Here is a 144179-nt window from a genome sequence, read left to right as displayed (position 1 = left end):
GAGCTGAGTGGTGAAGAATACAGGAGCATATGAGTGAATGGCAAAGAAAAACAAGAAGTAGGAGAGAGGATTAGCTGTATCCCCAGTATGTGTGAATAGAGTCAGTATGGTCTTCTGGTTAAGACCATGTGTGGTAATGGTGATGTTTTGAGTCCCCGAGTGTGAAGTGCATAAATCATTTGAGTGCTTTTGCAAATTAGGCCCACAATCCTTGCCCAGAAAAGTTTACAATCTAAACCATATTCCATCTCGTGTTCCAAAACTGATGCTGTCAAAGACTAGGACTCTGGGCAAATGTTTAACACTTCTCCATGCTTCAGTTTCTTCATCTGTAAAAATAAGGGCAATGCTACTTAACTGCTTTGCAGTGGTGTGGTGAGGCTAAATTCAATAAAGTTGGTGTGAGAGAGAAAAGGTGAGTGAGGTAATATCTTTTGTTGGACCAACTTCTGTTGATGGAAGGGAAGAGCTTTTGAACTTCACAGAGCTGTTCATCAGAGTTTGGAGTTTTCAAGCTAAATACTAGGTTGGACAGACTATTAAGCATAAGGGATTCACACATATTGTAGGAGACTAGTTAAAATGAAGTGACAATCAATACCTCTGCAGTCATAGAAGAAAGGAGGGTGTTAGTCCACAGGATGCATTACAAATGTTCATAATGATCCATAAAACCAATGATTCTGTTAAGTCATGTCCATGGAGTTATGAATTTAAGTTCCCAGGCTTGTCTTTTGAAGGTATTGTTCAGGTTTCCTTTTGCAGACAAGGACGGAGGTCCAATATGGAGATGTCACTTTCTGAAAAGTGTTTGCCCACCTGTGATAGGGTTTTTTGTCTTTTATCATTTTTCTGTGAGTTCATTCAAGAATATAATGCTTTTCTGATTTCACCCATTTTGTTGTTGTGGCAGTTGATTCGCTGGATGAGGTACACCACATGTTGTGATAAGCAAGTGTAGAACCAATGGATCTTGGAAGGTGTGTTATGGGGCAGGAGTTGGTCATCATAGTAGTGGAAATATGTTTGCAGATTGTGCATCTGTTATGGTAGGGTCTGGTGCTCCTTTGTGGTGTTGTGTCCTGGTCTGTGGGGAACCTGCTTCTGATAATGGGGTTGGAGGGTTGTTTGAAGGCCAGAAGAGGGAATTTGGGAAAGATTTCTTCCAGGATGTGGTCCCTATTGAGTATGGGTTGTTATTGTTTAGTGATACCTGCATAGGTTCCAGTGTGGGGTGGTAGGTAACAACTAGGGGTGTGCAGTCGGTGAATTTTTTTTCCTGTATTGAAGCAGGTCCTCTCTGGGTGTTTGGGTGGCCCATTCCATGATGTAAACTTATTTCTAGCCTGAATTTGTCTAGCTTCAGCTTCCAGCTGTTGGATCTTGTTATACCTTTTTTCTGCTAGACTGAAGAACCCATTATTAAATTTTTGTTACCTATCTAGATACTTATGGACTGTGATTTCTTTATTAAACTAAACAGATTGAGTTCCTAGATTCTACCACATAAAAACATACCTATTTTCTAATCCTTTAATCATTCTATGCTCTTCCCTGCCTCGCTTTCCTCACCACTCTGGAGAATTATTTGGGCTTAGGTCAGTGTCCTGTGTGGTATCCAGGATCCTCCCTCTTCTCTGTGACAGCCTTGCTTTTGGCTTCTGCCTTCAGTCTCATCTTTTTCTTCCTAAAATGGCAGGTGAGAGAGATCTCCACCAGCAGATCGGTTGCTTAGTTACCAGTCCTCCTGCGTGGAGTGATTTTCTTGGACTGGTAGGGTTACCATTTGGCCAGTATTTGACTGGCCTGGCTGTGTTTTTTATGGATTTGCCAGAAAAATAATTCAATCTGCTGGGGATTTTTTATGTGGGATCTCAAGATTTCCATTATCACAATATACTGGGATATCTAATGTTAAAAGTTTGTGTGTCCAGCTGAAGATGCTGCAATGTTCCTACTTCCACAGTTTAAATGATAACAGATCAAAACTATTGAAAATGAAGCAGCTGTCTACCCACCAACATGCAAGCACACTGTGCATGTGTGAGAGAGAGGGTTTGAGTCACACGAGAGAGGGGAGTATTGTTAGATGCTATAAGTGGCTGTTGAAGTGGTGGGCTTGCAGAGTTGCCTTGTGGTGGGGGTTGCAGTGGGCTTGCCTTGTGTGGGTGGAAGGGTGTTTGATTTTTTTGCATTTCAAAGGTGGTAACCCTGGACTGGCCTCTTTGTCCATGGAGGCTTCCATTTGAATAGAAGATTATAAAGGTTTAGTGGCTCTCCACTGTTATCTCTCTGCCAGGAATAAAAATATCTCCTGATGCTTCCTGAGTGTTCCACCACAGTATGAAGGCAACAGCTTTAAAATCAAAATGATACAGAAAACAAAATGGAGGTTGTATGATATAGAAATACACAGACATGCATTAATCCATCACACAGCTACTTTAAATTCAGTTTTAAAAGCATCTTTTTCCCTCTCAATGGAATTGTTCAAGGGATTTCATCTTCAGATAAACAAGAATTTTTTTTAAATACTTGAATAACAGATGTTGCTGTTAATGAAATATCCCAAGGATATATAAAGCATGCATTATGTAACATCACCTGCAATGGAAGCAAGCTGAGCAAAGCAGGTTCACTGCAATGTTTTAATCATGCCTTTCTATAGGCTTTGGTATGTTACTTTTCAGTAAAATAATCAGATCTTAAGGTTATTTTGAAAAGTGTGTCAGAAGGGCTTTTAAAGAGCATTGGGCTCTTTACAAATGAAATGATGTGTAAGATTCATAACAGATGAGTGATCCTATATGTAACTTTATTTTTTGTCAGTTGTAATTGTATATCTTAAATTGACACAGGATTCTTACCACATGGTTCTTATTAATGTTAATGAGCTAGTTACAGCAAGTTGAGTCTTCAGACATAATTTTAAGGTGGATTGCTGATCCCTGTTTCCATTTTCATAAGGATTCATGTTTTAAATAGGAATGGGCAAAAGATAGAGATGAAATAAGGATCAAGCCCAGCTTTAACCCAAACCTAAACAATAACTAAAATTCAATATACTTTTTTAAATTGCACACCTGTGTATTTGACCTGGTTTGAGCCAAAACACTTTAAAGAGAGACTGCTTTGATGGTGTTTCTGGTCGTCTGGAACCAGAAAGTACTGGAGATGTCATAACAAGACCAGCCCTCAGTCAGAAGGCAGGAAAACCAGAAGTGGATCTGCGGGATAGCCAACAATGGTTTAATCAGATCAGACTCTACAATTTTACTGTGATCTTCACTCCCCCCTTTGCAGATGGGTGGCATCGCTGAGGGAGACACTGCCTATGTACTTATGTCTGTTTGCACATGTAAATCTGGGACTTCGCAGGCTTAGCTTTTATGGAGTGGCTTAGTGGAGCAGAGGAAAGTGCGCATTGTGTGCCCCTCTGGACCAGCTGCCTCCCAAGAATACCTTCATCACCTCAGGTTGCTCTGCCAGCAGCTTGCCTCATTTTCCCGTTTCAGGGGGCTTCTTAAATAAACTCTACATACCGTTTTTTGTCCTTTCACAACACCCTTTTTTGGGGCCTGGGTTTATTCATGTAAAATAAAACTCAAAGCCCCAAAACAAAGTCCATTTGTTTACCCCTTATCTGGTCGCTTCCAGGCCTTTCCTGCTTGTAGTGTCTCTTCCCAGATCTGAGTTTCTCTGATGGAGACTACTCACACCCAGTAACCTCTGTTCTGTACTGCACTGGGGTCTCCCTGAGCTTCATCCTCCCCCCCCCCCCCCTGCTTCCTGCTGACCTCTATAGGGAATCAGCTCTCCATGCCCAGCTGATTCTAATCAAACCCACCTCTCATCCCAGATGTAGCAGACAGAGCTAATTGTAAGGGGTTGGCCAGGCCTATTACCCTTAAAGGGGCTGGCCACCTTGTCACAATGTGCAAGTGCTTGCAGGTTCAAATCCTACCTAGTCTGTTGCAGAGGACCTGAATCTATGAACATATACGCCTGATCATTAATTTTATATTTAGATGATTAGCAGATGGCCAGATCCAGGCAGCTGTTGCTGCATCTACCTTGTTCAGTCTGCTGTGGAGGCTTATTTGTTTACTCCAGCAGTAGATGTAATGTGCTGCAGTGGTTCACTTACTCTGGCGACAGTTGGGGCCCAGTCCTAAACTCTTTCCACAGCCCTTTTTCATGTAGTCAGTGAATGGACTGCAAGATTCAGCTCAGTACTTCCATTCTACTCTATCCTATATAGATTCTTACAGCACTCTCATGACTGCAGCATCTGAGTGCCTTCCAGTAATGCATTAAGTGACGTGACTAATATCTGTCACATGTGGTTTATCTCCTCCTTTTCCCAAGGGAAATCATGCTATTTGAAATCTGTGTTGTTTCCTCCTTGCATATTTTGAAATATGAAGACTTAGTTAAACTTATTTGAGGCCCCTTTAAATTTATAATAATCTATGTAAATATATATGCCAAAAAGAGCAATATTTAGAGCTTTTTCCAAAATCTTCTGCACTATTCATGATTTCCCAAGCCTTTTATAAAAAACATAATCATAAAATTCAAACTGTATTAACACTAAGGTTGGAAACCAGTAATGCAGTTTACAAAATCTAAAATTGAAACAAGCAGTGTGAAGGAGTGGGGGAATGCATTTGGATCGATTTGAGAAGGACCCATTTGAGAGAGAAGTCAACTGCAAAGCCTACAATCACGTGACCTCATATTATGGCTATAAAACCAAACGTTCCAACTTAACTCGCCCCTCTCACCCTCTCTCACATGGCTTGTTCCGCTACTTTATCGCTATACAGCAAATATCCATTCTGCTTCTTTTCAGTTCAATTTAAATTATTTAATGTGATATTTTTACTTATTAATAACGGAGAGCAAGTCCTTTCCTTTAAAGTCTGAGCCCTAAATCTGTTCTTTAAATCAGAAGAAGAGGTGAGGCTGTTGAGCTGGGGATTTGAGTATTCAGTTTGTGTTCTAAGGAAGAATATATGATCCTATGCAGACTACTTAGCAAATATGAATAGATGCAGTTTGCTGCAAATTATGTGTGCGCGTTTATGTGGGGCAGTGTGCATACACACACAAGATCAGAATTCAGGCACGGTTTTATTATGCTTTTTTAAAATGAATAATTGCTGGGAATTGCCACTCATAAATGAAAGCTCTAAGAAGGGCATTTTAAGATCTGTTGTCCCACTTACTTGGAGAATACACAAATTCTTAGGTTTGCTAATTCAGAAAATGTAGTTGTACTTGATCAGTGTGTATTATACAATGTGGCAAAGGCAGTAATAAAGGACTACAACAGTTTGGTGAAAATTCATCCCTGATGTAATTCCACTGAAACAAAGTATTCCAGGGATGAATTTGTATAGTGATACTAATGCCAGGTCAAGAAGATTGAGATTAGGAAGGTGAGAAATGAATAAGATCTGATGGAAATCTTTACATATACCAAAGAAGACAATCACAGTAGAGAGGTATATATAATCTCTTTGAAATAATAACTCCAGGATTTTTGGGAACATGTATTAAAAATACAGAAGTAACAGACAAAATAAGAATGGAAGCAAAATGTTAACACAAAGCAGGGTGGCGAACTCGTATCTCATTAGCATAGCTATACTTAAAATGTAAAGCTAGACAGCAACTTCACATAAAAGTCATACGGGTTATTACTGGATAGATGTAGTGAGTTACTCTCAGTAGCTGAATTGAACACAAGCTTCTGCTCCCATTCTTCTATTATGTTCTTTAAGAGGATGTTAAAGGTACCTGGTTGCATGCTTGTAAATAAGGAAATATCAAAGCTAAGGTTGCACTGCAACTTTGACTCTGCCTCTTTGTGCCTGTGCATTACATTGCGATCTGCAGTTACATGCATGTGTATTATTTGGGAAATAATATACCATTTTTATAACCTTAAATGCACATTTGTAGCAACATATTTTCCCCTTGTTGTATTTGTGCATTTACACCAATTTTGTTGTTATAATGGTCCACTGTATTTTTATTGATGTTGGTTTTGATAGGCTCAGTGCTAATTACTTCATTAGGCATTAATTGATCCTGCAAGGTCAAATTCTGAGAGATGCTGAGCATCTTCAACTTCCAGAGTTCAAAAGGAGATAAAGATGCTCAACCACTTCTCAAGATTTGTCCCTTATACTCTTCACAGGCTAAGTTCTCAGGGTCTGCATTTTAATATTTTCTCAGCCCTCACTCACATACTCTAAAAGATATTTTAATACAAATACCCCTTTGAAGAGTAGGGTTGCCACCTCTGAGGTACAAAAAATCAGGATATCTGGGATGATCCTGACCCCATACAATTGGAAAGCTGGTAGTGTATACCCATCACCCTTACAGATTTCCTGGGACAGTTACCTCAAAAAAAGGGATATTCCTGGGAAAACCTGGACAGATGACAACCCTTCTGAAGAATAGTTCAGTATCTTAGCAGTTCTGAAGTTGTTTCTCAGTGAAATACGAACAGGTGAATTAACTTGAAAAATATTTTCTGTTTTGACAGTTTCTACTGGTTCCAGGCATATTTCCCCATTTTTGGTGTAGTACAAAGCCAAATGAAGTCACTGAGAGTCTCTCCTTTGGCTTCCAGAGGTTTTGGACCAGACCCCATAAATATGGGGAATCTTTCTCAAATTGGTAGAATCTGCCAAAATTCACCCATGTTTTTCTTTTCTTAGCAGTATGTTTTTGTTTTACTGGCTCTTATGTAGCAGTGCAACTCTGGTATTTTTCATGTGTTTTAGCATCCTAATTCCTTTCTCTTGTTAATAGATTTATTTTCCTTAGTATATTTCTAAATTTCTCCTTCAGGCCCTGATTCAGCAAGGTAGAAAAACATGTGGCTAGGGCTATTCACTAAAGCCCCAATTCAATGAAAAGTGAGTAACTTGTTTACACAATTTATAATCAATGAAATTAAAAAGCCAGCGCATTTAAATTGATACATTAAATTATGGAACTCACTGCCAAAAGATGCAATCCAGACCAGGAGATGAGAAGGAATTCAAAATGATTAAACATTTCCCTAAATAATGAGAGCATCCACAGTTACATTAGATAGGATATTAGCTATAGCTCCCTACTATAATAATAATAGAAGACAATATTGAGACAAACCCACCCTAAATGTTTCTGCGTAGAAGAGGAGGAAAAGGCACCAACATCAAAGATTTACCTACTAGTCAGTGTTTGCATGCACTTTTTATGCCTCTGTGTTCAGAAAGAAACAAACAAAACCTTAAAGTGCTAAAATGCTGTGCTGTGAAATATCTTCAAGGGCTGGCTTAGGTCCATGGGAATGCACAATCTGGAAGAGACTCAAATGTGAAGGAAGTCGGAGGAAGGGTAGACAGATGGAACTGAATGGACAAAAGCAGACTACAAGAGGTTAGAGAGACAGTGGAAGACAGTGGAAAGAAGGGGAAAAAAAAAAGGAAGAGGGTGGGGAAGGACGCCCAACAGCCAGTTAGACAGATGGAATGCCAAAGGCAGCAGGGAAACTTCGTAGGAAAGGCAAGCACCCTTGCAGAAAGCAGAGTTGACACACAACATGTTAGTTGCCATCCTGATTCAAACTATATCTTCATATTTTTTTAAAAAGGATTTTGCTAAATGTTTAAGAATGTTATGCCAACCCAGAACAGTAGCTAGGGTAAACATACAGCTCAATCATTCAGTATAGACAATAGCTGTGTTGCTAACACATTCCAATTTTGTCACATTATCTACTTTCTTCCCTTCTGCTTTAAACCTACACCAACTGGCTTAGCAGCATCGTAATGGTAGGAGCACATCAGAAGAAGGAATACATTATGATTGTTCTTTTAAATCTTTCTTTACCAACCCTTCTTCTCATGCTTGAAAATGTCATTCTAGCCAAAGATCTTCCATAATGAAAGCGCAAACCTGTCCAACTAATTAGAAGTTTTCTCTTGCCCTAAGCATAGCCCTGGGCATAGATACGGAATTTAAGGCACAGCAGCAGAAGCAGCTGAATTATTTAAAATGAATGTCTGTTTTCCAAACCATACTCTATGGGAAAAAATAAACAGTGAGATTGGAAACAACAACAAAAAGATAGGGATTTTCCTTGGCAAGGTAAGCAACCCCAAGAACTATAGAAACCTTTCACAAATGGTATTGACAACCTGGGACTTTGCCAAAATTCTGAATGTCATGCCATTCTGGCTTCTGGCCTTGATTATATAATTGCTGCATACTCGTGACTTGCTGCCAACTGTGATTTATACAGGAACATCCTAAGGAAAAGTACAACAGTGAAACCCTATTAAAGCGTTTTCAATTTAAAGGGATACTGTCAGCTAGGGATGTGCAAGGATCCTGATGTTCTTATTTGTTTTCTGCTGATGGAGGGAGAAGGAGAGAAAGGAACCTGTTTACTTTGTCTAATTATCTACACCTCATCCAAGCTTCCCTCTTGCATGCCTCCACTTTTTCTTAAAATGAGGTTTCTCATTCCCTCTTCAGGGACTGAGTATGCTGTAAACACAACACTTTCAATTTCCGATGGTCCACGAACCATCAGAACCATGACTGAGCTCAGAATTCCACATTTAATTCCCTACTCTGTAGTGCAACCCTGAAAAATTTACTCACTCACTTCCCTGGGCTGATGGTGTTTTTGATGGGTGTGTAAAATGTCATTAGTTTTTCCAATACCATTGACATTGACCAGTTTGAACTTTTCAGGTTGCATGGCTTCCTTTCTAGAAATTATTTACAAAAGTCAATTCTGGAGGCCATCACACATGGATCACCCATGATGGGGGTTGACAGAATGTGGTGTGATCTTCTTCCAGTCAAAGATGGATGTGCGCATTTTTCTGCCACTGTAGTTATTTGGACAGCCAGCATTATGTTTGATCTTGCAGTCCTTACTGAAGTCCATTAGATCCTCGCCTGAGATGAAAACTACAAAACTGGGTCCACGTACATTTCCATCCACTGTATAAGATAAGGTAATAACCACTGCATTCTGGGGGTTATCATCCCTCCCATCCCCTTAGCTCTGAGGATGGGGAGGAGGAGATCATTTGTTAGTGCTCCATGTGGGAAAGGGAACGGAGGAATTTCCTGGTTCTTGGTGTTGCTTGTACTATCTCCATTAGGGAGTGACAAGGAGCCCATGTTCCCAAGGAACCTTCCAGCTGGGAGTGAAGGAATGGTACCAGCTCCCTAAAGCAATGTACATCAATGTACGGTTGCTTTCACATCAGTGGAACTTCATCAATATACTGTAGCTGAAGGTCTTGCCCAAGGTCTTCAAGAAGGTCCCACCAGCTGCTTCACGCAAAGTCGATAGCTCCCTTTTCATCTTCAGCCAGTGAAGAGGCTGCCATCAAGTAAAGGGGGTATCTTTTGCCAGGCAGGCCTTCACCTGTCACAGTGAAACTCCCTATAGACTGAAAAAGCACTCATCACTTAAAGAGGAGTCCCTCTGTATGTTGGAAAAATGGCTCAAACTAGATCCTAATATCGCTGCTGGCTTCTTGGATTGCTGTATACAAACACCATCATCAGCCATTTCCACACATGCAGCTCAAGGGACAGAATGCCAAATACCTAGCACCAACAATAAAAGCCTAGCATGCACAGAAGAAGCATTTTAGAGTAAATCATGTTGCTAGTGGTTTCATAAGTCTGTGTCTAAAATAAATTCACCCCAAGATGCACTGCGGTTCTGCACATGCATTTAACTGATATTTAACTAGATTGGATTTAAGCATTTATTCTCTTTTCCTTTAAAAAAGACTGAAGATGGGACAGTGGAACTGACAAACATTAGAGACACAAGGTAGGTGAAGTAACATATTTCATTAGATCAACTTCTGTTGGTGAAAGAGACAAGGTTTTGTCCCTGAAGAAGAACTCTGTGCATGCCTGACTCTTTCATCAACAGAAGTTGGTCCAGTAAAAGATATTAGCACACCCATGCTGTCTCTTTAATATCCTGGGACCAACACAGTTACAAACTGCAAACAACAAATGCTAGAGAGACTTTCTGCTAGTCTCGGAAGGAACCCAGGAAGACTGACCTGCAATATATGGTGCATTGGAACTGTGTTTAAGCCCAGAAAGTCCTAGATGGGCTCCCATCTTTATATACCCTTCAAACTCAGTTTGTGCTTTCTTATTGCTCTCTCCTTGGTTATGGGTGATATGTGCCTTCCCATTGTGTACATCGTTGGCAGTTAAATACATAGTAATAAAACAAACCCTATAAAAGTTAAAGATGGGATGGACTGAATGAAGAAACAACAAAAGGGAATGTGTGGAGGGGCTCAGGATAGCAGAACCTAAATATGGGATGGCAGAAGTATGGCAGAATGGGAACTATTCCTTTTCTTCTGCTGCTTCTTCTCAGTGTAATTCAACCATCAGAAACAGCTGTGTGAAAGAAAAGTTTATGGTCTAAATTTCCAGAAATGACTAGTGATTTTTGGAGACATCTTAAAGGGGCCTGACTCTTCAGAGGACAGGTGCTCAACACTGTTTGAAAATATAGGCCCTTTTAGTGTGTCTCAAATTGGGCAGCTAAATAGTGAGGCACCCAAAATAACTTGTTACTTCTGAAAAGGCGGGCATGTGTCTGTTCAATGAACGCCTGTTCAGTAGGTTTCGTTTAATGTTGATTGGCTACAGCTCTGTGATTAGAAAACAATTCTGAGTCCTTTAAGGAATATCAGCCTGTTGTAATCAGCACATTGGTTCTCAGGGTATGCAACTGAGCTCTAATCTGCCATGCTGGCTCAAATAATCATGCTAAAATAGATTACATATTGCACGGGGGTGGGGAAAAGGAAAACTGTGATCAAAGACAAACTTTTCCTCTTCGGAAAGATGCCAGGCGTTTTTAATATCCTTGCTGAGGTGATGTTTTTCTTTTTGTTTTGTTTGCTGTGTATGTGTCTTTCAAATGAGCTCTTAAAACAATCTTGTAAGAGAAAGGATGGTCTTGTTAAATATCTCGGCACGGACTCAGGGGACTCCTGGCTCTGTTCCAGATTAACTTTGTGAACCTTGGGCAAGTTGTTTGATCCCTCTGTCTAAGATCCTCATCTGTTAAATGATTCTTCCCCATCTCCTTTTTCTTGTCTGTTTAGATGGTAAAATCTACAGGGCAAAGACTGTCTCTTACGTCTGTTTCAGTGCCTAGCACAATGCAGCTCCAGTCTCTGTTGGGTCCTTGGCACTAATGAAATACAATTAATGATACTTAGAAAACTGTGCCATTGCTTCATGTCAGAAAATGACATGTTGCGGGCACAGGGGCAAAGTAAAATACAGGTGTAATATTGCTGAGCTACTTATTTATATACCACAATATGCTGCTACTTATACTTACTTATGTTTCACATTGAAGTTCAGCAGATATATATATATATATGTACCTAATATTTTTCCTGGAGAACACAAAGGTTTTTGAACCATCCCACATTACAATCTCATAAATTAAGGAAATGTGGTCTAGATTAAATTACTATAAAGTGGGTGCAAAACTGATTAAAAAACTGTGATCAAAGAGTAGGTATCAATGATTCATTGTAAGATTGGGGGGACATATCTTGTGGGGTCCCACAGGGCTTTGTCCTTGGTCCAGGATATGTCTTCATTAATTATTTGGATAATGATTGGAGAGTGTGCTTGTAAAATTTGCAAATGATGCCAAGTTGGGAGTGGTTACTAGCACTTTGGAGAACAGGATTAGAAATCAAAATGACCTTGACAAATTGGAGAACTGGTCTGAAATCAACAAGATGTAATTCAATAAAAAAGAACTACTCTTAAGAACGGAAAATCAAATGCACAACTACAACATGGGGAATAACTAGCTAGGCAGTAGTACTGCAGAAAAAGATCTGAAGTTATATAAATTGAATATAAGTCAACAGTGTAGTGCATTCTGGGGTGTTATGATGGGGTGGACTAGGTCCAGAGGTTTCTTGCTGGAGGTCTCGTGACCCTGCGTCACCCCACTCCAGAAAAGAACAGAGGAGAAGTCCACCAGGCAGCCTAGAGTGGCTGCAGTGGAGCAGCCAATAGGAGGGGCTGCTGGAGCAACCAATCAGGGGCTTGAAGGACCATATAAAAGGCAGCAGAGGCAGAGTGTTCAGTTGCTGTTTGCACCTCAAAGAGGGAGGACTGGGTGCCTGGCTGGATAGAAGAGCAGCAGGACTGCGGACAGCTCACTGCACGCAGAATTGAGCCCAGGGTAGGCTTCTGAAGAGCAGGTGCCTGGCTGGCTGAAAAGCAGCAGGACCATGGATAGGTCAGTGAGGGCAGACTGAGCCCAGAACTTAGCTAGACCAAGAGAGGGTACTGTGATGAGCCCTTTTGGTCTGGTTGCAGACTGAGGTCAGGAAGGGCTGCTGAAAGTATACCAACTGAGGGAACTGAGATGGGCCCTTATTGGGTTGTTAAAGAAGGCAGCACCTCCAAGAAGGAAGCCTTAGTGATACAGCCCCATATCAGGACCATGAAAAGAACTAGAGACAGTATACCCCTAGAGGGGGACTCTGTGTGTGGCTCGGCTGGAGGGCTGAGTCCCTGAAGACCCACCAAGAGAATATTGGCCAGGGGGTGCCCACGAGACGTGGGTACCACCCTGTTGTAGGACCAAAGAAAGAAGCAGGCTCACACCCGACCAGAAAGGGGGCGCCCGTGAAAAGGTAGGCGCTGCCCTGCTCAAAAAACTGAGCATGTGTCAGCCAGAAAGGGGGCGCTCATGAGAGGCAGGTGCCATTGTCATTACAGGTATATTAAGAGCCTGTTAATAGTGTCATATGTAAGACACAGGAGGTAATTGTCCCACTCTATTCAGCACTGGTGAGGCCTCAGATCGAGTATTGTATCCTGTTCTGGGTGCTGCACTTCAGGAAAGATGTGGAGAATTTGGAGAGAGTCAAGAGGAGAGCAATAAAAATGATAAATGGTTTTAAAAACCTGAATTATGAGGAAAGGTTAAGAAAACACTGGGCATGGTTAGTCTTGAGAAAAGAAGACTGAGGGGGGAACCCGATAAAACTTCAAATATGTTAAGGGCTGTTACAAAGAGAATGGTGATCAGTTACTCTTCATGTTCACTGAAGGTAGGAGAAGAAGTAATGGGCTTAACCTGCAGCATGGGAGATTTAGGTTAGCTATTAAGAACCTTTCTAACTATGAGATAGTTAAGCACTAGAACAGGCTTCCAAGGGAGGCTGTGGAATCCTTGTCACTGGAGTTTTTAAGAACAGGTTGGACAAGCTGTGACGTTCCCCTCTGCAATCTGGAAAGCGTACCTTAATTTAGTGAGTGAGTAATTCTGGCTAGCCACTCATGGGATTATGCAATAGAACACCCCCAGCACCCAGATGCAACCCTAGAAACTTCCGTCTTGCAATGTTCAGTGCTGCCCACTGAACAATGCAAGCTCATGATTAGTTTGTCAATTTATCAAAGAAATTGATATGCACCAGCTCTGTCACTTTAAATGAAATCTTTAACACACACACTAAACCTCATGCACTGCTTTAGATAAAACAAACAAACAAATCTATTAAGTACAGAAAGATTTTAAGTGATTATAAGTCAGAGGAAAGCAGGTCAGATTAGATCAAAAGTAAACAAAAAGGCGAATCGCATTCTAAAGTAAGCTTAACACTTTCATCAACCTTACAGTCTTAAATAATTTTCTCACCACAGGCTGGATGGTCCGCCTCCAACCAGCCCTCCCCTCTGGTCAATGCTTCAGTTGCTTGATGCTGTTAATAGGTGGAGTGGAAGAGAGAGAGAGCCAAATAGCTCTTCTTTTAACATGTTCTTTTGCCCCACTCTGGGGCCTCACCCCCCTCTTTTAGGGTCAGGTGACAATGTGCTGTGTGGCTTTCTCCACTTGAGTCAATGAGTATTCCGTTATCAATGCTTAGGCTGGTTCATTGTTCCTAGAAGAGCTGGGTTGTTTTAATCATGCCTTAGTGAAGCGTGAACTGCCTCTTTGTTTTTGGAGAGTTTTGCCTGGGTCTGTCTCAAGCCATGAGACACATGTTTGGGAATATTACATAGCAGAGCCTCATACCATACACATGACACTGCAACAAACATACTACTATAACAATAATGTTCAATATGCTATGAGCATTCCAAAAATATCTTGCATGACATATTTTGCATTAAACAATTACACTATAAGGGTGAAAAAATACACGATAAACATTACACTATAAGGTTGCACATGGGGTGCAGTGTGTCACTCAAGCACCTCTCATGGATGGTCTGGGTATAGTTGGTCCTGCCTTAGTGGAGAGGGCTGGACTACATGACCCTTCGAGGTCCTTTCCAGCCTTACATTTCTGGGATTCTGTGGCTGTGTACAGTTGTCATAGCATAATTAATTATCCAGTTGCTGCTAACAGCAAACTCAGTTTGCACAATATATCTTCCTGCCTTTAATTTTTTAATTTATTTAATAAACTACATCTGCATGATTTGTTCCTGTGATTGTTCCATAATTACTCTGTAACTATTGTTATCCCAGTAGTATTCTATTCTGTAGAGATTCTTAGACTGCAGTCATCACTGTTGTGTCTGAGCACCTACTATGATAAGAATAATACTAATAATGTGTTACATTAAAAAATTAGGATTAAAATGTAAAGGTGTAACTTTAACACAATTTAAAGTTTATTAGAAAAATTTGTTGACTTTCTGCCAGTCAAATTCTGGAGACTGAGAGAACCTACTGACTGTGTCAGCTCTCTCTCAAGCCATGTTCTGTTGGGTTCCTGTAATACGGTCAACTATATTGTAGGGAGAGATGGATTTCATCTTGCTAATAATTTGTATTTGTGTTTGACCTGATACAGTGTTTCCCATGGTAGACTTCAATGCACTTTACAAAGGAAGGTAACTATCACAATCCCACTTTACAAATGAGGAAGCTAGATACAGAAGTGATTTGATTCAGCCGATATCACACAGCTGGTCAGTGGCTTAGCCAAGAAAGGAACCCAGATCTCTCTGATTCTATCTAGTGCTGTATCTACAAGAAGAATGTCTGTGGAACAGAACAAAATGGCAAAAACAGCCTTGTGCCACTTCTAAAACTCTCTGCTGAGTAAGGGTGGTGAGGCTTCAGAAACAGAGTCTAATGTCTCCTGAACTGAGGCTATTATTTCTATGTCTGACTTAGGTTCTTTTCTGTTGAGTGAATAGACGTTATTTCCCAAATGAAAGGGGCATTTGTCACTATAATCAGAGGCATTCTTCCAACATAGAAGACCCAAGAAATGAATCAAAATGCTACAGCCCCACAATGCTCAAACTCTTGAAAGAATTTCACATACAGTGCATTTCCCAGCTTAATACATTTCAAACTACAGTAGCTCCTAATAAAATAAAAAGGCAGCAAGAGGCAATGACAAATCAGAGAATCTTGCCTCCAACAATCATGCACGACTTACCATGGCAAACAAGTGCACTCTAAGAAAAGTGAAAGCTCAGCACCTGTTTCAGGCCTCCTGCTGCAGCCTTTTATGGATTTTATTTTTTTTTATCCTCTTTGTCAAAATAACAGCCCTTTATCAGCACTGATTGCAGGGATTTTGACTCTTTGCCTGCTGGGTTTCCCGTCCTCTCTGTATGGGTCTCCTAATTGAATATTTTTCTATTAGTAGAAAGGTTTCAAATAAAAACTGAGATAAAGATATAGCAAGACAGACTTGAGACTTCCCCTCCTACTCCTTCAGAAATAGGAAATATTCTCTTCTCACTGTACAGCCCTAACTCTCACTGGAAGAGACAATGAAATTTGTAAGTAAATTGCAGTAAAATCCTAATGGGGTGGTGGGGGAAACCTGTTCTGTACAAAGATATTATAAGGGATGAGTATAACTAGACTAATCATCAGTACCTCATTTCTCCTCTCTGTGAATTCAGGGAAAAGAATAAACTGCTGCTAGAATAAACTGATCATTTCATAATTAAAAAGGTGAATTATTAACTGTTCCTCTTCGGTACTATCATTTCTAGTGAAGCCCCAGCAGGCTGCACGTAGGGTGACCAGATGTCCCGATTTTATAATATTTTATAATATTTTCTTATATAGGTGCCTATTCCCACCCCTCCCACGCACACACCCCTGTCCCGATTTTTCACACTTGCTATCTGGCCAGTCTAGCTGCATGCTGCGGATTCTGTAAGTTGTGTCAATGAATTGTGTTTAAATGGGATCCCTGTAGTTTCCCTAACTATGCAGTATTGTTCACTTGAATTTCTTTGGCTAAAGAAGATTTTAGAGCTGCTCAGAAAGCCCCCAAGTGGGACTTTCAAAATAAAAAGGAGGAGAGTAGGTAAATATGGGAGAGAAATTAAATGGGGAGCGATTCTGCCCCCTCCCCCATTTCTAATTTCTCTTCTTGAGTCCCTTTGCTGTTGTGTTCTTTAAAGTGTGGTTTTATTATCAGAATGATTGTGGAAACTGCATCACATAGGAGAAAGACATCAGTATTGGTGCACAAATAATATTAATAAAATTATTATAACTTAATTTTTGAGTTGTTAAAATCTTGTATTACTGAGTAATAAGATATATATGCATGGTATAGACATGATGCTTGGAAACATAACAATACCTGTATTTAGCTAGTTATGTTTCAAAATGTTAAAGCTAATTTAAAGAGAAAAAAATTCCAGTTTCTGCTTCTACCTCCGAAGAACAAGCAGACAAACCATGTAAACACTTTTAGGGAAAAACTGAACTGTAAAAAAATAATGTAGGATGTTGTCAGAACCATAAATCTAGGTTCTAAAATGGGCTTTACCAACCCCACCCTCTTGCAAGAAAACCTTAGTAAAAGGTTGTGCTCTTAAAAACTTTAGAGGAAAATGTGTAGTTGGATATGTTTTAAACTTTTTTCTTTATTTCTTAAATGTTAAAATGACAAAACTTTGAGAAATGCATACTTGCAAATATATTAGCTAACTGCAAAATATCTAATGTCATTTCTCTGTAAACAGCGAAATGCTTTATGTATCAACATGGAATTTAATGGCTTTGCTAAACTAACCTAAGAAGCCATTTAAGTATAGAAAAATTATATTAATGGAAATTAATTAATTGCTGGCAGTGCTCAAACAATTCTCAATCCATTGACAAGTGGAGGAAAATTGTTTTTCTAGAAATGGTCAGATGGAAGCAACAACTTAAGCTAAATACTTCTTAAGAGTTATTTCATTTTAAAGACTGTTTTGAGAACTGAAAACTTGTATAAAAACCAGAAGGGTTTGGACTGTTTGAAAACAGAATTTCATTTCCTGTCAAACTCTAAAGAATATTTCAGAGAATGGACTGAATAAAAAGAATGAGTTAAAATGGCCGTGAAAGTTGTCGGATGCTTTCCTGCCTTAAAAAGAACAAAAACAATTAAACATTGCATATTCATTAATAAACTACATATTCATAAGATGAAGTGGCTCTTAAGGACAACTCATGAAAACATGAAACCAATAGAAGTGACAGTAACAGCTTTGAATCTAAACAAACCTGAAAGAGATGTGTTCCTATGATTTCCTGAAAATAGGAAGGAAAAGGTTATAAAAGATTCTGAAATGAGTCTCCCTCCCACCCACATCCTTCTGCTATCTTGCTTACACAACAAACAATCCATGACTTATTCTACCCACCTCTACAAGGAAGCTGCCACAGACTGATGAGACAAACAGAGAAGACTCAAAAAGAGACCAATTCAAGGAAAACATTCCCAAAGCTTCAACCTGCATTGGTGAAAGAGAGCCAATGAAGACACTGCCAAGAGATTAAATTTAAACTCCTTGTAGTAATTTTATTGGGATATGAAAATGCTGTCGTAACTTAAATTACTAACAGTTTCTCTTGTTAATCATCATGTGATTATATCACGTATTCTTAGGGGTGAGATGGGCTAAACATTGGTAAACAGCGAAATAATGATTAAAGATGCTTAATAGTCATCACTGACTTAACTTAAAACAACTCTTTAAATGGCCTGTTCTAAGTACAATAACTCATTTAAATATCTTTGATTTCATAAGATTTAGTTAAGATTACGTACTTTTCCCAGCTTTAAATTGTTTAGGTTATTACTAATTAGACAGGCTTCACTTGCCTTTAAAAATCTATTTTGCCCATGCAAAATTAATTTAAAGCAATTCTGGACTTAATTTACCAAGAGAAAAGAGGCCACAGAAGTGGTCCATTCTCAAAGGTGTAATCTCTGTTAAAGCTCTCTACAAAGCTGCATACAGAAGAGATTGTAATAGAAATAACCAGTTTGCCATTCCTGATGTTTTGTTTAATGTTTTCCTTTTCCTTTTTTTAACAACAAAATAGCCATGCTTGATGATTGTGATTATTTTGCTTGGTTTTAGCCATGGTGTCCCTAAGGTATGTAAAAGAAACCCTGTAACCAAATAGTCGGAGCCAGACCCAGAGTTGGCAATAAGAAAAAAAATTAGGAAAGCTAGCCTACCATTTCTTGTTTCTCTAAACTAAACATTTTAGTAATTTTTAAAATAAATTAGTTTTTCCAACAATTTAAACTACCCCTTTCCACCCCAGATCCATCTTACACAACAGAGCTGTTCCTTGTGCCATTTTAATGATGGAAGTATATTTTCCCTGCTTTTTTCCCTCCTGTTAGCCCTGCAGAGTCAACACAGCTAAGAGTGAGTGAGCTGAATTCCATTCTTCCTTGTGCATCATCAGCAGAATTGTTTACTAATTCTAATTATTTGTGCACACCAGTTGAAGGCAGTGGGATTAAAGAGGTAGCACTGAAGGCGTGCTTTGGCTTGCAAGACATTTGTTTACTAGTGCTGATTCTCAAAAAGGAAAAACCTTGACTTGGCTGAGAGCCCAGACTGATTTTGCAGGGCTGGAAGTTAGAAGAAATATCTCTCTTTTAATTGTAAACAAAGCAAATTTGATATGGAATCACTGACAAAGATTAAATATGAACCCTCCCACTATGCCATTTTTACAGTCACTTTTTAGGGTAGAACTGCACTTTTTTACAAGTCTCCATCAGACCCCTGAAGCAGCATGGGAAATAAGTTTTCCTCCACATATCTGACCTCTTACATAGCAACAAAAGAGTTAAATGCTGCAAAAATAATCTGTAGCACTGCATTGTTAAACTCCTTCAGGCTGCTACAACCTGTCTAATAAATGCAGCACAGTGGAGTGACTATTAACAGTGCCAATCAAACTGGTCACACAATGAAACAGCATAACCATAGTGTGAGGGGAAAGTGCAAACCCTGGGAAGTAAAGCCAAAAAAAAAAAAAAAAAAAAAAGCCAGGAAACCACATTAGTATCAACTTAAAAGGATCGATATATATTTAGCTGGAGAATGCATGGTAAAAAGGAAAATCCTTTGTATTAAAGGAAACAAAAAGTGAAAGATTTGCACCTGAATCTGAGGGCAGGACTGGCCCTTTCTGATTTGGTGGTAATATAACTTGCACTTTTTAATAGATGATCCTGTGTACCATTATGCTAAAACACATGTATTTGGTATATGGTTCTGTTTTAAGTAACATGCACGTGTTTGCACAATTACATAGGTACTTGCATATTTCAGATCACATTTTCATTAAAGTGGATGTATATTTGTGTGTGTGTGACCTGATCCTGCAAGGTACGAAGAGCCTACATGAGGCACTGAGTGAGACAGCACAAGCCTCAACTTCTGTTGATGGTTGTGTTCATAACTTGCCTATGCGCTCACTATGACTGTGTGCTCAAATAAGCATTTCGACGTGCAGCTGGTCATTTGCATGTGCATATTGCAATAAGATTATATATTGCAATAATATTTGCGCACCCAGATCATGCACAAATTCACACATGTTATTTTGCGTGCTCACTTTCCTGAGAATCTGAGCCTACAGTATATTAATCCAGTGTAGTTAAAGATCCTCACTGCCAAAGAAACAATGAAAGATAAAGAAAACTAGTATTTAGTATATTCCAAGAGAAGAAAATTGAGATGTAATCTATTTTAGAATAATTTTACTAAAGGTCTTTGAGGTGATTACTAGTCTCTTCCACATTGTTAGACATGTACGTACAGGGAAAAGGTGTAATATTTCTAAAGCAACCTTTTCTTTTAAATATTTGCAGCTTGATTAAATCTTGTGAAAATTGTTCAATTTTCAATTGTTCAATTTCCAGGCATCTCTGTTATTACTTTATATCATCGTTGGATCACTTGTGTTCTAAAGCTGTACAAATGGCTTTAGATGGGTCTTTCTTTACTTGGTAGATCTGGCAAATACACTGCCAAGGGGCATTCTTCTCATCAGAACACATTAGTTTTATCATCTACATTATTATGACAGTACTTTTCTATACAAATTTTTACTTGATGATATGCTGAGTATTTAGATTTAGAATAAATGGGTGAGAAGTAATTAATAATAACAACAATACGTTGCACTATGTAGCCTCTTTAAGCTCAGGATCTCAAAGTGCCTTAAAATCATTAAGTTCCTATCTACACTACAAAAACCATATAAATTTAAGAATCTTGGTTAAACTCTGCTCTGACCCACCCATTTTCCAATATGGTGTTGTCCAGTGTTTGTTATCAAGGCCAAATGTATAACCATGCTTAAAAATATACACGTTAATATTAAAGGTAAAGATAAAGGCTGAAGCCTGGTACTTTAACTGAGTTATAATATGTTTTGCCTCTAGCTGCACAGACCATCCCCAACAACATGTTAATTTGGCTGGGCCACAACCATTGTTGAGCTCATTTGCTTTTCGTAGTGAATGTTTGTAATTGACAGTAAAATCCCTTGGGCCAGATTTATCAGGAAAGAAGTCAGTGTTTTTTTTTGTTTGTTTGTTTGTTTGTTTAAGCTTGCACAAGTACTCAGATCATTCTGAGTCTTCAGGAATTAGGCTCAGTGCGAATGAACTATTGGAAGACTTAACACGGAGTTGCAAGTTCACTTTAATACTAATATTACATCATCTTATTAGTAGCCTTGCTGCCATACTGTAAGTTGACATAGCTATCCTTACCTACAGGTTCCAGGTAACTAAGCCTCGTAACACTTGTGTGATAGATACCATACATGGATCTATATATTGCAATACCTACCTACTTCTGTTTGCTACAACTCAAATACAATTTTGAATAATCCACACTGAGGTGGGTTGGCTTGCCCAAAATCACACAGGGAATTGGCAGCAGAGTTGGGAATAGAATTTCAGTTTCTTGCTAACCACTGTGTTGCGCTTTAGGGCTCACTTGAAAAACAGCAAATAAAATAAGAAGGATATAGTTTTACACTGAAATTGGTGTACAGTCTTTCTCTTCTGTAAATGAGTTTCATGAACCAGAAGTATTGTGTTGATATTAAAATCTCCAGAGACGTTGGGAATTGCCTTTGTAGAAGGCTGTGTGTGTTTTCTAAACATTAGTAAAATGGAATTCTTCCTTGAGTTATCCCTATAGCTGCTCCATGTTAGGTGTGTGAATGGGCCTTTATGCCTTTGATCAGTGATTTGTCTTTATCTGTGTCCGTGATTCTGCATCTACACTCTTTGAATGCTTGTGCTCCTGACTGAGGATATAGAAAGAAGGGCAGACCTGCCACTGCTCAAGTTCTTTTTCAGCTGCTTATGACTAGAGACAGTGATGTAGTTGCAGCTAGCTTATCTTCTATCTATCCATGCTTCTTTTCTATTTTGTGTTTATTTGTAGTATTTTTTTATTTTCCCTTGGCACAAGTTTCGCCTTTGCCCTCCTCTCTCCCCCTCCCCCCCCCCCCCCCAAGTACAAAGAACTCAAGTGCCTAGATCATCTTTTCTCCACAAGAGCTGCTCCTCAGCTGTGTTACAATTTTGGCTAGCCAACTATCGTGCCTTGTTGGTAAAATATGATTACCCCAACTGCTCAAATTTTTTCAAAATTTATTGACCATCTGCAACAAAACTGGATCTTGCAAGCCTCTCTGAGCTCACATATCCTGGCTCAATTTTTCACCTCTCAGAAACCGACTGAACCACCTAGAAAGACATCCTGGTACCTCAAGAAGAGATCATTTTCTACTGCCACACCCAGTCAGCTACCTCATGCAAGCAGCCATTTTGACCATTTGGTCAAGGCCCACAATCTGTGGATTTTAAGCTACACTATCCTGCCCTCCACCCACCTTATGGGAATCTCATCTCCCATTTCACACCTTAGAAGCTTATCACATCATACCCTTCAGTTCCTTTCTCCTCCCCCTGGTCCCTCTTCAGGGATCCTTCTGACAAGGGTCTCCTGAAGCAGGAAGTCCAATCTTTCCTGCTTCTGGAACTATCAAAGAGGTTCCTCCTGAATTCACTGGAAGGGGATTCTATAGCAGGTATTTCCTGGCTCCCAAGAAAAAAGGAGGTTGGAAGCCAATCCTGGACCACTTTCATACAAACATAGAGGTTCATAATGGTTATGCTAGCAGTGATTATGCCATTATTAGATCTAGGGGACTGGTTTGTTCCTTTGACAACCAGGACACACACTTCCATATAGACATCCATCCTGCTCACAATTGCTTCCTATGGTTCATTATCAAAGATGACCATTACCAATATCTGGTCCTTCTCTTCACATTTTCAGCCTCTCTGTGAGTCTTTAAAAGTCTTCTCAGTGGCCGTAGCCCAGCTTTGTCAGGTGGAAATAGCTGTCTTTCCCCTATTTGGATGACTGGCTTCTCAAGAGTCACTCCTTTCCCAAGGTTCAGTCCAGCACCCCAAAGTACTAGCTCCCTTCCACTTCCTGGACCTTCAACTCAATATAGAGAAATCCAATATAATACCTGTCCAACATTATAGACTTCGTCAGAGGCACCCTCACCTCTGTAACAGGCTGGGCATACCTGCCAAAGACAGGTTCAGCATGATGTTCAGCCTCATCTCCACTCTAAAGCAGAATCCTCAAACAATGAGATCTTGTCTGTAACTCTTCAGTCATATGGTCTTCCAAACAGGTGTCCATTTCTCAGAGGGTGACCCCACAGGATCTGTGTTGCGACACCATTCTTGTGTCCATTTCCCGCAAAGATCATCACCACAGATACATGCACGCTGGGTTGAGGAGTGCACCTTCAGGACTTCACAGCACAACTCAAATAGACCTCCCAGGAATCATTGTTCCATATCAGCGTTCTCGAGCTACAGGCAGTTTGAGATCCAGGGATACTCTGTAAAGATTGTGACAAACAACAGGGCAACAATGTACAACTGCCAAGGAAATGCAAAATCCCAGTCCTTATAAGCAGAAACTATAAAGTTCTAGAATTGGTGTCTAACCCACCAAATTGAGATCTCAACAGCATATCTACCAGGTCTGTAGAATACCATAATAAGCACTCTGACCATGCATTTCCATTAGGATCATGAATGGGAATTGAGTGATATCTTTTGGAATATCAGTCTCACCTGGGGCTTCCTGTAGGTAGAGCAGTTCACGACACCATCCAATAGAAAATGCCATCACTTCTGCCTGAGAACTGCCGTCACTTCTGCCTGCTCAGTTGCAACTCCTTGAGATGTGTTTTCATCACTCCTTGGCCTCTCATGCTACTATACACCTGCCTTCCAACCCTTGTACTCCTCAGAGTTCTGAACAAGTTGAAACAGAGAAGGTAGTGGCTATCCTTATAGCTCTAACATGGCTGAGACAGGTGTGGTTCCTACATCTGATTCATCTAGCGCTGAGGCCATCTTTTTCTTCCCTCTTACAGCAGACCACCTGACCCAGAGTCAGGCCATCTTACCCATTCCTGTCTCTCCTTGTTACATGTTCAGGCATGGCTCCTTAATGGCTCTCAGGCCTAGAACAAAGTTGTTGTTCTGAGGTGCAATCTGCGCTGCTAAACAGTAGGATAGCCACCATGAAGACCTACCTGCAAAAGTACAAGCAATTCCAGCTTTGATGCTCACAGTGGTGGTGGTGGTTGTCTCCTCTCTCTAATGTACTAGACTACCTGCAGAATTTAAAAACTCCGGGATTATCTTTCAGCTCTCTTAAAGTCCACCTTGCTGACATTACAGCCTTTCACAGCCAATTGAAGGGGTCTCAGTACTCTCACATTCTACAACTACAGGGTTCCTGAAAGGTTTGGCCAACCTCTTCCCTCACATAAGACATCCCACTCCTTCCTGAGACCTTAATTTAGTTCTCACTGAGAACTACCCCCCCCCCCCCTTTTTTGAACCATAGGACTTGTTCTCTTCAATATTTATCCTTTAAAACTACATTCTTTATGGTCCTTACCTCTGCTAAAAGATAAGGATGTTGAGAGCTCTTATGGCTGATCTGCCTTACACTGTGTTTTACTGAGAAAGAGTAAATCTTCATTCTCACCCTTATGTCCTACCTAAAGTTTTGTTGGACTTCCACATCAATCAGGACATCCAACTAACAGATGTCCAAATGTCATGCTTCATTGAAAGAGGACAGCCTACATACTCTAGATGTGAGAATGCCAGGGCTCTTCTACCTTGGCAGGATTGAACTTTTCAGATCCTCCCCCATCCTCTTTGTCTCCATTGCCAAAAGAATCAAGGAAACTCTTTTTCCACACTCAGATTATCCAAATGAATCTCAGGATGCATCTTGAAATGTTACGAGGGCTCTGGTGTGATAGTTTATTCCACCAAAGCTCACTCCATCTCTCTAGCCCTGCTTAAGATGTCGATTCACACCTTTCTCCTGATATGATGCCGTTCACGGCTCTAGATCAGACACACCTTTCATGGAGGCCATTCTTTGAACTGTTGTTCACTCATCTCTTCAGCACCCTTCTCCGTAATTGAGATACTGCTTGGGAATCACTTAATATGGAGCACACACAGGGACAATAACCTAAAGGAGAGATTACTTATCTGTACGGTAACTGGAGTTCTTTGAAATGTTTTGTTCCTATGGGTGCTCCTCCTTTCCCCTCTGCTTCAGAGTTCTTGCCTTTGGACTTCATGGTTGAGAAGGAACTGGAGGGCAGTAAGTCTGCCCCTTTCTGTTTATACAGGAGGTTATATAGGCTGCAGATGTGGACCCACAGGTACTGCTGAAGAAAAATCTCTGATAAATTGTGCACAGACCTAACGTAAAACACCTTTACAAGAACTCCAGTTACTGTACAGGTAAGTAACCTCTCCTTCCTTCTATTATGTTAGAACATCTCCTTTGCAAGGTAAAACTATGGGACGTAACTCCAAAAAGGCTTCAAGGGAAGATAAATCAGGCTGTGAATTCATGTAGAAATATTTTTAAAGCATGTGGAAATATGATGAAACCCAAAAACATTGATAATTTAAATTGGGACAATTCACAGACAATTCACAGTTATGTGCTCTCCAATATAGTACCATCTTGTGGACATTTAGGTTCATTGTAATTCATTAGAATAGACCCAATGGAATAGTCCAAAAACACATGAAATAGAATGTATGGCAGCTCAGAAAGGGTGTCGGGACATACCTGTTGGTATTCCATAGTGCTGTACCAGTACTGTTTCTGAAAGAGAATTTTCTTAAATATGCACACAAATGCATATTATTCTGTTAGTTGTGTAAGTGTGCAAGGTTTTTTTGGAAAACAATGTAGATATGTTAAGCTCTGTGGCCTGAAGTAAGGAGCTCTCTGCTCCCATCTGTTGGTGAACAGGAGGAAGACTTGCAGCAAAGCTGTTCCATCTGCATCAACTGTTTACCTAGAACTCCAGATAAACTGAAGAACCAGATGAGAAAGAACTCTGCCCCATCTATAGGTGAACAGGAGGAATTATGGCTAGAGATCTTCATTTGCATAAGCTTTCAGCCAGAATTCCTCCAGTGACCCTTTGGGAGTTACCATAATAGTATACTGACTTAGAATTGGTTGCAACTGAAGGAGAGAAGAAAAAAGGGTTCCTACCTCATGACAAGCAGTGCATCACTGGTAGCAAGGGCCTTGCTCAAGAGTCTTAAATGCTACTGTTTCTTTTCCATTGGGAGAACTTTTTGAAGAGAGATGGCATAGAGGCAGCTCCTTGGTGAAGTGCAACACAGAGCGGTCTCATCACTGAAGTTGCAATAGACAGCAGCAGAGGTGAGTGAACTCAGTGAGACCCCTCCTGCCCAGCACCAATAAAGCTGAAATTCCTATAGCTGATATAGGTGATGGAGCCTCAGGTCAGACCAAGCAGCACTTCCCCAAGGAACTGGACACAGGCCTGCCCGAGTGTACCTCAGGTCCCTGGGACTGTTATCCACTGATACCAAACTCTGAGTACTGTTTATGTGTGGAGAAGAGGGAGAGAAGTGATGTGGTAAAGGGACACTTGCCTATTGGATGTTCACATTGGTGGGTAGGGAACTGAGTTGACTGACTACTGCCAAAGTTACCTATGGGGAATTGTTTCATTTATCATTCATATAAATTCATTGGGGTTTTTTCCCCCAAGTTGATGCTGCGTTCTCTTTCCTCCAATAAAGTTTTCCTCGATTCATATGAAAACTCAGTGTTTGTCACTGGGGAAATATTGCCTATTAGTTTACTCAAGGAAGGAATTCAGTAATCCCAGAAATTCTGGATGGAGACTTGTGTGTGTGATAGTTGCAAAGGGACCTCTAGCTAGTTGAACCCAGCCACTGTTGATGCTGATGCCACCTGGCAGAAGGGTTACATTAAGAACTAGTTATTATGTATGCCTATCATTACCATCTGCTGGAAGGAGTCAAGAACTACTCAACTTTGTGTCATAGACTCTAACCCCAGAGAGATAAAGGAGATTATCCTTTGGCTCAAGTGATGTAAGGGCTTGAGTTTTGGAAAAGGACAATGGCTCTGGGCTATAGCATAGTCACAACTGTGAAGTGACAGTTGGTCACAGATTAGTTTCAATATATTGCATGGGAAGACAAGCAATACTGCACTCAGCTACATCTCATTATAATGCCACTTGCACCACTGTTATAGCAGTAAGTAGACATTACGGCCTAGGTACTGTGATGATCAGTGGTTTATAAATAGATTTGATTGTTTCCATATGAAGATTGGTATCTGTAACACAGTGCTGCAACATGGCTAGTATTGTATAAAATAAGGTTCACCATCTCGTGTTTGTTTGGAATTGGAACATATTTCCTTATTCATTTGTTTTAAATAAGTAAAATGTTTTTGTACAGAGAAGTACTCACTGCAGATGAAATGTTATGTAAGGGCTGGAGGAATAAAAAAAATACTTTTCAAAAGACAGCCATAAAAAAGAGGAAATATGTCTATATCTTCATTACATGTGCATTTTTAAAAGAAATATTCAGCAATGACATAGTTTCAGTTCAAACAACATGAGCAAGTTAAATCTGAATTCACAAATAAAAGCTAAATATAATATTTGGTGTTATCAAACCTGTCAGAAGATTCCAAATTAAATAGGGCATAAGAAGTCAAAGATTTCAATAGTTTGAGAAAATAACCAAATGCAGCAGCTAACTTGCAGTAGACAAATGAGACCTTAAGCAATGGACAGGACCTCTTTCTAGAATAAAGTATTTTCTTTAAAATAGGCAAAATACATGTTAAGGTGGGGGAAAGGATGAATTTGTTGATTACAAAAATGTATTTTTCTCTCATGTGGTACAAAATCACCCTGAAGTGCTGTTGATGAGATTGTTGCTTTACTTGACTGTATCATATCCCTGTTTTCAGAATTCCGTTGCCCTCTATTTTCATCATGTATGTCTTCTGATACGTTAAGAGATAAGAGCTAAATTGTGCTTTTGACACATACCTCTTTCTCTAGTCTACATGACTCAGAGGCTCAGTGAAATTCTTAGTACTATTAAACTCCTCAGAGGTTGCTAAAGAGACATCAGTCAGTATGTGCAGTTCTTAACCTACTGTAGAGGAAATAAATATATAGACAAATTGGAATAAAGCAAACCACATTTGGCAATATGTTCAGAACTGAAGCAAGCCTTCAATGGTCTGTTTGGAGTTTTGTGTCTATACTCTGAGTGTGTGTGTTATTGACATGCACATATGTGTTGGTCTATGTGCATGTTCCATGAAGTAGTCAACTTAAGAGAACATTATGATTACGCAATTAAGCACTCAAAATTAAGGAAATACAACCTTCACTCTGCCTGCTTGGGGGAAGGAAAAAGGAAGTATAAAAAGGAGTTTCTTTCTCCATGACTTCAAAGCTCTACTGGTTGGCTGGCAACAAATAAATACATTAAATAAAGGCAACAGAGTGCTCCAGTTGCATAATCGTTTGAATAGACACCACAGGAGTGCCACATATTATGTCTGTAGGAGGGAAATCCTCTCCTGGAGCTTTTGGAGATCCTCATAGGTGAGCTCCAATCCTATAGACCTTGAGGAGCTCTTCACCTTCCCAAGGTGCCGCATTTCTAAAGTAGACCAGACCCCTTGTAAATATCCTAACAAAGTGTGCAAGAACCTCTCTCCCTGTTACTTCATTCCTCACAGAGGGTCAATCCAGAACCCCCCCAGAACTCTTTACCATCCTTCACCTTAGGAAGAGAGCCTTTCCTCAGCCTCTTTGCACATAACTTAATTTTTTTAAACAAATTTGTGTGGTCTGTTTTACCAGAAAACCCAGACAGCAGGATTACTTTGGGTGTACACTGATCAATTTGAGAGAAGAAGAGAATCCTGAAACTGAGAAGTGGGTTGATATGTAATCATTTCGGCAGTGGGGATATAAAGCTTTGTGTGCTAACACTGCACAATTTTCAGTGTAGTTTCTACCAGCATCCATAGAAATCTCAGCAAGTGAATACCATTTTCTATGCATCAGATTCCTAGGAATTTGGTGTTCCCTTACTGTGTATCTAGGATGGGATGGAGAGAAGCATTTCTTCTACTTCTGAACATAGACATCTTTTCTCAGTCCTCTCACACCTTACATAGCCTGCAGGGACTTAGTGTATGGCTTCTGCAGATCCTACATTTCTACCCATAACATGTTGCCTGTGTTTTTACAATAACCAGCTAGGTTGCTCTCACATACATGCACAACATTCTCTTTGCGCCAGGATTTTCAAAGGAGCCTAAAGAAAATCAACGGGGTTGGAGTGCGTAACTTCGAGGCCCCGTTGCAAATCCCAGCCTTCTGTAGCAGCGTGCTTTCTGAATGTAGTGAAAAAACAGTTGCTCAAGCTGCTGAGTATGCTCAGCATGCAGTTGTCAAAGTCTGTTGACTGTCAAATGAAAAACCCAGTTTTCAGTGGAACATGCAATCCTCAGGGAGAATTGTTTCCATGCTTCTGTCAGCCTCCAGCCATTTCAGCCATAAGGCTGCTCAAATACAGGTCATAATTTTTTAGCATGGGGAAGTACCTTTTTTTTCCCCCACCCCAGTTTGAAAAACTGTTGAACTGTGATTTCCTCAAGTTTGAGAAACTTGCAGGCAGAGATGAACAGGTGAAGCTATGGGAATTTTCAACCCAACGGATGAAAATTTATGTTGCATAAAAGAGCCTTGAGTGGTGGAAAGGGGCTCTAAAAGCTGCTGATTCCGGGTATGAGAGGGTTCCCTTGCACAGGCACTGCAGAAGACAGCCTTGAAACTGTCCTCTGAGGACCCCTTGCTAGCTTCAGGATAGGGGGCATGCTGGGAGTGGGACTTGGGGGTGTAGGCATGTCAGGGCAAAGACTATCACACTCAGCAATGTAGCAGTTCTGGACAGTACTGCAGCTCATAGGGCACCTCCAGGAGTCTGCAATAACTTAGACAGCCCTGGAGTCATGTTTGTTATGCTGACGGCCCTGGAGCAGCGCAGGACCAAGAGGGTGTGCAAAAGTGATTTAAGGCCATCTTAGAGATGTAGCACAGAATCTACCTCTGTTATTTTGCCTGTTTCAGAATTGTAGGATGAGGCCTGCTAAGATTTTTTTTTTTTTTTCCCCTGAAACCAACCTCACTTCACCCAGGGACCTGCTGATCAGGAAAAACAAAACAAAACTCAAACCTGCTACTTGATATTAATATAATTGCATTTTTCTAAATGAAAAAGTGTTGATCCTTTCTTCTTCACTGGCTGGTTTCACAGTTGTGTGTTTCTTCACTTTTGTTACAAAGCTCTGCCATTTTAATCTGATACTCTCTCCATGGTACATGGTTCTCTCACTGCAGGGTGTATGTTCAATCCAAGTAGATTTATCTTGTTTAAAATTAATCAACTGTTTTTAATGTTACACAGATTGAAATGGCAATTGTGTATTGTTTACCTTTTGTGGGGGAGGTGGGTGGGGAAGCTATTCTGCTAAGGAGAGATCAGAAGAGTTTGTTTAGTCTGAATTGTCTCCACTGCCAGGACTGAAACTTTCTGATTGGAGTACACTGATTTATTAACTTAGTTATTGATAAGCTCTGGCATTATTCAAATGTGAATCCTTTTCTTCCATTGCACTTGGTTTTAGCATCGGTCTCTCTCTGAATATTTATCAAGTCTGTACATTGCTGTGCTGAGATGAGATCTGTTTTCCTGTTGACAACTGAGATTATGGATGCCAGTTACAGCTGGTAGTGGCTTATCTGAAATGGATATTTTATCCACTGGGCACTGGACTGTGACCAGCAACTTATTTCATGTAGACTAGTTACTAATGACCTGGTCTAGTTTTGAAACAGCGAGCTAGCTGTGAAAGGTTCCATAGCCCAATACTATCCCAAAACTGTACAATCCAGTTCCACAGAAATACATAACTTTCTAAGATAGTGATTTTCTTTCTGTTATCGTTAGGGAACTAACTCCATTAGTCATATGGAGATAACTCTCTCTCCGCTGCTAAATACTATTAAAAGATAGCTAAAATACATTAAATACTTGTCTGTATAGATTCATTTTCCTGGTATGTAATTGCAGTATCTGATGAGAGGTTTGAGGTGACTGAGATGTTCCATGCTGTAGTGAATGGGAGGGGTGTGTACCAACAAGATCATAAATGACAGAGTAAGTAGTCCAGGAGTCAATGTCTATTAACATGTAGTCCACATAGTCTAAGGGATTTTTCTTTCACTATCAATCTTGTTTTCTCACCAGCCATTTAATAATCCCTTATTATAACTAGTGGTGTCTAACATAATTTTTTAGATACATGAGGTACCATGCTGAATATCAAATATATTGGAGTGCAATTTTTGAGAGTTATTTGTTTAGCTTTATAAGGACACATTTCAGACATGGCATCACTCATGGGAAATTCTAAGGAATCAGCAAATTCTGGCAATGTGATTGATTCACTCATGTAGGATCCATGTTTTCCTGTTATGTGGTGTTCATTTTTATGATTTTACACGGGGTGGGGGGGAAGGAGTGTCAGGCAAAATTATCCGTTTCTGTTTGAAGAGTACAAATGTGTTTCTATCAGGTGTAAACAATTCTTAACTGGGCTACTTGTAATCTGGATTTCCTGTAAATGAAAGGTTTTTTAATCCAATGTTCTTTCTTTCTTTCTTTCTTTCTTACTGGCAAATTTCTTATGAGATCATCTTTTATAACCGAGTTTCCTTTTTGATTTAAGACTTTCATTCTCTCTATATCTCATTCATGAGGATGGCATCCTTTTCTCATCCATCAGAATTTACAGATGTTATATCAGCCATAGCTGGGTTGTTTCCTGAGTGCAACAGAAGCATAATGAAAATAATGACTCGAAAAATTAAACACAGACTCTTTAATAAACAATCTGTTCCCAGGTTCATGCCCTAGTCAACAGCTGCTGTAATTTGTATGTCCCAATATATCATTAATGCGAGGTGCCCAATTGAAATTGACACTGTGGTCCCTAGGCCTGATGCCAGTCCCACCAGTTTTAAACTTCTGCAACTCTATGGATTTTAATGAAGGTACTTCGGATTAACAATGTCTGGTCACTTGCATCCTGCAAATGTTCTTTCATGGGTGTGGTGCTGACTGCCATGAATAGCCCTCTTGATCTCAGTTGGGCTACAAAGTACTAAGCGCTGAGCCTGATAGCTGATGCTTGCAGGATTGAGTTTTAAGACTGAAAGTCTCCTTAGTTTATTGTCAATTCCTGGAAGTGTGTAGTCCCCTGACAGCTGCTATTTATAAGTGATTCAAAAACACTCACATTTGTGCTCTTGCAGCTTGCTCTGCATCAGCAGTTATCTTAAAAAAACAGCAAAAAAGAAAACACTAGAGAAGAATCCTTTTTCATTAGCATAGGCACAGATACAAAGAGAATGGTGCCAGTGAAGCAGTAGCCTCAGTTATCAGGGGCTCATGGGAACATATTGTGTTGGGAGATTTTGCTGCGGTTTTATCAATTGCGTGAAAAATAGGCACTGGACAAATTATTTTGTAAAATATTATGGCAAGCTTGACTTTTTCAGCAACCATTAAAGAGCAAAGAAGCAGAAAGAAGTTCACAGGAGGGAAATGAATAGAAATTTGCTCCCATATATACACAACTACAGTTCATGATCCTTAAAATCCCACCAGTTCCGCAGGGCAAATTCCATTGAATAAAACTGAGTACCTGTAAAGCTGATGCACCCTTTTTGCAAGGGAGGATGAATTTTAGAGCTTTAAGAATGTATTGATCATTATATTGACAACACAGGCACACCACTTAAATGAGCCAGGTGTGAAAAGTATACATTGCTCAGAATCAGAGTGGTCTTTTTATAACGGGCTTTTATATGGCCTTCATCACTGTAGTATCTGAGCACCTCACAATCACTAATAAATTTTACCATCACAGCACCTGTAAGAGCTAGGGAAATACTATTACCCCATTCTACAGATGTGGAAGTGAGGTACAGAATAGATTAAATAACTTAGATGAAGAACGTGGATGAAGTGGATAAAGTTGAACCTGAGTAAGACGAGGTGATAGTGGAGGGCACAGGAAAGCATTTTGAAGAATTTGCAGCCATGGTGTGGTCCTTTAGGATTGAAGGTACATACCCACAATTGGTAAATTCCATTCATACTCTAGGAGTGCTTTTGGGCTTTTCACTGATGCTGAGCTCTCACATAGTATCATTGATGAGTAACACTTTCTACCATCTCCAGTTGATTAGGGGAGATGTACCATTCTGATGGACAAAGACCTGGCCTCAGTTATTCATGTTTTTATCTCCTCTTGGCTGGACTACAGCAAGGTCATATAGCTGGGCATGAAGCCTTCAGCACTAAGGAAAGTCCCACTAGTACATAGTGCTGCAATGTATTTCCTCCACAGCACAGGTTACCACGAGTCTATCAGACCTGTCCTCTGCTCTCTTCATTCCTCTGGCACAATGTAACTCTTAACAATAAGTGTAAAGCTTATCTGTGTGTGAGACAAAACCTTCTTCAGGGGGTGAACTGAGACTGTGGAATGAATACCTCCAAAATCTAAGGGCCCTTAGAAACCTCACAATTTTCCATTAAAAATGCAGGCCATGTTTCTTTGATCTTGTCTTCTCTAACATAAATACATGTATATTGGGAAAAAAAACCCAAAAAACTACCAGAGCAAGACACCCCACTGCACACACTTCTTCCCATGGGAATAGGATGAGAGACCAAACATGTGACAGATATGTTTAGTCATGTTGGTTAACCCATCTGGAAGGTGGTCAGGCACTGTGGTGATGAGGGCAGTATGAGAACCTGTATAGAATAGACTTGCCCAAGAACACACAGGAAGTCTCAACCTAGCAATTAGTTTTGTTAAATGTGTGCGCCACTTATCAGGTTCTGATTAAGTAGACACTCCTGCAGCCTCAGTGAGCCTAGTGTGACAGGACAGTCAAGCCCCTGTTTCAAGCGGTGGCTGTGGGGTGAGGTGGTTGGGCACCGCAGGAGAAGAGAGTTTGGTTTGAGGTGATGTTCTTTTCCTTCTTGGAGCTTTTCTCACTGAACCTACTACTGATGGCGATTCTCTGTGGAACCCAGATGCTCCTGTTTATGAGCTTGATTCCTTTGCTCACGGGGTAAGCCACAGGCTGCAGTCACTGTGGACCATGCAAATGTGTTGCACTCTAACTACCCTGTGTAGACCTTGCTGGCAAGCTGTAAAAGGTGGCAGGCAGTCTACACGGGCAGTTAGAGCACAGCGTGTTAGAGTGCTCTAGAGTCACAGTAGCCTGTGGTTTGGGCAGTGAATCCAGCACCCCAAACCCCACTGAAATCACTATGGCACTCTCCTGACTCAGACATTGCCAATCATTAGTGCACAGGTACCCCAAGGATAGTAGAGAAGAATGCCCAACAGCTGCAGTAGATTTGCTGTCTTCATGTCAGACACACTCTCTCTCTCTCGCGTGTGTGTGTAATTATAGTTTTTTTTTTTAAGTGTGTGCTTGTTGTTTTGGTGGGGCAGTGCCCCAGTGCTCTCAATACATGAGTCACCACTGAGCGTGGCCTTCATTCTGCTCTCGCTTTATAGACTCATAGAGTCTAAGCTCAGAAGGGACTTTCCCCAGTGCAAATTCAGTAGTAATCTACATAAAATCAATGAAATTAAACTGGGGTAAGTGAGAGGAGAATCAGCCAGGGAGGCTCAAACTGTGGTAAAAGAAATGAGGAGGAAAAAGCTTTAGTGGCTGTTGTTGCAGGGCTCTCACTATGATCAGTGTAAGTTATCAGTGAGACACGATACACCCGATTTGCAGATCAATAGGGTTTAATGCGCAAGGATTTCTTAGACAGTTAATTTTTGGCTTTGTACTGAACTAACTACAATATATCCATATTCAGTAGACCCAAGGAGTTGTGTGTTCACTCCAGAGGCTGTATACAGGAGCAGCTGTCTTCAGGAACCCCACCAGGTGATCAGTCCAGTGGCATTTCCTGGAGAATCAGGTGGTGGCTTTTTATACCCTTTTTTCTATACAACATCCATTCATTCACTTTCTTGAATGACATTCTTATGTCCCTTCACTTTCTCTATCTTTTATTGTTAGTAATAACTAATATTCATGTTCTCACTATGATAAGTTGGGGCAAAAGAACATCTGGCAGTGGGAGAGGTGGTCTCTCCCAAACTCTTCCCAAACAATGGGAACCATCACCCCTTAACTTAAAATGTATAAACTCACTGTGACATTTCCCCCCCACTAAAATCTGGAGTGGTATGTAGCTCTGTCACCCCAGTCCCTCACTTCTGAGACCTGACTTACTCTGCTTTGCTTTGTGAACCACCTACTCCTGGGTCAGCCCATGCCCAACCTCCTGCAAGTAATCAGTCTCTAGCCCAGTGAAGGAGCACCTCTGGCCAGCCTCTCAAGGGAATGACTCCCAGCAAGCACCTAGTCCCAGATGCAATCCCGGGAACTGCTGTCTTACAGGGTTCAGTGCTGTACATTGCATCCTGCAAGCTCATTTACATTTGTCTGTCAAGTTATCAAAGAAATTGGTATGCACCAGCTCTGTCACTTTAAGTGAAGCCTCTACACACACACAATCCACATGCACTTTTTAGATAAAACAAACAAGTTTGACTACAGAAAGATTTTTAAGTGCTCATAAATCAGATTAATATGAATCAAAAGATCAATATGAATCAAGGAGTTGGTCACAATTAACTAAAAGGTAACTCTCATCCTAAACTAGGCTTAGTATTTCAGTACCTTTTCAGTCTGTGATCTTACCCACAGCTGCCTGCGATGCCTCTTTCAGCCAGGCCCCCAACCTGTGGGCAGTTGTCAGTGTCCTTGATGTTCCTATGTAGATGAATTCTGAGAGAGAGTTCCTCAGACAAAGAAGCCTCTATATTTTAACAAGTTTCCTTGACCCCCTGGGGTCAGGTGATCGGCCACATCCGGCAATGGGCATGATTTCTTCCACTTGAGCCAAAGTGTTCAAAGGTGCTCAGGCCAGTCCATTGTTCCTGTATGCATGCCTCTGTGAGGCGTGGACCCTCAGATTTGTCTGCATCTATTCAAGCCATATGAGAGACACATTTGGGGCTATGGCATAGCAGAGTTTCATATCTGTACATGTGTATGACATTTCAGGAAACATGCTACCATAACAATAATGTTCAGTATGTCATGAGCATTCCAAAGACACCTTACATGACACACTTTGCATTAGACAATACACAGTAACACTCTAAGGGTGAACATGAATGATACACAAATCACACTGTAAGGGTGTACATGGGATACAGAGTGTCACAGGGTTCAGGCAAGATACATTAATATTGTGCATGCTCACATGTACTTTCACTAATTGCACTCTTGGAGTTTCTAGCACTTGTCGTTTATGATTTTCTTTTAACACTAAGTCCCCAACATCATATTCTGTGGGTTTAGGGGCACAATACATGGTCATTCTATGATAGGTGCCTAAATATATCATTACACTTGCAGAGGAATTTTTTGTCAAAATCCAATGAGGATAAAATACCTTTAACTTCGTAGCAGGTGTCTGTCTCTTTATCATATAAAATATTCCTGTATAATAATACTGGAAGTCAGCCTTGTTGTAAATTAAATCATAAGACTGATTTTGGCACCACAAATAAACATTAGCTGTTCTTCTCTGGTCACACTGTGCTTGTGCAAATGAATTTATTCATCTGGGACGGATTCCTCCCGAGGGCTTCTCATTTTGGTAAGATTTACTGTGAATTGCCCCTGAAAATTACAAAAAATGGTTATATTAAGCTCCAAAGCATCTTCCCCCAGCCACACTATAGTGGGAAGGGGCACCATCCCCCAGCATAAATTGTCTGGGGATTACACCAAAAATACACCAAATATAACAATGAGAGCAAGAACAATATACAATATTTCCAATTCTTCATGTTGCATCTCTTGATTCTGTGCTTTTGTGGATCTGTGTGATGATAGTATATCTTAAAAAAAAATTGGGATTTATTGATCCCATTAAAATTGCTGCTTTATTCATTAGCTTCATGTAGTACCAAGTCAGATACTTTCCATCCATCTCCAAAATCAAAGGGTGCTATAGAGGAATTACACTCGGGTATTTTCCCATTACTAAACACTACTGGTCCTGCCAAGAACCACATGATTTGGTCATCAGCACATTCAATCCACCATTCAGATGTACACTGGTCACTCCGCATTTGAACACACTGAAGTGGGGCTCAACAAGAGGCTTGGTATGTCATTATCATAGGGTTTAACTTGGGATATCCCTATACATCACAATCATCGACTTGATCTAAACTCACTGATAAAATCCTTTTGGGGAGTGGACTAGTTGTAACACAAATTGTTTAGTATCATCATGGTATGCCAATGCAGAAGCGGAGATTACAACTTGCTTCAGTTTTAATAAATCCCAATCATGTTCTGGACCCGACTTCCAGGGCACCCCCTTTTTCAGTAATTGATAGTGTGCCTTTAAGGGAAAATTCTCCACATGATTGTGGAGCCACCCTGTCAGTCCTAAAAAGAATCAGTGGGAGCTGGCAGTTTACAAATCGGCTTCACTCTCTGTTGGTCAGTGGTGATTCCTCCTCCTAATACTGAACCCAAATATCAAATGTCTTGTTAACACAATTGGGCTTTCCCCAGATTGATTCGGAAGCCTGCTTACTCAATTAGAGAAATTACTTCATCAAGCAGGAGTAGCTGAACTTTTCAGGTTATGGTCCATATTAGAATATCATCCACATAGGAAATAACATTCAGGGGTGCTGTGTACTTAGCCCATAATTTGATAACCTTGGCATAGTAAATCATGGGTGCACAATGGAATCATTGGGGGACATGAGAGAAGGTATACTGCCGGTCTCTATAGGTAAAACAAACATACCAACAGTCAGGGTGCAATGGAATAGCAAAGAATGCATTTGATAAATCCAGTACTGAAAACCATTTAGCTCCCATGCCTACTGCAGCCATCACTTCTGGTCACTTGGCCACTACAGGATCTGTCACTGGAGTACATTTATTTAAAGCCCTGTAGTCAACAGTAAGCTGCCAAATTGTTCCATCCACTTTACGGACTGGCCATATGGGCAAATTGTTTGTGCTATTAATTTCAACTAGTACTCCTTGTTGCAAAAAATCAGTAATTGTAGGTAACAATCCTTCCTCAGCTTGTTTCTGTGGGGGTGGATCAGGTCCCGTAATAAGAACACAAGCATCTATTTGACCACAATGCAATTTCTTTTTAGCCCATGCCTGTGGATGCACTTGCACTATTTTAACTATGTCTTCTGGATACTGTTCTGGCTTAAATAACATTGGCTCTGGTGCTTTAATAGCTGCCACCACTTTAGGGATTCCCAATCCAATCCATAACACCCAATTAGCCAAATCAACAACAGCTTGCATTTTAGTCATACAAAACATGCCTAGGGTGGGGCTGCTTCTCCAGCATGTGTTATATCGAAAATTCCTGTCCAGGTGTTCTTTACCACTGTATAGATAATAGGATGGGAGAGGGGTATTTCTACACTAGAACCTTCAAACCCCTCTAACCTTTGCCAGTGATTTCCCTTTACAGTGACTGTAGCATGTATTAAGTGGTCATCAATCAAAGATATAGTGGCACCAGTATCAACAAGCATATGCTGTCTGAATGTCCCTTACTCAAAATCTATCCAAATAATGGGTCGTCCCCATGTATCAGTTGTTAAAGGTGCCACAATTATTGGGGGACCTTGGGACACCCGACTTCCCTATGCCACAGGTGTTTCTCCTGTGGAGCTGGGGGCAGTTGGTCCACATCAGCATATTGCCCTGCAGTACGAGACTCCTTCTCCTTCTGAAAAATCATCTCAGTCAAATATTCATTTGATTTGCCATCAATTTGCATTTTAGGGGCATATAAACACCCAACATAGAGGATCAACTCTGCAACCGCACCCTCGGCCTCTGTGAACCCCCTCAGGGACTACATCACCCCTCTTTTTCCCTTGATTCTGAAAGGTGATTTGGGCAGCCACCTTGTCTCCCTTCTGTACAGCTATTTTCCCTTTCTGCTTGTCAAGGAATGCTTGGCTTACTAACAAATGAGCTTGCCTAACCCGAGTCAACAATGACCCCCAGGTCATGCCCTGCATATTCAGGGTGCCCAATGCCACTTTGACTTGCGGACGTAGCCCATCTGCAGCTCACCCTGCCCTTTAGCGAGTTTTTCTACTTCCGCATTTAACTGTTTGCATGCCATAAGGAGCCCATGAAGAGCATCCAGGCACTTTCTCTGACAGTCTGGCATTGGCTTTGTTTCCACATATTGATCCCACTGAAGCATTAACTCTATATATGCCATCTTACACATAAATGCTCCAGCTGACCATGGATTTTTTCCCAGGTCATCTATTAAAGCTTCTATGTCTGAGATTGGTTCTAATCTAAGGAGGGGGGAGTTTGTCACTTCTCGGTCACCTGCTTTGCTCATTCCTGCAGAAGACATAAAAATCCTCCTCCCAAAGCCCAGTTAAACAACTTCATAGAGAACCATTTCCAGTAGGTTATGAACCTTATGAAACATAGTAAGAGAAATCCTTCACATGTATGCCTCAAAGACTGTCTCACTCACACCTAAACAGCCCACCCAGGGATGCCAATTGTTGCAGGGCACTCACTATGATCAGTGTAAGTTATCAATGAGACATGGTACGCCAGATTTACAGATCAATAAGCTTTAATGTGCAAGGATTTCTCAGATAGTTAGTTCAATACAAAGCCAAAAATTTACTACAACATATCCATACTCACTAGACTTGAGTTGTGTGTTCACTCCAGAGGATGTATACAGGAACAGCTGTCTTCAGGAGCCTCACCAGATTATCAGTCCAGCAGCATTGCCTGCAGAATCAGGTGGCAATGAAATGTGCTCCCTTGTCTGGGTGAAGGTCTTTTATACCCTTTATCTATATAGCATCCATTCAGGCTGGGGCGGCATGTAATTGATAGGATTATGCCATGTAATGGACAGATATGGGGGTGGGGGAGAACAGAATTAATTTGTCATTTTAGGGACAGGGAGTTGGAAGCTCTGCACAACCAGGGAGCACTTTAGACACAGGGTAATTTAATACATTTGTTTGTAATTTGATCTTGGGTCTTCTAGCAAGATCTCCTGAAGCAGGAGCCAAAATAGCATTACTCACTATCAATTAGTGAGAGTTAACAACTCTGTAATAGTCTCTCTCGGAGATGGTCAGAGGGAGTTCCACAATCAGAAGATAGACCAAATCCATGATTTACTCTTTGTCCCCCAAATCATGAGATTTTTTTTAAATCTTCTTATTATTTGGGGGTGGGGAAGGTCCAACTCACAATTTTTTAACCTCAGGGTTACCAATACTGGTAGTAGTCTGTATTTAATTTATGTGTAGGAGCAGACATACTCTGTTCAGGCCTATTCTCTAAATTCTTCCTATGTATCTAGAGTTAAAATCTTAGGACTTCTTTATTTCAACTCTTGTGATGACAAGAAATTCAAGACTGACTCCCAGCAGAGACAAGTTTAGCATAGCTTTCAAGTTATGTCTAAAGTAGGGAATTCTTACCAAAAACCCTCCTAATTGCTAACTGCACTTGAGTTAGTTACACAGATAGCCCTATTGCTCTGTGGCATCTGCAGACACTTTCTTCACTATGTCAATTAATCCTAGGTCAAGGGGTCCCAATGTCACAAGGACAAGTGCAATTGTATTGAAAATTCTCCACTGTAGATAAGATCTTAGTGGCTCAAGCTAGGAGCGTTTCTTTTTGTTTCACCTGGTGGAATTGCTGTTTAAGACCAAGACAACATAGGCTTGAATCTCAGCACTGGCAATGTGTGAGACACATTTACCACATGCCCAGTCACCAAATGTGACGTTTCTAATTAATACACTCAATTTTCTGGCCACCAACTGGCAAATATGAACAGTTACATATTTACTCAGCAACTTGATCCTGTGGTGTGTTTGGCACCAAGAGTTAGTGTACCTTAGGCATCAATGTCACGGTTTTCTTTACTTGATTTCCTCCAACTTCAGAGTGAATTAATTTGTGTTATATGTACATCACACTGTTGAGCTTTGTCTTGTATATTCAACTCTGCAACACAAATTATGTCAACAATCATCTGAAAATATATTTTTTTAAATATTTCTGTAGAGTTGCACAATACAAATGCTAATGTGCAAATAAAGTGTGCATATACACATGCAAAATTAACATCAGGAAACAAGACAAGTAAGTAAGAGTGAAAAAGGCTGTGGAAACATTATTATTAAACCCTGCTTCTGTCTGCCAAAGAAATCCCATTGCTACCACAACAAGAGACCAACCACAGATGTAGTGAACTTCTGTTGGCTTTTTACCACTGCACAAGGACATTTTCTCTTCTATCTGCAGTTCTAAGTGGATTTATTTAGCAGTAGTAATGATTTGTTTAAAAACTTCAGATGGGTTTGATTCCTCCCCCCTCCCCCCATTATCAAATGTATTCTTTTCCTTTTTTAAGAAAAGTCTCCAGTGAAAAAAGCATGTGTAAGGAAGGGAGATTGTTTTATCTCATTCACCTATGTTTTAAAAGACATATTTTGATTGAAATTCATCAGAAAGGCTACTATTAAACAGTAAGTACATTTACCTCTATTCTGTAAGATTTTGTCTTCACGAGGAAGGATATATGTGTTCTTGTAATCCACTGGTGAGTGTGCGTTACAGGTTCCTCGATGTGCCGATTTACAGAGAACATGAGTTGTTACAGCCTCCAGCTCTAGAGACCTCGCTCGTTAGCTCAAGTTGTAGCAGTTCGTGGTTTTAGGTCTGCAGGTCCCCAGTTCAATCGCCAGTGTGTCAGCCATAAGGGCAATTGTCACATTCTTAACTTGAGTTAACTAACTTCTGGGTAAGGAGTAGGTGCAAATCTAGTCTTTTATTTGACATTTTCACTTATATGAAAAGTACAAATTGACTATGATTTTACCTCATCTTAACACATCTTTTTTCTTGAACACACAGCCTAAGGGCCTGATTTACAGAGGTGCTGAGCATCCACAGACACCACTGACTTCAGTGGGAGCTTGGAATCTCTATAAATCAGAATCTACAGGAACAATTAAACACCAAAGGCTCAGAAAAAATGGGACTTTACTTAGTTTAATTTCTAATGAGGAAAGTAATTGCTTAAGATGGCTACAGATTTCTTTTTAGGGGCCTGATTGGACACCACATGTGGCTTTTGATGGAATTGTAGTAACAGCTATGTTCACAGGTACAGCTAATGTCAAATCAAAGCCTTACTCTAATTTTAAAAAGCAATTGGAAATTAATTATTTTAAACTGATAGATCTATGAGAAAGATGGGTTGTGAAATGCACAAAGGTTAAATAATTTAATTATCTCTACTAGGATTTTCATTTTTCTTTGGATGTGTGTTCTTTAATTAAAGTACAGGCTGGAGAATTATTATACATTTATGAGTTTCATTAGTCAAAATAAGTTTTAAAGCAAATAATAAATTACAGAAGGCAAAATAAAGATGATTAGATAAATGTTCACAATGTCAAAAAATTAACTCAACCTTGGCTGTTACAATTTTCAAGAGGTAATAAAGCAGTACAATTAATTCAAAGTCTATTCATAATCCTATTACAAAAGCAAACTTTTATCCTAGTCCTATACTAGTCTGGGCAGGTGACATTTGTATCAGCATGGAACTCTGGGTCCTTAAATATACATCCTTATTTACTTCCAATAGAATGGCAATAGAATTATGTGTTGATGGCAATAGAATTATGGGATGGCTCATGTCAGTTCAACCAAACTATTCCAAGTAGAATTTATAAAGTTAGTAATCAAAGAATGTTAGTTCAGTTCAAGATTACCTTGCCCTTGTGATGCTTACAGCTGAGCTTTGCCACTTATGCATGTGAGATTATCACACATGAAACCTAAAACAAAATATGTAGATAACAATTTTGAAAGTATTCTAACCTGCTCTGGAATTGCACCAGTACTGTAAATTCTTATACCACTGTAACCACAGGTTGGTAAAATCTTTAGCACCCAAGCCAATTCTTACTCTTTTTATCTAAGAAGCTGTCAATTCTCTTGACCACAAAATCTGAGTAATTTTTAGGTTGAATGCTTTTTACAAAAATGTATCTCCATGTATTTGGTTGCAGAGAAAAACTCGTGTGTAATCAGCATCAATGAACCTAAAGACAGAAAATGGGGGAAATGTACAATTTCATGAAATTTTCAATAAGGTACAAATTACAAATTATGCCTTATTTTCTTTAAAAGTGATATCAAGTATACTGTAATTGTGTTAGCATTTATGCATTATCCATAAATGGTGCAATGAACTAAAATATTATAGCAAATACTGTAATGCATATTTTGGGTTGAATTAGGACAGAAGATTCTGGGATAGGGACACAAAAGATTCTGGGATATAGTGGGTAACAAAAGAAAAAAGTGGATGGTGGAGGGGTGAGGAGTAATTCAGAAAGTTTGTCACTGAAATTTGGGCATCAAAAGGTGGGTGTGGACAGGGAACTCAGTCACTTACCTCTGGATTCCTTAAAACTTCACAATGACCTCTGTTTGTACAGCAAAAATGTTTACAATATATTATTTAACTTTCCTCCCTCCTCCCCTCTTCTTTCAAATGATATCCAATAAACTGTGAGCAAATGCCAATTTATTTTAGCATGTAGAAAAATCCCATCCCATTGATTTCAAAGAAACAGCTCATGACTATGGCAGACAGGATTTTGCTCTTGATATTGTGTCTTGTATATGTGTTTGTATGTGTACATCTGTATCACTAGAATGGCAAATACACAAAAGTGTACCTTATTTATCTAAAAGTCTGGTGAGGTCCAAAACTTTAGATAATTAAGATTACAGAGAACCAAGATCTTCAGTTTACACTTTCCAGAGAGCTGAAGCCTCTTCCTGCAACCTGGGGGCATAACTAACCTTCAGTTAACCTGAAGTTTTGGTTAATCAGGGATCATTTAATCCTGTTTTCTCTGTGTTTTACATTAGATAAATATAAACATGCAGGGCCATAATCATAACTGGTGGTTTGGGTGTAATGCCAACAATGCACATGGAGTTGCAACAGGAATTAATTTGGTCCATATTATAAATCAGTCGTGTGCTTTTCAACGTAATATTTCTGTATCACTTAAAATATTTGTAACTTACTCTGTGTCCCTTGTGCTTTTCTTCTGTGAAGTTAGACTTCTTTCACTAACATCTCCTATAAATTTCCTTTCTTGAATCTTTTTCAGTTTGTTTTCCAGTTTGAATTATTAACTAATACCATTGCTCTAAGCCCATTCTTTATTCTTCTCTTCTTTTCAAAGTTTCAGATTGTGCTTCACTCCTGAATTTCACATTTTCCTTATCTGTTTTTATTCAGTATTCTGTCCCATTTTCTGATCATCTCTTTTCCTCCAAAATCTTATTTATCTCCCCAAAAATCACTCATCTTCCCTATAAAAGCCCCACCTTTGCTCTCCCTTTCTGTCATCACCTCTCACACATGTACCTATATATATATATATATATATATAGGTATATATTACCTACCAAAAAAAACTTATGTAAAACAAAGGTTAATTAGGTAGCAAAATCAAGCACTCAATTGTTAGGAAATGCCAGATTTGTGGTTGCCTGTGTGCCCTTAATTCTGTTGCCTTGTACTTACATCCTGTGCACTGAAAGAGTCAGGGTCCCATGTGTATTAAAAAAAAAAAAAGTACATGATCATATAATTAAAGACTATATTACAATGTGTACACAGAAGGGGGCAGAATTAACGTTACCTGGATAACTGTAAATCTCTGCATTTCATAACTTTCAGGCCTTTGACTTTGCAACATAAACAATATTTTAATGTAGTTTTTTGTGTATAATTTCCTAGCTTTTTACGAAAAGAAAAAAAACCCATCATCATGTTTCAAACAGTAGGATTTGAATCTTCCCAATCTCAGCACATGCTGCTACCTCTTGAGCTACCAAACTAACTACACTAGTAGGTGGCGGCAGCAGCAGAAGGCTCTTATCTTAAATGGAAAGATGGGTCACTGGTGCCATGTGCTGAGCCGAAGGATGACCAGAGGGAGTATGCCATGTGTCTCTTTCTCACCCTGGAAATTGGATAAGCTCCTGTTCTTTGCAGTGCCTCTAGCATGGTGCATGGGCTGCTGCAGCCATATGTTGGGTTTGGGGTAGGGGATGTAGTCTGAGAAGAGGGGAGCCCATCTTGGCATTCCCCAAACCTCCTGCTGCTGACAATACAGCTCCTCTGGCAGCCTGCAGATGTTCTCAGTCCAGTGCATTCCCAGTCTGCTGCTTTGACAGTGCTGTGGGTCTGGGTGTACGTGAGGATCTTGGGGATCTGAACTCCTCTCCCTACTCTGCCATGTGAGCTGGGATGTGGGGGTCCCAGCGTCCCTGGTGTCTGAGCCTTGCTCCCTGTCCCCCACTCTCCCCATGTATATGTTGGGACTGGGGGGACCCTGCCCATCTTCAGAGGTCTGATCCCCCATCTCCCTCATGTGAGCCAGGTTCTGGAGGGGGCTTGCCTTTTTGGAAGGAGGGGATCTGAGCTCCTCTTCCTGCCTCCTGCTCATGTGATCTGGGTGGTCCTTACCTGAGCCCATTTCCCTGCCTCTAGGGAAGCCCTGCCCTTCTGGGTACAGAGCTGAGAACAGGCACACTGGGAGCATGCACCACAAAACAATCCCCTGCTGAGACTGGGATGAGCACTTGCGAATGGTCATGCTTGATTCAAATGACAGGCTCTTCAGCACTGTGTAGAAGAGTGAGAATACCCACTAATATGAACGGAACAATTCATTATAGTTTGGCATTATTTTGTATAGCTGGACTAATGTTGTTCTGTAAAACAACGCTATGATGTGAATCTGTCTGAACAAGTGCCACAATAAAGATTCTTTCCTATTGCAACTCTGTTCCCTTTAGAAAGAACAACAAAAATAGAAACAACTGCTTTGCTAAGTAAAAGAGATGACAATGACTACAGCAAAGGGCTCGTTATGTTTGGTTGTTTCCCCTGTACACCTGTTGATATTCTGGGCTTCTCAGCCTCTTTTATCTTCTCTCTGGGGACTCATATCTTGTGCTGTGTGTTCCCCTAAATCTCTGAGGGCATGTCTAGACAAACAACGTGCAGCAAGTTGGAGTGTTAATCTACAACGCTCAAGCCTGCTATGTACTAACTGGAGCCTGTTAACGCACCAAAAGTTTGTTAGTGTGCATTGTCCTACTCTCCAGTTGTACATCAGTGCACACCAGGGAACTTTTAGTGCACATTAGCAGGGTTCACATGTCCAGCTAATGCATGGCAGGCTACAGCGCTGAAGATTTACACCTCAGCTTGCTGTGTACTCTTTGTGTAAACAAGTCCCAAGATACTGTCAGCACTCCAAGTGGGCCCAATAAACTCTCTGCCATTTGACCACTCCAGTCATTCTCAGCTCCCTTTAGATTAATACCTGCTCTTCTAATCTTTCCCTCAGCTTCTCTATCCCACTGCAGATTTCTCTTCCTGTCCCCATTACCCCTGCAGGCTACTCTATGGATTCTTTCTCATCTCTCTCAAGAGAGCACTGGTTTCTGACTGAATTCCATCTCCCTTTGGGTCCTACAGAACTTCTTTCTAATTTTCCTCCATCGACTGGGCCCCTCTCTCTTCGTTCCTTCCACCTTTTTTAGAACTCATTCCAGTAATGCCAACCTATCATCCAAAAATCATGAAATGGGCCTCCCAAAGGCATGACATTGTCTTACAAATCATGAGATTTAAAAAAAATAATTTGGGAGTTCTTTTTCTTGTCTTCTGGTTTCTGAGCCTTAAGAGTGAACTTGGATCACATTTGAGTTTTTCTCTGCAGAGATGAGGGCTACCAACTTAACTTTTCATATTTTCAAAAAAAAATCTGAATCCTGGAGTTGTATTTGAAGAAAAACACCAAATATCACGTTTCATGATAAAATTGCAAGAGCTGGCAACAATGCAATCTCACATCTCCTAGGTGTAGCAGCCAGTCCTCTACTTGTCAAGCATCTGGGTATCAGGTATTCATTACTGCACTCCTAACACTATCTCCTAGAGTATTTCATCACTCAGATAGAAGAATAGAAACCCTTGTATGTCCTGCAGCAATAATAAATTAAGGGAAAATGTTTCTTCTTTCTGCAGCAGTAAAAACACCCAATGGTTACAAGGACTATGCTGAACCAGACCTTTTTTGCTATGTGCACTGAAAGCAATAAATCCTGCAATTCTCATGTAAACCATAAAATAATCTATTGGTGTTGATGCACAATGTATACATGGCATGTTTAAACAATTGTAAAAGAGAATCCTCATATCCTGACTAACTTTTCTTATCGCAATAAAATATCCAAGTTGTGTGGGAGCTATAAAATGGCTATTGTGTACAAACCATATAACCACTCCATGCCTCAGTTTACCCATCTATAAAATGAACTTGCTCACCTTTATGAAGTGATTGGAGATCTACAGATGAAACATGCTGTATAACATAACATGCTAATGGGTATTATTATACTGACTATTATTGTATTATTGATAATAATGACTACTGACAAACTTGGCAAATGTTTGATCCTGTCTATGGGGTCTGTAAGTGCGTTTAAGGCTATCTTAAAAATAAACTTGGTATTCAAGAGCTCAATCCTATCAGGTGCTGAGCACTTGGGTCCTGATCCAACAGAATGCTTATATGTTTACTAAACTAGTCCATTGACTGGCAGTCAAGTATTTGCAGCACAAAAGCCATGATCGGAACCCACATTGGCTACCTAAGGTCTTGTCTAAATGAACTGGTTTAAGGTAAATCAGTTTTTGCAAACCCCTATGTAGACATTCTTATTGCAGATTGAGTCGGTTATTTTTGGTTTGGCTTAAACCAATTCCTAATAAACTTAAACTAAACCAAAATAAGTGTGTCCAAATAGGGATTTGCATCAGTTTAACTAAATCGGTTTAAAATCACACTAAATCAGTTTAAGCCAGCACAACTTTCTTATGTAGACAAGGCCTCGACTGAGTGCCAAAGGACTGAATGGCATCGATACGATGATCCCACTATGGGAGACCATCTGTTCCCATGAGATCACATTGGTAGAGACAAGTGGGGAAGCATACACATCTGTTTCTTGTGCTGTACCTGTTCTGTGAATAAATGCAGAAGTTCAGTCTCCAGGGCTACTAATGTGACCTCTTTCAAGTGCACTAAATTCACATTAAGAAACTGATAAAAATTGGCCTTGAAATCACTGTATTCTCTGTTTCGCAAGCACAGCCTTGCCAGATAGGAAACACATTTCTTCCATGTAAGTCATTTGCCCAATCGGGTACAATACGCTCTGTGCTTCACTACTATCACATTAATCAAAGAGACCTGATCTCAGCTTTACAGAGTGATGACTCCAATGTCAGGGCAGCATCCATCACTTAAAAACTCTCATAAATCTGGATAACCAGAGAATGAATTCTATTGATAAATCTTGTTGGTAAAGAAAAAATGGCGTTTAGCTTAAAAATGTCAGTGCTGGGAGGTTAAGAAGTTCTGGGTTTTGCTGCTGCTATAGGACTACCGTGTTTCCATTTTTTACAGTGAGACATCTTAAAACTTTTATTCTGTCTGGTCTAAGTTGTGCCTGCTATCATCAGACACTAGGGAGGTGGTACACCCTGACAAAAAGGGCCATAGAAGCTGAAAAACACTCTGAACAGTCTCTGATATTGGGCCACATATAGAACCATGCGACACCTCTGTCTATCCAGTGAGTTTGCAAGGATGTAAGTAGGATCGTAGGATCTTGAAACCCTGACAGAGGTTACATTTATTTTGATCTTAGTTATTTTAAGTAAGGATATCAGGATCTGGCCCATAATTTGGCTCATTATTTCTCTTCCCTATGATGGCAAAAGTCCTGTTAGGGACTCCTCTTTCCCACTCCCCTTTTTTCTGTCCTGTTCCAGTAATAGTTGAACATCCTTCAAAAATAAAGCTCACGTTTGTAAATATAAAGGTGTATTTGATTGCTACATCTTTCTGGCAGGATAGGGCGCTGGTATGATTTTCTGTGGTTCATCTGCATCATGATGGAATTTGGCAAATACCATCAAGTTGTTATTTTCAGAAAGAGTGAAGGTTTAATTTATTGTCTAGAAGCGGTAAGGAGGTAAAGTGATGAAATTGTCCCCTAATTGGTTGAGTAATTATTAGTCACGCAACAAGGAGGGCTACTCTAGATATATACTGTCTATACAAGAAATTATGTACTACTCTGGAATTTTACTTTACTGACGTAACCTGTTGAAACATCTGTTTGGCTGCTTTATATGTTACTGCATTTTCTTTCTATATGTCAAAGTTTTAGAATGAGGATACATTGGTATTTATTATCTGGTGGTTATTGGCTGATAGATATGTGTAGGTCCTCTATAACAGAAATATTTTTCTAAGCTGGATAAGAATAATGGACATTTATAGCATGAGGAAAGTGGCAAGCTTAAGGTCCAGATTTCCAAAAGAACATGAGATGGCTAGATTTACAAAAGGTGCCTACCTGACACTGTAGCAGCCTAAATCACAGAGTCAGGCCCCATTGAGATTCACAAAACCCCTGCTCAGCTGCCACTGAACCTTGCAAGTGCCTAAACTCACTTGACACCTAGATTTTTGCATTAAAAGAGCCATAGTTCCCTATGTTTCTGCCTCTGTGTATGCGCACTGCAGCAGGCATCTGGCCACCTAAAGCCCAGTGAGATGCACAAACCAAGAAAAGATGGGTATTCCTCTGCCTAACCTGCCTGCAGGGCCCAATCCAGCAAGCATGCCCAGAGCTTGCCTATCAGATGAGCTTCCACAAAGTGACTGGATAGTCTGGTGGCTAGAGCACTCACCTGACAAGTGGGAGACCCAGGAACTAGCCTTCCTACTTCCATGACTTATTTTTTTATTAAAAGCTTCAACAGGAAAGATTTCAGAGAGCCCCTCCCCATCACAATATCCCATAGCCAAGTGGTTAGAGCATTCATATGAGAGAGGGCAGATTTCTGTTCAAATCCCTTTTCTTCCTCAGGCAGAGGGGGGGACTTGAACTGAGGGTCTCCCACATCCCAGATGAGTACCCTGACCACTGGGCTAAAAGTTGTGAGGGAAGTGTCTTCTCCTCAGCCTCCCTCGTAAAATGGCATAGGTGCCTAACCCCTAGAGAGGGGTCACAGTTGAGAACCCTAAACGGAGAAGCATGCCTCCTGGCAGACCAGTCTTAGGTGCCAAACTGCCTCAGAAGGGCAGGGCTTAGCACACACCCCTCCCCTGGGTAGACTCCCAATTTAGGTCAGGGTGCTGCCCAGCATGCTGGCTTTTGTGATTCCCATTCTGAGGTGTCCATCTCTCCTGTGAACCCAGGCTTTGTGAATCCCAGTGCCTTTCTAGGTGCCTAAAACTTAGGTGATGCTGAGCATTGCCACACCTAAGTTTCTTTGTGAATCTGGCCTACCTACTCCCATTTAGGCACCTAATGACTGATGACCTTTGAAATGTCAGTGTCTATTTAGGCATCTAAATGTGAAGTGGCTAGATTTGCAGAAGTGCTCAACACCGAACAGCTTTCCTTGCTCTCAGTGGGCTCTCCTGAGTTTTGCTGCTGCTGAGCTGCCACCTCAATGAAAACATTTGAGAAAATCTGACCAGTTTAGGTGTCTATATTGATGTCTTTCCTCATTTCTTGTTTAGGTGTCTATATTGATCTCTTCAGTCATGGGTGCTGAGCACTTTTGAAAATCTGGCCCTAAGTGTATAGATGGAAGAGCTCACTGAATTTGTTAAAGGCATAAAGATGTTTGTTAGAGATTACTTTCTTACCTTCACTTTGCCTGAGTTACTGTGCTAACATTCTGGCTGTACCCGTTTCTGCCTTCATTTCTTTAATGAATCACTCTGCTTCTTTTCTATGTTTAAAACATTTAAGTGGGGGGGGAAAACTGCATAAGAAACAGACACAAATGTGTATGGACAAAACTATACCTGCGCACCCAACAGTAAATTCCAGTATTAAGTTGAATTGATAAGTCATAGGCCTTGTCTACACTTCCAAGAATTTGCCAGTATAACTATACCAGCAACACCCCCTACTGGAGATGTAGCTTATACTGGCAAAGAGTTCTCTTGCTGGTATAGTTTATGCAGTTCTTCCAGCACAATAAGCTATACCAGCCCAAAAGTCCTCTTGCACTGCTATAATTGCCTCTACATTCAGGCTTTTTGCTGATATAAAAATGTCATAAGGAATTCCAAAACATAACTGACATCATAACATCACAAGTTTGTAGTGTAGACCTCCCTGTACATAAATTTTATGAAATACCTCTGTGTTTGGTCTCTGCTTTTGACAGAATTCAACCTTCTGCTTTATCTAGACCAAAAATACCTTCCCACCCCCTCAACTGGCTAAGTCTGCCTTTTGTCTGTGAAGGACTTTGCACTTGCAAATAAATGTCAGAAGTCTCAGAAATAGCTCAGTTCGGTTTGGTTTGGTGCCTCCACATCGGTGTGACTCCAGCTGAGCCCTGGAGGGACTGTGAATCTCAGAGGGGATTGTAAAGATGAGAGGGCAGAGAAGAAGAGAGCAGGAAAAATGGAGGCAGAAAAGTAAGTGAGAGTTAAGGAAGAATTGGCAGGGAGTGAAGGGCAGGGAGAATGAGCAAAGCGATTGTAGGAAAGAGGAAAGAGAACACTAACCTGAAAAGGAAGAAAACAGGAGTAAAGGGAAAGTGAATGAAAGAACTTGGCCAGGGAAGAGGAGACTTGCAGGCCTGCTTTTGATGATTTGCAGCAGTTTTATACCAATGTCGGGGCTTGTCTCCATGTGGCCTTAACGTCACCTGTGCCCACTCCTATTTTGGAACCAGCCCGTCCACCCTTGCAGTGATTCAGGGCCAGCTCTGGCCCTTTCACTTTCAACTTTAAGGACCCTCCCGCCCCCATTGAACTCGGTGGAGTTACTCCCGTTACAGCCTGGGGCTAGGGAAGGGAGGCGGCGGGGGCCCGGAGCGATCGGTGAGGAAGGGGGAAGCTGGAGGAGGAGGACGAGCAGTGGCCGGCCGGTGTTAGTGTACAGGAAGAGGGCGGCACAGAGGCCGGGGCAGCAGGCGGCGGTGAAAGCCGAGGGGGACGCAGCGTGTGTGCAGGCGGGAGAGGAGCGAGCGAGCGCAGGGCGGGGTAGCGCATCGCAGAGCCAGCTGCGGCCGCACTGAGCTCCCGCTCGGCAGCTCGGCGTTTCCCTGCCTCGGCCGGACTTTGCCGCCACCGCCGAGCCTGGGAGCGAGCCCCGACCGCCCTCAGAGGCGGGGGAGCCGCGGCGTCCATCCCCCACGGACTAGCCGGGGGCGGGCGAGGCCAGCCCGCTCAGCGTCTCCTCCCCCTCGGCGGACTCTGCAGGTGCAGCTGCCGGGCAGCAGCAGCAGCAGCCGCAGGAAGCTCATCTTCCCCCCCCTTGCAAACCCAGTGACCAGAGGATGGCAGCGAAGTTGGAGCTGCGGCTTCTCCTCGCCAAGAGCCGGCGGCTGCTGGGCTGAAGTCGCGATCTGCGGGGCGCCGGCTGGCGTGCATGGAGGGGAAGGGGCGCTGCCCCTGCCCGCCTTTCCCTCCCGAGCCTTAACTTCTGCCGGCTCGCCAGAGCCGGGGAAAGTTGGGAGGGGAGCGCAGGGCGGATGGCGGCGTGAAATGCCCGGCGGAGGAGGGCAGGGCTGGCTCTGAAATCCCAGCCACCGAGGCAGAGGCGGCTGCTGCTGGTCCCGGGGCTCAGCCGAGGTAGGTGGTGCTGTGATTGTCTCGTGCTCGTCAGCCCTCGCCAGGGAAAGTTTGGGCAGCCCCCAGTTGCCTTGCACTTGTTTCTCCCCTGCTCCATGTCTGCTCCGTTTCCCAGGCACAGAGGAGGCTTTTTCTGTGACTTGGACGTTATCTTTCCTTAAAATCCGCGACAAGCTATAGGCACACCCAGAAATCCGCGGGGAGGGTGTGTATGGGGGGATCAATTTTTTGTAACCCGACGGGTCAATGAGAAACTGTTCGAGGAAGTGTAGAAAGCAGACGGCAAAATGCAATGTATGCTATGCCTGTCATGGTCTTTTTCTTCAGCCAGAACGACGTGTGAAATAGAGCGAGAGGCGCCTTTATTCTAGGGCTAGGCATCTTTTGGAAATAAGGGTTTGTGTGGTGTTGTTTTAAAAAGGGCTTTGTGCAAATGTCGCTCCAATGTTAGTTTAAGCTGAAAAAGTTGGAAAACCATCGTAGAGGCAGTTTGCTTACCTCTTGTCTCATGATTTTTTCCTCCATGTAAAATTTTAATAAGATGATATTTTTAATCAACAGCCAGGGTAGTTATGTTGAGAGGGTTGCTATTAAACTCCTGAAACGTTAGGCTCAAATAAATCTCTGCCCTAGAGTTCTAAACTGTTTTGCTGTGCTTTTTTTAAGGGAAGAAACAGGCAGCATATGCTTACTGTAGGAAATTGCAAAGAGATCTTGTTTGGCTCTGCTGACGTTAGCATGCTTGCACTTACTTGTCTTTTTTTAAAATATCATGCTCACTAGCAGTTATTTTAAAACAACTTGTATCAGATTGAATAAGAGATTAATGAAAATCACCATGCATGAAGTCAGGAAATGGAAGTGAATGGCTGATGTTTGTTTTGGAGTCTGCTGTGATTTAGGGAACTTCATTTGATTCTAGGTACATCCACTTTACAGCAGTAATTTTTTAAAAAAATCTAAATGTTCTGAATCAGTGTTATGCCAGCTCTGATTAATTATGCCTCACTATAGGCTTGTGCAGCAGTTAGAGATGTAAGGAAGCAGGTCCCTGTCCCAAAGAACTTGCTATCTATAAAGCCATATGCAGGCAAAGTGTGGGGAGGAGGGAAATAGCACAAGATCTTTGTTTGTCTTTTGTATGAATTATCAAACAAAATTGCATGTTTGAGATGTTGCATTGGCACAAACACAAAGTGAAAAAACTGTGTTCCTAATTGTTCTCTTCCTAGGGACTGTGGATTTACGTAGTGATTCCCTTTGATGTGAATGAAGTATCTCTTGTCCCTCTGGGATGCCGTAGGTGATGCCCAGCTCTACTGCAATGGCAATTGGAGCTCTCTCTAGTTCTCTTCTTGTAACCTGCTGTCTCATGGTTGCTCTCTGTAGCTCCACTATACCTGTGCAAAAACTGGCCAAAGCTCCAGACAAACAGGAGATGAAAACAAGCCAGGAAAAGAGAGATCATGCATCAACCAGGGACAGTCAGAGTCAGACAGGCCCAGGGAAAATTAATGAAATCGGAAGGAACGGGCGGGAAGAGGGCACCAGAGATTGGAAGAGCAAAGGAAACAGAAATTATTCAAACAAAGAATCTTGGACTAAGCAAAAACAGGTTTGGAATAGTCAGGGAGCAAGCAGTAAATCTGGGAACCTTCAAGCACAAGAGCAAAGGGATGGTGTTCCAGAGGAACCTCAGGCGGCTGAAGAATCATCCCTCCCAGAAGTTGCTGCTAGTTCTACTCCTGAACCTCCAGAGGAGTATGCCTATCCAGACTACCGTGGGAAAGGCTGTGTGGATGAGAGTGGCTTTGTTTATGCTATCGGGGAGAAGTTTACTCCAGGTCCCTCTGCCTGCCCCTGCCTTTGCACTGAAGAGGGACCTCTGTGCATTCAACCTGAGTGTCCAAGACTCCATCCCCGGTGTATTCATGTAGACACCAGTCAGTGCTGCCCACAGTGCAAAGAGAGGAAGAACTACTGTGAGTTCAGAGGAAAGACCTACCAGACGCTAGAAGAATTCATGGTAAGGGCTTTTTAAAAAAAAAAAAAAAAAGTCATTTTTGTGGGTTGGTCTGTCATTTAAAGTGATCTTACATTCCTGAAATGGTTTCTTAGAGAGGGCTTGGAGTTTTTTTCCTTGTTAATATTGCACCTGCAATGTTGTATAATTTTCCCCTTAAACCTGATCTTTCCAGTTCAGTGACACTGTAACATTTTAAATTTATAGTATCAAAAAGAATAATAATGAAGCCATTCAGCATTAATGTATATGTGTCATGAGAATTTCCATAGGATTTCTGTTGCGTTTTCAGCATGACATTTACTGTTCCCTTATTTTACAGTGTTAACCATAAAACTTAACCTCTGTGAAACCTATTTGCTATTTGGGGCTGATTTCTGTTAATAGCCAGTTAGTGACAATCATGCAACCTTTAATCCATTGCTTTTTTTGCCTGTTCAAACTGGGATGTTACATAATATATGTCTGTGGGAATGGTTATGGACCTTGGTGTATTAATAAGAATTCGGTTCAGAGGATACGTTATGGCAGTCTTGAAATAGTCAATTTTTTCTTTATAGTGGAATACTTTTACAGTGAAGAGATTTTGTTTTATTTTTTACAGAATACTTCACAATTGTGTAAATTCATTATCATTGCATATATATCTTGTGTACTGAAACTGTTGGACTTAAGGCCTAATCGTACATTTGCTTGTTTGTTCTTTTCCCTTTATAAATAGATTTTCATTATAGCTGAGTTGCGTAAAACGGGTACTGTTGTGTACATATCTGCTAGATATGGGCCTGAACCAAAACCCAGATCTGAATGCTTGTGAAGTTTTGGGTATTGGGAATAATAAGGGGAGTTAAAAATCCAGCCCAGAATTTTGTAGTTTAGGCCTGTCATATATTTGAGAGAGACAATTAATCTTTATGAAGACCATAAACAAATGGCTTGTCTCTTCTTTGATGTCATCTGTAGTATTTGTGTAATCTTAAGAATTTATTTTTATTTTGAATGTCATATTCTTCACCTTCTAAAAAGGCAGGAGAATGGTTCAGTCCAGAGAATAAATCAGAGAGAGCACTTTCTCCATGCCATCCCGAAGTAGTTGTGCTCAGATGACTAGCACTGTTCAAGGCACATGGCTGCAAACAGTAGACCATCTCCTCTCTGCCTCCCTACCTCCTCCCCCTACCTCTCAATAGGTCTTCAGTCTTGGTACACCAATGTACTCCTTTAAAAAGTGAAGAAATAATTTTAAATGCGTGTGGTTGTTGTGCCTTTTCAGAGCCGGATTCTGAAATCCTTATTGTTTCAGCAAAGTACATTCAGAAGCAAAGTCATTATAACATGCTTCCCTGTATATGTTGTCTCCACGTCTCAATAGCTTAGTGTTAAAATTTTAATGCGTTCTTCATCCACAGCTTTCTAACCCCATCTGTGTCTTCATTTAATGTAAGAACTTTGCAGTACTGACTGTAGAGTAGCCTTAAAATGCACTTAGGTTACTTTTTAAAGTTCTGTGTGGTGGAAGAATAAAACACACAGGCTCAGGGGGTCATATTACAATCATGCCTGACAACATTGGAAATGAAATACTGAGAAGAAACATAGTTCTGAAAAAGATCTTGGTTTTTGGCTTCGTTTTATCCCATTCTGACTGTTGAAGTTCTTTTAAAAAAAATCCCATAATACAGTCCCATTTTCCAAGTATTAGTGCTCTCTGTTAGCCAGGGATGAACAATATGAATAAGGATGTGTGTGTGGGTTCAGGGTGGATAAGGAAAATCATTAAAGCTATACAGCATTTTAATTACAGCCTATATATTTTATCATATTGACACCACAATTTATAGCTGGGCCTCAAATCAGCCTACAATATTGTAGGTGCAAAACAGTAGGCACAGTAATTTCCATGCACCATTGCAATCAGTGAAGATGTAAGGGAATTAACTTACATGTTCAATCAGATCATCACTAAGTGCATGCAATTGCAGATGCAAAGAGCTGCAGCCAGTATTCAAAGCCATTTTTATAAGTCACAAGTGTCTTGTTGATATTAAATACAATACAGTGCTCTCTACCATTTGATTTAGGTCAGGGAAGTATTTGCAAACAGGTAAGTTTATTTTCTCTATGTTCGTATGCACACATTTCATTAATGGCTATGAGAGTCACAGATTCTGATAAAGAAAAAAATATTGACTCCTTAAATGTTTACATGAAAGTGTGTGTGTGTGTATGTGTGTGAGAGAGTGAGTGAGTGAGTGAACTTTCCAAAGAGAAGAAAGTACCACTTTCCAAGCAGTGGTAAAATCTGTTTCTGTGAAGTTTGATATGTCTCCCTCCACTCTTATCTCTGCATAGAAACTTAACTTTTTTGTGTGTACGTGCAAGTACATGTTGTTTACTAGTGTTAAAAAAGAAAATAAAATTTATTGAAAAAAACAAGACAAAACCCCAAAACCCAGAAGTCTAATAAATTGTCTTCATCGACTACTTTAGTATAGCTTTTTGTGAGGACCATGTTGCAGTATGACAAGTGTTTCAGTTTAGAGAGAACGTTAGTACATTTGGGATTGGGAGCAAAAATACCATGGAAAAGAACATAGTTCCCAACCGTAATTAAAATGGAATTTCTCAGTGAAGATACTAATACGATTCTTTATTATCTGTATTTGAATTTTAAAGAAGCATTCCAGTGATCATTACTGGGATTTGTTACTTAGAGGCAAATTGGATGTTTCATAAATAGCACTTCTGAATTCAATCTATTCCTATATGTAACCACCTTGCAAAGGGCCCAAAATTAGAATTGTCTGTAGAGCAGTTTGTTAAAATGGAAAAATATATTAATAACAATTAATAATGCTGCTTATTTGGTAAAACCCCAAAGCTGTTCCAGATTTTGCTTTGTTTATCACAACTTCTGTACTGTCAAATAACTTAATTTATGAGCAACTCACTTGAAATTCTGGAAGACAACAAATCCAGATGGATTTCAAAGCATTTGTGGTGCATTGAAGCCACAGAGAAATACAAAGAAGGCTGATATATTAATGCTTGTCAGCCTAATCGTGTTCATGTTCTCTTGGGGGGGTGTAACTGGAATGAAAATGTTACTAGAAATACCAACCCAAGAGTAAATGGATATAGTTTTATGGATTTTGTTAAAAAATTTAGGGTTCTCTGAGATGCAATGAATGAAATGTAGACTGCCTGGATTAATTTTTTTCTTTGAGTTATTTAATCCCTGTTCTACTCAGAGTATATATGGAGAACTTCCACTTTCTTTAACCCAGATGTGTTTTTTTTCCAAAGTCTAGAAAATTTTTCAAAGTCTAGAAAAAAATGCCTAAAACAAAGTACTTTAGTATGCATGCTGGGCTAGATCCTTTAACTTGTGTTAGTTGTCATAGTTCAGTTGAAGTTAGTGGAGCTGTGACATTAATCAGCTGAAAATCTGGGCTCCTGCCTGTATTATGCTAGAAATTTTTCTTGTTCTTCTGTTAAGGGAACCTTAACTGATCTACTCAGTTGTTTATATACTTTGCTTTTCCACTACATCTGTAGCTCCACAGAAAAGCTTTTATACACTTATGCATAATCTTCCTTTGAACCCTCAAGAAGCCAACTTCTTGCAATTTCCTATAGGTTTTATGAGTGCCTGGCAAATTAGGTCAGGCTTCTCTGCTTCTTATTGGTTCTGCTATATATTATCACAGGAAGAGCTGCTATTGTGATATGGTTGTTAATACTTAGCCCTTACACAGTATTCTTCATTCATTTAACTCTCATATTGCTTTATAACTAACTGTGAGATCTGTTAGATTGTGAAATAGCTTCCCAAAGGAACTGACAGTCCCATTGCACCAGCCATGATTAGAAACTATGCTGAAATGAGCGTTCTTCCATTAGAAGGGTGGGGGAAATAGAATAGAGGAGCAAATGGGCCTTCTCCAATTCTGATTTATGATTCCCTGCTAATTATATGGTGACATATCAAGGCATTTCCTTGCTAGACTCTCTCTCATACATTGATCCTTAATATTACTTTTTCAGGCCTTTTTCAGGCATTAAGATGGGAAAAGGCACTGAGTCTATAGTTTTAATCACATCTTGCCTATATTGAAAAAAGAAGCAATAACAAGCTAGCATTTGGTCCAAAGACATGCAAATAAGGGTCCTGTAGGCATTTTTATAAGGGACAGACCTAATGCTGCTTTAGCAACTACTCTGGCTTAGTTATACTGAAAACATACTTCACTCATACTCCTGAAAATATTACAAAATAGAGTAGAAAGAAATACTTGAGTGCAGTAAAATGAGCACATAAAGGACTACATCATACAACCCTTACTCATACAAGCTCACCAATATGAATAAGAGTAGTTCCATGGACTTAAATAGACTGTGCAAGTGCTCCCCAACGTGAATGTTCACACAGGGAAGTCCAAAGTGAGGAAACAGTTGTTACTGGAAAAACAGGACACCTTAGCTTCAAATTCGTATCTTAGTTACACTGTGAAACAGTGTTGAGAAACTTCACTGAAATCAGTCGGTTTCCTCCAGATTTACATTTAGTGTAACTGAAGTGAGAATTTGTCTCAGTATTAAATCACTTCCTGATCAGCAAAGTGAAAGGATACTTCTAATTAGCAAGTTGCAGTGAAATATGTACCGTAAATCACATTGTAGATGCAGGAGATGTATGTGGTAGTGAATCCAGACAAGAATATATGTCTTATCCGATGGAAAAAACAGAACAAAACACTGTTTGAGAGATTACCATGCTTCTTAAAGGATTGTTGTAAATATTTCTCTGCAATAACCTGCTATATATTACGTGCAAAAAAGAGTTCATGACCTACTACTGGAACATCTGTTTATCATACAGCATTCCATTTCTGAAAGGTCTGATCTTCAAAAGCATATTATATTTAAGAGGGAAATACATCTTTTTGAACATTTATATTTCTTCAGAGGTAGACTTTAAATCAGGATTGTCTCTTCTGCACAGTGTCATTAATACTTTATTAAATGGCTTCTTGTTCTGGGTAGTTTATGCTTTGGTGAAGGCAGATGGTTCTGTCAAAGTTGAAATTCCAGGAAATACACTGCTAAATTAAAAGATGTTTAAATTGTATAAGTCTGAATAAATGTTCTTCCTAATATTTTTTTCCACAGTCTTGATTGCTGCGTACATCAGAAACAAGGATGTAGAAGGAGATATAAAAGCTGACTGTACTATGTTATGGAATACTTGAAGAGGGAATATCCATTTTTGCTATTGATCTTGTCAAACTGCCAGAGAGAACAGGGCTAACTTCACCACTTATTTAAATATGCCCGAATACTATGAAGTCTATGGAAATGTGCCATATATTAGGCTCTTGGGGAAGTTAACCCCAAGACTTGATTCCTTGATTAAGCTTGATCTGTTGAATAAGACCTAAAAGGAAACAATATGTTCTTGTACCTTAGCAAGTAAAATGGGAGATAGTAAGATCTCCTGATAAAAATAACTACAAAAGAATGGTTTCTCAGTAGTGACCTGCAAGCTTCAAAACATTCAGAGTTCAGGTTTCACTTGGATAAGCACCCATAATTTCAGAAGCTTGTCCAAAGGTAATGTGAAATCTCTGAACCTCGTGATTCTACAAATTGGGCTGGAAATAGCCTCCTCCTCTTCTGCTACATCACCACAGATGTGCATGGCACTTTACAAACAATTTGAAGACAAAGGCCTTTCCCCAAAGGACATGTATCAAAGATGTGCATTATTTGGCTTTGTTGTGCATTTTGTAGGTCCAGGATTTTTTTTAGATATAGTATATTTTATAGGTAAGCATAGAGAAGAGCACTGGAAGAAGATGGCTAGGTGTGGAAGTCTAATGAACAAAGTTAAATGTAAGGAAGGAGGGCATAGTGGGTAGACACACTGGAAGAGAGATGCTGCTCTGAGCAGAGGGGACCGCCTGAAAAAGAGGTTCAAGCACATAAGCAGAAGGAGAGGAAGAGATTAGTGAATGGGGAAAGAGGTGGCAGAGCAAGGAGACAAGGGCATTGATATAGGCAGGGATAGCCCTGTAACGAGATTTGAAAGCAAAGAAGAGGAGTAAGAAGCAGGAAATGTGGAGGGATTCAAGCAGAAGGAGAAATAGTGGTGACTATGGAAGATAACTTTGGATGTGACAGGTTGAAAGAGTAGTGAGGAAGAAGGTTGTGTTTGTGGTCTAGACAAAAGAGAATATGGACACGAATGAGAGTTTTGTTCAGGGGAGAGTGGAAGGTCTGGGTTTTGGAGATGTTTTAGTGGAGTAGATGAGAACCTAATTTGAGGGAGGAAATATGGGGAGGAATCAAAAGATGACCCCAAAGATGCAAGCCTGAGTGATCTTCTGGTGATCAGACTTTCTTAATGTTGGTTGTGGAAGATGTCTAGGTCTTAAACGTGTGGGAGATGTTGCTGGAAACTCTGTTCTAACACATTTCCCTCCCTGAACTCTGCTGTGTGTACTGGTGCCAATTGCATGAAGCTATAGTATTTATACCCTCAACAAAGAGGAGAGACCAGCATTGTGCACCTGTACCCCATCCTGTTTTTTCTGAAAGATACAGATGCACTTAAGAGACTTGAGGATGAAGTGAATGGAGAAGAGGGCAAAGGAGCCTTCTGTTACCTTGGGAGGTATTTTACCTATACACCAAATGAGAATCACATGAACACCCAACTTTTCCTAATTAGGGCTTGCTTCTGTTCCATTTAAATCAATGTGAGTTTCCCCATTGACTTCACTGGGAGTAGGGTCAAGCCCTAGGAGAAACAGTAATTTTTGTTTAAGTAATTATCGTTTTGCCACTGTCCCACAAAGCTCCTGTAAACCAATTATGTTTTGAAGACATTAAATATCATAACCTTATTTTTATGCTTGTCAAAATCTTATTTTCCAATTTAAAATATTGGCAGCTATGGAAAATACCAGATGGTTTTCACAGGAAACGTTGAGAGAAAAAACTTTTTTTTTTTTTTTTTTTAAATGAATTTCCTGTGAAAAATGGTGGGGTTTTGATTTTTCATCAAAAAACAGAAAATGAAAATTTTCAGGAAAAAATTTAGACATAAAGCCATATTTAGTTAAAATTACTGTTAGGATAATAAAAGACCAGCTCTAGATTAACCCTACATCAATCTGTGGAGCCAGGGGGAATGTCTTCCAACTATTATTTAATGATCTCACATGATCTTCTTCCTCAGAACCTTTTGCTTTCCTCAACTTGGAGCCTGGACTCAGAACAGTGCCTTGGGCTAACATGGTTGCTGCCTAAACTGAGACTGCAGCTGCCCTACTTTTTGACAGAATAACTGTGGAACACAAGATAGATATAAAAGAGTCAGAAGAAAGGACAATACAGAAGCAAAGGAAGGCATTATGCTGCCTGGGAGAAAATATTGAATGGATGAATTAAAAGATGAATTTGTGTTTCAGGTTTCCCCGTGTGAGAAATGCCGCTGTGAAGCCAACGGTGAAGTGCTGTGCACAGTGTCTGCTTGTCCTCAGACTGAATGTGTGGATCCAGTGTACGAGCCAGATCAGTGCTGCCCCATCTGCAAAAATGGTAAGTAACTAATGCAACATCAGATTGTTGGGGTTTTTCTTTCTCAGAGAGCTACCAATTGCATATACTACTTTGAATGAAATGTGGTTGTCCAAACACATGTGCAGAAGTATAAAAGAGCTCTGTTGTGTTGAGTGGAATAATGCTTTCCTTGACTGGGGTGGCTTTATAATGAGCCACAAAGATTTTTGTTGCCTGAGAATCGTGTGGCATCAACACCAGCTACCTTGCGGTCTCTGGTTGTGTGTTCTGCATATATTCATTGTGGGTGCCACATCAAGTCTAGGCCCTGTGTGACTCTTCCCAATTCTAATGCCCAGTGGCTGAGGCTGGCTAGGGGGCAGTCCAGAACATAGTCAGTGGTGCACAAGTGGTTGGGTAACTGGCTGGTCAATCCATATCTGAGGCAGTCCAGGGCAATGGCCTGAGTTCACACAGGGATCAGTCGGCTGTCAGTGGGTTGGGAAGGCGAGGTCCAGTGAGGCGGCGAGACAGCAGGGCAACAAGTAGGGTCAAGAGGAGCAGCAAGACAAGGCTGTATAGCAGCAACCAGTAGGCAAGAGCTTGATGTTCAGACAGCTTCCTCTTCCTGTTGTGGCCTTGGTATAGTCCAAGCACCCAGTGAGAATGCTGCATGTCCATCCAATCAGGGGCCTGGGGTGCGGGTGTTGTCAACTATTAGCAGTAGGGCTGTTGGTCAGGAGCAGCTGTTCAGCGCGTTGTCTAAGGATGCCACCTAAGGATTGGTGGTTTTTGGAATTTTGACACCATTTCCTTCATTGAGCAGTAGAACTTTTCTTTTACCTTCATAATTCTTCCCTTGCACAGATTGTTTTTCCTGAGGCAAATCAAACTTACCTTGTTCATTTAATTTTCATAACTAAATGAATTAAACTCCCATGTTTAATTGAATATTCTTTGTAACTAAATTAGGTAGAAAGTCTCCCTACTCCCAGCAAGACTTACATTAGATCAAAGTCTTGGTCTATTTCAAAATAAAAAATGACACGATACTCCAGCTTACCATTTATAAAAAATAATAATAGCTTCTTGTTAAAAATGAAAACTGCAGTATCTCAAATGAAACTATATTTAAAATGAGAAAAGCACTTAAAATTATTAAGATAATTTTGCAGCCCTTTGTGATTTCTGTAGAATATATAGGGCCATTACACCAGCTGAAATAAGCTAATGAAAATTGTGCAAAAGCTAGATGTAGAGAGACTGTATAGCACTCTCTTGAAATACACCTACACTGCACACTTCTTTTGGCACTGCTAAGCGTACCTGCACTGCATGCACCTCTAGCATGGATATAAATAGCAGTGTAGGTGGTGAGGCACTGCTTAAGTGAATAGCACAAAGACATGCCAGAACACTCTGGATATGTAGCCTACACAGCTCTCCACTCATCTGAGCAGTGCCTCCTCGTCTACACTGCTATTTTAAGTAGTGTGATGTCCCACTGCTCTAGTTGTTCCCTCTGCACAAAGAGGCTCCTGCAGCAGGGAAAGACACTGGCAGTAGAGAGGCAGCGGGGAAAGGCTCCAGCAGCTCCCCACTGCTGAGCCTTTCCCACTGCCTCCTCCCAGCCAAAGCCTTTCACTGACACATGTGGCTGCACACTGTAGTGTGTACGCAGCCTACTTTTCTCTGTGACATTTAGCTACACATACCTTACATGCTGTCGTAAGCGTTGTGCAGTGTAGACGTAGCCTTAGTACAAATTCACCAGTAGGCGATATGGATGGTTAATTACATTGGAGGTGGTACGTTTGTGTCTATATGAGGGTAATCACATCTAATTTCTTGACTGCCACTGGCCCTGGAAAGGAACTTCCTCATGATCAGATTGCTTAGAAGCACAGTGGCTTTGAAGGTGAGGCTTGGTCATTCTTGGAGCATTAGGTGTCAACCACAGTCAAAGACAGGATACAGGACATGAGGGTGTGACATATCGCCAGACGTGTGGGTCCCAGTAGCGTGTTCAGTTTAGGAATGACAGGAGACACACCCATATGACTATATGCTTTCAGTATCTGCTGTATTGTTTGTGGCTCCTAGCACAAAATGGTTGTGGCAGGAAGGAAGCCTGTCTCAGGCTAAGTCTACACAGAGGCAGGGAATCCCAGCTCTGCTTTTTGCTAGAGGATTAAAAAGAACTGAGTGGCCACTGTGGCACAGGCGGCAGATCAGGGTAGTTGCCCTAGTACGTATCCGGAGAGTTGGGGGGAATTGTACTTGGACAGCTAGTTCAAGCTGCTTTTCGTGCCACTTCAGCTACACCACTATTTTTAATGCACTAGCATGAGCAGAGCCAGCACATAAATGTCTACTCAAGCTGGGAATCACACCTCCCAGCTGCTGTGTAAATATATTCCCTGATTTAGGGTCTGGATTAGAAGAGCAATACACTACATCCATATCATCCTTCCCGTGGATTTCCCATGAGGCATTAATACTGCTTTAAGCAGCAGTAAGCCCTACATGCTGATTTATTTTTCCCTCAGACAAGAGGGTATCCAATGATAGCTTGACCGTGAATGAGCCAGGAAGAGGAAGTGGGGCAGGGTCTGGCTCTCTGAATGGATACCCTGAGACCCGCAGATTTCGTGGAAGGCTTCAGTAGAGGATTGAACACCCTGCTACCTCTGTATTGTCACACCCTCCTCAGAGAGGGTGGTGCTCAGAAAGTGTACACAGAAACTCAGCCTGGTTCATAGTATGAATTATCCCCTCCTGCAAGAAAGGATGATGGGGCCCTATGATTCTAAACATTGAACTCTATAATTGTAACTGTATGTACCTTGTATATTTTATTCTACTGTAAAGTGTGGCATTACTGACACAATTTCACACAAAAATGGCTGGAACTGTTGGTTTTCCATGAGCTGTTCTGACATTCACAGGAGCGATAAGGAACCGAGAGTTTTTTTTCTTCTTAATGGCATTTTTCCTTGTCTAAACCCTAACAATTACAAAAACAAGACAGTCCATGAGAGGCTTAACTTCTCCAGTTCAGTGAAGAAATTCATAAAGAAGCTCCTCTGTATGGAATTTGGTTTTGAAAATATCAGGCGCCCTGCTATCAAAGCAGGGATGTAGCTGTTTAGAAATATGGCACCTGCACAGTTTGAAATTGTTTGCCTTTGCAGACAAAAAAGGAATGTCAGTGAATGGTGAATGTTTTTAATTATGTCTGGGCAAACTGATCAGTCAGGAAAGCCTACCTTGCCTCATCCAGTTATATGCAAGCCTGCTGATACAAATTCACGTGTATGCGGTGACATATTGTGATGCACAGAATTGTTCACAGCATGATTATCATCACATCATCTTGCTGACCAAAAAGACTCTGGGTGAGCACATGTGGAGTGCATCCATGGAACCCAGGAGGTGAGAAAAGACCAGCTGTATATGGAAGCAGCTGCTGCAGAGTATCTTACAGCCCAGAAGTCCATAGAGGAGTGAGCAAGCTAGTTTCATACAACCCACTTCATAAGAGACATCTGCTTTAGTTCCCTGTCCTTGAAGTGAATGCAGAAGGAAAAGATGAGATTTGGGTTCTGCACATTTGCTGATTTTTGTGGCAAACGGCAAAATCCAAATTCAAACTTCTTGTGATTTTTCTGGCGCACCCTCCCTGACCAGAGAGCTCTCTATCAGTGCAACAAGAGAGACAAAGGAAGTGACGATACTCTTTGCAACAGAGTACAACCATGTACAGATGTGGGATTAATGAGTATGGAGAATGGTTAGTGAAAGCATGACCTAAATGGAGATGAACGAATTCAGTAAGTGCTCCTGCAGGAATATAGAACCCTATACATGGGATGGGGAGTTCTGCCACTCTCCAGCACCATCCTGCCCAGAGTCCTGGCATATATCAAATGAGAAACAGACAGGTGACTTCACATTCAGTAAATTTAACTGTGCACATACACACAAATGCAATTGCTGTGTTGAATATGATGAGAAAACTGAATGGAAAATCTGCTAAATAGCTAAGAATAAATGTCTTATGCTTAAGTCTCACTACATCAATTAAGAAGGAACTCAGGTATTTTAATATCTGGGAACGTTTGGATGTAGGTAAATAATAAATAAAATCGTTGTGGAAAGGAATAGGTTTAAAGAGCAGTTCTGTTATGAGTAAGCAATGGCAGTATGTAAAAATAGCACCTTCTAACTCAAAGGTTCTGCTCCGTGTTTGCATTGAGTTATATCTTTCTTTAGTGACGACAAAAATAAGTTTCACTGCTTTTTGTTTCTGTTAGCACTACAGAGCCATCGTGGCTAAAAGAGAGAGAGCTATGTTCTTTCCTTCTTGTGAATCAACAGAATTAATGTAGAAAAGCATGTTGGGTGAGGTATTATCTTTTATTAGACCAACTTCTGTTGATGAGCGAGACAAGCTTTTGAGCTACATGGAGCTCTTTCTCAAGTCTGGGAAAGGTACTCTAAGTGTCACAGATAAATATAAGGTCAAACAGATGGTTTAGCATAAGTAGTTAGAACATATTCTAAGGGACCATTCAAGGTGAAGTGGCCCATTAATATGCCTGTAGTCATAGGACAAAAAGGTTGTTAGTGGGTTACAGATTGTTGTTATATGTCATAAATCCAGTGTTGTTAAGACAAGGATTTTTAGTGTCTAGCTAAGTTATGAATTTAAGCTCCCAGGCTGGTCTTCTGAAAGTGTTGTGCAGTTTTCTTCTGTGGTTGAGGCGTGATAGATTAGAGAGCAATCACTTTGTGAAAAGAATTAATGTATTAAGTTCCAGTTGCAAGTCGGTCAATAACTCTGGGTGTAATTTGGACACCTGAACCTTCAACAAAGATAGTGAAACAAAATGATGCTAGATGGGACTAGACTGCCTGAGCCTGGGGCTGCGGGAGGAATCCTCTTTTTTTTTTTTTTTTTTTTTTTTTTTTTTTTAATTTATTTGCAAACTGAGTACATTTTGTTTTGGTTTGGTTTTTTTGGAAATCACTGAGCCACAATAAACAGGGAAATTCAGAAAACTTTTAAGACAATTTATAGGCAGGGAATAAAGTTTAAATTTGGCAAATAAATTGCTTGTTATGAATAATTCAAACTGGTCTACTTTACACTGATCTGTGTGGAAAAATAACATTAGGGAAGTGCAATTTCCTGTGAAAATCCTCCCGAAGATTCTTGACCAATCCCAAAGAATCTATCTCGGATTTTACAGACGGCCTAGTGCACACGGGACAGGACTTTTGGAGTTGTAGGGAAAGCTGAGTCACCACACAGTCTGGACAGTTATAATATATATTATGATTGCATTTACATACGTTGTCAAATCAAGCATGTTAATTTAAGTGTCTTTAACCATTGAGTAGCTAAGGGAAAGGCATTGTTCAAGTCCATGAGGGAACCAGGCAGCCCTTGCCAATGGGTGCAGCCTGAAGTATGTGGCTTACATCTTCTAACTGGCCACACTGGCAAAGGGGGGAGTCACGTAGGCCCCTCTTCTAGTCATTAGCTGCACATCTGAAGTGATTGAGCTTTACTCAAAGATGGTGTGGAAAGTCAAAACCAAGATTCTGGACTGTTGGATAGGCATTGGCTATGTTTGAAGCTTGTTCTTGCCACCTAGTAGGCCACTTGGAGGGAACGTTGAGATTTCTTAGAGGAATTGTCCAAATGGGGCGCCCTGAGCTGAGATGGTGGCTTGGTGGATTAAACACATCTATAAACAGTGGTAGATGTGGCATGCCTTGTACCTTAAGAAGCAGATTCTGCATGGTGACTTGTTGCCTAATATCAGGAGGGCTCATGTTGGTCAGTACTGGCCACCAGGCCAAGTTAGTTGGTCTCATGGTATCTGTTGTTATACTTGTGTGAAAAGAGCTGAACCATATGGGAGGGAGTGGCAATACTCTGCTACAAAACAGCACAAGGCAAGCCCAGAGTTTCTCAATTTCTGCTCATTGGCTCCCCAAGAAGAATCAGCTAGTTTGATCAGATTTTTTCCTCATCTTTTTCAGTGAGGTCCTGTCATTTTGATAAGAAGTTCCTCAAAATTCAAGATATGGTCCAGCTTGTGTCCATTCAGGAAGCTGGGGATCTGTGGACTGGCCTTCGTGTGGCATAGATGGAAGCAGCTGGAAACTGTCTTTTTGATACTAGGTTTAAGTATCCAACTTTTGCAACGGTGAGCACCTCTTTCATGTCAGCATTCAGGACTTCTTCTAGGTGTCTGAAATCATGGTCTTATACTGCCAGACAGATGATCTCTGCATAAATAAAATGCCTGGCAGTGGTGTTGGGAAGGTCACTTGTAAAGAGGTTGAAAAGTGCTTGTGGTAGAACTGAGCTGTGGGGTAGCCTGTTTTGAGCCTCCAGGAGCTGGTGTCTTTTTTTTTTTTTTTTTTTTGTGGTGGTGGGCGTTTTTGTTCAAGTGAAATTTGGAAGCAGCAGCCTGTCAGCAACAGTTACACAGCCATGACAACCCACTTCACTAGGACCAATGACAGTTTGTACGGTAGGCCTGTTTGCCAGGCCAGTCATATGCAGCAGAAAGATCTAGGAATTGCACCTGTCTTCTGCCTGGTCTGAAAGCCATTCTTGATATAGGTATCGAGTGCCAGCATTTGGTAACAGGTGGTGCAATTTGGCCTGAAACCTGATAGATCTACATTCAGGATGTCGTTAACAGTAGGGGCAGTTCTTTGAAGGATAACACTTTCTAGTAATTTGTAGCAAAGAGATGGGGCAGTAACTTCGTTGAGAGTCTGATCTTCCTCAAGTTTTAGCAAGGGCATTACTTTTGTTCTGCACCAAATCTTAGGTATTTTATTCTCCTCAATGACTCTAGACAGAAAAATGGCTAGTCATCATCTGCTACTTTTTCCCAGGTTTTTCAGGAATTTGGGGGAGGTATTGTCAAGCCCACAGGCTTTTCCTGTTTTCACTGTTTTGATCGCCCTTTCTGTTTCATCTGCAGTGAAACGCTGAAAGTCTTTTTCGGTTTCAGGTACATGCTGTTTGTAGTGCTGCCATTTCTTCTTCACCTCTCATTTCAAACTTTTTGTCCTTATCTGCCTTTGCAATATTTATGAGGTAGGCAGAAATCTTTTTTGAGAGAATGGGTAATGGCATTCTTCTGGAAGCTTCTGAGCAGCACCAAGTTTTCAGATTTGTGCCTAGACTTTGCGGCTGGATCTTGACACGTTTAGCTGTGCAGTAGCCTGCTCCCATCTTATTCTCCAACGAGCATACAAGCTGTCTAAAAGATGTGGTGATGTCTGGATTGTCACTTCCTTCATATTGCTTAAGGAGTTCTGCACGCTCTTCATCTAGGCAGGGATGTAACTCTTATAACAACCTCTTGGAATTGACTCAGTGGCAGCTTTGTAAATGGCTTTTGTTAACTGCACGTGAGCTTCCTCAGTAGAGATGTTGTGTGAGATACAAGTAATGAAGCGGTCAGTGAACTGTGTAAATTTGGGCCAGTTTGCTTTCTGATAGTTTCAGTGGGGGTTTTTAGTGGTGCTCACAATAGGTATGGTTATTCCAGCTGTGGCGAGGATCAGACGATATTGACTACAAGGGAAGTTTTTCAGTACACTCCTTATAGTTTGAAGTGGATGATTGTCTATGTCCCATTGGGGAAAAGTACCCCATTGTTTTGGGTCATTGGTGAAGTGAAGATAATGGAGTGAGGCTCAGTCCAAAAGGTCGACTCCATTTTGATCCGACTTGCTGTATCCCCAGATGCTGTGTTGGCTATTAAAATTTCTGACATAGATGGCAGGGTATTGGAGCTTTGGGAGAATATTGGGGTTAGCCCAGGGTTGGGTATCGGGCTTGTACACATTTGCCACTCTGAAATAATCGTCTCTCACAATATCGTAGAGGTCTGAATTAGGTGGGAGTGGTTCTGTATCAGTAAGATCTTCTCTAACATAGATAGCAGGTGCATATTTGGCTAAGCAGAGAGTAACTTGCAAGATCATAACCTTTGATGTTAAAGCAGCTGGTGGAAAGCGGGTCAACTGTGTCTCCGGAAACCAGATTACGTCTGTGTTATGTTTGGAAGGTAGGGACTGGAAGACTGGTGCATTTAGGAGCTGAGACCTTCAGCATTTAGCTAAAGAATTTTCAGGAATGGGTCAGTGTTTAAGGTTTCTTGATCATGGTTAAGATCACTGACATTGCTTGAGAGATCGTACTGGCCAAGATCTGAAAGATTTGCAGTTAGCTGCAGCTTTGGTTTCCTCTGCTGTAGCAAAGTACTTATGGGGTGTACAAGAAGAATGTAGCTGTACTCTACCCCACAGGTTCAATAAAACTGATGCTTACTATAACACCAAGTCTTAATGGATTAATTAAAGAAGCAGCCAGTAGCCTGAGAGACTACAGGCAGCTGCTAAATTAGTCTGTCTACACTAAAGTAAAAAGACCTGATTCTTTATCTCATTTCATTTTTACGCTGGCATAACTCCATTGACTTCAATGGAATTATTCCTTATTTATGGCAGTATCAGTGAGATCAGAATCAGGAACAGACATTTCTGGAATGCAAGTCAGTCATTTAAAAATTCCAGAATAGCAAGCACAGTATTCTCTGTTCACTAGAAAAAATATGGGCATTTGTTATCACTCACATTTTAGTTTTTTTGTTTTTCACTTCAGTGTTGCAAAGTTATTTATCTTTTCAAATTGAATTACCTTGGTTGTATGTTTCCCTTTTATTTTCAATACAAGTACTCTAATAGGCATCCCATAAATATGGCTCTAACTTGAATGCTTGCTACTCCGGTGAAGTTAATGGAGAGCTTTTGAATGTGTCAGTAGGTTTTCAATTAAACTAGTAGTGCAAATGAAAGCGGGGGGAAAAAGATAAGTTTTAATACGCTCCAAAGACATTTCTTTCTAAGGCTCCCCAGAGATTTTACTTCATCCTATAGCTAAGAAAGCATCCAGAACAAAGTGCAATTGTTACCTATCTCCAGTGCTTAATTTGTAATAAAAGAGGTTCCAGGGCTCAATCAATTAGGTGCTGGGGCTCAAGCAATTTTTTTACATTCATAACTGATGCAGCAAGCCCAGAGTTGACGGGGCTCAGCCCTGGCAAGCTGTGGCACAAATTAAGCACTGCCTGTCACCTTAGCTCATGCTTTATAATTTCTTGATTGGAAGTTTAGGGTTAATTTTGGTTCCTTCACTTGGCTTAACTTAAGTAAAGCTGCACGTAGGGCTGGATTCTCCTGTCTGCTAAGGCTCTGTAGTCCCGGTTTCCAGCTAAGTAAACCTATAGATATCCAGCAGGTTCTATATATGCTATGTGTGCCTTGGAGCATCTTCTTTCATAGTTGCATCATTGTGGTTGGAAGAAGTTGTTGCTAATAGAATAGTGTTTGAGCATCATTCTCTGACCAATGTGGGTAGGGGTGGTTTTTTTTTTAAATTGAGAACCATATTAGCTTAAACCTACTTTGTTTCTTCTACACATAGGGCTAGATTCACCTGTCTGCTAAGGCAAAGTGATCTTAAAATTAATTCTAATGGCTATTGGGGAATATCCTCTCTTAGAGGAACTCTCAGCCAGCAAATAGCTGATGGAGGCTGGCAGCTCTGACGCTTCTGCATCAACCATCCTCTCCATAACATGAGGAAGGAGTGAGGCATGGCCTGGCAAACCAGACCTCTGCTATGTCCTGTTCTCCATAAGGTGTCTTAATGATCTTATGGCAGTGTCATAGCAGCTCTATATTGAACTGGACCTATGCAGCTGAGTGTCAGGGAGCCACCAATGGTTTCCTGCAGCCCCACCTCTCCACTGTTCCTAAGCAGAGCTTGGAGCAAATTCTCCACTCTGCCTATAAATTTTAATGTCCTTCAACAGTATGCTTAAATAAAATATGGTACTTCCTCAGCTGTGTGTGTAATTGGGCTTGCCAATGTGGATGGGACCAAATCTACTAAAGAATAGTTATTTAGACCTGGTAAAGGTCAAGGCAGACTATTAAAAACATCAGGATTTCAGATGGTCTGAGATTTACATAGGAGCAATATCTGGTTTCTTTTTCTTTTGGTTTTAACTGCCCTCTTCAGTGACTTTTGGAGTGACTTTCTTTGTTTGCTTGTTTAAAGGATGTAGAAGTTTTATATTTGAGTGAAGTTCTTTTAGTGAGATTCTTTTTCCTGTATTATACAGGTGGTCAGGCTACATGATCATTGTCCCTTCTGGCCTTAAAATCTGTGAACCAATTTCAAATATTAAGGGCTGTTATGCAATCTGTGGGATGGGGTGAACCTTTGTTTTGAGTTTACCTGCAGAACAGTTAGCTTAATGGGAATCAGAGAACAAATGGAATCTGAGCCCCACCTTTATGCATATTGTACGCATAAGCATCACTTGTTCCATTTTATTTTGTTTAGTTGATAATACACATTTAAATGTAAATTGCAAAGAATGTTTGTTTGGTGCTCTCTGTATGCGAGAACCACCTGACAAAATAATTGCTCAACCATGTAACATTTTTTGTTTTAATTGGACATGTTTCATAAAAGGATTTATAATACAGGATCATTAACTAAAAAGGTTAAAGGTTCAGTAGGTAAAACACCATTAAAGCTGCATAAATAGTAGGGCGAGATGGAAAAAATCTGTGAATAAGCTGCTGGGTGAAACACTGAAAAAAATCATCTTGTGAAAACAAAGAAATGTCAGATTTGCTCCCTCTTGATTTGGTCATGAACCATTTTGTGCTGCACTCATCTAGACTGGTTACTAAATCTGACAGGTAAAGTCTGTAAACAAAGACCATGTCTACATTACCAGTGCCACAGCAACACAGTTATGGAGCTGCAGCTTTGCCACTGTAGCGCCATAGCGTAGACACTTCCTACAGCAACAGAAGACATTTTCCCATTGCTCTAGTTAATCAGCTTTTCTGAGAGGCGGTAGCTAGTCAGCAGAAGAATTCTTCTATCAGCCAAGCCATGTCTACACCAGGGGTAGGTGGATTCTAGTACTGCAAACAGGATGTGAAATTTTTCATAGCCCTGAGCAACATAGCTAGCTTGATCTAATTTTTAAGTATAGATCAGGCCTAATATTCTGGGTTGTGGTCCTGCTTCCAATTAAATGGATAGCAAAACTCTGTGGGAGCAGGTACAGGGCCTCTCATTCCAATTTAAGGAGGCTCTCTCACTTTCTCATATTTTGTCCCTTTGCTCAGATAGCCAGGAAAGTTGGTAGCAGCACAAGCTAAAACTGTTTCTTGTATAGCATCAAAGCCTTTTTTGTGTGTTTTTTTTTTTCTATTTTTTCCTTTTGCAGGTTATGAGCTCTCTCAATATGAATGATTACCATAGATCGAAGAGCATGCAGTGGGAAAAATTCTGTGCACACATACACAGATGCAGCATCAGAGAACAGAAGTAGGCCTGATCATTTCATGTTGAGTTGCATGGATACTAGGATGATTCTCTCTAACAATATTTATTTATAGTCTGCATTATGTTCATTTACAGGGAAATTGATTGGAATTCTTCAAACGAATCAAAGGATCAGTTTGGATAAGGGCCACAGAGTTTGGAAACTTATCCAGAACATAGTCGAATTATCCAATCACTCTGGGTCTAAATGCATTACAGGAACAACAAAAATTAAAATTTTTGACACTAGGAAACCAAATTGATTTCAGTAGGGGTTCTGTTGTGGATAGACAGCAGTATATGGCCCTAAGGATATAACATGCTGTCATTCTGTTCACGCATACAAGGACAATTGGAACAGCTACAGTAGCATTTAATATTTAAAGTGGAACTTTTATAGTTGAGTGGGAGGAGGGGATTGTAAAATATTCTATTAAGAAGTAAAAAACATTTCCTCATAGTTTTACCAGAACTGGCTTTGTCATATTTTCTTGCTAGTTATTTCTGCCTAGTTTGAAGTCCCCACCACCACCACACAGACTATTTTCTATTTGTACTTGATGTTGCAGTGAAGTCATAAGACTTACTCTGCAACATCATAGTCATTTCCATAACAACTTCTTAGGGCACAAACAGAGCCCTATGACTTCACGGTAGGCTTAGCCAGAAATAAAAGCTGGAATGTGACAGAGAAACCTTATTTCAACACAGATCACTTCAGTAGCAGCAAGGGGAATAGAGAATTATGTAGTGAACTGTCTAGTGTTTATGTGAACCACTATCATCTACTGGTTCGAATCAGAACTTTGGCTACAAATTTGTGACAATATTAATGATAAAATAAATTACTTACTCAGCCTTCAGCAATGTCACATGCTTCCAGAACTACCCAGCCATTCAGACAGGAATGTATCTGTTTGCAAACAGCCATATTATGTTGTTGTAGGCAATAAACTGCTTCTTAGATTGTCTTTCCATTGCAAATTCTCATCTTCCATGGAGATAAAAGTTTTTTTTTATCCTTCTATATAATGGGCAAACTTTTAAAAGGCATATCATTTTTGTTAACATGAGTATTGATAATTATGGCTAGCTGCACGGTACTAAAAAGACTTTTAAACCTAACTCTTTTCTTACCCTCCTATTTGGGGATTTCCCAGTTTTCCGAGTGAACACCAAATGGTTGGATTGGTTTAGCATGTGAAGTCCACAGAGCCCTGTTCTGATCCATCTGATGGAGCCCATCAAAGCAGGATTTCTCTACTGCAACATTAACAAGGCCGCAGAAGGGGATAGGAGTGTGTTTGTGTGTGAGTGAATTATGCCTATTTAGGAGTGTTTTTTTCTTTTTGTATTTTTTTTTAAAAGTAGCAATCTTTGTTAATGTATCTTACATGTAATAACACTCTCTGTCAGTTCCTACTGTTTAACTAATGTACCATGGGAACTTCCTTACCCACTCTGACATCAGACTCCCAGCAGTAGAGCTACCACCAGCTGGAGAATCAAATACTTATTTAGATTAAAAACTATGACTTCATATTAAATCTACTCCTCATACTTTGTTGTAAGCACTCCTCAGCTTGTGAACTTTTGGGTTGCTTCCCTGGGCATATACTGTGATTTATTTTTAAAATAATTTTCATTTTTAAAGCAATTCCTTAGCTTCACTTGCACAGTTATCAAAATGAAGAATTTCCCAGGAAGAAGGGGCTTGCTTAGTTTTCCAAACATAAAATAAAAAAGCCAAAAACTCACCTGAAATACTGTGAAGATCATGCTTTCCAGTAGGAAAACACGTACCTCCGCTCAATGAGCTGGTTTTATTATGTCGATGGGAGAGCTCTCTCCCGCCAGCAAACTATAGCTACACAAGTGCTTTTACAGTGGCGCAGCTGTATTGGTACAGCTGTACTGCTGTAAGCGTGTAAGTGTAGATATGGCCTTACTTCCTGCACTACAGGACTATTTAAACCCTCAGCTCAGTGATGTGTTTCCACCTAAAAACCTCACCCGCTTCCAAAAATTCCATATTTCAGCTGACTCTTCAGCTCTTTTTTATTTGCTCTATGTTAGTAATCCCTGGAGTGGGGCGCTCAGTTTTGAGTTATCTCAATTTACTACGCACAATCCAGTTTGCCTACTAATGTTATAGTTGAGCAATATTGTGCTTTTCTAGCTCCTCTTCTTCTTTCTAGGGAACTTTGCCACTGCAAACCAAATAGTGGGTAGTTTTTTGAAACACTGGCAAATGACCACTTCCCACCCTCTCTTTGCATCCTGCCTAGGGAATCATTCCACCCAAATATAGGTTTATTTTCCAAGGAGATTGATTAATGAGGGCGGCAGCAAAAAGGCAGTGTAAACTAAATTGTGTCATACAGTGCTTTATTTGAGAAATGCTTCTGAATCAAAACTCTGGAGTCAACCCCCTCCAAATGTGAGGAAGTGGTAAAAATTCCAGATTGGATCCAGATCCCAGTTCTGGGCCAGATTGAGATACTCTCACTCACAATATTTTGTGCATTACTCAAAAAGTAGCTCCATTGACTTCACTGGCACTGCTTGTGATATTAGGCACAATTCATTGAGACTAAAGGTACCACAAATGTGTCCCAAGTGGTCCCTCTCTTTATGATAGTATAAACCAAAACCCTGGATCTAAATACCTCTGGAGTTTTAAGTGTTCAGATGGAGAGCATCTTGGAAAGAGGTTAAATGCAGTGCCCTGGGGATCTATACTACTAGTGGATCAACTAATTCTATAACGGGGGAGGCTCTTAAGTAAAGTAAGCAGTTATGAGATTAGAGAGAAGGTCCTTTTATGAATCAGTAACTGGTTGAAAGGTAGGAAACAAAGGGTAGGAATAAATTATCAATTTTCACAATGGAAAGAGGTAAAAATAGTGTGGGTCCCCAAGCATCTGTACTGGGACCTATGCTGTTCAACATATTCATAAATGATCTGGAAAAGGAGGTAAACAGTGAAGTGGCAAAGTTTTCAGATGATACTAAATTACACAAGATAGTTAAGTCCAAAGTTGACAGTGAAGAGTTACAAAGGGATATCACAAACCTGGATGACTATGCAACAAAATGACAAATGAAACTCATTGTTGATAAATGCAAAGGAATGCACATTAGAGAAAATAATCCCACCTATACATTCAGAATGATTGGGTCTAAATTAGCTGTTACCACTCAAGAAAGAGATCTTGAAGTCATTGTGGATTTTCTCTGAAAACATCTACTCAATGTGCAGCAACAATCGAAGCAGTGGAAGCTAACAGAATGTTAGCATCCTAGGAAAGAGATAGATAAGACAGAAAACCACACCTTGAATACTGCATGCAATTCTGGTTGCCCCATCTCAAAAATATATATTTGAATTGGAAAAAGTATGGAGAAGGGCAACAAAAATGATTTAGGAGTATGGAACAGCTTCCATATGAGGAAAGATTAAAAAGACAGGGATTGTTGAGCTTGGAGGAGAGAAGACAAGGGGGGATTTGGTAGAGGTCTATAAAATAATGAACGTGTGGAGAAAGTGACTAGGGAAGTATTATTTACCCTGTCACATAACACAAGAATATCTGTGAAATGAAAATGAAAAATGAAATTAATAGGAAGCAGGTTTAAAACAAACATAAGGAAGTACTTGTTCACACAACACACTGTTAGCCTGTGGAACTTTTTTGCAAGGTGATGATGTGAAAGCCAGAAGCATAACTGGGTTCAAAAAGAATTAGATAGGTTCATGGAGGGTATGTCCATCAATGGCAATGCAACACCATGCTCTGATGTGTCCCTAAACCTCTGACTGCTAGAAGCTAGGGATGGGTCACTCGAAATTGTCCTGTTCTGGTCATTTCCTCTGAAGCACCTGGCACTGGCCACTGTTAGAAGATAGGATACTGGTTTAGATGGACCATTGGACTCATCCAGGATGGTATACTTATGTTCTTATGTGTTATCTCTACCTATTTTTGAAGACGAAGCTAGGTAACTGGGCAACACAATGGCTGATGGAATTCAATGTACATCAGTATTAGATAGTTCATATTGAAAGGAACAGTTGGAGTATACTTGTAAGCTCTGACTTAACTGTAACCGCTTGGTAAAAAGACCCTAAGCATTGTTGTGAACTGCTTAATATAAGCCTCTGTTAGGCTGCATCATGAAAGATTTTTGATATACTAGATATACAGTAACGTTCTATATATCTCCTCCTGTTTAATAAATGGTTTAATGTTGACCACCTCCATCTTGAAAAGAATTTGAACAGAAAGGAACAGAAATTGAAGGGAAGAGCAGAAAAAGTGATAGGCAGAAAAAGATTTCCCTATGGGGAGAAACTGGGACTCTAGAGTTTAGAGAGGAGTTGAATGAAAAGTGCTATTATAGAGGTAGTGTATATGAAATAATAAATAGTTTAGACAGGATCAATCAACAGCTTCTCTCTTGTAATACAAGAAAAAATTGAGAGGGTTCAGAGAAGAGCCACAAGAATGATTAAAGGTTTAGAAAATCTGCCCTATGGTGATAGACTCAAGAACAAAGAGAACATTAAGGGATGACTTGATTACATTCTATAAGTACCTACATGGGGAACAAATATTTAATAATGTGCTCTTCAGTCTAGCAGAGAAATATATAACATGATTCAAAGGTTAGAAGTTGAAGCTAGACAAAATCAGACTGGAAATAAGGTACACACCTTTAACAGGGAGGGTAGTTAACCACTGCAACAGTTTACCAAGGGTCATAGTGGATTCTCCATCACTGGGAATTTTTAAATCAAGATCAGATGTGTTTCTAAAAATATGTGTTAGGAATTATTTTGGAGAAGTTCTGTGTCCTGTATTAGGCAGGAGATCAGACTAGGTGATCACAATGGTCCCTTCTGGCTTTGGAAACTACAGAATTCAATGAAAATGAAAGGCAACATAGATAATAGTGTCTTTAATGCAGCTTGTAATTAGCCTGTGTAAAACACTGCCACAAGTTTTTGATTCATAACATTTACTTGGATTATAAAACAGATGAGACCTTTGATATGAATGATGATAATGCCCACAGTTACACTAAAATAAAAATACGTGGGGGATATTAAATCTCATGCTATAGAGACTGGAGGTGGGAAGAAACCTCCCCCATTCGCATTTTATTGCATGACTGTCCCTTATGATGGAAGAGGAAGTCTTTTTCTATCTTTGGAATTGTAACTTTAGATTTTCAGGCTTTCTACATTTTATGTTTTCCTTTCAAATTGCACTGTGGTTTTTTAAAGGCATTTTTCAGAAATGTGATTGGTATTTCTGGGCTACCTTAAATCTAGCCCAATCAAATTTTTGCCTGGGAATAAAAATGTCATTTGTTACTAATGGTTATTATGAATTTTGGTTTTAATATAGTGGTGTTTTTCCCGCACACGCATCGCATCATCATTTTGATGTGTCATGGGACACACAAAGTACAGTCTAAAAAGAGGCCTTCAAGGCATTCAGGACAGGCAGGTGGTGGAGAAAATAGCTAATGAGGATGGCTTTTGACATGTTCTCCTTTCAGGGATCCTTTCAAGCTTTACTGAAATGACCTAAAGGCAGGTCAGCCGTGAATTGCTATATAATAGCTGTGCACACTTTGCCGTTAGTGAGTGACAGGGTCTTGGTAGGTATAGTACGTAAATATTTAAAATGATCAGCATAAGGATAAATTAAAGAGGCCTAAATGCCAAATAAATCATACGATGTATGCAGTTACTTGTTGTGTCCGTGTGAGAGAGAAACGTGTGACCCCAAGGCAGAAATTTAATTATTTTCCAGTAATGGCTAGCTTGAGGTATTCTTAATGAACTGATTTAGAGAGGGGCCTGGCAGCATTATTAACATATGGGAATGACTATTTATTTCACAGTAATGCTTAGGTTCAGGCTAGACTGTCATTATGACATCAAGCCCAAACTCATAGGCATTTCTGTGCTTAGTACTCAGACTATAAATACAGCAGAAGTGTCTTGGAAAAATCTTTGCTCAAAGTTTCCAGCAGAGCTTGGTATTAAAATGCTGTTGTCATGTCAAGGCTTGGCAGCCCAAATATTAGATCTGCTGGTTGTGATTTGGTTTATGGGTGTGTCTGAGCAAGTCATGATGTCCTTCTGTTCTGTTGTGAGCAGGCAGGGTAATGAAATGTACAAGAACCCTTATGCCAAATGCTTCAGAGAATAAGTTTTTTGTATATTTCAGCATTCTGCCTACTCACAGGTAGAGAGCAGAACAGTGGGACTCGCATATATCTGTGATAATGAGAAAACAGCACCTTGGGTTTATTGTTGGCAGATCATTCAACAGGTGAGGATTTTAACAATGTTTCACCTTTTATCCTGAGGAGGTGATGTATTTGCTAGGATCAGGAAGAGGAATTTTTTTGAGAATTCACATCATTATAATAGTTCTCTAGTTGGAGGCAGGTTTTGGGGAGAGGTCCCAAGATCAATTCCTGGCTCGCTTGTCCTGATGTTCAATTGGGTCCCCAGTTTTTTCCTGGTTGATGTAATGGAAGAATTTGTGCAGTTCTTAAAAATCAGTGCATCTGTTAAAGATAACTGGGAACTAGAGAAATCTTTATTTTCGCCATGCATTGCTCCTAATGATCTACTACTTAAAGAAAACCTTCAATTCCTTCATAAATTCCTACGGCTTCTTTTTCTTTGCTGGAGGACTGGGGGCAAGATTGATGGAGGAGTCAAAGAGTGATGTCACATGAGGCTGTAACCTGACCTGAAGATTCAGATATGTGAAAGACTCGTTTAAAGGTAACTTCATAGCCATTTGTGACTCTTCCCCTGCCTCCATCCAGGCCCTCTACAGATCTCGTCAGGGTTCTCTAGCAAAAAGTAGTATGTTTTCTAACTTAGAAAACAGAAAGAAAAGAGGATTTAGTCGAGGTGAGGAGTGACTCTCTGTATATCATAGGTTGCAAAAACCAATACTAGATTAAGGCAGTCAGGCGCAGTGGATATAACACAGCCTGGGGGTCTCCAGGATCCTTCCCTCAGATCCCCTCTGCCACCACCAACTTGGAGTGTCAGTGGCAGGAGACCTCCTTCCCTCCCACTAGAGTGACCAGCTGCCTGATTTTTATAAGGACAGTCCTGATATTTGAGACTTTTTCTTATATAGGCATCTCTTACCCCCCACCCTGTCCCGATTTTTCACACTTGCTATCTGGTCACCTGCATCCCAGAGAAGCAGACAGAGCAGCATGGCACCCCATCCTCTTCTTTAGGAGTGGTAGTATCCCCTCCCCCCATGCTTACCCCAGCAGCCCTGATATATTTGCTTGGGTGAATGGACCAGCCAGAGAGCACTCTTCTCTTCCTGTAACCCAGAGTCCTGGTCTACACTTACCTGGAAATTTGGCGGCAGTCGATGGGAGTTACGCAAGCTACGCAGAGTAGCTTGCGTAACTCCCATCGACTGCTGTGCTTCTCTTCTGCATGCTGTCTGCACTGCACTGCCCTGCACTGACGGGAACACAGTTCCTGTCGACGCAGCACTACACCACTTGAGGGGGTGGTTTACCAGCGTCGACTTCCTGGTCGATTGAGTGGGTCTACACTGACCGCTCAATCGATCCAGATAGGTCGATCTGACAGCGGCGACTTTGCCACCGTCTATATAGACATGTAGCCTAAGTGTCTTTTGCTGGAGTGGTGTTATGGGGTCCCCCAGGCAGCGGTCTTGGAGATGATAATCTGTAGAGATGAATGGGGCAGTTCACTCCTCTCAGAGCAATTGTTTTAGGTTGTCTGCAGACATCACTGCATCGGTTGTGCTTGGTTCGTATTTTCAAGCTTTTCTTCACAATTATGAGGGCTAAAGATTTATGGTGTGTGTGAGTGAGAGAGAAACCTGAAATTCTGATTTAATCATGGTTCCAAGAGCTGGAGCCCTAAGTATAAGCTATAGTGCCTTTGCCTTAATCCAGCCATGATCATAACTAATACAGAATTGCTTTGAAATCCATTTTTAATGGCATACTCTGTGAAGTGGACATGAATTTATGGAGCAACTAACGGTGCAAACTTAAGAGAATTTTTTTTTTTTTTTTTTACAAATTGTAACAAAACAAAGATGCATTCCTAGTAGTGTTAAATCCAGCAGCACCAGCAAAGGAAAATTCCTACCTCATGACACTAAAGGTCAGCATTAAGATAATTTTACATTTGCCTTTAGGGCAAAACTCTTCTTTCCAATCCATGCTGGATTGCCTACAAAATATGTATCTGTTCAATACTGTGCTGTAGAACCTGAACGTATAGTGCATCAATAGCAGCTCTGCATGTGGCACAAGTATATGAGAGCTATGGTGTGGAAATGTTCCCTTTATGCTGCAAGTGAAACTGTACTTCAAGTTTTTCTTTCAGGAATATGAGCTTCACGTTACAAAAGGAATAATGTATAAAACCTTTAATTCTGTGAATTCTGTTTTTAAGAAGTGTTCTATTCACCTGCTTGCTGTGAAATGTGCCTTATTTGATAAAATATTCAGTATCTTATCAGCAAACAGTGACATCACTGCAAAGGAAATGGATAGTACTAGAAAGGGAATAAGGTGTATGTAAAAAAGTATTGAAAGAAATTTTTTTTCAGAACTGTGTCCATATAAAGTGAGTTAAAAACTGGGGTGACTCTCTCTTACATTAGTATAATTCCCTCGATTTAAGTGGAGTGACTGTTGATTTACCCCAGTGTAGGTGACAGGAGAATCAGGTCCATTAACTTCCTTTCTTTAAAAAAAAAAAAAAAAAAAATCTGTGACTCGTTCATTTTTAATTTGTGAATTGGTTCAGCTGTCAGTGATAGATCAAACTGAACTGCTGTTAAAATCACTGGCAGCAAGGGATTTGCTATCATTTAAAACTTAGGAGGCTGTGTGCACGTAGAGTCTGAGCAATGGCATGAAAGACATGATTCTGATTTCTTATCCTGGCTGAGCCTCTGACTTTGAATCTAACCTTGGGAGATTCAACCAAAAAGGACTGGAAAACAGCTGAAGCTTGCCGGTCACCAGCTGCTGCATCTGAGCTGAACTTAACTGAGAGAAACTATTTTTTAAAATTACAATCCATTAACATCTAGCTTTTTTTTTTTTTTTTTTAATGGATACACCTAAATGTCTATTTTGCTTGTAGAAATCTGATACTTTATATATGAAATAAACTTCTTGTATCAGTTCCTTTCAGACTCCATATTCCTTTCCACTCCATGCAAGAGAGGGTAGCAGAAGAGTGAACTGGGATGAGAACATCTTGAATGGAAGACTGATTTCTTTCTCTAGAAGTCCCCTAATCAATATGGGACAGGCCTGGTGGTGCCTGGTGGTCTGGGAAGGAGGAGCGGTACAAAGGCAGGAGGTGGTTAACTTGTATCACTTTCAGATAAGAGCAATCTGCTACTCTCTTAGGAGAAGTAGGGTATAAGTGTAAGGAGGCAACCAATGTGAACAGTGTTCCTGAGGGAACCGCACAAGGGTAGGATTGGAGTTGGCTTTGGCTTGGGCTTTGTGTGGCCTGGAGACGATACCCTGGGGCCTTATCTAGATTGGGTAAAGAGGTTGCAGCTCTAAGTTTGCCCCTTGTGTAGAAAGAAGTTAATATCATTTAATGTGAGTTACTAGGTTATGATCAACTGTAAGCTCCCCTCTAACATGTGTTTCTTTCTACAATAAGGGCAAAGTCCTGGCTGGTATTATGTCAGTCTCAATCTCTTCTCCAGTCCAAATAAGGCCTGGGAGTTTCAAAACCCCTCCTTGAGGAGAGCTCTCCCACCAACATAGCTACCGCTGCTCATTTAGGTGGTTTTATTATGTCAGCTGCACTTGTGCTTATGCCGGCCAAATTTACGTTGCTCAGCGAGGTGGCTTTTTCATTTTGCTGGCATAAACGTAAGTGTGGACAAGCCCTTAGTCTGCACCAGAGAGGTATAAATTCCAGTACATGCTAGGATATTATGCACTAACTGGCTCGTGTGGGCCCTGCTGGTGCACACTAAAAGTATCCTAGTGTATGTTAATCTACCCCTGAAACAGTATTATATTAACATGCACTAGGAAACCCTTGTTGCATGCTAGCAGGGTCCACATGAGGCAGTTAGTGCATGGCACAGTAGTGCCCACTAGAATTTACACCCTTGGTGCAGACTAATATCTTATATAGATACGCCCTTAGCCTATCCAAGTCTCATTGAAAGTCAATGGGGCTTAAGGTCTCTAGTGCTTAAGTCATATTTGAAAATGAAGCTTAGGTGCTTTTGAAATTTTTCCCAGTAATCCGTGAAATATATATGGTTTAATAGTTATAATTAAGATGGCTTGTTGTTCATAGCAGTCACATGTGTGACAAAAGACATGACTCAGGGTTTTTCACAATATATAACAGTGTAGTGAAATTCCTGCCCCATTGATGTCAATGGCAAAACTCCCATTGATTTCAGTGTGGCCAGGATTTCATGTAAGGTCTTTGTCGTCATAGGAAGACACAGGAGCAGGATTCTTCTATGCATTTATAAATCTCTCTGTATGCAAGTCCAGTAAAGGTTTTCCTAGTGGCTTGAAACTATCAATGAAATCATAGAATTTTGAACATTTTCTTTTATTGTCAAACAAAGGATATTTATTTGATTTTTCTTACAACTTCCTATGACAAACTTAACATTAATTACAATGTATGCCACGACTCTTTCCTTTTACTCTTTCCTTGAATTTTGTGCCGTGACAAAGCCATGACTTCCCCAATATTTCTGCCAAGACAGACCAGCCTTAGTGATAATTAGAGGGAATACATTAGCATAAATACATATATACACATGCTTCAATCACCTGGAGCATTTTCAGAGAAAAGCAGCTAAGTGAATTCACAGCATTGCATTCTTAATGTTGGTTTCAGCGAGGATAAAAAAAGGAAATATACTGCTGGGAGTACCTGATCCAAAACTCTGATCCTTCCCTGAGATGCAACCATTGAGTCTCAACAGCCTGGGTTAGTACAAATGGGTTTTCATGGGCTCTTTGGAAGGTTGGGAATGTGGCCCATAGTTGTCCCCATCATCTTTACCCCCCACTTCAGGGGTATTTCAATCACATATTCTTCCTATTGATTCTCCTCTATCTCAGAACATGGGTTTTAAGCTATTAATATGTTAGTTTGTTCAGCTCTTTATTTATTTCTGTAAGAGGTTTCTTACGTTCTTAAATTTCTAGAGTTCTAGAATTTTCAAAAGAGCCCAAGAGACTTGGGAATCAAAATTCTAGCTCATAACTAACGAAGTCAATCTTAGGCACTGATATGGTCCCCATTACCATAGTATCTGAGCATCTCATAGTCTTTTTAATATATTTATCCTTACAACCTCCCTGAGAGGTAAGGAAGTACTATTAGCCCCACTTTAGAGATGAGGCAGAAAGAGACTAAGCAATTTCCTGAGGTCACACATGAATTCTGTGGTGAACCAGGCACATGAACCTGGATCTCTCAAGTCCCAGGCCAGCACCCAAGCCACTGAACCATCCTTCCCTAGGCTCCTTTGAAAGTCCCAGGCAGCATTAATATGGAAGGAAAACAGTGAAGATGTTTAAACTATTCCTTGTGTGGCTCTGTGAGAAACTAAAATCCCCTGAGACATCATTATTAATTAAAGCTATTCAGACATATGTAATAAAATGATATATATTTTAAGCAGTCTGTTTCTGTGCTGGGTAATCCTATTTCACAGAGCTTTGAAAAGCACATAATATGATTCTCTCCTTTAAATGCCTAAGATGAATCTATAAATTCACTTGAAGCAACATGTCCTTTATCTGTTGCTAAGCTCTTTCATTAGTGGCTCTTGACAAAACAGTGTTATGTAAAAGGTGACAGTCACACAGATAAAAATCCAATGTTCTTTGTTTAACCAAAAGGGTACATGGTCTATATTTTTTCTGTGAGCTTTGAGGCTGCTGGCAAGACTGAGATAGGTCTGTAAGTATTCGAGTCTGTAGCTTGAATCAGTCACTGGCCATTTTCCAGAAAGAAGAATGCCTATCAACAAAGGCACACCACTAATCTGTGTTAAAAATGATCAGTTTTATAATACGCCAAATCTAAAAAAGGAAAACAAAAACATCACCCTGCTGAAACAAGACCCTGAGGTTTTATAGGTACTAAAGTGAAATAACTGGGGGAAAAGGGGAAATCTGAGGAAGATGCACCCATTTTTTTTAGTCTGGAAAAGATTGCAGAAATTAAAGTAACATTGTAGTGCAGATTCAGACTGCACTAGAACATTAATCCCATTGGCAGTGGTGTATGTTTATTTGTATACATATTAGCTTATGGGGTAAATAAACACCACTGTTCTGCAGCTTGAACGAATATAGGTGAGTTCTTGGTCTTGCTGTCACTTACATAATTATGTACATATACACACCAGTATACTCACCAATAATATTTAGACTTGACTTGTGTGAGTATGTCCAGATATAATTATATTGGAGACCAAGAATTTACATATGTTCAAGCTGAAGAAGAGCTGTGTTTTTTTATCCCTATAACACAGAATACCAAGAGAAATGCTATAAGCTCCTCATATAGATGACAGTCTGAAAAATGCCAGCATTGTAAAATACTTTATTCTTTAGTTTCCTTTTCTGAAAAGCTTGATTGGGCACAACAGTTTACAGATCCCTTTGTCTGACGCACCTTTAATGGTACGTGGGAGGAGAAGGCTATCTATACTAGCCTTTAATATCACTGAGACTCTGAGTTCAAATCCTGATTTAGGCAAAAAGACAGCGAGAATGTTGGAATGAGGAAAAGTTTGGAAAGAAAGGAGTAAAGAGGGAGACTAGCAGTAGAGACATAGAGGAAAATGAGAAGGGCAGTGAACTGGAGGGTGGAGAGTTAGATGGTGGAATTATGGGAAAAGACACTGGAAAAAGGCTAAAATCTGAAACAACCATGAAAGAAAAGAGGGAAAAAATCAGGAGAAAGGAGACGCTAAAAAGAGGGAAAACAGTCAGTTACTTTATAGTTGTGTAGAAGAGCAAATAACTACACACACAAGCTGGGTTTTATATATTAAGGAGATGTTGGAGGACATGACTGAGCAGGATGAGTGGAAATTGCGGGACCTAGCTGTACATGGCAGTGCAGTGTTGGAGCTGTGTATGGAGAGGGATTAGCCTGCTTTATTGTGTTTCTTTTTGCAACATTTGCTGCTGGCTATTTCAAGCTGTTTGTATAAGTTGATGTACACAATTAATAGTGAAATATCTAAATGTGGTTTGGGTGTGAAGTGTTAGAACAAACCTGAATTAGGCTGGCAAGTTATTTTAGTATGGAAATCCAGAGAAATTACAGTTAGACTCTCTGGCTTTTGACCTACCATTTTAATTTGCTTTCTACATTTGGGGGAGAATTGGGTATCTCTTTCCTCCTCTAGTCTAAATATTGGTGAGTAGAAGAACATTTGGGAGTTAAGGGGGGAAATAAAAGGACTCTAGGCATATGCTCATTCACAGCTCTGCATTTTGTCAGTCTCCAGCCAGTGCTGTACTGGTCCATCACTTTCTCTAGCATTAAATTCACTCCCATATTTTAACCATAAGCTACAGTCATAAATCACAGTCTTAACTTTCCTCCTAGGAGGAGAGTTAAGTAACCCTTTTATTTATGAATTGATTTGGATTACATATTAACATGGGCATCTGCCGGTGACACTTTTCACAGAAGAGCTTTGTTTTTTTCAGCAGTTAAGTTGTGGCCGAAAGGAGAGAGACAAAGAGGAGCTGCTAATACTCCGAAAGAGCTCTCAGTGCCCTATACTAACTGGGGAGGGAGGTATTATCCTACTTCAAATGGGCAAAGTGAGGCATGGAGAAATGAAGTGACTTGCCCAGCATTCCACAACAGATCTATGGCAGAGCTGGTTTAGAACCCAGGTCATCTTGACTCCTGGACCAATGATCTAACTGCTGACTTGATTATCTGGTGAGGATTCATGCAAGCTCCTTATTAAGAGCCAGTCTTTGATGCCTCCTCACCTCCCCCACAAGGATAGGACTTGTTTGTTTTTAAAGTAAATATGTCATCTGTATCCTAAGAAAACAAGCCTAAAACATCTGAACTAATGCAAATGGATTGCTAGGGTTTAAAGGAAGAAGCCACTTCTGCAACTGGAGAAAGGGAAAAGCTGGAGAACAAATGAAAACACCCCATGCTTGCTCGCGTGTGCATGTGCTCACACACAAAGAATCTTCTCTGCATCTCTCCCCCAAACCCATTGGACAGCCTTAAACATCACGGTAGGATGGTAGACAAGAATTATTTCAGTGACTGGTAGAGGACAAAGCAATGGTTTTCAGGTGCGATCAAGCAAGCTGAATTCGCTCTCCTTCTTAAAATGTTCAGACATGTCTGAGGCTGGGTCTGACCGGTTGTTGTTTGTTTGGACAGCTGCCTTACCCTGCACCTTTGCCTCAGCAGCTGCTTCCAGGGGAGCTCCCTTTCTGCATCCCTCGTAAATATCCCTAGGAACTTACCAGTGATGCATTGTATAGTTCCTGCACTTTCCTCACCCCACTCTGGCTATTCCAGCATCACACCAGGAGGAGGAAAACAGAACCAAGTTTCCGTTCCAATGAGTGAGTCCGATTGCTGCTAGAGCCCCATTCTCTCTCTTGCCGTACCTGGCTGTTCAGCCCAAGTCCAGAGTTTGAAGGGCCAGTCCTGTGAAGGAAGCCTTGTTTCCACCAACTTAACCTCCCCACAACCCTTTCCCATTAGCTAAGGAAGATGTCCAGCGGTCAGCGGGAGAGGCCCATCCACTTCAAGAATCAAGGTGACCAACTGTGCACCTGAGCAACCATCCTATAAAAAGCAGCTGCAGGATGACCCACCTGCCACCATTACTGCTCCAATAAGGAACAGCTGCCATGTCGGGCAACTGCCTAGATTGTTTCCATGAAGTGCTGGAGGAGGGGATGAGTCAAGAGGTGCTGAGCCAAGGATGAGTGGGGAAGGATTGTAAGACTTAGGGCAGAGAGAGAGGAAAGTGTAGGGAATTGAGGGACTTTTGAAAAGAGGGGGAAATATATTTTCCCCAGGGATATATCATCTGACTGAGGTGGAAAATATTTTGGGAGACTCTTGTTAAAATGTTAACAGCACTGGCTCTAATCAGTAGATCATGCAGAGGCATTGGGGGTATTCAGATAATTGAGTGATCTGATTAGCTGAATATTCATAGGAGTTTTAATTAGTTGTTATCCTTCGCTATAATAAACTACCACCCTGCTTGGCACGAACTGGGAGTCTCAGCTGAAAGACTAAAGACTGAATGAGCACCTTTAGAGATGATTTCTCCAAGTCAGGGTAGGAGCATATTGATAGGACAACATTGGACCTGTTCTGTGGCTAAACGGACGGCTTCAGACTCCAAGGGACAAGTGCCTTTCATTATCACAAAATTCACATGAAAATTTTTCTAGCTGTGGGGGGATATAAGCTCTCAAATACAGCACTGGGTGTAAAGTAAAATATCCTGTCATTCCAATATTGCACTCAATTTTTGTGATGTCCTTAACAGTCTCCGTTTTCACATACTTTCTCTGTTCAGGACAAGCATGATGTGAGAGAATCCCAGGGGAGGCTGACATAAGGCCATCCTATCAAAGATGAGTTAATGATGTCCTTGCAGTGTGTTGTTGTTTTTGTGTGAAGAGTACATTACAGTACCTTACTCTGTTCTGTCACTATCAAAGTCAGCATAATTGATGCCAACAATGGAAAAATCGGAGATTTGGTTTTTTTCTGTTTTATTTTAAAGGGACACCATCCACTTTAACCTAAAATTTAAATCGTACAAAAACTGATTCGAGTAGAAATCATTTGTCTTTTGGTTTCTCTTCCAGCACTGACTTCAGGTCTCCTCTTTGTCAATTATCACTTTTTCAAACTACCAGAATCAGCACTTCAGTAGTTTTAGTTTGTGTTTGTGGAGGCATCCAATGCGGAGGTTTGGTAGATTTTTTAATAGGATCAAGCCTCATGTTGTGACTTCCTAGCGTGTGCATATGCTGCCTCACCTCTCCATCTTCTGCCCTTGATCAAGTTAGAACTTCTGTTTGGACAAATTTCTCCACAGTTGGTTATTTATTATTTCTGTTGTGATAGTGCCTAGGAGCCCCAGTCATGGATGAGGACCCTGTTGTGCTAGGTGCTGTACAAACAGAACAAAAAAACTGGCCCTGCCTGTGATGGGATTTGCACCCCACACTGGCCATGCAAAAGCTGAATTAGGCCAGGTGGCCCACATCAGCTAATTAGGCTGCAAACAGGAGAGCTTTAGGCTGGAGGCAGATACTTAGAGATAAACTTGGCTGTGAAGTGGCTCAAGTAAAGGCAGCAAAGTGCAGGGAATGGACCATGGCTGCTGTATGGAGGGTTCCTGAGCCAGAACCCAGAGTAGAGGTAGGCCTTGGTTCCCCTGCTAGCCACTGCGGAAGAGGTACCAGGAGGCAGTGAAGCAGAAGACTCCCTGAGACTGTTGAAGAGCAGGAACTTTGATACGCTTTCCCCCAGAAGGGGGAAATCACAATAGTGACTTACCTGGAGGGCTAAGTCACAAAGAGGACAGCTTCGGCTCCTGCGAGTGAGAGAAAGGGACTGCAGAGGAGAAAATGACGGGGTGTAACTGCTGGAAGGGGCATTGGCCTGACCAGGGCCCCCACATGGAGGGGGGAAGGATACGCTTTACTGGGGCCTGAAGGCCCTGGGGGGCCTGGCCCAGGCTGCAACCCCCATTAGCATGAGGAAAAAAATTTTCATGCCTCATGAGATTGTACATATGGGATGAGGGATTGTGGTATATGTGTGGGAGGGGGGCATGTTACAAGTTTGTACTGGGCCCGAAAAAATTATGCTTGAGCCCTGGGCCTGAGCAAGCTAATCCCATGGCGCCATCCAGTGGTGAGTAGAGCAAACCCATCAGACTGCCCCAGATAGTTTACAATCTAATTATATAAATATAACAAAGAGAAGATTATTGTGTCAGTGTTATGGATGAAATATTGCCGCTTCAGCCCGATTCCTGAACAAGCATCTGCATACCTTGTGTGCACAGTTGTTTGCCTCTGTAAATGGTTATCCTTGTGCACCATCTTTTAGATCCACAAAACTTGTGGGAGAAAATGGGAGGCCTAAAATCTTTCTCAAAAGGGTGAAATATCTCTAAAGGTTAAAATGTATCATATGGGAAAGAATATTTGGGCTCCATTATCATTCCTGAATTGGATAATATAGCACAGGTTTTTTTTAGAAATCTTGTGTTGGCATAAACATTGAAAGTGCCAGCAAAATATAGCACTGTTATTTAATTTGGAATTGTGTGTACCATAGTAAACTAGCACTTTCCAGATTACTTTAAATGTCAGGGTTAGTAGCCAACACCTTTTCTGGATCAGAGACCTTCCTTTGCTAACACATGATTAAGTCTGCTAGTTTAGACTAATTTACAGTATTTATCTTGATGAAAGCAACAGGGAAAGTGCATCATTTAAATTAATGTGTGAGGTAGGAATTATCAGTTTTTTCAATATCAAGTCCTTTATTAAGAATGCATGTGCCAAGGGACAGGTTAGCTCCTTTCACTGTTCCAGTGTTCTCTGGTCTGAATAAAAATTAAAATACTTCATAGTTGAAGAGATCCACATATATATGTATAAAGACAATGTAACACACAGGTTTGTAAAAAGAGAAAGTTTAGGGTTGTGTGGTGTTCATCTCGGTGAGCTTTCACCATGGACTTTTGCTGTATCAAGCATAGGAGAGTTCAGCATGCCACTACCATAATTTTACAGGATTTCTCTGGCACAAATGTGCAGGGATGTGATTTCCCACCCCATCATGGGCCATTTAGATACAATTACTATGGTGGTGCTTTATGGTCCCCAGACTAAGGATATCAAAATGTATTTGGCCACAAATTTTGGACATTCCCTTGGTGTTGCCGTAGCAGATTCAAGTTAGATGTGGGGTCTTTTTCTAAAGGTAAAATATGGCAAAGAAATACATAGTCTAATCAAGGTGATAGTCTAATCCCACTGCTTGGGGATTTGTACATAGGAAATTCCCAGTAACCCTTGGTACGGTCACATCCCTGTGAATGGGCATGAGGATAAACCCTTTAAAATATATAACTTTTTATTAAAGAAGCAAACATAGTATAGGTGTCTCGGGGGGTCCTATGTTCTTCTGCAGCAGTCAAGCATACAACTGTTTATCCTGGAAGGCTCTACAAGACTACCAAACCTACCTTTCACCTCATATCTCCTTATACTCATCCTCCTGTACAGCTCTCTCTGTCCCTTTAGTGCTCTTCATCGCTTGCATGGGGACGAGGTTGGCTAGCACAGACACACTTTCTGGTGAACTTTGTGACAATGTGAGCAGAGAGAAGGAGGCAGCCTTTAGACCCAGAGGCTCTCAGCTTTTCACTGTGAATGGAATAAGTCTTTTTTTTCTTTCTGCAAGGTAAGATTTTCAAGTATATTATCCAGTACTCTGTAGTCTAATCTAGTGGTTCTCAACCAGCGGTATGCAGAGGTCTTCAGGGGGTATGCCAGCTCATCTAGATATTTGCCTAGTTTAAAAACAGTCTACATAAAAAGCAGTAGCAAAGTCTGGACAAACTAAAATTTCATACAGACAATGACTTGTTTATACTTCTCTGTATACTATCAGTGTTTCTCAGGTTGGGGTTTGCGACCCACAAGGGGGTCACAGGATGGCTTTGGATGGTTGCAAGTGAAAAGCCAGTGTTAGGGGTTGGCAAGTAGGGCATTTACCTGCAGCCCCATGCCACAGGGCCCCACGAAGCTAAGTTACATGGTTCAGCCCCAGGCAGCAGACTTGGGCTTTGTCTTCAACCATGGGCCAAAGTCTGAGCGCCACCATCTGGGGCTCAAGCTGAAGCCCCAGTCCCACACCTCAGGGCTGAAATCAGACAGCTGAAAGGATACAGTAGTCCGGGAAGGTTGAGAACCACTGGCCTAATCTAATAACCTATAATAACCTAGCTTCTAGTAGCATTTGCCCAAGCAAGTTTATCTTATCCTCTTTCCCATGGGAGCTGTGCTACAACTGGCTCCTAAGCTTCTACCCATGCCAACTCCATCGCTGGAAGGGTATGGAAGGGAAGATAAGATTGTTAGGAGAAACATTGATATAATAGGACCCAGAGGCTACAGTCAGGATTGGTGCCCCTTTGTAAGGAACTTTATGCACATACACATGCAAAGACATAATCTCTGCCTCAAAGAGCTTAAGGTGTATTCTGTTTAGATATCTGCTGCATTCTCAGGGAAGCAACTTGCAAAATGCCGCTGCTCTATATCCTACAGCCTGACATCATCATAGCAAAGGGGCTTCCATAAGCTCCTGGGGGAAATGGGACATATATGAAGATCCATTTCCCTCAGAGCTATTGCTTTTGAGGGGATTTAAGGTCCATTCTAATCTTCGCACCTCATGGTGGAAGGGAGTATGTGGCCCCATAACAAACATTTAAACCAGGGAAAGGGACACGTTCCTCCACTCTGCTTGATGCACTAGCCGTATCCTCGATTGTTGCAAGAGAAAAACTGGACCTGGTTTGAATTTTGATCTTGACAGCTAAGAAAAGGAAGAAGTTCAACATCGTTGTTTCAAAATGCTGTGTGTCATTTTTAAGTCTAATTTTTATTTATTTCTCTGTGTGTATATTATTAGCAGAACTAATATATATAATTAAAGCATTACTTGAATTGCAGGATGATTGTCAAAAATTGTGGCTGAGTTGCAGACAAGCCATAGTTAATTTGCGTAAAAGTAATAATGGACCTTATTTGTGGTAATAAAGTCCATTATTACTTTTCCATGATATTCCGCTGTTGGCTGCCCCAGGGCTCTTGCTCTCAAAATTGCAGTGGAAGCCTAATATTGCAGAATCAGCAATTTCTGCAATATCACAAATTAAGTAGGGCCTCCTATATAATTCTGCTAATGATATAGATGTATAGATTTTTTTTTTTTTTTGCATCGAAAAGGAAAATAATCCCATATTATTTATAGATAGATAGATAGATACATTTAAAAAAAATCTGATACTGATTTGGGGTCATAAATGGTTTGCAAAATTAGGGCCTGAGTCTTCACTGCCTTGCACACTTTGTAGTCACTTACACCTGGGCAGAGTGGGCATATCATGTGCCGAGGTGCGTGGTGATACCAGCTTCAACCCACTGCATGAATGAGGCAGGCAATATCAGAATCTACATGTGCGCGCATGTACACAGGCACACACAGAGAGAGATGATGGATTCTACTGAAACACCACCTCCCTTTTCTCTCCCTCACCCAGGCACTGGGAAGGCAGTGATAGAATCTTCCCTACAGAAAAGACAAGTTGTGTTACTTATTATAAATAACAGGGTAGACCTGCCCTGAAGAACTCTGGGTTAAAACTGAAGACAAAACATGATATCTGAGTGTGCGTACAAAAGGAGGGAATGGAGGAAGGGGGTGACAATGCTAAGCCTTGCCCATGTACATAGTTTAGCTGTGTGCACAGCTTGATGGAACTCAGTCAAGTGGTGCTGTCTTCTCCTATGACAATGCTGCAGAACTCAACATTTTCTTGACTTTTGAGTGCTTTCTTCCCAATCAAATTATGACATTAAGTCTTTCTTAACCAAGTTGTTCTAGTAATGGATAGTGGCTAATTTTTCAGAGAGTGGTTTAGCTAGGGTAGATAAATGACTATAGCTGCAGCTTTTCACTCCCATACTGAGCCTAACCTGCATTGCTCCCTCAGGTCAGACACTCTTCTGTCAAACTCCTTCAAATGTGTTATGGGGACCCAGGGTGCCACACTTACAAATCTCAGGTGCTCCGTTTGTCAAAGTGGCATGAAATTTGTCAAAATCCAGAGCCTGCCAAAGTGAGAGAGAACTGCAAGTGGAGACAACCCAGTAGAGGGAGTGACTGGAACCTGTAGTGTATTTTAAAAAGTAGACAAAGCTGGAGGAATGAGTAGAGATTATGGGCCAGATGAGGGAACTGGCATATGGGGGTGATAAAGGGTTGTGGAAAGGAGCAAACACAGTGACGGCATTTGGAAGGAATGATGCTGAACTGATAAGGAAAGGCTTGCCCAGTGAGGTGCTACTATGGGGATAGCAAGGTCGGTATAAGCATGTGAGCTTTTGGGTGCTTTATTTTAATGTGAACTGTCAACTTTTTGAGGCTTTCCCATCAACTACCTTATACAGTCATGTAATAAAACTAATCCAAATTAATATTTAGATTTTATTGCCTTTCTGGCATCATCTTCAATGCTGCTGAACCATCTGCAGCTCCTATTGAAAAATGAGACCATTAAGTTTCTCACAAGTCAACCAGAAAGGAGATTATTGTAGCCCTGGGAGAGAAACCAGTCTCACCTGAGTCAGTCTCACCAGGTGTGAGATAAATGAGCTGCTTCAGCACTGGGTCGAGCCAGTCTTGCCTGCAGTATTCATTCCCCCAAGAGAAAATTCTCAGCAGTACAAGGCATTGTTCCTTACACATCTGAGAACAGAAAAGTATAGTGAATAAGCTTCCCTCTCCTCGACACTGAAAATTTACTTTCTAATTTTTCAAATTAGAAGAGAATTATGGGCAAGAGCACTGTAAAATACATGTTCACCATATTAGCGTATAGTGCTGAGGAGATCTATTTCTTCATCAGAAGAAAAATTAACAAGCAAGATGTGCCTGGCAATGAAAAAGCCAAGCCAGGATTATCTTCTGTTTTCTATGCAAATGGGAGCTAATCTTTGGGTTATCGACATAAAGGGATATATTTATGTACTTGTCTGCATTGTCTGAGCTTTGTGACTATCTGGAAATGACTTAACTTGGTCACTGGTAAAATGTCTCTGTTCTGAGCTGGAGTTCTCAGTAATGTTGACCTCAAGCATTAGATTCAGGATTTCCCATCTGCTTTTGCCACAAGTGTCAAATATAATTTCCAAACGAATGGAAAAGTGTGTGTGCGGAGGAAATGGAATGCTAAATTGAATAGTTGTTAAACTGAAAAAGTCAGCATTAAAACTATTCAGTCTTTGATGTTTCAGTTGTTTAGATCACATAGCATTAAAGATGGGCTTAAAAATATCTTCATTTTATATATCAGCTGTCAGCCATTCCAAGGGACTTTCAAGTTGGAGTCAGTTAAAGAGGCTTTAATGATAATGACCCAATTATTTTTTAAGACTTGGTAGTAAACATCTCCTGTAGAGATTTTAAGGGTTTAAAATTAATGATTTCAGCTTTTAAACTTGATATAAAAGCTACTGTAAATAACAAGAACACTCTATGAAATTCCATTGACCAGGCACTTTGATCACACTTTAGTCTGATTACAACAAGATGTGTTAATTAACATTTTGAAACCCGGGAATAATTATGCCTTTCTCCTCAATATCTTTGAATGCCATTACCATATTCAAATCCTGTGAAGAGGGCATTGTTAAAGTATTTTACACAATTAAAATCATTTTCAGTCTTTTGGAAGCTTGAGATCAGTTTTTTTTTAACTGATCCCACTCCTCCTCCCCCCCCCCCCCCCCGAATCTGTGGGCATAGTTGTTTGTTTTTAGGTTGCTCATTGGTATGGGGCTGCCTACATTCATCACTTTTCTTTATCACTGGCTACAAAAACATTAAAGCATACGTTTGGAAAAATCAGCATATCAAAAATGTGGACAGACTTTGCTTATAGCTTTTTTGAAAAGATGATAACTTAGAGAATTTAAAATGTGATATGGAGCCTTTCTCCCTCTACATCACTGATGTGAATCTGGGCTAGATTAGTGGTGACCAGATGTGATTTCCATCTGATGACTGTTTGATATGTGTGAAATCAGTTTGGTCAGGTGGACTAGGATCCCGATTACAAAATGCACCACCACAATTGACACTCTTGTTAGCAGACTAAGCAGAGAAGCCACACGCTGAATAAGCATGGAGATTGAGCTATCCTTTCAACCCTGAAGTTGGCTCTTCCAGGTCATGGTTGACTCAGTTTGTAATAGGTATTGTGGAGAAGCTTATACAGGTTTTTATACCAGTATAAATTATTTCAGTTGGGAGAGTTTGTTTGTGGGTTTTCTTTTTGTTTTGTTTTTTGCCCAAATAGTTTTATACTAGTACAACATCTAATGAGGATGCATTTACACTGGTACAAAGGATTAGGCCAGGTCACAAAGTTTTGTGAGCATAGATGTGTTAGTTATGGGTGTAAAGAAACCACAATCCCTACATGATGTAGCAGTGTCAGAAAAACACCCAGTGTAGGTGAAGCTATACTGACAGAATAGAGCTTCTGTTGGGACAGCTAATGTTTTTTGGGGAAGTGGTTTTCCTAGATCAACAGAAAAACTCCTTTTGTCAGCATATACCAATGTCTACACTATGGGGTTCTGCTGGTATAGCTATCCTGGCAAAGGATTTGTAGTGAAGACAATGCCTTATATCGGTCTAGCTTATACTCCTTCCCTTGTGCAAATAAATGATACCAGTATAAAACGCTTTATAGTGACATAATTTTGCCCATGCTAAAGGAGCTTTAGCTACACTAGTGCAGTTAAAGAGTTATAACGTTTATGTGTAGAGAAGCCTGTGTACTGACACTGCCTGTGTCAGCATTGTATTAGTTACTCAAATTTTATTAGATAAGAAGTTGGATCCTGTAGCGGCTTTTATATACTCTGTACAATGTATTTTAATGGTAAAATGCCAGTTCTTTTATTTTGTAAGAGAGATTGAGAAAGTATGTTACCCTTTCACAGTGTAATTGAAGTAACCTTCCTTCATTCAAACTGCGAGCTGTTAACACCATTTAAAACACTTTATGCTGAGGGAAAGACAGCCACACATAAGGAAACAAAGACAAAGGAAGGAAGAAGGAACAATTATATGAACTTGTTCTTCATCTCTTTTCTCCTCCTCCTTATTCATAGATTCCAAGACCAGAAGGGACCACTGTGATCATGTAGTCTGACTTCCTGTATAACACAGGCCACAGAACTTCTCCAAAATAATTCCAATAGAATGTCTTTTAGAAGAACATTCAATCTTGATTTAAAAATTGCCAGTGATGGAGAATCCATTACAACCCTTGGGAAATTGTTCCAATGGTTAATTACTCTCTCTGTTAAAAATGTGCACCTTATTTCTAGTCTGAATTTGTATAGCTACAGTTTCCAGACATTGAATCTTGTGATACTTTTGTTTGCTCGATTGAAGAGCCCATTATCAAATATTTGTTCCCCATGTAGATATACTTATAGACTGTAATCAAGTTACCCCTTAAGACTTCTCTTTGTTAAGCTAAATAGACACAAGGACCTCAGTTATTATAAGGCATGTTTTCTAGTCTTTTAATCATTCTCATGACTTTTCTGTGAACCCTCTCTAATTTCTGAACATACTTCTTAATTGTGAAAACAAGAACTTGGCACAGTATTCCAGCACTGGTGCCAAATACAGAGGTAAAATAACCTCTCCCGTTTGTGTGACATCAATTCAGACCTGATCCTCTTTCTCCTCTAATCCTTCAAATGGTCTCCTATTCAAAAGACTTTGCTCACTGGATGTGGTGAAGCTCCTTTGATGACCCATTGTAAAAGGAAAGTATCCTTTGTTGGGCCATTAACTGGCATTGTTCAATCACAAAGTAGTTAGATTGGATACAAACAAGTGTTATCTCAGGAGCAAACACATTTGAAATCCAGATGAAAAGTCATATTTATAACTTCAGATAGAAAGTTGATATATGCATATAAACAGGATAATCATACTCAGAAAAACATAACTTTTCCATTGATACTTTACATGACACTTTGTATAAAGTTTGCTGCAATTATATAACAGGTAGCAACAGTGATATGCATGGTCATATTTTAATACCATGTCATATTTTAATCATAAAGCGTCACACCTAGTACTCCTGGAACTTTGTGTGAAATAAGGAACTTTACAACTGCTTATAATTGCCTCACACTGTTAGTCAAGAAAATAGTGAGCTTTACTGGACCTAATGAAATAATGAGACTTGCCATACCTTTGAACACCTGTGAGAGCTGCTTGGCAGATGTCCAACAGAGGGAATAAAGTCCAGGCCATTGATTGATTGATATATAGATATATTATATAACACACACACACTCTCTCAGTGCTTTTAAAGGGTAAATTTCACAAAACTGAAAACAATTATGAGCCAAATCAGCTGGCCCCAAAAGCAACAATCCCACGAACAAGGCAGAAGGTTGTAGTGGTTAAAAACCCAATCTGGTCTTGAGGTGAAGCAAAGGTAGCTACACAACATAAACAAATGGAAGAAAAGGAAAGTTGATAGTAGAATCATAGACTCGTAGGAGCATCTTGGATGGTCTAGATAATGCTTGTTTCTGCCATAAGTGCAGGGGACTGAACTACTGTATATTTATACATATTTATATTTATACTTACTTTTCCACAGACTTCCCTTGTGACCTTGGGCAAGTGACTTAATCTCTCTGTGCCTCATTTCCCCATCTGTACAATGAAGATAATAGAAAACTTTTAGGGGGGTAGCCATGTTAGTCTGTATACAGCAAAAACAACGAGAGTCCTGTAGCACTTTAAAGACTAACAAATTTAATTTCTGCAGGCATAATCTTTCATGGACTGTAAACCACTTCATCAGATGCAAGAAATAGAAATCAGATGGCAGGTATATATATACATCCAACTTTAAGGAACAACAATGGGGAAGTAGTTGAGGCCTATTCACAACCATTGATTAGGAGGTGAGAATGTGTGAACAGAGAAAATTACTTTTTGTAATGAGATAGCCATTCCAAGACCCTGTTCCAGCCTTTGTCTGTCTGGTCTGTTTAGACCAGCGGTTCTCAACCTTTTTTTCCCCGAGTACCACTCGGGCCAGGTACAGTCAGGTCAAGTACCACTTGACCCGACTGTACCCGACCCGAGTACCACTCGGGGAAAAAAAAGGGAGGGGACTTGCGGCGGGGTTTCGCAGTGGCGGCGGAAGGGATTTGCAGTGGGGTTTCGTGGCGGCGGGGAGAGACGGGCGGCGGGGTTTCGCTGTGGAAACAATACCCGCCGCTGAAACCCTTCCGCCGTTTCCCCATTTTCAGCGGCAGGGTTTCACACGGGCGGGTGGGAGGGCCCTTCTGGTGGCGGCGGATTCAGCGGCACGCGTACCACCCCACCGTCTGGTAAGTACCACCGGTGGTACGGTACAACCGGTTGAGAACCGCTGGTTTAGACTATAAGTTGTTTGTCAGTTTCACAGGAACTGTCTGTTTCCCCACAGAGATAAGCAAGACGGGGGCCTCTCATGCTAGGGGCCTCTGGTCACTAAGGTAATACAAATAATATTTATTATTACTATTCTAAACAATTTCCAGTTAAAATGCAGTGATTATTTTTTTGGTAGCTGTATGACACAATAGAACTCTGTCTCCATCTGAACAACACACTGATGGGTACTTGGTATTTAACATCTTGTAGCACACAGATTAATTTCTAACTGCTATACAAATTGTTATCTACTCATTAATTTGAAAATTTGTAAATCTGTTAGTTATAATATTTTTTTTCTTTTTATGACCTGCCCTGTTATACAGAAAAACCCTAGTTTTTGGTTGACTAATCATTATTCTTATTAACTAATCATTTTTCTTATTAACAGAAAGTTGGGCAGATTGCCATAAACACCACTCTAAGTGACATGTTTATAGTGTGACTTTAGTGTTCACAGCAGGAAAACGTTTAAATAGAACAAATAATTGTACAGGATGAGCCATTACTCCTAAACTTTGTGCCTGATTTACATTAAATTAAGGTTATGATAGGTATGTGACAAAGTCAGATGCAACAGCTACCAGAGAGTGTGGTTTTTTTGGCAACAGTAGGGGAGTGTATTTGGCAAATGTCTCTTCTCACAAACAACAGCAACGTTGAAGACCCGCCCTGATCTTTTCAGCCAGTCCCAGCAGGGTTGTGTAAGACATCCCCCACATTTTAAACATGAAGTGCCTGGACCCCCTTATAGGTGATTCCCCCCCAAGAGGGGACTTCCTGTGCTCTCAGCTGACACAATAGTACCTCTTGTAAACAGCCTCTCCCAGCCAGGGTTCATCTCATGGCAAACGTATAGACATGGTAGATTTCGTCTGGGAAGTTCTCTTGCCTTTCTTTGGCCAGGAGGGTGAGCCCTGCACCCCGGACGATCTTCCAGACCACATCCGGGTCCTGGCACATGCTGCTGTTTACATCGTCCATGATGACTCCCTCCTGTGCCATGTTGTCCTTGATGATGATGATTCCACTGGGGCGCAGGCCAACCTTGCACCTCTTCAGGAAGTCAGACAGGTGGTCATCAGTCAGGTGTCCTATCACCCACTGGATCCAGATGATGTCATAGGAGCTGGGCTCGGGGCTGAAGTCCTGCAGGCCTCAGCAGAAGTAGTTCTTCATTCGCCTGCCCTCCTCTCCCAGGTAGGTCCTCGCCCGGGTCAGGAAGTCCTCAGTCACATCCACACCATGTCCACTGCTTTGAAAAGGGGCAACAGCAGCCTCTTGGTGATCCTGCCAATGCCTGCGCCACAGTCCAGGGCGCAAGTGGTCCCTGTCCTGTTAGGACCATCCCAGAAGAACTTAAGCAGGAATTTTTTGGAACTGTTGATGTCAATGCTGGAGATGTGACCGTACCCACCCAGCATGCCATCCACCGTGGCAGCGCATCCTTCCAGTATTTCTCAGCCTTGGAGTAAAATGTGATCTCATCCTTCACCACCTCGCTTGTCATGCTGCTGAGCGGGGCTTCCCTCTAGGTTAGGAACTGGATCAGAGACATAAACCCGCTCCTTTAGATCACCTGCTCGAATCCAGATTGGGTTGCTAGTGAACAAAAGCAGATCCCTGTTCTGTGGCCCTGGGTCTGCAGCACCTGGGGCTAAGCTGGCAGGGGCGGGGGGGTCGCCTCCTGTCCCAGCAGCAGAAATGCACGCCCTGGATTTCCAGAGAGTGGTGGAAGGCAGGTATATCAGCCCTAGAATTGGAAAGGCCCTTTTTCCCAGGAGCTGAAAAGAGGTTACCTCAGGTCAACTAGGGACACGTGAGTCCAATTAAGGGCTGCCTATGACCTTTAAAAACACCTCTTCTGGTGAGAGAGAAGAGGAGGAGAGATGAGAAAGAAGCTGCAGCAGGGCTAGCTGGGAGAAAGTTTCACCTGGGTGGAAGGCTGCTCTCCTCCCTGTAGGGGAAGCAACTGAGCTAACTGACTATTTGGGGAAGAACTGATACCCAGAGGCCAGCATACCAAGGCAACACCCCAGCAAGGGGGCAGGGAGAGGTATTTCCTTTTTGCGTTATGAACTTTTTTTTTTTGTTGTTCGGCTGATAAGTACTCCTAACCTAAAGCCCACCTTGTAAAATATTGAAAAATAAAACCGGAGTGAGGAATAAAAGCTTTCTGGAGTGGGACTGATTTACTCCAGGTCCCCAATGCCAGAAGGGGAAATGCTGAGTCCAGCAAGGTGAAGGAGGTACCTTGCCATATGTGGTGTCAGGAGTGGGATTTGACACAGTAGACTATCCCAGAAGCCATGTAGATCATTCCTGAGAATGGACGCCATAATGAGGGCGCTGGTGCAGGTTATGGCGGCACAAGAGGCTACCAGAGTCCAGATGGCTGCTGAGCAGGAATCTGTATGGGTACAAGAAGAGACAATCAACTGCTGATTAATCAGGCAGCCAGGACTGAGCCACCCTACAGGAGTTAGTGGAACAACTGACCACTCTGCCACATGGCCACAATGGGACACAATCCCTAAGGGTTGGCAGTAGATGATGACAGAGGATGACATTGAGGCGTATCTCAAAGCCTATGTGAGGCCCAACCCTGAGACCAGTGGGCCAGTATCCTTGCCCCTTTTCTATGTGGGGAAGCCCATAATGGCAGCAGAGGCTACTACAGACTACTCCCGGTTGACAAGAGAGATCCTGGCCAGATCAGGCATGCCCACTGATTCCATGATTCCATGAGTGGATGTACTGGGAGAACAAAGAATCAAGGTCCCAACTGTTTGACCTGATCCATCTAACACCGAAGTGGCTGCATCCCTGACCAACTGTACAGAAAAGATCATAGAACTCTTGATTTTGGACAGATTCATGAGAGGACTACGGCCAGACCTATGAGTGGGGGGTTGGCCAAAATGACCCTTCTTATGATGAATCAGGTAATGGCCAGGGAGCTTTCTCAGACTACCAGGAAAGAGATGCACCAGGTCAAGAGGGCTAGTCCAGCCCCTAAGGCCCAGAACGCCAAAAGTTTGGGTAGGACTATGTTGGGGAGGAAGGATGCTAAAGAGCAGACTGAGGTCACAAAGGGACTTGTGGAGCCAGTCAGAGAAGGCCATGGAGTTAGACCCAACAGCCCAAGGAATAAGGGGTTACCCTGGGTGATGTGTAGATGTTAGGCTTCTGGGGGACTAGAGCATATAGTAGCTCAATGTCCTAACATTGAGGAGCCCATGCAGTGCGGTCTGGGTGATCATGAAGTTCTTTGTGGACTAATCAACCTTGTCGGAGTTGGTATGACCCCATAAAGAGACACACGGCCAGTTAGAATGAATGATATAGAGACCATTGCATCAGCAGACTCAGGAATTGCAATCACACTGGTTTCTGTTTCCCCTGGTGGGGCGGAACCAGCTGTCTCAAGCCAACCTGTAGATACTACCCCGCTATTCCTGTACAAACTGAGGTTGAGGGAAACAAAGCAAGGATGACAGCGGAGTGATCCCTAAACTCTCATACCCAGTGCTCATAGGACGAGACTTCCCAGGATTTGGAAACCTATTCCTGATGGAGAGTTCAGAAGAAAGCAGTAACCCTGGGACTGATACCATGGCTCCAGCAAATAGGCCTCCTCTCGCTTTCTCTGAATTAGCCCAGGATTTATTTTCTGTACCTGGGAAGTCCCGGAAGTCTAGAAAAGAAAGGAGGGCAGACATAGGACCAGGGACCAAAGTCTTGGCTCAGAATCAAAAGGTAGTGCTTGTGGGTAAGCAGTCTTATCCAGCAGGTAAGGAAGCAACCTGGATAACTGGCAAACCTGAGACTGGGCCTAGTTCCACAGAGACCAATCCAGGGGCAAAATGGAAATAGATCTTAGTGTTTGGACATATTGGTCCCTCATATAAGAATTTTGGGCAGGACCAAGCCATTGATCCTCTATATCACAACATTAGAAAAGAAGTCATTGAGGTGAACAGGCTCCTGGTAGAGGGGAAAAAATCAAAGGCCCAGGGCTGTACTTTGTGATAATGAGAGACCTATTACATAGTATAGTGCAGCTACAAGAGCAAGAACTGGAGCAGCTGCTCATACCTTGAGGACACTGAAGGCCAGTATTAGACCAAGTCCATAATCATTTGTTTAAGGGACATTGAGGGGTGAATAAAACCCTAGATGGAATCCTACGAAGGCTTTTTTGGCCAGGAGTCTATATGGAGGTCCGATGCTATTGAGCCTCCTGCCCGGAATGCCAGTCGCACAGCCCACAATCTCATTTAAGGGCCTTTTTAGTACCTTTACTGATTATTGATGTCCCATTTGAGAGGATAGCAATGGATCTGATAGGCCTATTTCTCCAGTGAGCCTAAGGTCATCAATGTGTGCTCCTGTTTCTAGACTACAGTACTTGGAGGCCATCCCCCTGCGAAATAAAATATCCAAGGTGGTAGCAAAGGAGTTAATCCAAATTTTCATTAGGGTAGGAATACCCAATGGGATTATCAGATGCAGGGACCCCCTTTGTGTCAAAACTGATGAAGGACCTGTGTGCAGTGCTCTCAGTACGGCCCCTATGAACCTCAGTCTACCATCCAGAGACTGATGGCCTCATCAAACCCTTTAACAGAACATGGACGAGCACGAGTGAGTCAAGATGGGAAAAATCAGAATATCTTATTATCCTACTTGATGTTTGCCATAAGGGAGGTTCTCTGGGCTTCGACCAGGTTTTCCCCCTTTGAGTCACTACACCTACATGGTCACAGGGTCGCTACACCTACAACCTATTGGATATTGCCAAGGAGGGCTGGGAAGAACAGCCTAAATAGGGAAAGAACATCATTGAGCATGTGATGCAGTCACCATCATAGTGCAGGAACACATGGAAAGAGCACAAGAGCCCCAACAGACCTATTACAATCGTTGAGTGAAGATTTGGACATTCCAGATGGAAGTCGGGTAATGGTGCTGGTGCCTGCAGCAGAAAGCAATCTCTTGATCAGATAGCAGGGACCAGACACAGTAATAGAATCCATTGGAGAGGGTGTACTATAAGATTCGACAATCTGATTACCAAAATCAGGAGCAAATCTATCATGTCAACTTGTTGAAGCCCTGGCAAGACATTGAAACTTATGTCTAGCGCAGGAGTGGGCCTGCCGGCTGCATATGGCCTGTCTGGCTTTTCATCAGACCCTCCAGCTCAACCAGTGGTCCGCGAGCTCCATTCAGGTGGTCCACGGAAAGGTTGCGGAACAAGCTGTGCGACACGGTGGCAGCCGCTCCCCCTCCCAGTGCCGCACCTTCCCCCCCACTCCTCTCCACCATGTGGGCCCAGCAGCACCCTGCCCGGAGCGCGGTGGCTGCTCCCCCCGCCAGGCCCCGCTCCTTCTCCCCGCCCCTCTCTCACCATGTGGGCCCAGCGGCGCCCTGACTGGAGACACTCCCGGAGCTTTAATGGCCCGCCATACAATTTCTATACCCAGATGTGGCCCTCAGGCCAAAAAGTTTGCCCACCCCTGCCCTAGAGACACCAACCCAAGAAAATAAACCTCAGGGACAGGTAAAAATAATCACCCGAATTGGCCCCTGAACAGTGTACAGAGGTCATCAAAATGAATGAGCAGAACCATGATGTGTTCCTGGAAAAGACAGGCAGACCCACAGAAGCCCATTTCCACATCATCATGGATCCAGGAGTAAAGGTGAAGGTTAAACCATATCAAATCCTGGAGGCTAAAACAGAAGAGATCACTACCAAATTTAATAGGATGTTGGATCTGAGGGTTATTGAAGAATCCCATAGTCAATGGTTCAGCCTTATCATTCTGGTACCTAAGCCAGATGGTATCACAAGGTTCTGCAACAGCTTCCAAAAATTAAATGGTGTCCCAGTTTGATGCCTAACCCATACCTCAGATAGACAAGCTAATTGAACTGTTGGGAAAAGCACTATTCTTGTCAATCCTTGACCTGGCCAAAAATTATTGATAAATATTTCTGGCAAAGGAGGCCAAAGAGAAGGCTTCCTTTTCTATACCAGAGTGCTTCTACCAGTATACTGTCCTCCATTTTGGATTACATGGAGTTCCAGCAACCTTCAAACGACTCCTTGATAAGCTATTACATCCATATGCCAAGTATGCTGCCGTTTATCTGGATGATGTGGTCACACACAGCCAAAACTGGGGTGACATACCTAAAAAAGGTGGAAGCAGTAACGGATACCCAGAGGAAAGTGGGTCTCACCACTAATCCATCCAAATGTGCAGTATGGCTACCGGAAGCCAAATGCCTCAAGTAAGTTAATGGTGATGCAGAGTTGGCCCTGACCGATCTGGAAGAAACAGGTCAGAGGATTTCTGGAAATAGTGGGGTATTTTGCTGATTCATTTCCCACCTTGTTACCAATGCATGCCCTGTGGTTCTAGCAGGGTCTGCTGGAGAGGACTTGGGCTGTGGGGCTTTTTAATTGTGGTGTAGACATTCAGTCTCGGGCTGCACCCCGAGCTCTGGCACCCTCCCATCTAACAGGGTCCTAGAGTACTCCTGTCTTGTAAACATCCTGGGTTTTGCTGGGACAGGGTCCCTCTCCAGCAGACTTTGGGACTTTAAAAATAAATAAATAAATTCTTGGGCAAAAAACATTAGGTGAAACTGAGGGTATAGGCACATGGAAGATAATGAAACTCTGCTGAGAAACTTAAAGCTTAAAACTCTGAATTCCAGGAAAGTCAAAGTGTAGTGCCAGAATTATATTCAAATAATCTCCGCACACATGAAATTACTAATACTCCAGTTAAATTGACAGTGTCAAAGGCCTTTTGGCAGTGTGCAATATACAGCCATTAACTGAAAGAGCTTCAAAAGTTCTTTCTTCTTGCAGCTACAATTACAGTTCTCACTATTAGAGAAGCACAAATATTCCTTTTACCGAGCAATTGTTTGTTAAATTATGGGATATTCTTTTAATGGAAAAATTGACTTGTCAGTAAAATTATTCACCATAATGCCTGACATCATACTATCATCCATAGAAAATTACAAATGTATGCAGGGAGCCAAACTGCAATCTCTAGCATGATTTGAGCTGGAATGATCAAACGTGTGACTAGCAATGATAATTTTGAACAGCAATATTAATACTGTGTCTGTATTTAGTGGCTAATATAATTTGATTGTTTGGTGTCAGGTATCATCATGTTGCCTCTTGTTCCCAACATAAGCTCTTTTTGTTTCTCTACTGTTCTACTACAAAATAAAAGTAGTAATTAAGGGGCTGTTTAACTGCAGTGTAGACGTTAAAATCTTGGCTCTGTTGCAGTCAACAGCAAAACTCCCATTGACTCCAGTGGGCCAGGATGTCAGTCAAAGGGTATGTCTGCACAGCAATAAGACCTGTGGCACTGAGACTGAGCCTGGGTCAGCTGACTTGGGCTCATGGGGCTTGGTCTATGGGGCTAAAAGCCTGTGCTACGGAACCCTGTGAGGGGGAATGGTCTCAGAGACCGGGCTCCAGCTAGCATATCTACACTAGAATTTTTAGCTCTCTAGCCTGAGTCAGCTGACCTGGGCCACCTAAGACCAGTGGAAAATTACAGGTCTTTCTACAATTTTCACTAATAGCTTATTTTAAAAAATGTAGATCACTCACTCCTTTGTAAAGACTGGTCTCCCTGTTGAAACCATCACAATATTGCACTGTACAGGCAGTCTTGCATAGAGAGAGCTTCAGCCAGAAAACGCTAGCCTCAGCAAATGTATGAATTCTTCTATCCACTATACTTACCTCAATGAGATGCCTTGTTGGAACCATTTAAATGAGAATATTATTAACCAAAGTCATTTAATATTTATTATCTATTTCACTGCCCTGTGACAGTATTGCATTTATAGTCTTAGCAGCAGTTTCAAACGAAAGGCCCATTCAAATGAATGGGCTGCCCAGTCCCCCTTCATTCGATCTCACAAGTTAAGTAGGGGTTTGAGCTTGATGTGCCCTCGACTGGGAAGTCTCCAAGGATCAATTAAGGTGATGCCGAAAGTAGTGTTGGAGATTCTATAGCAGGCACTCCTTCCTACTGAACCAATGCACCAGAATGGTGTTGAGGGCATTATGGTGCTGGAAGTTCATTTTTACAAATGAGATGTAAGTCTGCTTTGTCACTAAGTTTTCATGACAATTCTTGGTGAGTCTGCCTTGGTCTCTGGCCAAATTCCACCTGAGGTGATTACATTTTCCCTAAACTGTTTGTGGTGGGGTCATCATTATGGCTGCCTTGTTCCATCCCAGAATCAGCTGCATTTCATTCCTGCATGAAATCATCTCCGTAGATTTATACTCATTTTAGAATTCGTAATTCTGTAAAAGTGCTCTGAGACATGAAAGGTTCTCCCCCTCTCTCTCTCTCTCTCTTTATATAGAGCTAGTAAAAAAAAAATCCAAACTTTTTTCAATTAAAACAAGCTTTTCAAAGTAAACTAAAAAAAATTTTTTTTATTTCATATCGGATTTTTTCATTTCAATGCACTTTTTGAAACTTTCTCTCCCTTTCTCACTTTTTACCCATCACTGGATAATGGGGATAGAGGAAGTTAAAAATGAAAAAAAGGTTTAGGAGAAGTGAAAACAGGATAGAAAAGGCAGTCAGAGGGACAAAAAGATTCCCAAAACCAAACTGGGTGAGGGGATGCAGAAGAAAAAAAAATGTTTAGATTTTTTCATTAGAATGAAATGAAAATTTTTGTTGTATCCAAATATGTTTGTAACAAATTAATTTATATTTTTCAACTAGCCTTACTAGAGAGAGACCTGGTACATATCAGGGCACATTCAAGGCTGTGCTGTGTTTAGGATAACATCCTTCTTAGTTCTCAGACTGATAGGTCTTTGTATTCAAGTGCACACTTAAAATATATTTTATTGATGTCAGAGAATCCTGTTGGCTGGGTGTAATAAAAAGACTGTAGAAGCAGATGGTGACAGCTTTTCTTTAATTGTTGTATGTTAATTTAACTAGGTACAGGTCAAATAAAGTTTTGTATTCATCTATAGCTCCCCTAGCTTATGCATGTCATACTTCTGATGTAGGGCATTCAGAGGTCCAGATAGTCCATTACTGTATGTTACTAAATATGTAATGGGTCAACTTTTGCCTTCAGTTTGGCATTCGTTGTTTTGTCAAAGAGGGTAGAATGTGGCTCCATGAATTCATTTGTAAAGGTTGTTGGCAGGGAGAAGAGGGAATTGTTTAATCAATCTGACACTGACACTGTTTTATTGTGGACGTTTATTCATAAATTATTAATGTTCAGATGAAATAATTTAAGAGGAGATTTCATGATGAACAAAATTTTCTTTCTCCTCTTTTTGTGCTTGAATAGATCAGTGGATCTTCTTCCTCACCCAAACCTAAACGAAAATTTGTTGTTTAGAAAGATTGTGGGGATGCTGTATAGATGTAATCAAATGCCCTGCTGAGTTCAACCCTTTATTGTAGTGAGAGAATGGCCTAATGGTAGATCCTCTTGGTAGTAGTAAATGACACTAACTGTTTGCTCTAAAACAGGAGCTGACAGTGACATTTAGCCACAACAACCATTACAGAAAATCAATTCTGTATCAACTTACTAGCTTTCAGCAACCAAGAAAGTCAGACCACACTGCAGTAAAGTTCAGGAAGTTCGAGGAAAACACTTATGGGCCTATCCCAGCAAAATATATCTATGGTTTTCTGAACCACACAAGTTGTGAAAGGTTGCAGCTGCTGGGTCTCTGGCAGTCATTTACCTGGGAAACGACTGGACAGCAGTGCAAGCCAGAAAAGAATAAATAAAACTATGGCTATGTATTGTGGAGCTTTCTAAAGGAAAGAGCTTGTGCAAAAGAGCTCCCAGCCTTGCGTGCATTGATAGTCCTTATACTTGGTCAACATGTCAGACTTCAGCTGCATCTGCTCAGCCTGCAGTAATGAATCCAGCCATAGAGTAACCCTCACTCTGTAGATTCAAATAGGAAAGTTGAGGTTCCTGGCTCAGTGTCTAGGCCATAAAAACAGGTGGGAATGGAAACAAGCTCCATTATCACTGAGGGGCTTCACTCTGCTTGCAATTGTGGCTTGTTTGGCAGCTAGAGAATGAAGCTTTGGGCTACATAATCTGTCATGTACTTCTGCTCCAGATATGGACTGGCTACACAGCTTGCTCATGCACACCAGATGTGTTCATCATAAAATCTTTTATGCTCTGCCAGGTCTGGCTAAGGTTTTTTTTAAATAAGGCATTCTACACACACAGTGGCTGAACAGTATTATACAGTTTCACATTCCTTTACATCTCCCCCGTTTAATTTCTACATTCCTACAATTTACAATATTTACTGTCACACTGTCTTTGAATTTCAGTATATATCCGTCTGTTAGGCGTCTCTGAATCATACTGTTTCCTAATTACATAACCCAAATGCATAACAACTTGGTTCATCTGGTTACCCATTAGTTGCTATGACTGGCTATGGCTGGTTCAGAATCCTTTGAGTCATCATCGTCTTGTTCTGCATCTGCCATCTGTGATTGTTCTGTCTAAGGAACAAACTGTAGATGTTGATAGTTTCTGTTGAACTCTCAGTTGTCATTCTCAATAACATATGATCTGGGCTCTGAATTTGTTTTCTTTACAACAGCAAGAGTCATCCCTTTTTTTCATCTGATTTGAAATGAACATGTTCTAGACCAGGTTCTGGACCCAGCAGTTCTCTGAGTGATGTCTGTGGTAAAAAGCATTAAGTTTTTAACTTTTATCCAACTTTTGGCTACCCTCTTCATTTCTGTCCACTTTGGAGACAAAGTTGGAACAGTAATTCTGTGTTGTCTTTCCCTCAGGAATTGTCTGGGAGTATATTCAGTAGTTGTTATTGGTGTTGATCTGTAACTCTGAAAATCAATGAGTGGATCTTCCTGCAATAGGATTTTCTTGGCTATCTATACAGCTCTCTCATCCTCTCCACATGACCAACAAGCTAATGGGCTGCTAGTAATATTTTCCAAATCCATATTTTGTTTGGAATGACTTAAATTCTGCTGCAATGAATTGTGGTCCATTGTCCATCACTAGTTGTTCTGGAATACTGAAGTAAGCAAAGGTGCGCTTCAGTTTCTCGATAACACTGCAACTTGTTATATCTTTCAAGTACATTATTTCTATATACCTGGAAAAATAGTTCATGACAACAGGATAATGATGTCCTCTGAATTTGCATAAATCTGCAGCTAGTGCCTTTCAAGATCTGTCTTGTAGAGGTCTTGTTATTAAAGGTTCTTTGTGTTGTGTTGGTTTGTTAGTTCTGCAGTGTTCACATGCAGAAGATACTTTGTCTTTGATGCCCAGCCACCACATTGACTGGATACACCATGTAGTTAATCCTTGATGTCCCTCATGGATGTGGTTTGATTTCTCTTCTCATTTCATTTGCAGTTACGATGCAATTGCCTTTATTCGTGAGTCCATTTGAATTGTTTAATAGTCCATGCACTGCAAAGTAGTCTAACTGAATGGACTTTGCTTATACCTAACTTCTCCATTGTTGTTCCTTACCCTTAGATGTATACATATACCTCCTATCTGATTTCTATTCCTTACATCTGACGAAGTGGGTTACAGCCCAGGAAAGCTTATGCCTGCAGAAATTAAATTTGTTAATCTTTAAAGTGCTACAGGACTCTCGTTATTTTTGCTGTATACAGACTAACACGGCTACCCCTCTGGAACTTTTGAATGTATAGCTTTTGTCTTTGTAAGCTGTTTCTGTGGTAAACTAGCCCAGGCAATTCAGAATACCTCTATGGCTAGACAGAGCTGTGTCAGATGATTTCAGTTTTGGGAGGGGTTGAAGATGATTGTAAATTCCTTCTGAGATTACTGTGACATCAGATCCTGAGTCAGTTTTAAAGTCAATAGTCTTGCCATGAATATTCTGTTTCACTCTCTAGGCAGGTTCTGTGTCATCACACATGATAGATCCCAGAAACAATTACTCTTAATTGTCTATAATATGAGTGAACTCCCTGACTGCTTTGGTGTGGCAAACAGCAGCAGAATGTCCCTATTTCATGCGATAAATATTACACTGTGCACCTTTGACTGGACATGCATCATCTTAGAATATGACTTTTTCCACAGCTTGTGCATGTAAACTGGAATTTGTCCCTCTCAGCCTGGGAGTTCTCTCTCCTTGCCTGAGGAGATTTGCAGTAATGACCTTTAGCACTCATGCTGCATCTGTCAACAGCTTCTAAACTAGTTTCCTGTTTGGGAAGTTGCTCTTGGTTTTGGTTTCTCATCAGTTTAGACTGCTTTGCTATTTGAATAGTTGTGACTAGGGTTGCATCTCTCTTCAGTTGTAGCTGAAGTGAAAGGTTTTTATCTGTTAACCAAATAACCAGCCTGTCTCTGATATTTTCAAGTTTTGCGTTCCCCAAAATCACAGTTTTCAGCCAATGTATGCAGAGCTCTTACAAAACATACAACATTTTCTTCTGGTTCTTGAGTTCTCTGTTGAAAACATGCTCTTTCATAAATACCATTTATCTGAGGTGTAAAATATGCATCAAACATAGCTGTTTGTGCTGTCAAAAGTAGTAGTCATCTTTGTTACTTCAGTAAAGTCAAAAGATTTAAAGATATGCTCTGCTTGTTTCCCTACAGCATAAATTAAGGAAGATACCTGTGTATCTTGAATTTCCTTGCGGATTTGTTTGATTCAAAGTCATGCAAACTGCTGCTTCCAGTCTGTCCATTATGAAGGTTTGTCAAAACTGACACTCTGTGGGGCATTGAAGAGAAGCATATTGATCTCTTGCAACCTTTGTTGATGTTTACCTTCTATTTATATTGTTAGTTTACTCCTGACACCATGTCATGTACTTCTATACCAGATATGGACTGGCTACAGAGCTTGCTCATATACATGAGATATGTTTGTCATAAGATCTTTTAACGCTCTGCCAGGTCTGGCTAAGGTTTATTTAATTAAGGTATCTTACATACAGCACCACCTCGTGGCCAAACAGAATAATACAGTTTACCATTCCATTCCATAACTCCTCTTTTTCTTCCAACTCTGAAATGTAACTATCAACCCAAGAGCTTGATCTCTTCAGAGTGCAGTTCTTCAAGAAGTCTTCACCTCACTATCCTCATTCAGGTCCTGAGTCAGAAAAGTATATCTATGTAAGACATGAAGTCAGTGACATCTAAGCAAAACTTAAAATTAAGCATGCATGTAAATGCTTCCCTGATTTGGAGTCTAAGTTAGGGAAGAACTCTTGCTGTGTCATGAGAGCTCTCTGACATTATTTGCAAGAGCACCTTAGCTGTATGCAGCAGTGGCAATATAGCTGTGTATAAAAGCATTAATAGAGTGCAGCCCATGACTGCTAGAAAGGAGTTAATCCTGTTGCCAGCATACATGGCATCTCCTTCCCCCTCTTCTGTCATAGCCATAGAGCTCCTGTAGATAGCTACATAGAGGTAAGGCTCTGTAATACTTGAAAATACAAGTAACTGCTCAGCTGCCACCTTTAGGCAGGCAAATTTAATTCTTGCTTTGTGGCATATTACAGCATTCTTTGTGCCTCATGTTGGTACTTCTGTGCCCCCGCCCCGTAATTAAATATCTGAGCCTATTAAATCTATGCAGGAAGAAACCAGTGACATTGCCTTGAGATGAATAAAGAATAACAACTTTTCTATTGGTCCTTTCCTATTCATTCTACTTTCAACAGAGGGAACATACTTTTGCTTTTCTGCAGGAATGTGTAAGTTAACACTGATCACTGGACTGCTGTTGGCTCTCTCTCCCGGTGTTTCACCTTTGATTCTATGGACTCTTATGGGTAGATCTTTGTCTGTCAGTTTTCAGACTTCCAAATTCAGAAAGGGTGACTATGAGAGCCTGATTGTGACCTCTCTCAGTTTCAAATAGAGGGGGAGGAAAAAAACTGGTTTATTTTTGGCCAAACCTCATTGATTGGGATTTTGTTTAGGAATATTAAAAACAGGGATGGCTCGGATCCATGTCTCTTCTTGATTGGATATCCCTCACAAGTTTGTGTGCATTCCAGTAAATGGCTGTGGTTGTGACCCACTGCTAATGTAAGCCATTGCAAAGAGCCCTACTTGCTTCTGTTCTTTAATGGACCTGTCCTTCCCTTTCATGGGATTTTTTTCTTGTATTATTGAAAGTATATGCATATCTCTTCCTTTGAGCTATATAGGCTACAGTTAGGGTAAGACTGTTCTAAAGATGCTTTAGAATTTCCTTGGTCGATGATTTATGCGCAGTGCCTAGCTATGCACACAAATGAGTGAGAAAACATCCTAATAAGCTTATTTATAATAAACCCCTATTATAGATTGCTTATGCAAATACTCATTATTAATGTGTGCAGTTGTTTCAGTACTATTACTTCTGAAAAAATCCTCTCACATTATGTACCATTTATCTAGACAGAATTTGGCTTTGTCTATGCTAGAAAGTTTTGTCGATGGTAGTTTTTTCAGTAATAAAAAAGCACTATAATTACAATGCTTGCGCCCATCCACACAGCACTCATTTTGTTGCAAAAATGCATCCACACTTGGTGCTGTAATATCTACAGTGAGAGTAGTGCATCATGGGCAGCTATCCCACCATGCAACTCGGCAGCTTCTGTCACTAGGAATTCTGGGATGGGAGGGGAGGAGCGCGGAGCAGCATGAGTGCTGGCTCAGTGTCCCATGGTGCATTGCATTTCCGTGCCGTCATTCATTGCATTGCTGGCAACAACTCATGCCATTTTATCAACGGCTCCCTGCCATTTACTGAGCACCTGCCATCTCTATTTGAAAAGATGGATCCTACACTACTCTCCACTGTTGTCCACCACTCTCCATTTCAGCCTTCTGAATGTATCGCGGCTGGTCGTGCAGTACATAATGAGCTCAGAATCAGAACAGGAATCCAAGGAACCTGACCTGCAGAGTGACATGCAGACAAACAGCACATTACTGTTATCATTCACGGAGCATCTGCACATGGTGACCCGCCGCTTCTGGGCGCATGAGACAAGCACTGAGTGGTGGGATCACATCCTTCTGCAGGTCTGGGCTGATGAGCAGTGGCTACAGAACTTACGAATGCACAAAGCCACCTTCATGGAACTCTGTGCAGAGCTGGCCTCTGCCCTGCAGTGCAAGGACACCAGAATGAGAGCTGCCTTTTCGATGGAAAAGGGTGTAGCAGTCGCTGTGTGGAAGCTGGCAACTCCAGACTGCTAATGGTCAGTCGCTAATCAGTCTGGAGTCAGCAAGTCCACCATTGGAGCTGTGTTATCGCAAGTGTGCAGGGCCATTAATCGCATTCTGCTGCGAAGGACTGTGACTCTGGGCAATGTGCGTGAAATAGTGGGTGGCTTCACAGCAATGGGATTCCCTAACTGTGGCACACACATCCCAATTTTGGTACCAGACCATCTTGTGACAGAGTACATCAATAGGAATGGGTACTTCTCTATGGTATTCCAGGTGCTTGTGGATCACCAAAGGTGTTTCATTGACATCAACACAGGTTGGTCAGGAAAGGTGTATGATGCTTGTATCTTCAGGAACACTGGCCTGTACCGAAAGCTACAAACAGAAATTTTTTTCCAGATGAAAATATTCCAATAGGGGATGTTGAAATGCCCATAGTGATCCTAGGAGACTCCGCCTACCCACCAATGCCATGGCTCATGAACCTTTACACAGGCAACCTGGACAGCAGCAAGGAGCACTTTAATAACAGGCTGAGCAGGTGCCGAATGACTGTTGAACGTGTGTTGTGTCAGGTTAAAGGCACTCTGGAAATGTCTTTATGGCAGGCTACACTTAAATTAGGACAATATTCCTGTGGTTATAGCCGCTTGTTGTGTGCTCCATAATTTATGTGAAGCTAAGGGCGAGAAGTTTGCCCCTGAGTGGACTGCAAAGGCAGATCGCCTTGCACCTGAATATGAGCAGCCAGATGTCAGGGGTATTAGAGAGGCACAACAGGGGGCCATATGCATCAAGGAGGCATTGACAATGAGAGCCTATCAGGTGTTTTTTTGAAACTGCGCTGTGACATTCTATGGCCGCTATACAGCTGTACATGTGTGTCGGTGGTAGGTGCACATATCATGTTCAACACGTAAATAAAGAGTGCTTCTTGTTTTGAGAACTTACTTTTATTATTAAACACAAAGCAGCACACAACACAAACAAATCCTAGAGGAGAGAAAGCGTTGGGGGGCTGTGCTTCTCAGCTGTACTGCGTACATGAGCCAGGGAACAGGAAAGCACATGCAAACTCATATACATTTCTATTCCTTCAAGCATCTGTATGTTTTAGCCAAGCTAAGGACTCTAATGCACAAGCAGCATCAGCTTCCAAACACTTACCAGAGCTCCCCTCTCCTGCTTCCTGAGTTGAAGGGCTGGGCTGGCTGTAGCCTTCTGGAGTCGAGAACAGGTCCTGATTCCCAACCTCAGCAACAGGACTGTTCCCCCACTCAGGGTCATCCTCCAGCTCTACTTCCTCATCAATGTTGTCACCTTTGTCAGGGTTCAGTCCAGTATCTGGTGCCCTGGGGCTGGGGAGGTGTCTATGGGTGTTGTGGGGGTGGATGTGGGGTTGCCGCTGAGGGTGGATTCCAGCTCTTAATAGAAGCGGCAGCTCCTTGGCTCCACACCAGAGCGACGGTTTGCCTTGCTGGCCTTGTGGTAGCTCTGCTGCAGCTCCCTTGATGTTAGCTCAGCACTGCAGCATGTCCTGCTCATAGTCCTTCTCTGCCATGGCACAAGAAAACTGGCCATAGGTATCAAAATTCCTTTGGCTATAGCAGAGCTGGGACTGCACGGCAGACTCTCCTCCCCAAATGCTGATCACGTCCAGCAGCCGCGGTGTGCTCCAAGCGGGAGAGTGTTTGCTGTGCAGAGTCAGCTGGCAAGATGAGATGCAAGCTCTCCACGCTGACCAAGCAGGAGGTGAAATAAAAATTTCAAACTTACAGTGACTGCAAAGCGGGAGGGGTGGGTGGCTGCAGAGCAGCGGAGTGCAAAGAGATGTCCAGAGTGGTCAAGATTGGCATTGTGGGACATTTCTGGGGGCCGATTACCACAACAAAAACATACAGCAGTGTCTACACTGTCGATTTGTCGATAAGTTTCTTGCAAAAAGCTCTGCGCCTCTCGAGGTGGTTTTATTTTGTCAACAAAGCTGCAGTTTTATTACAATGATTTGTAATACACCACACTGCCTTCTATCCATAATTGCACACTTCAAAACCTTTATGCATAAGTCTAACCCCCAATTGCTCACGTCAAGTGGCTGCCTCCAACATGTGCTTAAGTATGTCCCAATTTATATGCTGTTTCTTTCCCCAGAAGAAGAAGAGCTCAGTGTAGCTCTAAAGCTCATACCTTCCACCAACAGAAGTTGGTCTAATAAAAGATATTACCTCACCCATCTTTTCTCCTCTTGCACCTCTCATTGCACACCGAGAAGAAGAATAGGGAAGTTGTTCAACAGTGGTACCCCGTAACGTGGAGGCTTGGGAAATGGGGTACAGAGACAGGGAAGGAAAGCAGGGAGGAGAAGGGGTTGAGATCATAAAGGGGAGAGACCTGAGTGAAGAGACCCTACTGTATGGCAGGGCACAGTGTGACTAAAAGAATAAAGTGAGACCAGGGAAAATACTCACAGAAAAGAAAAATCCAATGGCATGTGCCCAGAATAATAGGAGAGAGTGGAAAAAAAAGAGTAATTGCAGAAGGTAGAAAAGGCAATGTAGGAGGGAAATGCCCAGTGCAGAAAGTGTTGAAGCCAGGGCAGGAAGAGATTTAGGTCGTCTTGATTTTCTAAAATTTCGTCTTGCAGGGTAAACTGGATCGAGCCATGTTCCCAAGCTATGCTGTACCCTTGAACTTTTTGCAGGGTTTTAGCACGATTTAAGAGCATAGATCAAATGTAGTTTAGTATATTTTAATAGTCATGGGGCACTACTGTGCTGTGATCCCTCAACATTGTAGATTCCACAGTGGAGATGGGACCACAGGAGGAGGAAGGCTGGAAAAGAAAAATTAGAGAAAAAGATCATGAAAAGAAAGAAAATAGAAGAGATGCTGTCTGAATATTTCTATGGATGGTGGGCCTGATTTTTAGAAAGCATTCATGCAAGTTCTTGAGTGCAATATGAGTGCCACAATCTTCACACATTGACACCTGTGTGATTAGTTGACTGACTCTGCAAGCTGCTAGTGCAGCTATCGGTGCTTGTACAATATAGATACAATTGTTGCTCTCTCAAATTTCCATGTGCACAGAAGAATGCTGGACTTAAGGCCTCTTTGAAAATCAGGCCCCAAATGTTTCTACATGCATCAAATGGGAAATGTGAGGACATTTGGAACCCTGATTTCATAGTTTTTAGTGTGCACTAACTGTCTGTTATACTGTAAAACTTCCCTAGTACAGAATTCCAGATAGCTGCTTTCTCTATAATTAAAATTAAAAAGTCCTAAAATATATTTACATCTTCTGAAATTCAGGAAATTGCTTCTGGTGTTTCAAAATGGTCTGGAGGAAAGAAACCCTGGAACCATCAATTTTTGTTTTGTATTTTCTAACATCTGAATATTTTCATCTACAGCCAGTGTCATACCTCAGTCTTATCTAAAGATAGGCTATCAATCACACCTGAGCTTTCTAGCCTTGTCCCTTAGTCACTGTCCTCCACTTTCTGATGATCTTGGGCTAAATTCTGGTTTTTAAATAAATATCCTTATATTTGGAATGTTTTTAATAGCAATGTCATGTTCAAGAAGCTGCAATAGAATAGCTATCAGGAAGAAATAAGTAATTGAGTGTAGCCTCTAACAGCTCTTCTTTGATGGGAATAACACCTCGTATGGGAAATTATTAGAGATAAAAGGCAGGTTTCAACTGCTGCCTTCAACTAGATATGACGTTTTATCCTATTTTAAGGGTTCACCACTTTCTGACAGGCAGTATCTGCCTTCAATCACTCCTTGTCAACACAGTTTTATTTAGGATGAATAAATATGACATAATTAGCTAAAAAATGAGTCCCATAATTACAGGTGTAGAATTCTTTTCTTTGCTAAGACTTCGTGCTTAAGGAAAATGACACAACATACCAGGAGTGTTTAAATAAATGTGAAATCTAAATTTATCAATGTGATTATTTAGCAGTGATTAGGGTATTTTGACTTTGTCCCAATTTTCTTTGACACTTCTGGTGCTTGTAGCATTAGCCAGAGATGCAGATGCTTTTAGCTGCAGTTGTTATCAAAAGCATTCTAATAGAGCAGTTGATATATTATTTTGGCTACATGATTCCCTCAGAGAATTTTACAGCTGGATTATTTTGTCCTGCTGTTAGTACATTTTTACCTAGAGTATTGTTCATAATACAGCAGAATTCAGCTAACGTGGCAACACAAATCCTCAAAAAAGGGTGTAAAATCTCTGCCAGAAACCATACAAATTCCACTTAGACGCTTCCATTTCTAAATGCTTTAGGGCTTGTCTTTTGGCGGCAGTCGACCGGAGTTTCGCAAGCTATGCAAAAAACTTGCGCAACTCCCGTCAACTTCTCTGCTTCTCTTCTGCGCACCGTCTTCACTGCACTGCGCCACATGAGAAGGCGGTATTAATACGTTGATTTCTGGATCGACTGAGCAGGTCTTCACTGACTGCTCAGTCGATCCAGAGAAATCAATCTGACGGAGACGAATTTGCCGCCATCAGTGAAGATGTAGCCTTAGTCTCCTTTCAAATATTAAAGTGGCCTTTATAGTCAAGGGTCTGCCAGGACATCCATTATAAATTACTGTTTTTCACAAGTTAGAATTCAGACATAATATACTGATGCAATTTAAAACTTGCATATGAGGATTAAGTCGAAGAGGACAATAAGGGGGCAAATGTTTCCTGGGCATTTTGGATTGGGAACAATTTACATTATTTTTAGAGTGCTTCTGTACCATGAACTTAAAAAAATGTTACTTTTTGCTCAGTGACTGCACAATTTATAGTTTTCTCAAAGAACTGAGCAGGCCTCCCTGTGTATCTTGAAAAATTAGTGCTATGCTTGTACTTAAAAGGAGGATGGCACCCTCTGAATGTGCATTAAAAACCTGGCTTGACCTAGCAGAGCATGTGTTCCATGAAATAGTTTGAGATCCTCAGCTGGAAAGCACCACAGAAATGCAAAGTCTTTTATTAAGGACTTCAGGCAAACCATCTTAGGAAATTGCAATAGTGACCCTACAGGTATGATTGCAAAGTAAGTCGTTTTCCAGTGTAAACTTGGATCTTAACCCCACCCACTCAACTTTCTGAAAAAGCTCCTTTCCACCTAATGTTACTCCTGTGAGTTCAGATTTTTTGAGAGGAAGTGTCTTTTTTTTTTTTTTTTTTTTTTTTGGGGGGGGGGGGGGGAAGGAGGGGGATGATGATGAATCTTGAGGTTGATTGGACAAGGCATTTTTCAGATATGGATCTTTGGGGAAAATGTTTTTTCACTTTCTAAAAGTCTCTATTTTGTTTGTATTTTGTGAAGCTGTATTTCAACAGTAGGATTGTCTAGGAATTTTAAATGTTTCTTCATTAGTCCTGAATGAGGTTTAGAGCCTAATCCAAAGTCCTTTGAAGTCAGTGGAAAATCTCCCATTGACTTTGTTGGTCTTGGGTCAGGCCTTCAGTGCACAGGAAGAGTTTTTGATGAGATTGGATGAACGAGTTAGGAGTTATTTTTTTCAGAATATTTAACTCTCTACAAACTCCATCAGATTAAAAATGCATTGCTAGATCTTACTTAGTTTATAACTTGTGCTGGCTGAACTGGCATAAATTTTAAGCTTTGTCAGCACACAGTAGCTCTTGTTCATGAAATTTTAAAGCTCCACACCGCATGTCTGCCAAATATTGTAAGCCAAATATTATTGGCCAAAAGTACCTAGTGATTTTAGGTGCCTCAATTTTTGGGTATTCAATTTGAGACACTTTAAAGGGGCCTGATTTTTCAGATGGTCAGTACTCAACACGTTCTGATAGTCACACCCCTTTCAGGTGTCTCACGTTGAGCAAACAAAACTTGAGGCATCCAAAATTCCTAGATGCTTTTTAAAATCTTGGCAATTGTGTATATAAAAGTAGTCTTGTTTGTGGATGGTATTTACTTCAATTAATGAATACATTCATTATATAACCAGCTCTATAAACAATTGAATAATGATAAATCACAATAAACATCAATGGATTTTAATATATATTAAAAATAATTTTTGTACTTAGAAAATTTTAAAATTTAAATTTGAATTTTACACTTCACAGCTATTTTTGCTCAGAACAGGTCACGTTTTGATTTATGGTGGCCTTCTTTTCACTGGAAAGATGACTTTGAGTAAAATAAAATTGAAAAACGGTTTTTCCCCAGCAAAGTAGGGGCCATTTTAGATTTTGTAATGAAATGTTTAAAAAACAAAAACAAAAACACCCCAACCTGATTCCAAATACAGAAGTTTTACTTACTGTTGCCAATATTTGACTCATTTTCAATAATTATTATTTACTTTTAGCAACAGCATCTGATACATCCACAACTCTACTCCATATTAGCTATGGTACCTTGTATGAAGACATTCCTCAGGAGGAGGAAATACAACTCATAAAGCGATTTATAACATTCTTTTCTTCTAGTGAAAAAAATTTAAACAGAGTTCTAACCTCAATCAGGCCTTGATTCAGCAAAGCACTTCAGCGCTTGCTTAAATTTCATTTATCTAATTGAACGTAAGTACATGCTGCTATGTTTGATGAATTGAAACCTTAATGTCTATGCTTATCAGTCATTTTGGAGGAAAGGAGTTAGGGTTCTTAGAGACTGGTGGAGATTCCATATCATACATAAACTACTCAGTAGCATAGTGGTTTTTGTTTTAATCAATTAAATGGTTTTATCTGGTTTGGGGCTCTCCCCTAAAACATTTAATAAAAATGAAGTAAATAACTAAAACTTCATAATTAAAAATGTCCTCATCCAAGGTTCAGGAACTTGGACTATTACTTAGGACATTATAACGGCATGGGAATGGCTGTATCACTGAGTGATTGCATTGTGATTTGTATGACACCCAAATTGTAAGGATTTCTCAAAATGACAGCATGTAAAACCAGCTTTCTCCTTAACGTGTGATGGTTTAAAAAAATGGATAGAAACAATGTGGAGGGTACAAGGTAGACTGATTTAAATCCAAGTGATTTAAATTAGTTAAGAGGTATTTCAATAATCAATTTTAACCTTGTTTGCATTTTTACTTTTTAATTATTTTCTTAAAACATTAAAACATTGATTTGCAAACAGATATAGCCTTCATGCAAAGTTTGGTACTTTTTGCTAACCAGGAAGATACACTGTATCTGTGCACATTTATTTAAGTATTATTTAACTCAAAATACTTTTTTCAGATTGTTTTTACTTTTTTATTGTTAGAAAATGGTGAATGACATATTTACTGGATGATGCTTAAGGTTTTACTTGCACTTATGTCAAGCTGCATTTCACAAAACTAGCATTTAAGAACTGTTTTTATTAGTTAAATAAATGATCTTAAATGTGCTGAGCATATAAGAAGAAAGTAAGTTTATCAAAATCTATTTTACATTTAAAATGAAGTGATTTATTAAACAAAGGAAGTAGTATGTGTAGTGAATGAATTGAACTGATTGTTTCTGGCCACCATGTCCTTTAAGATTTTAGAACTAGTAGCTCTCATCTTCCCACACCTAGTTTTTGTTCATAGATTGGAAGAAGAAAACAAGCTTATCTGCTTTTTAAACTCCTGGTCAATTTCTCAACTTCTGTCATTAAACTGAACTAGTTTAGAAAAGAAGAAAATATTTTCTATGTACCTGCAGAAGAGGCTACTGTTGCCAAAAACTGGTTTAGCATGTAACAAACTGTGGTTCCCGGTGCTTATCCAGTGATTTCCTACAGTTCAGTGATCTGTGGTTCTTTAAAACTTTGGCAGCACCTACTGCTTGAATATTATTTTTTTGATTTAAATGATTGTGATAGGTTATAATAGTCGGTCATCCTTCGATAGACAAGGATGATCTCTTTCACAGGTGTTTATTTTACATGGGTCCTTTGGTGACTAAGGAGTCTGATTCTTGAGCAGCAGACTTGCCAGCAGATGTTGCAGGTGGTGTTGGAAGGCAAGATTGGGCCACAATTGCTGCATGACAGTTCTGTCCTTTCTTTTCTGGTGTTTTTCTGAGCCAAGGTGAGGCAATTTTCCTCAAAGGTGGTCATTCCTTCTCTGACAAGTCTTCGCCAGTTAGCCCTATCTTGGGCTGCTGTCTCCCAGCGTATGGAGTCAATGCCACATCTCTTGATGTTTTTCTTGAGGATGTCTTCGAAGTGTTTCTTTTGGCCCTACTGCTTCCTTTCTCCTTTGGTGAGTTGGGTGTACGGCATTTGCTTGGGTAGGCGTGCATCAGGCATGTGCACAATGCCCACTCCACCTCAGCTGGTGCTGGATAATCAGGGCATCAATACTGAAGATGTTGGCCTCAGTGAGGACACTGACGTTAGTGTGATGATCCTACCGCTTTAAGTTGAGGGTCTTCTGGAAAAAGGGCTGGTGCTGGTGTTCCAGGTTTTTCAGGTGTTTCTGTAGGTCACCCGAGTCTCACAGCCGTAGAGAGTTGGGATAATCACTGCTTTGTAAAGTAAAACTGTCCTGTGTGTTCTGATGTCATGGTTGTTGAACGCTCAGTGAAAGAGTCTACCAAAGGCAAGGCTGGCACAGTGGATTCTGTGCTGAATTGTGACATCTGTTTGCCCTCTGTGAGAGATGGCTGCCAAGGTAGCAAAGTGTTCTACACTTTCCAGTTCCTTTCTGTCAATGTAGATCTTCCTTTCTGGGTCTGTTGATTCACCGGGAGCAGACTGGAAGAGAATTTCTGTTTTGCCAATGTTCAGGATTAGTCCTAGGTTTTTGTAAGTTTCAGAGAAGCAATTGAGGGCAGTTGGTAGATCCTCCTTTGAGTGTGCAAGTACAGCACAATCACCTGCGTCCTGGAGTTGTAATAGGTTGTAATAATAATATTGTAATAGGTTACAGTAAGTTTAGGCCTTAATATAGGTTGTCTTTTCTGATTTAATTTTTATTAAATCTGATAAAAATAATGTTTTATTATCTAAATTGACTTTGAGAAGGGGAGCATTTAAAGGGTTAGTGATCCCCAAAGTGGTCATTTCAATGACATAACATGACTTTATTAAATGTGACAGCTGGATAATGGAGAGTGATTGAAGGATTTCTCAAAGTGTTCTGTCTCCTATAGTAGTGGAGATGGCTTATTTGGCAGGGCAAAATAAGTAAATTCACAGAATTATGGGCATAATGCTAGAAGCGCTACATTCAGGAAGCTTACCTAGGCACATGCTTAACTTTAAACATGATTACTTCAGGTGCTTAAAATATTGTGTTGAATTGAGGTCATATTGTGCACATCTGGTGTGCCAACATAATGGTGCAGGATGGAAATATCCTTTTCAATGTTTAACTCACTAGCCTTTTGGAGAAGATATTTAGGACCAACATAGTCTTCTGTTTTTCTTTTTCTGTTTGTGATGGAAGTTTAAAGAAATACTTTCCTCAGATTGCTATTTTTAAAATTATATTACAAAAGACATCTCTCTATATTGCTTCTCTACCGTATTTTTAGTCCTGGGTAAATGGAGATACACTGGCAACCATTAAATACCTGCAGAGTCTCCTTGGTATCTGTGAATGTTACCATGTGGTATGTCTTTATTATTGTCAGTGTCCTGAAAGATCTGCAGGCTTTAAACTGCCCATCCAGTCATTCCATGTTTCCTGTTTCATAGATATCTCTGTGAAAGTTCCTTTATATTTAACTTTTTCTCACCATGCAGTTTAACTCACATTTCTGAGCCAGCAGACTTGTTACTTTGTTGTTTAGTATTGAGCGGCTAGTTCAGGATAGCCCTGTGGAGAGTTTAAAGACATTATTATTCATTGTATTACGATAGCGCCTAGTGGCCCAAGCTGGGATTTGCACCCCATTGTGCAAAGTGCTGCACTAAGACATACTAAGGAACAATCCTGCACCAAAGTGTATATAGTCCCAAAATAGACCAGACAAACACATTGGGAGGGAAACAAGAATCACAGAGATTGTGACTTGCTCCAAGTCATACAGCAATCCAGTGGCAGAGCTATCAATCCAATCCATTTCTGCTGGCCTCCCTGCCAGTGCCCAGTTTAATGGACCACAGACAAGAGCCCCACCACAAAATACCTACAATCTAATGCTCTGATCCCATAAATCTTACTGATGTGAGTAATTTTGTGCATGCAGGTAATACACTAATTTTAGTGACACTTTCTACATGCATAAAGTTACTGGTACCACTCACAGTAATAAGCAGTAAATGTTAGCATGATCAGATCCCGTGTGAGAACCGTGACACAGGGATAAATCACGTTGGGCAAAGAGAAGCAAGTCAGAGAAGAGGAAGGCTATTCCCCATTGGAATGACAGTCCCATATTCGCTGGGAGCATGTCATGCTCACATTGGAATCACACTGATAGACGTCTGTCTCCCATACATTTTTGCAGCACTAAGATATCAGCACAATAATTTATAGCTGTTCCTTCTCATTTAGTTTTGTTTTCTAGGAGGGTTATTGCAAACCTGCCAATTGATCCTGTCAGCCTCCCTGGCCTGCCTCATGTTTGCATTAGGTAACCGTTGGTGGAAGTGATCTAGAAATTCACTTTTATTACCGATGAGCGGAAGAATAGCATGAAGACAAATGGAGTGGCTGGCAATGTAATTATACACATAAATTGAGCTTTTAATTGTCGCTTGAAGGAGATTTTGTAGAAACAACTTAATTAGACGAGTAAAGTGGACCTTCTTAGTTTTGTCACTTTCCCTCCTTTTCTTTACCCCTCTTTTCTGGTGCACTAATCTGAGTTTTATGAAAATCAGCCTGAAGAGTCTGGGGATTCGTTTCTAGTTTCCTGTAGTTCTAGTGTTGCCTAAAGGAAAGCAAACATAGCTTTCAGATAAACATTAAAGCACCAGCTGTTTTCCCCCTCCTCAGAATTTTATATTTCCATAATACTTGCCTTTGGAGATAATTTTACAAAGAAGAAACATATAATATGGAAATATTTAAGAAGAGGTTTACAATAATTAAATTACAGTAAGTACAAATACGAGCTTTCATACCTCAGTAACTGCTCCAGATGTCTGGTGTGTGGGAGAAATGGAGGTGCTAGTAGATAGCCATATCTCCCTACATGTACCTTGGATGCCAGGGAGCTGGGAGGTGAGTTGCTTTTTGGCCAAGTTTCAGTATCTTTTTTTTTTTTTTTAGCAGAGGGCCTGAGCTGTGTTATCTTCTCATGAGGTTTCCATTGTTAGGGCCATGAAGGCTCCTTTCCAGAAATACAAGCAATCAGGACAATAGTGCCTACTGGTGTGCTTTCCATCCCACGAGGAAAAGAACTTTTAAATGTCAGTCATTTGCAAGACATCCTATCTAGTCCACACTACTGCAAGGAGAAAGAAGCCCACAGGAACCATATATGCTTGGCACCCTGCTGCTAAGCTTGTGGGGCTCTGGTTCACTAAAAATCACAAGCCAGGGCTGGATCTCTTTCTAAGTACTCTGACTTCTCTCTAGGGGGAAGGAATGTGGTGGTCCATCCTGCCATCATAGAAGGCTAAACTAGCCAGTGTGAACAGGCTAGAGAAGAGGGACTTAGCCCTTCTCAGTATTATTGTTGAAGGTTGACAGTACAAACTGGACCTGTTGCTATCTCATGAAAAGCTGTGCTGGGAATGACTGAGGGAAAAATCTTGGCTATATTTTCTTCCTTTAGCTCTCCTCTGGAACTTGCTCCCACCAAAACATACAATTAAGCACAAACCTGGCCACTTTTAGAAAGAGATAAGACTCACTTCTTCACCCTGGCCTTCCCAACTTCAGAGATGAGCTCCAAGTCCATACTTATGACAACCCGAAGAAGAGCTCTGTGGAGCTCTAAAGCCTGTCTCTTTCACCAGCAGAAGTTGGTCTAATAGAAGATCCTGCCTCACCCATCTTCTCTCTTATCACAACAACAGTAAAAGGAGAATGAAATATCATTCGCTGCAAACAGGTGGACTCAAACTATTGGTCTCAACTTGAAGTGACCTTCAAGGAAAAGTTGATGCTGGATGATAACACTGTAAATGGGTGCTGGGCAGCAGTGTCTGAAATGCAAGGTAGATTCCTCATCTGTTTTACCCCTTTGGCTACAGTTTATAACTTCAGTAAGATTAAAGGGATTGTAGGACTCATGGAGCACTGCAACACTTCTGAGTTTTCCAGAGCCAGCTCAAATTCTCCTCTGGCCCACCTGCTCCACCCGAGCAGCCTGACCTTCTCTCTGTATACAGCCACCACGCAGCACACTTTTTTCTACTAAATAGAATAAATGCAGTCCAAATGCCCGCACCAGCTACTGTAGCTAGCACCCTTGGACCATTTTGCGCACAGCCCTGCCTGCCTCTCCTGCTTCACTCCTCATTGCTTGTGCTCTCACTACTCCTGCTTCTCACTCTTTATAACTCCCCCACACTATTATTTCTTAGTTTGCCTCAAATCATCCTTTCATCTTCTGGCTCCCTCCCATTCCCTACCCCCAAATATCTCCTCTTCCCAGCTGCTGATTACCCTCCCTTGTTCCTGAATTTTCTGAGTTTGGAAAGAGCTGAAATGAGAGGGAGTTAAACTCTGAAAACAATGATGGAATTTTATCTTCAAATATTGCATTTACTATGTAACTGATTCTTTGTAAATAGCTCTTTTGAGACCAATAGGTTTAATCTACTAGATCAGTAAAACTATTCAACTGTTATATTATCTTTAATTGATTAAGCCTGCTGCTGAAGAGAGAAATAAATCCATCTAGTGTAATCCATTGACTGTTGCCTCTCCTACTGAACAATAAAGATAAACACTGTCCAGATTAGGCTGCTCATTTCCTGGGTGGGTGTTTATAACACAGGCAAAGCAGTAATAATTTTACTTAGCCTAGAAGTGTGAAATCATTGCTTGTGTATACATACTTGTGCTAGCTCTCATTAAGTTAGCGCAAGTATAAACAGCAGCGTAGCCAAGGTAGCACTGGTAGTGGCAGTGGAGGCATGGCTGAGCCATGCTGAATAAGTACCTGCTTGAAACCAGTGGTTATGTACTTAGCATAGCCCAGCCAGGCCTGCACTGCTGCTACTGTGGTTACATTGCTATACCTCAGGTGACTGTCCAAACCACCAGGCAATTGGCTGTTCTGTGGTGGGTCTTTCTTGCTCTCGCTGTTTGATTTTTTTCTCAGAAATTCCATCTTGGACCTAAAGTAAATTTTCATTGAAACAAACATGTTCCTATGAAGTTCTGGACTGGCATTTTCCAATGATAAAACATTGAGCCAAAAAGTTCCTGACCAGCTCTAAATGTCATACCAATAACAAGCCAATCTGTTTATACAAGATATATTCTTAGCATGTAAGTGAAGCTGAAAATACACTCCAAAGAATGTAGTTTCATTGAAAAGTGATGTCAGCCATGTTCTTCAATTATGTTTTTTTGTTAGCACTCTGAATCCCGCTCCTCCTATGCCCATAACAAAAAACAAATGTTGTATTTGTGGGAAAATTGTCACTTAAAAAAAATGGAAACTAAAGGGAATTTAGTTTTTAAAAGCAGCCAGTTTCAGCCACGAAAAAGTTAATCATTCTTGGGTTTTTTAAATACACTTCATTTTTCTTATTAACAAAATCTTGGCCACAGTCTGACAGGCAATTTTTTGCCCCACTGCAAGTGTTATTTTAAATTAAATCTCAGGCGGCTTGTTTAACCTGAGATACACTTGCGGCGCGTGCTCACTAAACTTCAACTCACTCACTGCTTTCCATACCAGATGGATAATTGTGTAGCTTTAGCATTAAAGTTATAGTTCATGTCTCCAAAAGACACAGAGAGAACAGAATGATGGATGTCTGGAGTAAAAATCAATGGTGAAACATTTGATGGGTAGACTCAGGCTGGATATGCTTGTCTGAAATGCATGTGGATATCTTATGTAAGAGGAGTGACTGGATTATTGAGCTGAGCTGGAAACCAGTACATTTTGAAATTAAAGATCATAATTGTTCACTGGGGAAAACAAAGATAAGACAATGAACAGAATTATGAAAGTTGTCCTTCTTGCACAGTAGCAATTTAATGTGTTGCTTCATGGGGGTCTGATTGTACAACTGCTACTCCAGTTCATGAAATACTCCCATTGACTTGAATAGGACCATTTGAGTAAAGTGTTACTCTCCACAAGGTGGCTGTATCTGGCCCACACTGTGTTAGGATAGGAGTTGATTTTAGCTGTGTTGCTATGTTCTCACCTTTTGTCAAGTAAGTCTTGATGAAAAGAGCACCTCTCAACCAGCCCCCTGACATGGTGATATTAAGAAAAAAATGTAGCTGCTATAGAAATTTGAACAAACCTAAAACTGAGTTACCAGGTCTGACATCCCATACTATGTTTCCCTTCTGTTACACCCAGATGTCATTTCAGTTAAGGGTACAAACTTTCTAATCCTTTTGCGATAATAATATTTCTTTGGGCTCATCTCTACAGAAAAGTTGTACTTTTATAAATTGAAGCATGAATGTAAATGTTTATAGTTAGGCTGACATAACTTCCCCTGAAGACTCTTATTCCAGTAAGAGCACCTTTTTAAACCTTTTTCTGGTTTAAGCTTATGTTGTTTTGGAAGCAGTTTACACTATGCTGAAACAAAAGCTACTCTTATTCTAGAATAAGTGTGTCCACACAGAAACAATGTAATTATACTGGTATAAGAAGCCCTGTAGAGATACCCTTAACATCATAAATGAAGAACCAAGTGTAGGGTAAGTACCCCAAACATTTGAAAAGAACCTCTGTAGTAGGATCTTTAAAGAAATTCAACAGTATACTTTGACCTGCTGTAAACAACCTTTCTAGGATTTAGAGAGGCAAGGTGGGGTGAGGCCATATCTTTTATAGGACCAACTTCTATGGGTGAAAGACCAGCTTTTCAAGCTAATACAGAATGTACTAGAATTTAGTATTTCTGGATTCAGTATTTGATGTAAGTGATTCACAGTAATCTTAAAATAATGCCAGGACTGTTTGAAATTGAAGTATATTGGATCTAAAAAGAAGTTAATTTGTGGCTGATGCTTGGGATATCATTCTTACTCTTTTAATTGCATAACCCTTAGCAAGCAATAAGTAGTTATTGTTTAAACCTGAATGCAGTACTCTGGGTGAGGGCTACCCAGTGTTTTACACAGCTAGACTGTAAAACTACTCACATTAATTTATATCCCACTCAATTACCAAGGTAGCATTTTATTGTAGTTTGGTTTCACTTTAGCTTTGAATTTAGCTGAACACTACAGGGATTCTTCTTCAGTAACTCCCAAACTTCAGCATTAGTATTTGGTAGTCTCTGTCCCATTTAACACATATTTAGTATATTTCTCAATATGCCTAACATTTTATATTTTGGTAACCTAGGCTATTGTACATTTCTCATTGACCTAACTAACCCTGTTGCTGTGCTGTGAAATTGACCAGCTTAGATTGCGCTGCAGTACTTTGGCAGATTAGATTAACTCTTTCAAAATTTGTAGTGCCTCTTTAATGCATTGAAGTACTGGCCTATAATGCCTGCATGTGTAAATGCAGTCTCTTTAAACTAGTGTGATTGTTTTTAAGAAGTTGTTTTTGGCCTTTAACAAGGAAATACCTGCATTTCACGTTTTTTAAGGTTCAACAGTACCATGGTGTTCTTCAAAGTACCAAGCTGGTTCTGGCTGTTCTGGTTCAACAGTGCTATGCAGATGGCCTCCCACCTGTACATTCCACCTACTGGTCTCCCGCCTTGCATTCTAGACCAGCTGTCAAAATGGAGGCAGGACCAACTATCCCAAACCAGCATTGCTCCATCTGACAGCCCTGTTTTTGGGATGGGCAGCTGACTTAGAGATCTTGCTTGGAGGAGGTCCAATCCATCTGTCTCAATAGCAGGAAACCCTCTACAAAAAAGTGTTATGCTGTGAAATGGAAACTGTGTCCCTGCAGTGCAAAAAGCATCATTTGCCTCTGGAGGAGTCCCAGATGCCTCTTGTCTTGGGCTTTCTCCTCACTGAAGTCATCAGGCTTATCCATCAGTTCACTTATGGGAACCTATTCAAACCTTTCACCCTCCAGTGAACAGCTGCTTGACTTTCACCCATCCCACAACAGAAAATCTGCCTAGGATCTGAATCTGGCCTTCTACCTGGACAAGACAAGGCCCTTTAGAAGAATTGAAGTTATTAGTCTCTCTTGCCCAGAGGCAATATCTTCCTTAAGACTCTCAAAATGTATTTCCTAGTGCATCCTCCTCTGCTATGAGCTTGTGGAAGCCCCTCTTTCTCAATCTGTCAGGGTTCATTCTACCAGAGCTCAAGCTGCATTAGTGGTTTCCCTGCCAGGAATCCCACTTTTGAGATCTGTAGTGCAACAACCTGGGGCTCTATTCACAAGTTCACCACCCACTATGCGCTGATTCAAGCCTTTGCTAAGGATGTTTCCTTTGGCTCAACAATCCTGCAAACTGTGATGCATATCAGCTCACATTTGCCTGCTTGGGAGTCACCCATGGAGAATATCCATAGGTACTAGCTTTTGAAGGAAAAAGGATCACTTACCTTAGAGTCCTTCAAGATATGTGGTCCCTATGAGTATTCATGACATATCCTCCTCTTCCTATTCTCAGTTCACCTCTAGATTCATGGAAGAGTTGGAACTGGAGAGGCAGTCAGTCTGTGCTGCTCCTGACTGCCACAGCAGGGAGTATGAGATGAAGGGCACAGGTGCACACCAACAGACACTGTTGTTGAAGAATTTCTGGTCCCAGGAGCATGAAGTGCATACACACCCACAATGAATACCCATAGGGAACCACACATCTCAAAGAACTGTTACTATGAGGTAAGTAACCCTCTTTTCTGCTACTGCTACTGATTTTGTTAGCCTGGCTCGTGTTAATAGGAATAGAGATGACTTGAGATGCAAATAAGCAGTGCCTGCTCATGAGTGCTCTGAACTTGACATCCAACATGAATTTATAGTTTATAAAAGCACTACTCTAGGTTCATGAACACCCAGCTGGTGCCTATTAAGTTTGAAGGAAGCACAAGTTCAAGATGTATAAGATGCTCATGTTTCTAAGGACTCCTACATTTTGCTGAGAAATGCGCACACTTCCCAAACATGTTAATCTCTAATTGGCATAGTTCCACAGATTCTCCAGGGGATGCAATCCCTATAAATCTTATCACTGTTGAAAATCATTTCAGGGTAAGTATTCTGCTTCCACCATCTTGACTATTCTGATCAAGAAGCTTGTTTGATATGCCTATTTTTATGTCACTCAAATCTATGTATTTAATGAGGCCCTTTGTATGCTCTGATACTTTCTGTTTGGCTTATATGATATTTGATAATACAGTGTTCTTTCTACTTGTTAGTGACTTTGGTTTCTCTGTTAAATACACACATTTTACTAAAAAGATTTTTAAAATTCAGCCCTCTCAAATAGCACCACCTTACATATGAAAATCCCTGGGAAATGTTGCAAATACTATGATTCTGATTCCCCGTTACCCTGCATCTTCTGCAGTCATTTACATCTTGCAAAATTAGTGTAAAACCCTACAGTTCTGATTGGCTAGCATTTTACACTGTATTCACACAGGTGTAAATCCTGTCACGAGGAGCAAGGCAGTATCGAATCAGGTTCTACACTTCTTACATAGAAAGATGCAGAACGCTTGTAGTGGGGAAGGTGGCTTTATTTTGTGCTTCGTTGAATTTCTGCACTTAAGTTGACATCACTCATGGGGCCAGAGTGAGAAAGGAGGATTTATTAATAGCTCTGTCCCATGCAATATATTGATTAAATTTAAAATAAAATTTAAAAAATCAAGGTTTGAGTCTCACTAACCTCAAAGAGAGTTTTAAAAACAGTTTTAAATAGGATTTATATCTCTATTTACCCTAGGTGTTGAAAAATACATGCAGACCATAGCAAAGCAACTTTGGTAGCACTTATTATATATGTTGTTTACCGCAATGCCACAAAGAACATGTTAAACCCTCTTCATTGCACATGTACTTAGTTCAGCTTCTTCTGTCTTGAGATGCTCTTCTCTGTTCCTTAACTGTGGAACATGTTTAATTGTTTTTACTATGCTAGTTTCTCTGTTTTTCTATGTATATAATAAGAAAAATCACTCTAGAAAAGTGTTCTTGGTTTTCTTCTGCAAAGCATTAAGATTCTATCTAGCGTGAACTACAACACATTGTACAATCCACCTTTTTCTACAGAAGCTAGACAAAATTACAAACAGATGGGAGGTTCTTTTTTCTTTGAATGTACACATTCACTAGAGCTCTAAAAAGATGTCTTGATGGTTTAGGACTTTGGGTATTAAAATGAAGGTATTATTTAAACCCTGTAAAGCACCCATTGTTAGGACCTAAAATCTTCAAAATTGTTATTCAACTCTTCATAACTAAAAACAGTTAGTCTGATACAGTGGTATCCAAAGATAGATATATCGTGAGAGATAAGGACTAGTCTACCCTAGACTTGCTACAGCAGTGCAGACCTGCCCTAAGAGGCAAAACTGGATTTAGAGTAGTCACTAGTGTGGCAGTGACAGAGGTGATGAACTAATTTTTGTATAAGAATGCAAGTCAGGTGTTCTAGTCTCCAACTACCTGTGCTAGATGATCTGCTTTCTCCATTTTTCAGAGAAATATTAGTGTAAAAGATAGACACACACAATGGGGAAATAAATCAGGAAAATACCAACTCTTTAGAAGAGATTAGAGAGTGGAAGGGGATGAAGAATGTAGGGATACCATCTTTTAAGAAAGCAGTGATTGGATTTTGGGGAAGAAAATAGCCTTCAATTTGAAGTCTGGTTTGGGTCTGTATTAAATGGGGAACTTTCCTTTCCATTTTCTCTCCCCATGCTGTTGGAATTTAAAAAAACAAAAAAAAAACCAATACATAGAATTGTTGAGCAGGCACAATTGGGTCTTGAGTTTAATGTTCCAGTTGAAGGGAATTTTTTTTTTTTTTTAAACTACAGCACTGGGAGCCAGTCTCAATAATCTGAAACTTGTGGTCAGACTCTTAGCTTGCCTAGCCCTAAATCCAAATCCTATCTCAGTGATGGAGATAAAGGTTGTTTGGTCTCATGACAACCCATCTTGCTATGGCATATAGCTTGCAGGAGAAAATGGAAAGAGGAATGGAGCTATCATTAAAAATATATAGGCTGGCAAGAGCCCCAAGGTAAATGGATATAGAATGATGCAGAAAGTATAGAATCATCAGCAGAAAGTAGAGAAAAGTTAATTATCTGAAATAGAATGGAAAATAGTAATTCTGCAATGGTTTCCTTTTCACTCTTGGTATTCCTGAAATTTATGAGCAAGTTGTCACCATGTTTCTCTACTATAAATAAAAATACATTATCCTACAAAGAATACTGACAAATATATTGCCAAAGTGAAACTTCTTTTTAACATGGAAAGATCCTGATGAACTTGCTCACAGTATGTGAAAAAATGTCAGGGGAAAAAGTATTATCTAGGACATAGATTTAAACTTTTGTCCTGAAGGCAATGCTACCTCTCCATTTAAATAGCTTAACTTTTCTCCACCCCCTAACTGGCATTTGTAAATATAATTGGTAAAGTGCTCAGGTACCACAAATATCTAGATATGATGTGCTGTATGATGCCCTAGAAGTCATATGACTGTTACAGATTAGAAGGTCAATTACTAAGGAGTGTAGACAGCTAGGACCAAGGAACAGAGCAGTCTTACATCAAAGTATTTTATTACCGAGTGTGGCATGTAATTCTAAGGGGCTAAGTTTCATTCTGACTGACACCCCATGTGTTAAAGAGGTTGTATGCCCCACAATTTGGCCTAATATATTATGGAATATTTGATTAAAATGTGACTAAGTTACTGTCTCTAGCTGAATAAGTGAATGTGCATAGGCAAAAGCAGGTCACTCTGCAAAGTAGATAAACAATGTTGTAAAGCACAGATATTATTTTAAAAGGTTACAAGGAATGCTGCAGCTGGTAGGTGAGTGGCTTGGACATTTTCTGTTGATAATTGGTATCAGGCGTTTTCTTTTGGGATAAAAAGATCTGCATTTTAATTAAATCCTGTTGTATTTATCAAACGTGTATAACCTCATAATTCACTGGAAGCTGTTCATAGTATCAATTAGAAACCTCAAAGTATCATACAAGAAATGTATTTATGCCAGATTTTTTTAAGAAACATATGAGGACTTAAGAAGCAGCCTCAACCCATAAAGTCCTAATGAATAGTGACCTATGCATTTACCTAATCAGATTGAAACAATGTTTCAATTGATTTAATCCTGCATTTACTTCTTAGCTGTCCAAGAGCTTGACTCTGAATAAAGAGAGCAGGATCAAGCATATACTTTTGTTAAAAAGAGCAAGCTTAGAAACCACAGTGCAAGGCAGGTAGCCTGGTTTCTTGGCCAAGGAGATTCACTTTCAGTTATGCTACTGACAAAGAGAGAGGCAACATTACAGATCACCATTACATTTGTAATCAGCAACTATCTAGATAGCTTATGACCATATGAGAGTAGAGCAGCAGCTTTTTTTTTTTTTTTTAATTCAAATGCTTTGAGTGATAAATCAGTAACAATTTTTTTAAACTTTGGTTTGTCTTCAAATGTCCAGATATGACAGGCCATCTGTAATTGGAAGTGATTGACTTATTGACTAATATTAAAAATCCAGTTTGCTAAAGCCAGAGTTTTGCTAAAAAACACCTTTTAACTTCCATGGAATGAGCTAACAGCATTATTTCCTTTCCCTCCCCAACTGCTCAGGCAGAGCATTGGGAAAAGGTTTTGACTATCATTTACTCTTGTAAGGGAGGTATTATCCCCATTTACAGGATGTGGACATTGAGGCAAAGGTCATGCAGCAAGTTGGTGTCTCAGCCAAGCGTAGAATTCATGGAGTTTGTGGCTCCTAGTGTCACATACAGTTCATTTGACCACTCTAGCTAGAGTGTCAAACTTAAGTCAATTTTTGCTTTAATATAAGCCCTCGAAGTTGAAGAACTTATAGATAGGAGAATTGTCTGTGTGTGCATAAATTTCCAATGATTTGTTTGATGTAGCCTCATCACTAACACTTTTACATCATAATCCGACTGAGTTCCATAACATCAACAACCATGTTAAAACAATAAATGAAAACCTACCTCAGCAAAACTTTCTGTAGCATAAAGAGGGAGAACAGCTATGGACCACTTGAAGTGAACCAAGTACTTTGCTATACCAAACTAATTAACATGAAAAGTGCTCAGGTGTTGGATGAAACTATAAGGGAAATTATTTAGTTTAGCTTTTTGTAGTTAGTTAGTGGTCATTCAGAACAGCCACATCAAAATTAACAAAACATCTTCCTTGTTAATATCTTGCCGTAATGCCAGCTCACCACTATTTTGTCATAGGCCTACCTTTCTCAAGTAGATGACTGAGTTCTCTCTCCTAAAGATTTACCAATATAAAATAAACAGCTTTTCCAAACTGAAGTAGTTTAACAATTTGTGATACTGTTACTCATGTTAAATAACTCACTGATTTTCAGTTGGATTGCTCATAGCATAAGATATTTTTCAATGTAAAGGTATTTTAATTTGGCCCTTAGTGACAAATTAATTAGGCTATTTTATTTCATTTCCTTGTTGCTCTTCACAACAAAGTATAATATAACAATTACTCTCTCAGAACAAAATTCATCCCTGTAATTTCAACATCACTTATATCCTCCTTACACTTTCCCAGTGCTCAAGTGGGTTTTAAGTAGGATATAGGTCTTACACAGATTCCCTGTATAGCAGTGAATTTCACCCTTAATAATTTAGCATTTGTCACATACCTTTTAAATCTATGGGCTCTATACGATGATATACAAAATACCCAGGCATCTTTATCTCCCACTGAAAAGAAACAGCTGCTGTGTTCTACCCCAGAGGTATAGGTACATTAATAATAATGCTGTATCTAATTGAAAGTTTAGGCAATCAAATTGTTATCACTTTTAGTATGACCAGGATAGCAAAGTTAATGGCTATATTTTTAAAACACAAGTAGTTTTTAATCTGAAGGATAGCATACCATCTCCCACAGGACTGTGTTTGAGGCATTAGCTCAGTATCACTTCCTGCAGTAGTTGAGATCTCCCATTCAAGTACTGATCCAGCCTAGCGATGCTTAGCTTGTGAAAAGGGAAAGAGCACAAGGTAGTACCTCCATAACATTAGATACTTTAAACTCAGTATGCTGATTTTAAGTTGGTGAGCATTGGCTGTTCTATTATGTGCAAAACTTTGAGCAAGAATCCAAAAACAAAGCCAAATATTTTAGTTGTCTAAGTTAGTCAGGCATTAAATGCAGAGTGAATAAAATATAAGTTCAACTTCATTTAAAAAGTACAATAGAGTTAAGTTCTATTAGGTTCTTCTACTGGGGCAACTCATCAGTGGTCTAAGGGCCTAATGCAATGTCCAGTTGAACTCATTGATTTAATTAGGCACTGGCTCAGCCTCTAGGTGTGGTATATCTGGTACACAGACTCTAAATAAAGGGACATTCTTTCATCCCAAGAGACAGTTATTCAAATTAACACATGAATCATTCTATTTGTCCTTTAACTTGATTCTACTTTTTCCTTGCAAAGAGAACTCAACAGTGTTTTATAAGTAACGCACCAGCATGAAAAGACTCCTGTTAGTTGTAGTTGGAAGCAAACTTGTTTCTATGCACTCTGAAAAAGGGTACTTTGCTGCTGATCAATATATAGAATTCATAGGCTGTGGTACAGCTTAAGTTATTCTGTTACAATGGGGACAGAAAATACTTTCTTAGCTAACACAAAATAAAGCATTGTGATACTTCAATTTTTACAGTATATTCTAAACATGTTTCTAATGGAAGAAACAATCTAGAGTAAAATGCTTGATAACTGGTAGTGGTGCTACAGTGTTCTTCTCTTTATGGACAAGGTAGTGTTTCTCATTTCTGCAATGTGTATTTACCTGCATGAACAGACTTTGGCCAGATGTTTACCATGGCAGCATGACCTTACCACAAAGTACTGTACAACTAGCACAACTATACTTATTCCTGAATGGAGGGGAAACGTGCATACAAAACCCCTCAGACAAAAGAATAGATAGTTCTTATTCCCTTTTCTAATTAAATCTCCTGTTTTAAAACCTTGGGTACTTCTTCAAAACTACATAACAATAGTAACAAAAAGTATGTTAATTTTATAGCAGGTCTTCAATGTTTGGGAGCAAAAACGAAACATTATGCAGTATAGCTTATATATATTAAAAAATTAATTATAAATTTCCTTTGTTTTAGGCCCAAACTGCTTTGCAGAAACCACTGTCATTCCGGCAGGCCGAGAGGTGAAGACTGATGAATGCACTGTATGTCACTGTACGTATGAAGAAGGCACTTGGAGAATTGAACGACAAGCTATGTGCACTAGACACGAATGCAAACAAATCTAGGAAATCAACACATCAAAGTAGTATGGTGTTTTTATAAAATACTTTACTGCGGTGAAAACCTAGAGGAGCCTAGGAAAGATTCATTGTAATAAGATTTTTGGTGAGGAGAAAAGATAATCATACTGATATTGTTTTTCATAGTAATGTAATACTGCAAGACAAAAATGCATATATTTAAAAAATTTGAACATAAAAATCCTATCTTAATAAATGTGTTTTATTTTCACAGTGAGTGCACTAAGTACACTCTATCAAATATTCTATGTATTTCTATAATACCATTGTAGAGGTTAAAAATAAATGTTTTATATAGATACAGATTAAAATATGGTATGGATCCCTCTCCTACTGTGTACATGTACCATGCCAAAAGCATTTATTTGAATGTTATGTTTTTTTTTTTTTTTTTTTTTTTTTTTTTTGCGTGTGGGCAACAATAATAGACATGTGGCCAGAAAATAGCCAGCAAATCACAATTTTCAGGTATTTTGAAGTTCTACCTTATGAAACTATACGGTAAAAGCTTTAAAAGAATATGTGCTAAATTTATTGTATGTGCAAAAAGTAGGCCAAATCCTCTTCTCAGTTATTCTGGTGTGTCTCCAGTGACCCTGCACTAGTGTAACTGGAAAAGTATGAAATTTTGACTTTGATAGTAGTAGTTTCAGAACTCTAAACAACTTGGATCCTATAAGAATTAATTTCAGGTATACACACATCACATCAGGACAAAATTTTTTGTGATGTGTAAAGCATCCCATATCTGGTATAATGGCTGTAAGTGCCAAAGCAATGTAACTTGCAACAATTTGATGTTTAATGGTTGTGAAAATGTATAACTGACAACAGAGGGTGACGGAGTGTAGCAGGAGAAGCAACTAATAGATGTAAGATATACACAATACTATTTAAACATTTGTTTTTCTGCTGCCTTTCTAAATTACACTTGGGTTGAATCCCTACTAAGGCCCAGGTTCTTACGTATAGGCTTAACTATATGCTTTGCTGAATTAGTGCAATGTTAGTAACTAGTAATTAACTTACACCTGATTGTGTAATTTACGTTGTTTAGCTCTTGCATGTCTATCCACATAATAAGGGGTGAAATCCTGGCCCAATGGAAGTTTTGCCATTGACTTTAAGGGGCCAGGATTTTTTTGCCCATACAGATAATCAGCAGACAACCGTTTTTCTCAACCAGATCAGAGACAACAAAAGGGGGAAAACGACAAAGCAACTAAGACATAAAAATGCACAGCAAGCTTTAGGTATCCATACCAATTAATTAAAAACCTGAAGGAGAAAAAAAATCCAACAAAATACACTTCAAGTTCACAGATAGCCTTAGTCCAGCCAGGTAGACAGTTGAGGAGAGAATGTTTTGAACAAATTATGATTTTTTTCAAATATCTTCTGAACCTATCAAAGATTTTCCTCAAGCACTTGTACATGTATATAAAGTACATCCAAATATATCAATAAGCAGCAGAAAGAATGTCCAACACATGTACCCTTGATCCTAAGCAAAAAAATATTACTCTGCTAGCAGTAGTGAATGGAAATCACTAAGAGGCAGATTGTCAAGAGCGTCATGCCATGTGTGCACCCAGTATTCTGAGCACTCCTGCAAATCTGGATCTTGATTGTGATCCTGCTACCTCTACCAAGAATAGTACTTCATTCCCTCTGTAGAAACTACTTAAGCAGTAAGGTCCTCTTCAATATAATTAAAGATGACAGAATTGGCCCTAAATTAGAGCCAAATCCCATTCCCAATACAAAAATTGCTTTATTCATCTGAGTAACAACAGGTTTTGGTCCAAAGTTACTAATGGCTAGATTCACAAAGGTAGTTAGGTATCTGCCTAATTCCAACCTGTAGGTGCCACCGCTCAGCTTCTGCTTAGCCTTGTAGGCGCCAAAGTTTCTACCAGTCGGCATGTGCAAAGCCCTAATACCACCCCACAGCTAATGAGTGAGGCTTCTGAGCAAACCAAACCAAGCCAAGCCCTGCTGAGATTCTCAACCTAGGCTTTCCCCAACAGATGTAGGGACATGAACCTGATTCTGCTATATCCTTGAGGAGTGCGTTAAGCACCAGGCTATGGAGTCAGTCTTTGTTTTTGGCCTGGTTAATATTTAATTATTTATACAAAGTGCAGTGTCTTCAACAGAAATGACAGAGACCCAGCCCAGACTACCCAACAACAGAGATTAGGGCACTCAACTGGAATGTGGGAGAGCTAGGTTCAAGTTTATGTACTAATTTAGGGTTGTAATTAATACTGAGCATTTTCCACTTTAAAAATTTGAAAAGTAATTCTGAAAAATTTAAGCATGATGCCAACATATCCATTTCCCCCTTTTTCTAATTTCATGAAGATTTCCTGTCTGATTTATGTAGATTCCTCATGATCTCGGAGGTCTCTGCTTTACTGAACATGATGTTTCTCTAATACTTGAGCTGCAGAGACTGCTTTTTAAAAATCATGGAGGGGGGAGGAGGAGAATGACAAGATGACTATGGGGATTCATGGGCTGTGGAGCATTTTACATCTAGGTCATTGAACAAAATCCAGCCCAGGTCCATAGTTGATGGACAAGGGCAAATTTTTAGTGCAGATGTCAACTCTATACAAAAAACAACCACCCCCCTAATTGGCTCTGAGTTGCATTCTAGTTGATAGCCTCAACAACGAGGCAAAGGAGTGAATGAGCAGGAGCACTGAACTACTCCACAAGGATTATTCTACTATGTACAGGCACATTGCTTTGCCAATGTGTGAGAGAGCTTATCTGTGCTATAGCTGTAGTACCTGTGGATGTTTAGGCTCCAGTGCTATCAATTTGGCACCTTGTAGATGCACTAATTTTTATTTAAAGATGATCATGGGAACACTTGAGAGGGACTAGCTGATTTAGCCCCTGTGAAAGAACAATATCCTCTCTCCTTCAAAAACAAAAGGCATGTACAACCTGCAGGGGGTGTTGGCCCTCCCCAGAACGATAGAGGAAAGAAAGATGACATTTCTTACAAAGTCTTTCAAACAGCTGTGGAAAAGAACAGTAAAACCAAACATGGAATACAGGGAACAGACTAGTCAGCTGTAGACTTTTCTAAAGCCTTTTAAGCAGAACAGAATGTTCCTAGTGTCCATATTAGATATCTATATGTATCGATCTCATAACTAAAGTAATATTCCTGTTTGAATCTACTAGCACATGCTCTAACTTCTTCATAAAAAAAATAGAAATAAAATACAACTGCATAATTTTTAATGAGCAAAGCCTCACAGCATATCGAGTTGCATTGACTATAATACTGAGAATGTGTTCATCTAAGGCTTGAACAAAATGAAGAAACATTTAAAAAATTACATAAGAGCTATATTTCTCTAACAGACAATTTACTGGTTACTGGAAGTTATGTTTAACTTTTTATAATTTTAAGCAAGCAAAACACGTTACTGAAGTGAAAAAATATCAGTTTGCCATAGGATAGCTTTAAAATCTGACTGTGGTACAAGTATGTAATATTTGCAAATAATACTGGGTTAACACTTACTTCATGTATAAAACAGGGGAAGATACTTCAGGCCAGTAAAAATGTTCTAAGGCACCTGCTGATGTGCAAGCAGTATTACTTACTCCAACTGCTTAGCAATTCTCTAACTTGCAGGTTTTTGTCCATAGTAACTAAATTTCAAGACCTGCTATAATGGTTCATGAATAACTCTGTATTTCATGGTGATTCTGTCTGGCTCTCTTTTGGGGGGTGGGAGGGTGCAAGGGGTGAGCGGGCATTCTTCCTCAATTGTTTTTAGTGATACTTGCATCAACACAGGGTCTCTGCTTTTAATTCTTCTGATTATTCCTGATCTGAAATCAGAAACTTCTGTGGCTTTACAACAAGAGTGAATTTGGCCTCAAATCTGCATAAACAATTGCTGCAGAGATCATACCACATGGTTTCAGATGGTGGAAGAGGCAGAGGATATTTAAAAAGAAATGAGGGTTCATATAAACATTCCTGTTTAAGGCTGAGGGAAGAGGGGAAAAAACCAAAATGTGAGATATCAAAACTGTTTATAAATATGACTTTTCCCTCAGTTTTCTCCATGAAGCTCTCAGTTCTTTATTTGTTCTTTCCTGTCACATTCAAACTGATGGTGAGGAGGAATGGAAATATAGTAGACGGAGAGGTAAATTATTTTTTTTAAAGTGTTTAGATATTTGCTTCCATATTATACAACTGCCTGGTGCATTATGGAAGCCTTAAAACTGCACCAGCTGAAGCATTGGTGTGTTCCGGTCTAACTATTCCTATTGGGATTTGGGGACAGGAAAGAGAGAAACAGTCAAAGAGGAAAGACACCACATAGGAAAGATAATATTGTAAAGGCATTATACATACCTTTAAGAATGGCTGTAACAGGAAAAAAAGGGTGAAAGAAGTAGATCATCAGAAAGAGGAAGAGTTATAATGGTATGAGTGGTATAACGGAAGAAATACATCAAGCCAAACAATAAGGAGAAAACTACTGAATGTGACTAAAGGATGATTATGAAACAGAGAGGCTAAATACTATGAGAGCGAGGAAAATTAACCTAGTAAAGAGAGGTTCACGGGGGAGGAGGGAATAGGAGAGAAAGGAGAAGGAGGTTGCTATAACATATCTTAGGACAAAAGAAACGACGAGTATAGTAACAAAGCAGTAAAGAAGTTGAGACAGTGCAGAAGACTGAGGCCCCAGTTTAGGAAAGCGCTTAAGTAGCTGTCCAGAATAGAGATGGATCCTTAAACTGGGACCCATACCACCAAAGGAGAGAGGAAAACAATCACATTAAGAGATCACTTATTCTTGGGAAAAGACATCTCATCTTTGTAGTCCCACACTTTGTTTACATTATACAGCAGGAGCATTAATTACTTTTTTAGTG

General features: G+C 40.5%; 1 protein-coding gene and 1 pseudogene across 6 annotated transcripts; one reads left to right on the top strand and one right to left on the bottom strand.

Moving 5' to 3' along the window:
• Positions 1-52202: 52202 nt before the first annotated feature.
• On the top strand, positions 52203-139613 carry VWC2 (von Willebrand factor C domain containing 2). 6 transcript variants are annotated; one of them, XR_010920259.1, is made up of 5 exons: positions 52203-52893; positions 54126-54919; positions 62392-62521; positions 73840-73940; positions 139087-139131. XR_010920259.1 is itself a non-coding variant. In XM_067550418.1 (4 exons), the coding sequence occupies exons 2-4, from the start codon at positions 54200-54202 to the stop codon at positions 126900-126902; spliced, it is 879 nt and encodes a 292-aa protein (XP_067406519.1). In that variant the 5' UTR covers positions 52203-52893; positions 54126-54199; the 3' UTR covers positions 126903-126993. The 6 variants fall into 6 exon arrangements, 5 of the variants coding, with proteins under 5 accessions (XP_067406519.1, XP_067406518.1, XP_067406516.1 ...); XM_067550418.1 differs by lacking the exons at positions 73840-73940; positions 139087-139131 and adding an exon at positions 126874-126993; XM_067550417.1 differs by lacking the exons at positions 73840-73940; positions 139087-139131 and adding an exon at positions 126871-126967.
• Positions 101206-101878, bottom strand: LOC137154655 (N-terminal Xaa-Pro-Lys N-methyltransferase 1 pseudogene; annotated as a pseudogene).
• Positions 139614-144179: the final 4566 nt, after the last annotated feature.

This window comes from Emydura macquarii, unplaced genomic scaffold (assembly GCF_026122565.2).
Source record: "Emydura macquarii macquarii isolate MOO-44397 ecotype Brisbane River unplaced genomic scaffold, CSIRO-AGI_Emac_v2 contig_1263, whole genome shotgun sequence".
NCBI lineage: Eukaryota > Metazoa > Chordata > Testudines > Chelidae > Emydura > Emydura macquarii.
This window is presented reverse-complemented; position numbering and strand designations above follow the sequence as displayed.

What these genes read in the sequence shown, in the direction of transcription:
- VWC2 (XM_067550414.1), top strand. Translation starts at nt 54,200, where the DNA reads ATGCCCAGCTCTACTGCAATGGCAATTGGAGCTCTCTCTAGTTCTCTT. An exon ending in AGACGCTAGAAGAATTCATG is followed by an intron (nt 54,920 to 62,391) that starts GTAAGGGCTTTT and finishes TTTGTGTTTCAG; the next exon opens with GTTTCCCCGTGTGAGAAATG. An exon ending in CTGCCCCATCTGCAAAAATG is followed by an intron (nt 62,522 to 139,086) that starts GTAAGTAACTAA and finishes CCTTTGTTTTAG; the next exon opens with GCCCAAACTGCTTTGCAGAA.